The sequence below is a fragment of the Stegodyphus dumicola genome, chromosome 2, assembly GCF_044657685.1.
Source record: "Stegodyphus dumicola isolate Sdum_Otavi_A_Nest chromosome 2, ASM4465768v1".
Lineage (NCBI taxonomy): Eukaryota > Metazoa > Arthropoda > Arachnida > Araneae > Eresidae > Stegodyphus > Stegodyphus dumicola.
The window spans coordinates 183,830,248-183,974,426 of NC_140769.1; the positions used below are offsets into that span (position 1 = coordinate 183,830,248).

The 144,179-nt window shown below is 32.6% G+C and overlaps 2 protein-coding genes across 6 annotated transcripts; both read left to right on the forward strand.

Moving 5' to 3' along the window:
• Positions 1 to 435: 435 nt before the first annotated feature.
• LOC118190211 (CD151 antigen-like) lies at positions 436 to 85,538 on the forward strand. 4 transcript variants are annotated; one of them, XM_035360886.2, is made up of 8 exons: positions 436 to 591; positions 61,452 to 61,523; positions 63,922 to 64,113; positions 67,617 to 67,691; positions 70,538 to 70,633; positions 76,654 to 76,824; positions 79,683 to 79,766; positions 84,807 to 85,538. In XM_035360886.2, the coding sequence occupies exons 2-8, from the start codon at positions 61,461 to 61,463 to the stop codon at positions 84,852 to 84,854; spliced, it is 729 nt and encodes a 242-aa protein (XP_035216777.1). In that variant the 5' UTR covers positions 436 to 591; positions 61,452 to 61,460; the 3' UTR covers positions 84,855 to 85,538. The 4 variants fall into 4 exon arrangements, with proteins under 4 accessions (XP_035216777.1, XP_035216778.1, XP_035216779.1 ...); XM_035360887.2 differs by lacking the exon at positions 436 to 591 and adding an exon at positions 16,284 to 16,429; XM_035360888.2 differs by lacking the exon at positions 436 to 591 and adding an exon at positions 23,578 to 23,617.
• A 14,101-nt stretch (positions 85,539 to 99,639) lies between these two features.
• LOC118202831 (CD151 antigen-like) lies at positions 99,640 to 139,274 on the forward strand. Of its 2 annotated transcripts, none has more exons than XM_085810336.1 (8): positions 99,640 to 99,824; positions 117,133 to 117,201; positions 127,335 to 127,526; positions 130,173 to 130,247; positions 131,954 to 132,049; positions 135,937 to 136,098; positions 136,396 to 136,479; positions 138,546 to 139,274. In XM_085810336.1, the coding sequence occupies exons 2-8, from the start codon at positions 117,142 to 117,144 to the stop codon at positions 138,591 to 138,593; spliced, it is 717 nt and encodes a 238-aa protein (XP_085666462.1). In that variant the 5' UTR covers positions 99,640 to 99,824; positions 117,133 to 117,141; the 3' UTR covers positions 138,594 to 139,274. The 2 variants fall into 2 exon arrangements, with proteins under 2 accessions (XP_085666462.1, XP_085666461.1); XM_085810335.1 differs by lacking the exon at positions 99,640 to 99,824 and adding an exon at positions 107,862 to 108,437.
• The last annotated feature ends 4,905 nt before the right edge of the window (positions 139,275 to 144,179 follow it).

Consider the following 144,179-nt stretch of genomic DNA (forward strand, 5'->3'; position numbering starts at 1 on the left):
TCAACCACGCACATCTTGAGAGTTAGACGATCTCATTTTTAATTTTTATTTCAACAAAATTAGAAGAAATTATATATTTTTATTTGTGTAAAACAAAAAGCACTATTCATTTCTATGAAATTAAAGGCTATACTAAGCATTATTCTTTATTGGCGCAATATAACAATCTAATAAATTAATAAAATATCCATTAAAAATATGCGCTAAAACTCTGCAATACCTTCAAGATCTTAATGGGAGACATACATGAAAATAAAATGCATAAAAAACAGGCAGATAAATTAAGAGCCCTTTTTTTCACTAGGCGAAATATCCGGATATCTGAAGCCCCAATAGTTGAAGTTCTACTGTAATTGCAGTTAATGAAATTTTATAGAAGTAAAAAAAAAAAAAAAAAAATTCTTTGTTTTCAATCTTATAGCGGTAAAGGCTTGCTCAAGGACAAATCATCGGTGTGGAGCCTGAGGGTGTCCAGAACACTTGTGACGCCATCCTTCAACAACAGGAAGTGAACCGAAGTGAAAAGCGCCCGTCAGAAAGCAGGAGTGAAAGCGACAGTTGAACTTGCTCGGAATACGCGATCCTAACCAGGTAAGTTTCTTTTTTACTGCTATGTGTAAACTTTAAAAAGCAAGCGAGAAAAATCTGTGTTTTTAGTTTGATTATATATTATATGCATTTTGATTTTTGCCGTGTAGTGTGCAAGGATCTGACACGGAGGCTGCAATTTGTGTGTCATCATTTTTTTCTTTTTGAACAAAGAGAATATAAAAATACAAAAATTTCATATTAAAAAAGAACAATGGACGCCAGACTTTTGTAAATAGAATGTTAAAAGTCTTAAAAAAACTAGAATCGCAAATTCAGATTAGAATAAGAATATTAATCTCATTCCGAATTTAGTAACAAAACCTGTTTATTTTATATGCTGTTTTATTTTTATTCAGACATAATGTGTGTAATGGTCAAAATTATTTTATTACTAAACGATTAATTTAATCAAGCCGGTTTAAAAAATGCTTTTTCTTACTTTAGAAATAAAAAATGTTAGGCGTATAGTAATTTTTGTTTGAAAAATATTTGTGAGTTTATCTTAGACCATAGTGTTCAGCAAGGCGAAAGACACGGAGATCCGCAAGTCGGACATTCATTACATGACTGAAAAAAATAATTGCTTTATATTTAGTATGTGACTTCTTATTTTAATTTTTTGACAAGATGTTTATCAATTTATCAAAGGTACCAAAAGAGAGACAATTGAATGAAAATTTGATTAGCAAGAAAATTTCGTATTAAACTTAATTAATTTAAAAGGCAACTTGCATTACAATCAGACACAGGAATATGGATCTGCCGACTTCAATGGAACTGACTGCATCCCCTTACTATGTCTAATTTTCAATAATTGTTCAATGCAGATTTTGATTAAGCCGTTAATTAACTTTCGTTTATCAATAAAAAACATAGAAATGCGTAATCCTAGCCTATTTTGTCTTATTTCTTAAAATGGCGTAAGATATTATAACGAAAAACTGTATTAAATCTTTACGCAACATACCTATTTCAAAAAAATTGAAATTTATAAAATTTCCACAAGGAAATCAGGTTAAGAGGCTAGTCTGTTTGTAATCAGCAGTTTTTGAATGAATAGCATTTATTACTTTTCATTAATTTTTAGGAGTAACTTTCTTAATAACAGTTATTTAATATGAGATCGGTCAATAAATTTCATTTTTAATTTATAACTCATTAAATAAATTATAATTCAAAATGGAGAGTTCATAAATTATTTCCGTTTACTAATGGTTTTGGACTGATTATTCAGCATTACTCTAAGCCCATATCAGAAGAAATATGAGATATTATACAATGTATCTTCTTCCGTTCATAAATTTTCACCATCTATGGACATCATTTAAATGGTATGTTTCATCACATGTTTCTTTTAAATAATCTATCTGTATTAAAATGAAAAAAACAAAACTGCAACATCTGAGTTTCAGATTTTAAATTACGTCGAAAGGGTCGTTTTTTTAACGTTTTGTGTGTTACCTTTATTGATTAAATAACATGTTCTACGTACTCAAACTATAAAATTCAGTTCAACAGCAATACCGCAAATTAATTTTAAAATAAGCATATCTTTAGAATTTCCGATACAGAGGCTCGCGCGCTGGAGATAAATATTTTTTTTTTTTTTTTTTCTGTACAGTGTTGCCATTGCTCGTTCTGAAATCGTTTAGTTTTTTAATCAAAAATTCGTTTAAGTGTTACAAAATATGAAGTCGATAATAAAACAAATTTCAAATTCAAATTAGGGCTTCAACATGCCCATATTCTATGGAAGATTAGGTTAAATTTTGATAGCTCTCTTTACCATTGTTTTATCACAATGCGAGAAACATGCATATATTTAAGCAGAGTCTTCATTATTTAATTTCTTTAAATATAAGACTGGGCGATAATTTATGGTGGCAACGATTTGAAAAGTGATATAGCCTGTTAAAGTTTTCGACGTAAAATGCCAAAACGAAATTAATAGTCCTTCAGAGCAAATTGGCCCTTTGGACTAATAAGAAAAATTTTTAAACAGTTATTAAATGAATTTTTTTTTATTTAATGATGTAACACTCATTTAAATCAAACTCAAATTTGAAAATGTAAATATATACTTTTAAGTATTATTTAACTATTTAAAGCCACATAATAATGATAAATTAAATCTGCTGTGAACCCACCAAGATTTTCTTCTGCTAGAGGATTCATAGGAATGTGAATGTTTTTTAACTTCTTTACTAGTTCACATATTTTTCAAAAGTGCCTTCGTATTAGAAATGTTAAAAGAAAATTTATAATTTTATTGAAAAAGGAAAAGTTGATCATGCTTTTGTCGCAAAAACCTTGGAGGAATTAAACAAGAAAGTCATGAATGCATTAGTTCATTGATTATTAACAGCGAATTTCTAGTTTCAAGGAATGGCAACACTAGATATCGTTCTCGCTTTTTACAAAAATGATTACTGTGTAACTACCTCTCAACTCATTTAAGGTTACTAAATACAAAGAGTACTAAAAAAATTTAATTTATTTATATATATATAAATGTGTATGAGTATACCTGTTGGTATATAAAAGATATACAGATAAATAAAATTCTTTAAAAAGGACTGCAAGGTTTCAGCTAACGTTTTGAAAGTAATCTTCAAAAACTTTGTTTTTGATAAATTTACTATTTCACATTTATTGAGTCAGCATTAAATCCTAGTATACTCATCAAAGTTTATCGACCTCTATTTGATGTATTTATAGCTGAATCATGTCAAATATTCTACTACGCACAAAACCGATACGATTTCTAAAAGCAAACAGTTACATTTTGGTCTTTTATGTAACCGTACTACTTAACATTTATACATTTTCCCTAGAACTCAGATTTGAAATAAGTGATGGCCAAAACTGTATACACACCCTTACATATATCTATCTACTATATACACACCCTTACCCGGCCTTCATTTTCCTAATCCTTGGTAATAGTCATATATTTCTAATTGCAGAAATGTTTTAAATGACGAAAACATTCATGTTTTAGCAATATCAAATTTAAAAAAAATCTTTTTTTGACAGATAGCGAAATCTAATCTTTAATGCAGTCTCCTGATTCGTACACTACTAAAACGTAATTGAGTACGGTTCCATCTAACGGTTTTAGTAAGAATTGATAGTAGGAACCCAACAAAAGCGTCTTAAACCGCGATTTATGTATGATGCGATTTCAAAACTGATACTGGGAAGAAATGTTGATATTTGCAAAAGAAACAATTATAAATTCCTTGCTTAGCATGTATGCTTATGGCTAGAATGCAACAACGACACGTGAAACTAAGATGGGTGACTTAAACGCAACGTTCTCATACAAACGCCCTGAAAGAGAAATCGTGGGTTGCTTTTTTCGAAATCTTATGTAGGCAGCCTTGTTTTAAAGGTCAAGTGAGCAAAATTTTATCAAAATCTAAATGAAACTAAAAATTTGTACGAATTACACACACACACACAAACAAACAGACGCTCTTTTATATATATAGAGATGATTTAATGAATTCAGCTACTGTAATTTCTCCAGTTCTGTTAATATTTTATAAATAGTAAGCTGTATTTAGTTAGTAAGCTGAAATGGGGCTGCATATGTGGCTTTTAAATCGCTCAGTTTGTTAACTACTAATGGGATATATTTGAAAGAAAAATTAAATATCTCACGTTCAGCTAAACAAGAAAGCACTGCCGCGTGGAAGATAAAAATATTTTAATCCGGGCAGTGGCAACACATTTCTTTTAAATTACTGTTTTTGTTTATGAAATTGGAAAGACAAATACACGTCTTTTATATCGATGGATTTTCTGATTCAATTTGAAACATTAATATCTTTCGGTTTGCAAAATGGCAACATAAAGGCCTTACCGATGACCGATTAAAATATCCTTACCTCATTATTGTATAGATTTTAATAAACATAAATAAAGTGGCATATCAGCATAATTAAAATTAGAGCCGTGTCGGGAAGCATATGTGGACTTGCTTAACATGCTTCTAGGCATTGAGGTAAAAATAAGAAGGGGTGCAAAAATCAAAAGGTAATGTAATAAACATTAATGTGAGAGGAATGGAAATAACAGTAAAGTGCAGAAGTTTTAATTTTCAGATTCATCTGTTATGTTAAACTCTTTAAAATGCTGTCGACATGGCTCTTGCTAAAATTTTAGCTGGGATAAAGTTTTTCTTTTAAACGCTTCATTTTAGTTAAAACAGAAATGAAGAAAAATAAGCGTACTTAGAACTAAAGTCGTCTTTTTAGTTTCCGAAATCTGAAATGCAATTTTCACTTTATTATTAACTTCAAAAGTTGAAATAAAAGCAGAAAGAAGAAGAAAAGAAGAGGAAGGAGAAATTAAATTTTTAGGTAACGTCAAATTTAATTTTCAGCTACACAAAAGCTTTATAATTGGGTCACTGAAACACAAATAAATAAATGAAAATTTTTGCTCGCTCTCTTCCTTGATGTTTTTGATGCATCTTAGAGTCTAAGCAAACGCTTAACAGGCGAGGAGTCAATAATTACATATAAAAGCTTTCGTTAACATACTAAAACTTTGAAAATGTTCTTTCATTTCCAGTAACACATTTTTTGCTTTTGATTAATAATAGGATGAAACTTTAGGCCTAAAAGACGCCACTTGTTTCTCTCTTAAAGAATTCGCGTTGGGATTAATTGGTGAAATTTTCTAATACTTTATTGAGGAATTTTTTCAAGTTTGATGTAGTTGTTACGCAAGTAGGTAAACTGGTTATAAGCGTTATCTTTCACTCTACTAACATGCAATCACTGAAAAAGAATCGCGACCAATGTTTCAAAACAGATAGATAGCAGCTTTCACGAAATAATTTCCTCTTTAGTTCTCACAGCTATGGAATAGAATGTAGATATCGAAAATAAAATAAAAAAACAATAGTTTAGTGGCTTTAACGAAAGACCACATTCCAATTACAGAACTAAGGAATGAAAAGTAAGAGATTTCGTAATTTATGTTTAGGAAAAAAATTGCGTAATTTTATATTGCTATTAATTCTATGATAATTATTAAATTATTTAATGGTAATGATTAAGACAGAATTAGTGCTCTTCTCAATTTCGGGAAATAGAAGTTACTTAGTTTTGTAAAAAAAAATTAAAAAACTATTTGCAAAATGCAAAAGACATCGCAATGGAAGTTTTGTATATTATTAACCTGAATTTCTTGACTTCATTCTTCACATCAAATTAGGTAGAAGTATACTGAATTCCTTTTAGTGATTTAAACTGATGGAAAGATAAAGTGAAAGAACTCGAAATATTATTTATCTCTGACAATATCTAAAATATCAAAATTTGACTGCTGCGTTAACTGTAAACTGACTCCTGCAACTGACTGCTGAAAAATTTGACTGCTGAATTAACTAATGAAAATTTAGTAGTACAGAGTACCATTTTGAAAGCATATGGCACTCACAAAGGAAAATTGATTTTGTGATTTTCACGGAAGCAGTATTCACAGATGTAGGTAAATTAAGTAAGAAACTGCATCAAAACCTTTAAGCCTGCGTCAAAGTCACTGTCTCTGACCGAGTCTTATATGAAAACTTGATCGAGGACGTCGGTTGTAGGCTGTGCACAAATAACTTTAATATAAAATCATTATAACTGATATCCCTTTGTCCTAAAAATATTTAAACACAGCATATCTTTAGAATCTCTGATAGATAGTCACGCGCGCTGGAGATAAAAATACTTTATTCTATACAGTATTCCCACTGCTCGCTTGGAAATCGTTGAGATTCTTAATCAGCAATTCGTTAAAGTTTTACAAAATATGAAATAAATAATAAAACAAATTATAAATTCAATATTTGGGTTCCCAGGTGTCCATATTCGGTGGAGGACTATGTTATTCAAAATTTGATGGCTGTATTGTTTTTTACAGTGAGAAACTTACATACATTTATGCAGATTCTTCAGTATTTAATTTCTTCAAATATAATATAATTCGGCAATCTTTGGTCGCAACGATTTGAAAAGTGATACATCTGTGTATAGCGATTCGATGCAAATTAGCATTTCGAGAGTAATAGCCCTTTTGGGCTAACGCCTGTTTGGGCCAAAAAAAGACAAGAAAAAATGCCTCTTGTATGGAAGGAACTCAAGAGATGAAGAACAATCAAGGGTTTATAAAAAAAGAAAAACGATGAGAGTATTGCAGTACCATGTTATACAAAAATATTAAATAATTAAAAATGACAAAATTTTTCATTAATGGAAGAAAACATTTAAAGTAACGGTTAATAATTTTATTGTTTCAGAGGACACACATTTATGAATCCTTGCTTCGAATCACAGTGGTGATCAAATATACTACTAACGAATTCTAGCTGAGAAACACAACTTGCATTTAAAAAATTAAAATCAGAACTGAGAATTATTATACCAATATTCTTGTTCATATGTCTTCAATGTAATGAATCAGGAACCAACACTTGGATTTTTTCACTTAAGTTAAAAATTATGGATCAAAATTACTATTAACAGGTAGTCATTCAAGTTGCCATAACAATTTCTGAAGACAGGTCAAGTAATCTTCGAAGGCATGAGCAAATCAATTCATAATATTGCATACTAGATATAATAAGAATCTAACGATATCGGAAGGAGTCATTACTTTATCTCAGATTGGTTGGTGAATTCCATCCGTTCTTGAAAATATTTATGGTAATAAATAGCAAAGAAGCGGTCGAAGAAATCCAAAACGGCTGAAAAAGAATTTTAGGCATTACGTGGGACGATTCCGTAAGTACTAGACCCAAGAAAATACTAATGTTCGGAGAGTTATGAAAGGAACATGTATGAAATTTGCATGAACACTGGGAAAACATCGGGAAAGGCAGGTTGTAGAGTCATTAGGTTAATTGGAAGCAGAAAAGATGAAAAATATGCAACCGCCTTCGCCGGAAATCGAAACCATGGACCTCTGGAATACCGGCCCAGCAAGCTACCGTTACACTACGAAGGCACGCTAGGGAAGTGGGAGAAATACCTTATAAGGTGAAGGAGTTCTTATGTCATCAGGACAAATGATGTTTGTTTGTTTTGGATGATTATGGCAAAGTAGGCTAGGGTTATCTGTCTAAGGAAGAGATGCCTTCTTGGAGGGCTTTCTAAGGAAAACTGGTTCGTGTACACGTTACATATGGGGAAAGTATGGGGAACTTGTAACTGAGATTCTACAAATTTAATTAAATCTTTCCAGAAATGTCACAGTCGTCTTCATACCAAAGCAAAATTTGCTAGTTGTGCCCCGAGCGAAGATGAATATAATGGGAAATAAGAGATAAACAGTGTGGCGAGAATAAAAAAGTGTATCGAAATCAGTATAGCGTGAGCCGAAAACAGTCGATTTAGATTTTTTTAGATTTAGATTTAGATTTCCTACATCTACGCAAGATTTTAGATTTCCTACATCTACGTAAATTTATTGCAATAACATAGTTAGACTTGCATGGATTATAAGATTTATTAAATATACATAGCTTTATTTCATTTGCATCTACATTTAAATTTTTACATTTGCTACATCATCGATTGCGTAATCCTATGACTTAAATCGTAGTATTCTCAAGATGCAATCGATATGTTATCTAAATAATTTGAGCAATAATTTAACATAATCTGGTAATTAAATGCATAGAAAATGAATGCATTTTGAGAACTTTTTAACGAATTTATAAATCATATTATTTGGAAAGAAAATATTCCAGTTGTAAAGACATTAGATGATTCTGAAGCAGGAGGAGGGAAAAATGAGCAATGCCCTCGCTGGGACTCGAACCTGGACCTGCCGAGTGGGCTAACCGTTACACCACGAAGGCATGCTGAATGAAGGAAGATAACACCATATATACTAGTTTTATAAGAAAGAAAGGTAAAAGATCTTCTAATACTAATGATTGCACGACTGATACTTCTTCAGCTGCTGGTAATAAACTGAAGGTGATGCAAATTTAACAAATAAATCAAACAAGGAAAAATTTTTAAATTGTGATGATTTTGGTTTTGTGACATCCATCTTTTAGTAAAATTATACAAAATTTAAATTCTTATAAGGCCATCTATGAAAAAAGCTCATATTAGTAAGATACGTTTCCTCCTACAAAGTATTTTCTTATTTTTAGCTTGCAAATATATTTTGGTTAGTAAGAAAGGCATTATATAATACTTACGAATCTACAGCACACACTATATACAGAAGAACATGATATTAGAATGAAAAAAGTGTATATTTATATATACAAAGAAATTTCTGAATGAAAAATAAATTATCTAAAAACCTAGATTTACTTTTAAACATACAAACACTAATACAAAATAGGATGAAAGAGCTGACACACATCAAATATACTTTCTCTGAAAAATTTCCAGCAGTGAACATGTCGAAAAATAAACCATGAAAAAGTTACATTTAAAAAAAAATTTATAGTTAGAGGTCATCATAATTATTTGTCGATTATTCTTCACCATTTTATCGATCCAGCCATCGAGATATACTGATGGATGACTTTGTATATAACCCATATAAAATTCTACATGTTCTTTCATAGAAAATAAAGAATAAAAAAATGGGAAAGGTTTCAAATTTTAAACTAGGTCTAAAGGGGCGTTTTTTTAACATTTTGTCTGTTACATTTATTTATTAAATATCACGTTCTTCGCACTTAAACCATAAAATTCAGTTCAAGAGCAATATCGCAAAATAGTTTTAAATTGATCATATCCTTTAGAATTTCCGATACGCAGTCTCTCGCGCTGGAGATAAAAATGTTTCTCCTGTACAACGTTGTCATTGCTCGCTTTGAAATCCTTGAGTTTGTTAATCAAAAAATTCGTTAAAGTTTTACAAAATACGAAATCGATCATAAAACAAATTCCAAATTTCAAATTTGGGCTTTCACATGCCCATATTCGCAGTAAGATTACGTCATTCAAAGTTCGATGGCTCTATGTACCTTTGTTTTATCACAATGTGAGAAATATACCTACATTTATGCAGATTCTTCATTATTTAATTTCTTCAAATATAATGCAGAACTCTAAGATTTGGTGGTAAAAGTTTGAAAAGTGAATCGGACATTTATAGTGAACCAATGCAAAATCGCAAAACGAAAACAATAGTCCTTCAGGAACAAAGCACCTTTGGACTAGAAATAAATAAAAAAGAAAATCGTCATAATTTAAAAAAGACCGTACTGTTCAATGCAATAAGATTGCTTTGTCATCACATTTAAGATACAATCCTAAAATAGTATTTTAAATGTACTTTCTCCCAAGAAAACTACACAAAAAATATTTTTCTTAAAATTTAAAATGAAAATTTGATAATTTCCGATATCGTCTTCTTTATGAATATTTGCCAGACAGTTCTCAAATTTTCATGCATTTTTTATAGGGATCTTCAGGAAAAATTTTATTCGTATTTATTTATAAGCTGTTCTTTTAATTGCACAGTACCTGAAATAATAAAGAATTGCCTTGTCCGACCGTAAGGTATTTAGATCTCTGGGCGAGAATTTTTTCGGTGCTCTCCTACAACTCAAGAATAGCGATACCGTACTAGAATACATTAATTTATTAAATAGCAAATAAAGAAATAACTAAAGCATTAATTTTTTTAATTTTAAAAGTAACAATTGAAAGTAATTTTAAATCAATTCAAATTAATTAAAAGTCAATTAATCAAAGTATTTTGAGCAGAAGAATGATCAGATCTGGACTTGTCACATTTTGGTTCTTTCTTGCCAATAACTAAAGCAGAAATATTGCCCAGTTTTTGAATATTCATATGAGCAACACAGAATTCACTCTTATCATTAGCATTAGATTTTTCTATAAAATATTTAGCACTTCTCACTGATTTTCTACACTGTTTAAATTATTTCTCTTTCTCAGTTCTTCTTTTACCTTCTTGTATCCAGAAATTTTATTTATTCTTTTCATTATTGTGCGCGATTAGAAATACTACATGCAAAAGTACATTTTTGAAGTAATCTTTTGCAAAAGAATTATTTTTGAAAGTAAAATGTTTTCTTAAAAATGAACGAATTATTTGTTCAAAAATTACTTTTATTTCACAGTAATATTAAGCGATAACAAATAATTAAAAAAGGAAGAAATTTCAGTCTACCCAATTCAAGCAAAATGAAAACAATATTCAAAGTTTTGACAAGCTTTCAAATTTGGTTAAAATAGAAAACAACGAAGTGTACTTTATTACATTTCTTATTAATGTTATGGTGACTGCATGAAGTGATAAGTGAATTCAACCTTTTTTACACGTGTTTTCTATAAGAATATCTCCAACAATATCAGTAGGGGTAAAGGAAAAGGTAATTGGTACAAGTTTTAAAATAACAAAATGAAATCAATGATAACAGTCAATTACTCTGATTATGTTTTTTTGCTGTTAATAAATCTTAATTACTGCGAATGGCTGTCCTCTGTATTTGGCTTTTTAATGAGGCCCCTTTATCTCACTTTGCTCACAAAGCTACTACTGCATTTATTGTATACAGGGTGTTTTATAGATCATGGGACAAACTTGGAGGGGTGGTGAAGCGTACTAAAACATGCATTTTTTGTATAGGAATGTAGGGTCTAAAGTGACGAGTTTAAAGCAGGAACGAAAAAAAAAAAAAAAAAAAAAAAAGACACGAGAGGAAAATATATTTATGTACAAAATTCAACGCAAAGTGCTTCTTTGCAGCAATACAGTATTCACAATAAATGCTCAAAATAAGGGAACACTAACAGTAATAGGAACTACAGCTGTGATTTTGCTGGCAATGCAGCGGTAGAGGGCTATAATGAGCCGGACAAACCACGATCCGATGCGTCAGAGGATCATTCGCAACTCTGATGTCGAGCCTGATGGGTGCGTTTACGCACAGGAAAAAGGTGACATGCATCTCATGTATGGTGCTGCTAATGGGAACGGCAGAGCAGCGTTACGGTTGTAGCAGGAACGACTTTCGAACAGGCGTATGCCGAAGCACACAATGTTCGAGAGGTTGCATCGGTCTCTGTGTGAAAACGGGTCATTTGAAACCACCTGTGACAATAGGAGTGGAAGAAGTGCACGACAACCTCGCATTGAAGAATCCATCTTGAATATTGTGCATGTATCACCTCAGACAAGTACAAGAGCTATTGCACGTCGTCTGCAGCTGAGTCATTCTACCGTTTGGAGAATATTGCATGAAAATGGTTTGGACCCATACCATTTGCAGAGCGTCCAAGCCTTCCAACTCGAAGAGGCTCGAGTTCATTTCTGTCATCGATTCTTGCAGCAGTGTGCGGCGCAGGCGCATTTTTCATCGGATGTGCTATTCACGGACGAGGCAATTTCCTCACAGGACGGCATCTTCAATAGCCACAACATGCACGTGTGAGCAACTCATAATCCACACGGGACACGTCCACATGCATTCCAAACCCGCTTCTCCGTTAATGTGTGGGCGGGTATTGTTAAGGACTAATTCATAGGCTCATACCTCTTACCTGCACCTACAAATGGCTTATTTTACCATGTTTTTCTCCAAGAGGTGCTACCGGAATTGCTGCAGGATGTTCCGGCTGTCGTTCGTGATGGAATGTGGTTCCAGCATGATGGTGCACTAGTCCATAACCACGTGCGGGTCCGCAATTACTTGGATGGGACATTTCCGGGCCGATGGATTGGCTGTGGTGGACCCATTCGATGGCCACCCCGTTTGCCAGATTTATCCAGCTTGGCTTTTTTTTTTATGGGGCCATCTGAAGAGCATTATTTACGAGACTCCCATTCACTCACTGGAGGACATCGTTGCACGACTATTCATTGCGGCTGCAAGCGTGCGCGAAATACCTGTCGTTTTTCAAAATGTTCGTCAATCTCTTCTGCGACGTTAGCAAGCATGTATTACTGCTAATGGTCACAATTTTGAACATTTATTGTGAATACTGTATTGCTACAAAGAAGCACTTTGCGCTGATTTTGTACATAAACACATTTTCCTATCGCGTCGTTTTTTTGCGTTCCTGCCTTAACCCGTCACTTTAGACAGACCCTACGTTCCTATAAAAAAATGCATGTTTTAGTACGCTCCACCACCCCTCCAAGTTTGTCCCATGATCTATGAAACACCCTGTATATATACTCGTACATATATAAATAAAGTCTTGCTATAAAAATATAAAAAATTTAAAATTGAGTATCACATTTTACTTTAAATTAAAGCAAAAATTAAAAATAATTTGAGAAAATAATAAAATCAGTCGATATTTAACATTTTATGGCTAAAGACTATTTTAAGTTTGTTTTAATTACTGTGTTTTTAATGTATGTAAATAATAAACAAGCTAAGGAACTACTATGTTACTAATGCTCATTTCTAATCTTGATTTTTATTTGTACTATGCAATGAATTAATTAAAAGTGATTCATTACATATTGCGAATAAAATCAAGATATGTGGCCCTCACCAGACAGATCAGAGGATATTATCATTATCGTCCGCCGGTATCTGGTGATGGTGGTGGAAGGAATTTCTTTTATCTGTCTATCCTCTTATTTAGCGTGACAAGAAATGATGGGTATTCGAAGTTACACTATATTAAGCTTTTTCCTCAATTACATTTTGATCGTAATTAGGTTCTTTTGACTAACATATTGTTTTTTCTTTTAAATTATCAGATGTTTTTCAAATTACTAACAAAACTTTTGCCAGAATCAAATCGTCGTAGTACTTTATTAATATCGATTTAAATGTAAATATATCGAATATAAACTGTAAGAAGAGCATGTGAACCATTTTAGGTGAACTGCACTGCAAAACAGACGAATGCGTGACTTTGAAGTTCAAGTCTTTATAAGAAGTAATAGGTGGAACAACTGCATAATATGGTTACATAATACGTTGATTCACGGAAACCAGCATTCCCTAGGTGTCACACTCCGTTTGCAGAACTCATTACTCTATTTCGACTAGATGTTTCAAGAATTTTCTGTCGAGAGTTATTTAGAAGCACCAATGGTTATTGATAATTTTGTCTGAGATCCCATTTTAAGTTAACTGGGTGTTTGTAAGGACATTTTAGTTGCATTCAGTTGTGTAACTTAAAAAACAAAGTTGCTCTTCGAAAACAATTAGCTGTAATGTGCTGTGTCGCCATTAATTTATTGCATTTGGTAATTATCTTTTTATCTGTTCGTTTTTAGTAACAATATAAGCATACCATTTCGATGACTGTAGAATCTTTTGATATATTTTGATTTAACTTGTGCTCTTTGTTTTAGTATGAGTTTAGCATTTGAACCATTCTTCTTCTTCTTTCTATTCTTTTTTTAAAATTAAATGCTTACTATTAGGTCACACTCTTCCTATATCTTGTTCAAATTTTGAATCTTTAATAAAATACTATTTATTCATCCACTCAAGCTCAAATTCGTTTTTTTTAAACTTGTAGTGGATGAAACTTGATGTTAAAAATTAATTATAATTATTATTATTTAAATATTTTAACTGTAGTCTTTAAGGTCTTTAAAATAGGAATTGACTTTAAAAATTTTTTATATTACTTGTTTTTTGTTTAGTGGTTGGGACGATGATATCCTTTCATTTGTTGATAAATAATTTAGTTATTTAGCATGTTCAATATTATCATAAAATATTTTTAAGCTGGTGTTTTTTATTGAGTTTTAGAGGTAGACTTCATATCCAATTACTTGTATAACTGCTCATGCTTATTTTAACATTACAGTCATGCATGTACATATCCAATAGTTAAACATGTTAAACAAAAATGCGTTTTTTTAACGTTTTATGTGTTACCTTTATTTATTAAATATCATGTTCTTCGCACTTAAACCATAAAATTCAACACAACAGCAATATAACAAAATAATTAGAAAGAGCATATCATTAGGATTTCCGATACACGATCTTAGCTCGTTGGAGATAAGATTGTTTTATTATTATTATTATTTTACGCAGAGTGTTGGTATTGCTTCCTTTGAAATCGTTGAGTTTGAATTTGTTAAAGTGTTACAAAATACGAAATAGATAATAAAACAAATTCTAAATTCCAAGTTTGGTTTCCACATTCGAGAGGAGAACTACGTTATTCAAAATTTGATGTCTCTAAGTACGGTTGTTTTTTAACAGTTCATATATACATTCATGCAGACTCTTCATTATTTAATTTCTTTAAATATAATGCAGGGCTCTAATATTTGGTGGCAACAATTTGAAAAGTGAAACAACGCAAAATACCAAAACGAAATTTAAACCCTTCTGGGCAAATTGCCCCTTTAGGCTAAAAAATGTAATAGTTAATGAATTGATATGAAAAGATTAAGAAAATTAAAAAAAGATATTAATATCTTTATGGCATTGAATACTATTGTAAATGTGGTGTGTGCCTGGCTACGGACGTTTTAAACTTTCAGAATAAGTTTATTATGAGTATCCAGTCAGTTAGAAAATATATGAAATTATACATTTATAGATAATTATTTCAATAATGCAATTAAAAGCGCACTCAGTGGCGCGGCATTTTTTGAAACTCTGACTATTCGTATCCCAATCAAACCAAAAAGCTTAGAAAATTTCCTATTCCTACCCGCGTAATGAATCAGACCTAGTCATGAGTTAAAGAGGAAAGAGGATTATATATTTTAATTTGAATTTCAAACTATAAGTAAAACATTTTTAACCCTCTTAAAGAGTAGTGAATGCAGATTTAAGCCGTTTTATAGCTTATTGAATAAAGTTTCAAATTGTCGATGCAAATCGTAATAAAAAAAAATTTCACCTATATTTTTTAATTACTCATATTTCATACGCGTTCCTCTGCACATTTGAAAGTTATTCGTGCTAAGCTTATTTTCTACCTGGTGACAGCTGTTTCTTTCCTTGCAACTGCTTTATATTTTTTCTCTTCTACAAAAGCATTTACCAATGCCAAACCACTTCTGTTCCTAGACAATGAATTAAATCTTCTCGAATGTCGTCGCCTACTCTTTTCCGGAATTCATTTCGACAGCCGCAAAGCGTAACAGAAAATTTTGCTTCTTTTTTACAATAAGAAGATCAGTCCAAGGTTAGTACGATTCTGAAAAATAAAAAAGAAAACCATAGTAAAGATTCTTCTCTGAGTACTGTTCTCATTTCGCCAAGCAATTTTCTGTAGAGAAACACTGTAATTATTTCAAAATCGATAGCTATCGGGAATAATAAAAATTGCAGTTACTTATTCTTAATGTAAATGTCAGAGACAATGAACCTCATACGAGGGTGTTCACACACACACACAAAATCGATGTTGGTAAATATTATCTACTCAATCGGAATAGATTAGAAAACAAAAAATACACATTCCTATCATTAGGCCCCTTTGAAGTATTTTATGAACGCCATTTCAAAGAGACTTCAAGGGAAAAACTTTGCGTGTGAAACTGTGAAGAACAAAGCTATCCATCAAAAAGGTATTAAAACATTATCGATGTCGAGAAGCGAGGATAAGTAATCGACACAAACGATATGTTTGTTCACAAAATAAAATGAGCGAAAGGAGTGCCCGTGTTGCCATGGAAATGACAACATAGTGTTGTTGGGACAACGACGACGCATGCTCTGGAGACTACCCATCAAGTTGGGAACTAACTCATCGAGCGCGCTTTTCCAAAGGAACTTCGGAGAATGTTTTATTAATTTCATTGCCGCGAAGGATATTCGAATATCCTCAATATTCTACGTGCTATAAATACCATTTGGATCCTCAAGGTTAATTTTGCACTCAACTAATTCTGCGTAAGTTTCATTTTATTTTATTTTTAACTTCTTTTCAGACATAAATAGTTCTTTAAATCTTACTTATTAAGCACTATTAAAAGCACTTATCCCTTTTTGTACTCGTTCATAACTCTAAGGTATTAGAATTAAACATATGTACATTTTCATGAGCTGTTTTGGAAATGAATGCTATTATTTTCTCCAACTTGAAGCATAAATTTTCTTGAAAGTTATGTGCTTGAATAAGTTTCTATGAAATTATCTTAAATCTTGGACATAACTGTGCAGTTTAAATCTTTTTTTTTTTTTAATTCTACCAGTCTGTCTTTAAAATATAAATACCGCATCATTACGTTGCATTGAATCAGATATTTATCTCATGCATCATTATCGTTTTTCTGTTAAAGAGCACGCTTACATTTTAAGCAATTGAAAAGAAAATTCAGATTACTTTGTAACGCCATTAGATTTTTTTGAAGTAAGAGACATGAAAAATGAGCAATGCCCTCTCCTGGAACTTGGACCTCTCGAATACGCGTCGACTATGCTACCGTTACTATGAAGGCATGCATATAGGAGGAGAAAATACTCAATATTTTCTCCTTTTTAAAGGGTGACTGGGGATTAGGGGACCCAGTCGTCAAATCTAGTGGTGATGAAACATCATCCACCAACTTTTAGTTCGGGCGCCACTGTAGAAATATTAGGTTATTTTGATGCCGAAGACGTGAAAAATGGGCAATGTCCTCGCCGAGACTCGAACCTGGACCTGTTGAATACGCGCCGAGTGTGCTACCGTTACACCACGTAGGCATGCACATAGGAGGGGAAAGTACAGAGACCTTTAAGCATAGCACTGGAATTAAATGACGAGCTTATGTATAATAATAGTAGGTTTTGTATTCTGTATTCCCTGCTGCGTTAAACAGATACACCACATTTCATAATTAGTTATAGTAATATATGAGCAGATTAGTATATTAGTATATTAATGAGGTAGCTAGAATTGTATGTTAATAAAATCAGAATGTTTCAGTTGTTTCGTCAGAATTCAACTCATGCTTTTTACCTTATTTCAGTGTAACACCAGAAAGAAAAATCCTTAAAAATTTTTAAAAGCATAAAAAAAAAAAAAAAAAATTCTGAAAGGTTTCAGATCTTAAATTACGTCCATAGGGGCGTTTTTTTAATATTTTGTTTGTTACCTTTATTTATTAAATATCACGTTCTTCGCACTTAAACCATAAAATTCAGTTCAAGAGCAATATCGCAAAATAATTTTAAATAGAGCATATCTTTAGAATTCCCGACATAGAGCCTCGCGCTTTGGAGATAAAAGTGTTTTTTCTATACAACGTTGCCACTGATCGTTTTGAAATCCTTGAGTCTGTTAATCAAAAATTCGTTAAGTTTTACAAAATATGAAATCGATAATAAAACAAACTCCAAATTTCAAATTTGGGCTTCCACATGCCCATATCCGCAGTAGGATTACGCCATTCAAAATTCGATGGCTCTATGTACGGTTATTTTATCACAATGCGAGAAATATGCATACATTTATGCAGATTTTTCATTATTTAATTTCTTCAAATATAATGCAGAACTCTAACATTAAAAAATTAAAATCTTATGCCGTAGCTAATAATCGTAATATACTAGAGGTTATCAATTTTTTGATTAATGAGTAGCATCTAAACAAAAATTGGAAAACTTTAGTACCACCACTATATTTTACATTGATTATTTTCAATTTCTCAATATAAATATTAAGACAAATATACATTGCCATTTGCACAACCTGTTTGTAACACATAAAACAATTAGATTAAAAATTGGTTACCATTTTAAGTATCAAAATTTAATTTGAATATAAGACATGAATTTTAAAATTTAGGGCGAAATTTTGGCCTGTTTAAAGCTAATCAATTTCTTTATGCCTGGCCTTATTTCACTTACTTTTAACCGTAAATTAGGATCCACTTTTAATTTTATGTATTTATTTTTCAAATATAACATGGAAGAAAATCCTTGATCACACAAATAGGTTGTGTAAAAAGGGGTGTACTCAAACTGCGCTAATGAAAATCCTCCCCCGGGTCGAGCTATAGTCCAACTGCGCCAATCAAAATTTCTTATTCCTGCTGCCTACAGGGTTACAATTTAACTTTTCGAAGCCAATTGTAGCCAAGAGAAAAATAAAAATAAAAATAAATAAATGGAATTACATATCACAAGAACAAGTAAAAAATATCTAACAACCAGGCTAATTGCATGAATAACAGTAATAAATGCGAGAGCTAACAAAGAAAATAAAAGGTATTGGTAACCATACATATTAGCATTACAAACATATTTCATTTATTATAATAATATCATAAATTAAATAATTATAAAGCATACAAATTATATTTTAATAAATTACATCAATAATAGTCAAGATGTCTGAACTAGACTGGAAAATTTCATAGAGCTCACTAGCGTGCAAAAAATTATTCCATATCAAAGTGTGGTAAAAATATTTTTTGTAAATTAAAGTAATCATGTAAATGCTTGCAGAAATTAAATTTAGTTAAATTTAAAAAAAGCTTAGCATGAAATCTATTATAACAACATTACTATGCATTTAGAACACTGACGTATAAATTGTAAATAAATTTAAAATATTATGCTAAGAAGTTTTCTCTAAAATTTATCTAGAAGAAAGGAATTAGATAAACAATACTGTAAATTAATGTAATCAGTCAGGCCTCTCAATAAATAAAAGTTTATTTTTTTAACCAAAAATTAAAAACTGGGATGCAAAAGTTTGAGTAATATCCTTGGAAATATATGAACATATAATTAATTAGAAATGTATAATTAAATTAATAACAAGCTACTTAACAGCAACATTAAGCTTAATTTCATTCTGCAGTCTCAATAGAATGTTCCATTAATGGCGATAAATGACTTTTTGTAGCACCCAATCTTCTTGGGAAAGAAATAGGGGACAGGAAACGTCGCGCAGTTCGTGGGTTAGATAAGAGGGGTACGGGATCTTCGATCAAATTCGGCGCAGTTCGTACCACACCGTAAAAAGGCAATAAAAATTTAATAGCTTTATTTGAAATGCCTTTAAATTCTTTTTTTCGTTTCAATCGAAAGTTAACAAGCGTGTTATTTCTGAAATCTTCAGTAAGAGTTCGATCACATGAAATTTCTATCAATTGTTCTTTTCTTTTTCAATTTTTTTTCACGAGATAAAATTTCAAGTATTTTTGAACAAAATGGATTTCTAATTTTCTTTTTCATAATCTTTAGAAAATACATATTGAAACTATTTATCGATGAAAAACAATTATTTTTAATACCAGAAGCTAACTCTTTTTTAATTTCAACTCATTTTCCGTTAGAAAACTTTCTAAATGGGGTCGTTACATCAGTACTTTCATCTAATTGCAATGTGAAATACTCAGTGTTTTATTTTTTGAATAAGAGTCTCTTTTATGGAATTTGCCATTTCGTGAATTCGTAAAATTACTGTATCATTTGATAGAGGAATATTATTAAGTTCATTAGCCGCTTTTCCGTTGTGAAAACGATATGTTTAGTTCTTGATAACACAAAGTTTTCTCCAATAGTGTGAGCCTGTCCAGTCTTGGTAATTTTTAGGTACTAGCTTACTAGGTAACTAGCTTCCGAAGCTTTTTCACTAAGTAACAAAACCTTTCCTTACTTGTTTACAGTTTTCCAACTCCGCTAATTTCCTCTTAAAATATTCTTCAGATTTATCCTTTAAATGAGTATGCTTAAATTCAAGACATCTTAAACGGTGATTTCATACTTTAATTGAATAATAGTTCACTGCAAACAACACATCTCTATTCGAAGTAAACCCAAATGATAAATAATTTTCATTATATTTTTTATAAACAATTTTTCTTTTCTTTTCAATATTCTTAGTGCTAGTAGATTGTTCTGTATCCATCACTGTGAACCACCCCTTTTCCGCTTAATCAATCTTAGACATTTTTTCATTTTGAAAATCTAAGTTTGTTTTAATTTTCACAAATATTTAGATGCACAGTATATTACTAGTTCTTCAAAAACAAACGGCTATTTCTCAAATTATATAGAAAAGGAATACAAAATAACAAGAAGACAAAATACTTGCTGTTAGAGACAGAAAATGAAAATAAAAATGAATCTAATTGAAAATAGAGCAATATGAACCCGGAAATGGTGGCAACATGAGGTGTAAACATCAGGACAATTCGGGGAGACGCGCTAATGAATGGATCAACTATTGAATTAATGAGATACTATTATCTTTTTATAGGAACTTATTTTTATTACCTATTAAATACAATACCCTTTTCTAATCCTCTTTTTAAAAACGTCATTTATGACAAATTTTGTTATAGCAAAAGAATGTTTGGGAAAATAAAAACGGATTATTTTGCTAAAGTCTATGAGTGGATATAGACCTTGAACAAGGCTCAGATCGCCTATATTTACGAGTTTTAGAGAAAAAACTTAAACAAGATATTGTGTTTTTGAATTTAATACTTAAAAATACTTTGCTTCTTTGCGTATCACATATTTTTCTTTTGCGTACCATCAGTTGAGAATGCTGGTAATATACGACACGGTAGCTCATACTAAAATAGGCGAGGAGAAAAAAGAAGTTAAATGTAACAAGGAAATTACATTTTCTAGGTAAATGTCCTCTCTGATAATTTTTTTTTTGTTTAAATATAAAGCCTTTAAACATTATTTGTAATTGTAAAGCTGATTTTTTTCTAGTTATGCATCACTTAGATTAGTAACAAAAACTAATTACTTAATTCAAACATACTTTAGCCTGTCAAACAAAGCCAATCAAGTGATGAGGTACAATTAAGCCTTGGAACTACAAAGAGGACCGAAGTCACGCTATGTCTACCTACTGGGTTATCAAAGGTTAAATGTTTATACTGGCTCCTAGAAACGAAAACGAATCTTTGGAGAGGTAGACGTCATTGTACTCATCTGTACGAGGAGAAAAAAATATGAAGAACGCTCTCAGTCTAGCAAATCTAAGATCATTGAGAAATTCTTTAATAGAAACTTCAAGTATATATAAAAAGAAGCTGGCTGCAATCTTTGGCAGCTCACTGAGTAAAACCAAACTGATCTCTGAACCAGAAGATCATCGGCTAAAATGCCAGCTGAATGCTATGTTTTACATATAAAGAATTAAATAATAATCTTAATTTATCGTTGCTAAGAAGGCCGAGATATCAGGTGAACAGCAATAGAGTAGCAAGCATAACTGGCGCCCGTAGCAAAATACCCTTTTGGCGTTCCCCCCCAAAAACACACCACTTACAGTAGCATAATGTATAGAATATATTCGTAATAATAAAATAATGCAAATAATAATAAAATGCTGAATCTGCCATAAAATACTATAAAATATATTAAAAATAGTCACTACCTAACTACACTAGCATTGGATACGGAAAATATATTTGTGTCGACGGAAAAATCAGACATACGATGATCTGGAATTAGTTAAAAAAGTATTATTTATTTTCCATATTTTTATAATTTTTTTAAAAAAGTAAAATTTTTAAACAATTAAAATTTTAATACATATTATAGATAAGTAGATATATTTATTATTAATAATATAATATTATAATACCTTAATACAATTAATTGCTATGTATACATTTTTCTTGCCTTGGCTGAAGCAAAATTTATCAATTACTTCATCAAAGTCGATCCTTTCAAATTTTTTTCTTTCTACATTTAAAAATGCTAGATGACTTAGGGGATCTTGTTCCATCGTTGAATGTAAATACGTCAAAATTTATTTAATCTGCTGAACGAATGTTCATTTGATGATGAAATAAGATTGATAAGAAGATTTGATGATAAGAAGTATTTGAAGTGCGATTCTTAGGTTTGAAAAAACATTTTCTCTATAGACCTCTAATGGAGTTTTAGATTCCGTTCCTGTTTTACTGCGGAGTAACATCTTGCAGTCCCATTCACTGCTCAAAACAATTAGGGGATATTGTGGGTTTGGTATGAAATAACCATACAATCGACAACTTTTTTAACAAAAGGAAATAGAAAAGATTATAAAGGAAAATTTACAAAATTGGGAATATGCAAATTTAGTCTGTAAAGTCGAAAACTATGCGTTTTAGATAAGGAGTAAGAAAGCGACCTGCAGCATTCCTTTTGTAGTAAAAGATTAAAAACAACTCACACGCGTTAAATGCTTTGTAGCAGTGAATATGCGATGTCTCAACAAGAAATGTCATTTCCAGACTGTGGAATCCTTTTTTAGAAACTGGATATGTTTGAGAAATTCGGGAGAAGGTCGTATTATTGTTTTAAAATATAAAGCAGGAGCTATACGTTCATTTCATTAAAAAAAATAAAAATATACCTAATTTTTAGAGAAATAAAGAGTTCAGAAAGAACGTTTTGTATTTGGTGTATGTACTGCAAACATTTTATTACACATTTTATCAGACAAATCAAGAAAATAAATAATTAATTATATTACAATAATTATTAATTTTAAATACATTTCCCAGAAATCGATTAAAATAAAAACTGAATTTTTTCCGAAAAATCTTGTTTGGAGACTATTTGGCGCCCCTCTGCGAGCGGCGCGCGGGGCATCATACACACCCTTGCCCCCCCTCGCTACTCCATTGGTGAACAGTTAGAAATCACCCAAAATTAGCTAAAAATTTAGATAAGTAAATACGTTTTAGAAAAAAGTACTTTACGAGTGTTAATTTGCCTTATCTAACTTGGATTAGAATAATGGCTGGAGTATGGTACAGTAAATTTACAACTATGTTCAAAATTAAAATGCTTGCATTCTTTGTGTTCATATTATATGCTACACCGTGCAAATTAAGAAAATTAAAGGTCGCAGAGACAAATGATTAATTGTGACAGGAAAAATAATTGAAATCTTATAGAGCGAAGCTGTAGCTTATGATAATAAAACATGCGAGCAGAAAAATGGAACTTTTAAAGCGAGCTAAGTAAATGTATTTATAAATATGTTTCGAAAGGCGCTCCTATTAGCGGTTCGATTGCAGTGTTCCAAATGTCAAGTCGAAAGTGTAACGAGGTGTTTGTGGCGCCAAGTACTGTAAATACGTCTTGCAAACTAGACGGTGGCAAGGGAAACGAGAAGCTATCAATCAGGTGATGTTTCCAATTTTTTGTTACATTCGATGTCAATTTTTAATTTAATTTGGCATTCTTGTAAAAAATACGACACATTTATTTATTTACTTAACTATATTTTTATTAAGATGGCCTGTATTATTCAGGAATATTCTTAAAAGTCTGATTTTTTTGGGGGGTCCCACATTTTAAAAATTTCATTCCACAATAATTTCTTTAAATTTTATTGAAAAAGAAATAACTTCTATATTAATACTTTCAATTCTCAATTTATAGCCGACGAAAAACTAATGCCGTCGATTTAAATAACTTGAAAAGAAGCAACTTAAATTTAAATATCCAAGTGATATAAATGCTTCAGAAATTTCATCAAAATGTATGTTGTTTTAAGAACAATGTGATTTCTGAACTTTAAAGCAACTATAAGATCGTTTAAAGGTAATTCATGAATATGATTCAATCACATCCGAATCGGGAATTTACATTAAGAATACTTTTAGCGTTGCCAGTTGCTGTTTCTAAGAGTGGAAGAAGTTTTCAAATATGTATGCTATAAAATATGGATTAAGCAATAAAATAAATTTTCTAAAAAAATAACTTCGATTGAAAAAAATTCTGAAAGCTTTATGCACGCCCAAAGGGTCGTTTTTTAAACTTTTTGCGTGTTATTTTTTTGTTTTGCGTATTTATTTATTAAATATCATGTTCTTCGCCCCTAAACCATAAAATTCAGTTCAAGAGCAATATCGCAAAATAATATTAAATTGAACCTATCTTTGGAGATAAAAATGCTTTTTTTTTTTTTTTTTTTTTTTTGTCCAGTGTTGTCCTTACTCGCTTTGAAATCGTTGAGTTTCTTAACCAAAAATTCATAAATGCTTTACAAAATATGAAATCGGTAATAAAAAAATTCCAGCTTCCAAATTTGGGCTTTCAGATGCCCATATTCTGTGGAGGATTACGTTATTCAAACTTGGATGGCTCTAGCTACCGTTGTTTCATCACAATGCGAGAAACATATATACATTTATGCAGATTTTTAATTATTCAATTTCTTAAAATATAACACAGAGCGGTAATATTTGGTGGCAACAATTTGAAAAGTGATTCACCGTTTATAGTGAATCGACGCAAAATGCCAAAGAGAAATTAGTAGCCCTCCTGGGCGAATGCCCTTTGAGCTAAAAAATGTAAAAAATACTTGAAAACTAATGGATAGAATAATTTTCTGTATTAATTGCACTGATATTTGTACTTTTAAAAGTTATTTATTATCTTAATCGAATTATTTAAAATGTTTTCCATCTGCAATTAAAAAAAACCTTCTTATGTATACTTGTCTGGGTGTAATATCTATGATTAAATTACTATAATAGTTTTGACACTATAAACTATTATACTCGTCGAGCCGGCATGTCATGTACCTTCAATCTTTTGACAAGGAGAAATTGTGTTACATTCCGGTTAGCATAAAGCATTATCCATAAAACTTTGGAAAGACTCCGCTTTTAGGCATTTCTAATGTCAAATTTTTCTATTATATTTATTGAATACAGTCCGTGTCTAAGCGGATACGAAACACTAATTTGCATACTTCGAGAGTCAACTGCATCTTTATTAAATTAAAAATGGCCTTTCCATGGTATTTTTTTTACCCTTCGTCTTAGCTAACTGAATATAATTAGTTTCTTTTCCATTCTGAAGGTTTTATTTACCGGCATTTGCTATGCATTCTGTTCGGAATCCTATGGCTGTTATGAGCTTTGAGCGAATTTTCTTTGCTTGTTCATATATACGTATATTCACTTTCACCGAGAAGTGCGTGACACGCATAGTGATGACGCAACGGCGGTTAGTTTTCCGTGCCTGTCGCCGCTCTTTTTCCCATTAGCCTACCTGCCGCTTTGCGTAAAGGTGAGTGAACTTTAGATATTATGGGCTCCATGCGGTACCTTCCGTTGCAAAACAATATTTTCGTGTGCAAGATTCAAATATTTCATAATGATGTAAACTAATTTTAATGAATTATTTATCATTAAAATTAAGAAATCAAATTCTTCATAATTGAGATAAATTATTTTATTATTTAATATCTAGCTAGAAAATTCTGAAAGTATGCATTTCTTTTAATTATTGCTGTCATTAAAAAACTTAACTATTATCTTTTATTTGTATTTTAACAAACAGTTCTTAGTAACCACAGTGATGCTGAAATGTTCATAATTATCAGCTGGGTATATTGTAAAATAAATATATTTTAAGCCATATGTCAGTTAGATATTTTGTTCAAAAATAAAATAAAAAGTTAGATTAATGAGAACTCGTTTCATTGCGTTTTGTTAATCAGTCAGAATTAAATTTGTAAACTGATAGTTAAATTAAAAATCGTCCATAACGTCGAATGCCTACGCTATAAAAACTTATTTTCAAGGTATCGTGGAAGTTATATTCAAAATCTTACATCTCACTAAAACATTTTTCAGATTATAAGGTATTTTCTCCCTTCTTCCATCATGCCTTCATGGTGTAACCGTAGCAATCTCGGCGCGTATTCGAGGGGTCGAGATTCGCGCCCCGGTGAGGGCATTGCTCATTTTTCATGTACTTCTGCTTCAAAATGATCTAATGAATCTACATTGGCGCCCGAACTGAAAGGCGCTGATCAATTGGTCAATAATTCGTCACCACCAGTATCTAGCGATTGCGTCCCTTAATCCCCAGTTGGCCTAAAAAGGGGCTCTCCTTTTAGCATGTCTTTGTGGTGTAACGGTGGCACACTTGGCGAGTATTTCAGCGATCCAGGTTCGAGTTTCAACGAGGGCACTGCACATTTTCAGGTTCCTGACATAAAAAACAAAACAAAACTAATGACTGTACAAGATTGCCAGGTAATTGATTTTGCCAGTTAATGGAAACATATTCCAGATCCTTGCAAAAACAGGACGTTATTGCAAATTTAGCTACCTAAAACCTTCTTTATCTTCTAAAATGGATGTGAGGAATCTACGAAACATAAAATTCTATACAACGCAATTGAAAACTGTCTTTAGTATCGTGATATATCTCCCGATGTGTGTATTGCGATATTTATATATATAACACACTAGATGAGGCAGTCTATCTACCGTGGAGGTCTGTAAAATAAACTGCCCCGTTAAGAGGGCGATTTATTTATAGCGGTACAATTCTTTTATTAAAAAAGAACCAATAAAGTATAGTGAAATATTTCCACTCTGACCGCCCAGACGGGAAGGTGGTTAGTGATTCTGACTCCCATACCGAGGGCCCGGATTCAAATCCCGAGAAGGAATGGTTATAATTTGTCTGTCCCTTCATAGAACCCAACGGTGGTTCACCTATTAGGTGCTTCCATAATAAAGAGATCACCGCTTAAAGCCTTCGTACTGGCCAATTCCTACAAACGGCTAGAGCCTGCCACTAAGGGGAGAGAGAGTTTACACTCTGAGTTACAAATACAAGAGAATTAAGTTACATGCGATATCAAACTGCTACATTATAAAAGCAGTTTTAGATCCAAATTTAAAATTCTTAAATTCGAAAGAAGAATTCCAAAGAAAGAAGGAATGGAATTTTTTAAACTAGCACTACACTGAGGTTGAAATTTTTTGATCATTCAAATTTGTTATAAATCTCTTGAATCTAGTGAGAATATTATGAATTCTTTTCCTTGAATTATAAATTATCGCGAAAGAGTCACAAATTTATTGAGCAGATCCTATTCTTATCCCAATACAGATGATATTATTTTACATAAGTTTTAATTTAAGTATGTGTTTAAATAACATTTTGCTCCGAATTTAATATAAAATATGGGCACTAACCTGCATTTCATTCGAATACGTATGGTAGTAAAAAGTGCAGTGTATAGCGTAAACTAAAAGCATTAATTTTTAAAATAAAAGATAATATAGTCTGCATTTTAGCTATAACGAATGTAGCGTTTTGAAGAAATTCAGAAAGACGCTGCAGGTAAAAACGCATGTTTTCATATGCGGGTTAATTAGCACGCAGATCATAATTTTCTGCTGATAAGCAGTAGCTCTTAGGACCTCATTTGTTGTCAGCTGCGCGTTATGAATACATTCATAACGCGTTACTTCTTAAGGTTTTTTTCCTCAAAATATGCTTGTGGATATCTTAATACGTGATTGAGGTGTTAATGTTTTAGAACCAGGCTACACACAGACATACTGAGAATATATATTACCTATTTTTGATGTAAAATATCTGAAGAGTAAATCAAAGTAGACGAGACGTAAATTAGAAATGCATTCAGAACTCATTATTTCCAAGTATTGTTAGGTATATCAACATACATTATAGGATTGATAGCTTTTGATGGTCTTCAGAAAGCGATGGAGTTATAGCTACACTGCTTTTAATCCCTCCTCCTGGCTTGCAAAATCCTACATTGAAATAATGGGAATTATCCGATGTCAAAATGATGAGACTTTTAGAAGCACTACAATTACTGAAAGTCTTAACAAAGCACTTGAGATTTTCAGCCGTTATTGTGTACAGCACTTCCGTTTAGTGATCAAACACTACACTAGTGTGCAAAACCTTAGAAACTTTTCTGCCATTCTGTGGATATCTTCACTTTTCATGAGTACCCCAACAGCATGAGTCCTATGTGGTCATGTATTGTCATCCATTAAAAAAAGTCGAGATCAATGACACCCCAGAAATGACGCATATGGGGAGGATAAGTTAATCATAGGAGCGATCTCCAGTAAGCGCCTCCTCTACACCAGTAGTCGCCAACCGGTGGTCGTGAAAACGTTTTGATGGTCCGCAGAAAAATTGGGACATTATTTATATTTTTATGAAGATTCAGTTTAAAATATGACGAGTAACAAAACCTATTATGGAATATGGATTATACTTTATTTTTAAATTTTAGCTACTACATTTAGGAAAATTTTTTCTGAATTTAGTGACCTTCTCAGCTATTTTTGCAGGTGTGTCTAGCGATATTTGAAAATAAGAGCTGGTACCCATAGATATGCTGCTGTTATCAATAATAGCGCGAACTGGAATTATCTTTCCTTTTGAATTACAAACATATGCTATTGTAGTCGTTAATAAAACAGTTTTTCTCAGTGTCAATAGGCAACTTGATGGATTTTTATGAGAACCATCTACATTCTTGTTTATAATTGCATCACTGGAAGTTTCCGTTTTTTCCGTTTTTGTTTTATCTAACTGTTGATCGATGGCGCCATTGCGGAATAAGAGATGATTATTATGCTTATAATAATTAAAAATTGGCGGCATAACACTTTCAGTTTATTGATATTGCTTTGCGTTTGCCGGTTTGTTCTTGCTTTTCGTGAAGTTCCTTTTCAGTGAAGTGGAAATGTGAAGCTCTCTGTACACAGAAGGTAAGATTTTTGTACTTTTCATATAATTTTTCAATGTGAACGAAATACGTGTATCAGTGATATGTTAATAGTGTTTTAATTGTTACTCATAACTTCTTCATTTTACAAATTACGAAGTGATACAAAGTGACTATTTCCTGCATGCCTATTCCTCGCATTTCTTTAGGAGAAGACACGTATCCTAACTTTGAAGTTTTAAAAGATAAATTGCCTTTTGGGGTTGTAAGGGAGTTATGCTTTCCCTTACGCTCTCGGTACTAAGCCAGCTTGGTTTCCTGCTGAAGTCTGTTGCCTTTTCTTTGATCTAACGAGGAAGCCAAACCACCTTCATAGGACTGCAAATCACGGAGGTCAAAGTACTTCAACTTTTCCTCCAAGTATTTGACCTTCCTTTGGAGCTTATGTAAGGATTTTTAAGTTTTTCAGGTCTAACTTAAATTGAGATAACCGGAAAACGCTGTTTAAATAAATTTCAGAATCCAAAAATCTGGAAAATACATAGCAATATTTGGTGGTAACATTTGAAAAGCGATAAGAAAAAAGTGAGGTTTGAGACTAATAGCGTTAATAACTACATTTACTAAGCTTGTTTGAAGGTCGAGAACAGCAAACAAAAAATGGAAATGATTTATCATACAGTAAGAACTATAATTACGATTTTATATCAACTTCCCCCTAACCTGTCAGCTCTTCCACTCAATCAATTGCATTTGAGTGCTAAGATTTAGTGATTCAACTATTTTGACGTTACAATCATCTTTAATGGAGTCGTTAAAATGTTTTGAACCGTTACGTTAATGTATGCTACCATGTCGTTTATCATCCACGTGACATGGGAGCTATTACTATTGCTTGGGACATAAGATTTTTAATTTACTCTCCATGCAGCCTAGTAGGTAGTCCATTATTTCAGTTTTGTCTAGGTAAAAGACCTCTTATTTATTTTTCAAATCGTAATTGTATTGCTTTTTAAAGTTAACGATTTAAACACAATAAATCCAATTCTAATATTTTATTACTTTCTTCAAAATATATCTAATTGATACAAAATTAATAATTAAAATACACTTAATTGATAATATACTAATATTGAAACAATTATGAAAAACTGAATATAATAATTGCCAAGAGCTACTTCTGGAGCCATGTACCAGAGTAAAGAATCACTTGGTTTTCTAAATCTTAATGAACATCAAATAACTTAAACTGCACGCATAGATTTCAGTTTTTCTTCATTGTTTTATTCAATAAACTTAACCTTTTGTCATCTGTAGCGACATTATCATTATTTGAGCTCATATTAAACTGTAGTTAACAGGAGTCAAATGGGCTTACTTCTTATATAGAGTGTCACATTAAAAGATTTTTACATTTCATCCTATTTCTTCATTAAAAGTCCTCCAAGAAGGCATCCCTCTCCTTAGGCAGATAGCCCTAGTGTGTTATGCCGTATTCTCAATAAACACACCAATACACACATTTCTTCATTAAAATGTGCCTAAATTAATATAAAAATAGTTAAGAAAATAATATGCCATATTCATTAATAAAAATTAGTATATGTTAAGGTAGAGCATTATTTAAATCTCGGTTACATAGAGATTATCTTTAGCAAAGACCAACGTGGTGATACCAGGTAACTGTGATACCCCAGGGATTGGATATCATGTTCAAGTCACCATTTAACGAAAACTGCTTTTAGTGTTTTTTACACTGAGTTTGATCGTGATTTCTAGCAAGATGGACAGTATCATGAAAAACTGTCTTTGAAGAAAACAATTCTAAAAAATTACATGTTGAAAATTTCAGATTATAGACTAACATCTCAAAGAGCTTACATTTAAAGTAAAAAAAAGAACTGTAAAAAAATAAGAATAAAAAGAAATAATATCCTGATCTTGATGTGCAGAAATCAATTTATAATTTGTCTCCTTTAAATTAAGAGGATAAAATATAAAATCTTCTATTTAAAATGAGCTGTTTGAAATGGCAAACCTTTTAAAATAGGGAAAAAATTATTATGACATTATTTTATTTGAATTAACGCCAGATACAGAAAAGTTACTACTATGATCTATCCCTTTCGATTTTACTTTTCATATTCTTTAAGGTTTCTTAGTAGCTTTCATGCTTTCATATATGCCACAATTTATTATCTATGCCGCCCAACCGTGACAGTGGTTAGCGACTCTGGGGTTCGAATCCCGGAGAAGGAATGGATATCTGTGAACATAATGTCTGTGCGGCAGCGGGCACTCTAGATATTCTTCAAGCCGAAAGTCCTCCCGAGAGGTTTGTGGCAGGGAAAGAGGGGTGGGAGATCCTCGGACCTGTTCCTCCCTCGGCCCATTCGCCCCCAATTCCAGCAAAACTGGGGGCGGAACTAAGCGAAGTCGTATACTGTCCCCTATATGGTGTTCAAGGCTCTTGCCAACGACAGGCGCAATCTTGACCCCTTCCCACGATGAATTTCGTGGGCTTGATCTGATACCTGAGAAATGATCTGGTGTTACTATCGATCGGGTGTTATAAGCCACAAACGTGCTTTAAATTGAAGAATATGCGAGATTATATTTATTTACATTTCAATTTTAGCCGCTTTAAATTTGCTTCTGTAAATCCTTTTTTTCTTAGCTTCAAGATGCGCCACCTAGGTTTCCCGTTTTCAGAATGTGTTGGCTTATCACTGCGTAATTACATCCATGCTTTATTTTTGTATGACAGGTATAGTTATAAACATCGGGTATTGTATAAATAATTTTACTGAAATTTATTTTTTAAGAAGTACATGTTTTTAAATAGTTCCTTTCATTGCATTGTTACACATTGTATTGTCATAATTAGAAAAGTCTTATGATCTTTCATTTATCTTCAGTTTTTGTGTATTTCAGATTTGCGGCTGATAAAAGTTATTGGAATGTTGAAAATTATTTAATAAGTAGTTTTTTGCTAATGTAAAGGATTGATAGAGTTTAAAAATGCAATTTCTCTTAAAACTGCTATCTTAAGCAGTCCGAGAAACCTCTTTCTCTCTCTCTCTATATTTGTGTATATATATATATATATGTGTATGTGTGTGTGAATTTCTAATTTTTTGTTCGTACTATATATATATATCTTTGTCTATATACGTATACATGCATATTTCAGACACTTTCGAAAAAACATTTGATCTTATTGCAATTTTTTCGGAGATAATTTTGTAACCATAGTAATATTTTGTTTGTTAGCATTTATCCAATACTCAGAGGCAAAACAAAATCTACATTCTCGGAAACCTTCTTTGCCATTTTGCATTTATGCTCCTTATAAAAATATTTGCCCTTTCAAGAGTATTTTCAACTTCTGCTTGCGTGTTTAATGCCGATTATAAGAGCCATTCAACAACGTTTGCAAATATTTGAGCAATTTAGCTAAAATCAGTCATCGGTTATTTCTGCTATCTAACTTATTATCATAAATTCCAGGCACACGTTATGAATTTCTAGTATTAATCTGCATATATCTATAGCTATTCATAGCAAAAATAATTTATTGAACATCATAAGTAACATAATATGCACTAAAATAACCAATGGCATTTTATCGTAAGCAATCTATGCGGAGTGAATAAGTGGCATTGGCCTTTGATTTCATCAGAACTGAGTTCTAGTTTTATGTTTCCGTTATTTGTATAATCAAGTGTTAATAGTATTTATTTAAAGGGATAAACAACGTAAACTGAATGATAAAAGTATTGGAATTTCCAGAAAATAAAGTTTATTGTAATTCAAAAGACTGAGAGTGTAATGAAGATAGACTCTGATCTAGCTTACGATATTTATAATATATTAAAAATATTCCTATTGTTTTTATTGTGTTTATATCATTCCCTCGTTCCAGTTTTCAGCCGTTCCGAACTTACTTTATTTTCATCGTGCCTTAGGCCATATACCCTTGATCTTCTAGTCTAGTATCTCCATACTCCAGCTTAGCCGAAAAGCGTTATTAGTCTTGAAACGGCATTTCGCATCGGTTCACTATAAACGGCTGATCACTCTTTAAATTGTTGCCACCCAATATTATCGCTTTGTATTATATTTAAAGAAATTAAATAATGAAGGATCTTCATGAAGGTATGCATGTTTTTCGCATTGTGGAAAACAACGGTACTTAGAGTTATCAAGGTTTGAATAACGTAGTCCTCCACCCGAATATGGACACATGGAAGCTCGAATTTGGAATTTGTTTTATTGTCTCTTTCATATTCTATAAAACTTCAACGAGTTTTCGATTAACAAACTCGACGATTTCAAAGCAAGCAATGGCAACTGTGTACGGGAAAAAAATTATTTCCAGCGCGCGTGACTGTCTATCGGAAATTCTAAAGATATACTGTTTTCAAATATTTTTAGCCCAAAGGGACATTAACACAAATATTCTAGAAACGTGTATGTGTGTGTAAATAAAAAAAAAAACGCCCCTTTGTGCGTAATATAATATCTGAAAACTTTCAGATTTTATTTTAGTTTAATTTTAATTTTTTTTTCGAGTTACATACATATATTTGTTATGTTACACGGATCTGAATATGCTATAAAATGCAGTAGAGTTTAATAACATAAATCCTTAATGTGTAATTTAAAAATTAATATTTCTATCCTGTTGACAAAACTAACTACTTTTCTTAAATAAGGATTGCAACTGCTGCATTCTACTTTCAGTATATCAAGGGGGTGTGAAACAGTACGTCAATTTCTATATAAGCTCTTCGCATATTGAATTTTAGGCACTAACCTTCAATATTCAGCATTTCGTCTTATTATTGTTTTTTTTTTTTTTTCCTTTTGAAGTAATCTCCGAATTCGCATCACTTTTGGGCTCGATTTCTTAACCAATTGCATACACATATGCGAATGTAGCTGATTTTGCATTAACTGCTATTTCTGCGTTCACAAGATTCCCTAGGGGGGGGGGGAATTTAATATTTATTAAATCTTTAAATTTGCTTCTTATTCTTTGGATAAGAAAACTAAACAACCTGAAACTGCTGTATAAGCTTCTGCAGACATTTGAATATCGTTGTTTAGTTTTTGTTACAGTTGAAAAAAGTACGCAGAGTTTGCATTTGCTTTTCTTGATGATAAATACTTAGTATACTTCAAAGCAAGAATTTTGTTTGCCATCTGAGACCCTGTAAGCCATTACTGGGATTTTAAAGTTTTCGTGTGGCATTGCCTGTAAAAGGTAAAAGATATCAGCATCCACCATTTCTAAGTTCTCTTAACAAATTGTTATTGTTATCTTTTTCTAGCAAATAATTTCTTGGAGTGAAAGAAAAAAAAGTAAACGGAATTCAATCTTGTTTCTCCTCTTAATCACAGCATTGTCGATTTTCTCCGACTGGTCTTTAATTTTTTCATGTTTAGTACGCCTGAACGGGAAAAATTCATTATAATGATTTATTACAGTTTTTCACTGGTTTAATTATTTACAGGAAAAAAAATCTTTGAGAACTAAATTGTGTTCACTACAGTTTCTAATGAAAACGCAACATTGCGATGTTGCCAAAATTTCAGTGCTAGAATAAAAAAAAACAAGCTAAAATATGTACGCATTTTTATGCCTCCCGACCGGGATAGTCGTTAGCGACGCTGACTGCCGTAGGCCCGTGTTCGAATCCAAAAGAAGACACGGATGTTTGATAATATGTGTCTGTGCGGCATGGAGATTCTAAATATGCGGCGAGCCGAAAGTCCTCTCGAGAGGTTTATGGTGAGGAGAGAGGGGTGGGAGACTCTCGGACCCGCGACCCCCGGAATACTCTCCATCAAAATGGGGGGGGGGTGACACTAAGCAAAAGTGTACTGTCCCCTTTATGGACCTCAAGGCTGTTGCCAACGGCAGGCGAAATCTTGCACTTCTTGCCACGATGAATTGCGTGGGCTTGTTCTGATGTTACTGTCAGACAAGTCCGATCAGTCACAACGCAACAAATTTTTATATTTTCTATAATGTGATAAAACATGTGTTTGGAATTATATTCCATGCGTCTAAGCATGCAGGCAAATAGAATACGAGAGTCGTATATTTTCATTCTGCGCAATTACTTACTGATATATTTATGTATATCTTCTTTCACAATTTCTGAGTCAGTTCTTCCTTCTTTCGCAGCCGACCAGGCTTCCATCCTAAGGTGACACCGATCGGAATTAATATCTGATCAGCGGAAATAAAATCTACCAGCAGCCACCATAACCAGGTGGACTACCAGATCAGCGGCATTTATTTTGTATCAGCCAAAGTAACGAAAATCAAAGAATATGTATCAATGACATCTTTGCACTTTGTGCGACATATGTACAAATAATATATTACATAATCAAAATTTGCATACGCGTGCTGGGCAGTTACAACTGCTGCCTTTAACCATATTTATAAAAAAATATACAAGTTTGAAAGATATTTGTAATCTCTAAGTTATTTCTAAAAATCGTGAAGTCTTGAATTCATTGTTTAAAATTAAAACAATTTCAGAACATACTCTTAAATTACAATAAGCTCAATACAGTAAAGTCCGATTGTAGAGAAAGTCACTAATAGTCACTTGAGTTCATTGTTTGAAATTAAAACAATATCAGCACATACTCTTTACGATAAGTTCAGTACAGTAAAGTCCGATTGTCATTAATGTTCATATTTATCTAAGTACCTATTTTGCAGTAAAAAACCTATGTATTGTTTATATGCAGACACTTGTGTTGAATATAGATTTGCTATTTCAAAGACACACTCTTAAACAGTTTAGATAAAAAAAATGTTAAATACGTGTTGCTAAATGTTTAGCGTCTCATTCATAAGTTTCACAAAGTATTTTCCTTAATAGATTCATAAATTTTTATTTAACTAATAACGTATTTTTTTCCAAATCTTATTTTGTTCTTAGCTAGTTAGGAAGGGCCACACATTTGAATCCCAGTCAAAGCAATTAGATCATAATGACATGAAAAATGTGGTCACTCTTTAAATTCATTTTTCCTAAATTCTCAAGTCTAAAAACCGAAACAATAATAAACAATTAACAAATTATCTAATTTCATTATTCATAGTTGATACGAAAAACAGAGCAGTAAAAATTTATTCAAAGAGAATTTTCTATTTATAATGATATAATCAGTCTTAGAAATTTATTCTTATCTAGGCAATAATTTTTCTTAATTATAGAATAAATGTCCTTCTAATTGACATATGCCAGTTTGAAATACAATTATTTTCAAAAACTAAGAAAAGAAAAACAAACAAATAATACAGCAATAATATTTAGTTTGTTATTTTAAGACAAAACCCTTAACTGAGAACGTAACTCGTTTTGGAAAAACAGGGCAAGCATAAGAATTAGAAGTGTGACAAATGTTGTATTGTGTGCGTTTCTAAATTTGATCTTAAACAGTTAATACAAGATGAACCCTCTTTATAATACAGCAGTAATATTTAGTTTGATGAACCCTCTTTACAGTTCGGAACTAAATGATCATGCGTATGAGCGCAATCATCGCAAAATAAAGAATTTGTACAATTTTGAATATGGTGGCCAAAAGCCTCTGGCAACCATAACATCTTAAAAGTCGAATATATTAACGAAAACTACAAGAATGGAATCCAACATAAACGCGACCTTTATGGCCCAGTAATGTCAAAGACTGTTTCGTTACTGGTAGAATGAAATTCTTGCTATTGTCTGTGCATTTAAAGCTTGTAACAAAATTTAAATTTAAATTAGTATCTCTCGGCAAGAGCGCCTTAAAAGCATCTTCGATCGCAACCTCAGTCACATTAATAGGAACTCCAAATAAAATAATTCTATCCATATGCGATCTGGGTACTCGTGTCGAAATATTGGCATTTGGAGAAGATGATATTAAATCTTTAAGCTGTTCTTGATGCTCCTGTGTATCACAACCTATCAGAAGCTCCTTCGAACGAGTTAAACGCATATTCGTAATGTGGATTCCTGTATTTGAAAAATCAATTTTAGCTAACTTAGAATGAAATTCAGCCAAAGACTGGTTGCGATGAGAAGACAATGATAACATTATCTAAATGAGGTTTAGAAGAATTACCAAACATAGAAAAATTATTCTTAAACGCAACCTTTTTGGTGTCTTCTGTCAAAGAGACTTCCCTTACTGGGATAAGTATTAGTGAATTTTATCTTTCCTGCCTGGTTTTATACATTACAAATTTTATATGGTGCTCTTATCATTGCTGTATCTTATGAAATCTCCACCGACAATATATATTCTCTTGATGTTGCAAATATTTCTTGGAGAATTAATTTTTCATTTCTAATTCAAGACTTTCGAGGAAAGGTGTTATTAAATGATACGATAATCAGTGTTATAAATTATTGATATTCACTTGTACAGCAAAGCGAACAAGTTGTTGAGCTATGCTCATTTTACCCAGCAAGATATTTCGGTTATCACTTGTCTTGAAACAATTTATTTTCATCAGCTGTTTCTTGGAGTTCCTTCAATATGATAGTAAAATTCTACAAATATGTACTTAAACTAAAGTCAAAATTGCTACATATCGACGTAATTATACAATTACAACAGTTTGCGTAAGCGTTATGCAAGATTAGTTCGGCATTGTGCATAAATTATCGTTCATTCAGCAACGATCGGTATTTTAGTAGCTGTACCAGAGGCGATACAAAATTGAAGCTTTTCAAAGTTAGGAAGGACTGGATTGGAATTTTTCGCTATGGCTACGTAAGATTAAAAAATTATTATGGTGACCCAGTTTTCTTTCTGGATTTATGGGAATATATTCCAGTATCGATCCTGAAATCTATCCTAGCACGCTGTTCAATAATATCATCAAAGTATTTCTTTATCAAAAAATACCTTCTCCTTTCATCAGCAGCTCAGTTGGTCAGTCAAAGCTGTGTCTCGTGCATTTTACCATGACAACCGATTCCAAAAGAATTTCCCGCAGCTTCCTGTGCCATAGAGAATAGCTTCTGCATTTAGATGATGAACCTTTTTGTAGGAAAGAATATAAAATTTTACGTCATCATTTTACCAATATTTTTTGGCGCTCCATAATACCGTTCATTTTTGTAAAAACATAGTTTGAATATTTATTCATACATATTATGCATTTTCAATCACATTAAAATAAGTTAACTACGCTCGGCCGTATAGTACGTGTCTGCTGATATTCGCCGGTTAATTTAATTAAGGGGCAACTACTTTAGATAATTTTGCACAGCTTTGGCTACGTTCAATTTAGTTTATCATTAGATTAGTTTCTTATTCTCTTATCTTGATTTAAAGGCCAAGTGCAGGCTTTTCTGTAAGCCCAAGAAAAGGGCCATATGTCCTTATCTTGAGCTTACAGAATAGTTAGTTTGAGAAGTTGTTAGTTTGAGATAATAAAGGGCGAGTTCAACCCTTCTCTAGATTTTTCATTTACACATTTGGACTCAGCGATAAGTTGCTGCATAGTTCAACAAAGTTTCTACTAAGTTAAGAATAGACAAAGTAGTTAGAAACAGTACGCTATGGTAAATTATCTAAAAATATACCAGGTCAAATAGTAACACTTCTCTAGTGCTGGGAGAAGGGCTGAGTGAGTCCTTCTATAATGGAGATCCCCTATAAACCAAGGAGTACTGCTGATATGCGCCATATATGTTTCTGAATACTTTGCTAAAGTTTCGAATTTTAAGTAGATCGAGTCGTTGCTTAGGAGATCTAAAGAGAAGTTAATACATGATTGCAATCTGAGATAACAATGATTATTTCTTGCAGATAGTGCAAACTGGTGATTTAATTATTAGGCAGACAGTCAATACATCGATATGATAGTTTTGAATATAACCCCTCTTCAAAAAAAAAAAAAAAAAAAAAAAATTGTTTCGGATGTAATTTATATAAGAATACGTAATAGATGTTCGTTCTTTATTATTCGAATTTTGTTTCAAACATTTTTGCTTAAAGATGCTAACTTCGAAACCTTGCTTTCAGATATCATATAAAAGAAGTCTGCGTTGCTTATGAAACCGAAGTTATTGCAAAGGTCACGTGCGTGACTATATCGAAAACAAAACAAACAATAAACATTGCTGATGCCGCCTTTTTCATTCCAGAAAAGTCTTTCAGGTTGCAAGGAATTGGTGTTTTTTGTTTGCGTTTTGCCATAGGAACGGTTTCCATTGTTCCGGCAAAACTTTTCATAGAGAACCCGAACAAAAGACTTGCCCTCTCATATACTATAAAAGAATAGCAGGAGTTCCTTTCTTCAAGCTACTTTGCATTGGCATGATTTTACGTACGTATTTTCTCTCCATCTGAGAAAATATTGATTTCGGTTCGATAAAATTAGACGTTTCTGCTTGCACTGAAAGCACCATTTCTGTATCAGCAAAAAGGTATTACAGTCTTCCATTGCCAGTCTGAAAAAAAAAAAAAAAAAATTTTTTTTTGCAGTTTTTTTTTTTCAATGCTTTGATTTAAACGAAATAGCACTAATTTAGTTAAAAAAAGATTAATTTGTTTATACAAATTTTTAAAATATTATTAATTAAAGAAATTTAATCAAAAATATTATTAGAGCTGAAGCGCAGCCTGCTGATAATTAGTTGTGTCTTCAAAACAATCTCAGATAATGTAATAGAAAGAAAAAAATTCCAGTATAAAAATTGGCGGAAAAGTTTCTTACAGGCCTCGCACTTTCAGAGCAAAAGCTTCATGAGGAAAACAGACATCTGTTTGATCTCCCTTGAAATCGATGAAGTTTTATTCAAAATCTGTACCAATCTAAGGTTCCTTTTTTTGTTTATGACATACTTCATTACTTTTATCATGTAATTTCGCATAATTTAGGCAGCATTCAAGTTCTTTCGTTTGTAAGGTACAGCATATAAAGACCACTTGTGTTTGCCCCTTTTAAATGTCTCTTCATAAAATACTAGATGGAAAGCTTTATTATAATTATAAGGGCATAGCCCCGATCCTCCTTGCCGGCACAAGTCGACCGTATGATAAAATTGGGACTGGCCAGACTCTATTCTAACAAATAGCAGTTTAAAATCAATAAAAAGAATCATTAATACCTATAAGCTGTATTGGGAAATCTCATTATGTGTCTCACTCACGTAAGACTTTCACGTAGACTTGTCACGTAAGACAGTGAGCTTTTGCTCATGATTATTCCCTTGAACTTACCTTTAGGACAAAATTAAAATTAATTAGTTTTTTAGGTGATTAAACTGAACCAAATGTAATTATATTGAGACAAAACTGAACATTTATCAAAAAGGTAAAATTAAAACCAAAATAAATAAATAAAAAAAAATGCATAAAAATCTAAAAAAATCTGAAAGGTTTCAGATTTTAAATTACGTCTGAAGGGGCATTTTTTTAACGTTTTTTGAGTTATCTTTATTCATTAAATATCATGTTCTACGTACTCAAACGATAAAATTCAGTTCAAGAGCAATATCGCAAAGTAATTTTAAAATGAGCATATCTTTAGAATTTCTGATACACAGTCTCGCGCGCTGGAGATAAAAATGTTTTTTCTGTACAACGTTGCCATTGCTGGCATTGAAATCCTTGTGTTTGTTAATCAAAAATTCGTTGAAAATCAAAAATTCGTTGAAGTGTTACAAAATATGAAATCGATGATAAAACAAATTCCAAATTTCAAATTTGCGATTCGCAGGAGGATTACGTTATTCAAAATTTGATGGCTCTAGGTACCGTTGTTTTATAACAATGCGAGAAACATGCATACATTCATGAAGATTCTTCATTATTTCATTTCTTTAAATATAATACAGGGCGATAATATTTGGTGGCAAAAATCTGAAAAATGAAACAACGCTTATCGTAATCGACGCAAAATGCCAAAACGAAATTAATAGACCTTCCGGGCAAATTGTCCCTTTGGACTAATTAATGTTATTAGTGAACTCGGTTATAGAATATAAAGTACCTATAATTTAAATAATAATAATAAGATATTTATTAAATAAAAGATATTTATTAGAATAGATTTTTTTAACCACACAACGTGTAACGTCAGAAGTTGAATAAAACAACAATAATTTTGACTGAAAAAAATTAGCAACACTACTAGTATTCATTTATTATTATATAACTACGTTTTTAAGTTTCAATACAACGTTTGCCAGTTTTAAATATGTTAGTGTGTGTTTATTTTTTAAATTTTATTCGTTTATTTACTTACATAATTAACTATATAACAGTATTTAGAAAAGTTGCAAATTATTGCAAATTGAGATCGCCTCTATTTAAACCTCAAATTTAAATTGCATGCCGACTGAATGCTCGATCGGAAAAAAGGTGACGGGTCAAAAACCTTTCTTATAATAAAATTTAAACGCAGTTTTTAACAAAACAGAAAGAAATTTAAATTAAATTTTAAATTTAACTTAATATTTCGCAAAACATATGTAAACAATAAAAATAAAAAAGAAATCTGATGTGTGCCCCACATGACTTCCTTGTACGGAATATTAAATTATATTCATTTTTTCTTGCATTCCATTTAAACTTATTGGATTAAATTAAATCTACATCGTCGATAGCGGATAAACCACAATAGAATAAATGCACTCTTTAAAATTCACTATATTTGCTTACCATAGCGACACTGTGGCGCTAGGTTCACTTAACAGCTTTATATTTCGTTCATATTATAATTCAGAATGCACAAAACTTATATCATTTGAAGAATTATCTAATCGCTGCCATTCAAATACTATAATAAATCTAAAATGATGTACAAAAGAAATTAAGCAAACAAAGCAAAAAAGAAACAGTTTTTCACAGACGATTCAGTGTTTTTCATTCAATTATTTCATTTCTCACTTCGCGACAAAGCAAAAATGCATAAAAACTCAAGATGTCTGTATTGAAAATTATGAAGTAAATCTTAAACACTCATTTCCTCGAATAAATTCCAGAATGGATAAAGCATGGTTTATTTCGCAATAATAAGAGAAGGCGTTATCTTTGTTATTGCGAAGCTTACTTTCTCTAGATTGGCAACAAATCTACTATTCTGCTGTTTCAAATGTAAACAAGCAATGGCCGCTATGGAAAAAATTATTAGGCTTAGCGGCATTTAAACAACTTTTAAATTGTTGATAATTCTAAAAATATTGCAGACAGATTTACTAAAGGCATAAAAACCTTAACCGGAAGATGAAAACAACATAATTCAATCATTTTTAAAGCAAAAAAACGCACAATTTGCAAACATATATGAATAAAGAAACTGAGATCACTGAACCGAGTAACAGAGTTGTTATATAGTATATACATATATTTATATACGTTTGGTGCGGCCGATTACAACCAAAATACGAGGTGCACATTACATGTTATAGCAGTCCTATATACAAAATTTTAACGTTCTAAGGCTACTCGTTTTTGAGTTATGCGAGATACATACGTACGTAGGTACGTACATAGGCACAGACGCCACGAAACATTCTCTTCAGAATTCATTTTAAATTAGTTTTACAATTTTTTTTTGGGGGGGAAAGAGTCCTTTATCCTGTCCTTACGTACAGATGTCACGCAAAAACATCGTTAAACTGCATTCGATAGCGGTGAAAAGGGATATTTGCGTTGAAATGTGATGCCTGAAACTTTTCACGATTACAATACTTCCTTTTTACTTCGTACAAGGAAGTAAAAAGTAAAAGTTCGAATTTATATTTATTATATATCTGAAGGCACCTTCAAGAAATTTCTATTTCCAGCAAGAATTTGTAATTCAAATGCATTGACAGCTAAATATTAAATTTCAAATTGATGTTTATTTCTTTTAATTTCAATATGTTCAATTAAAGAACTTACTTTAACCTTAACAGGAAAACCAGATATTTCAGAATATTGAAACGCCACCAGCTGTCGGCTGCCAAATTAAATATACTGCTCGTACCAAGACGGGAATCTCCCAAAGATCTATCTCCCACCTTACCCTAGTCGACTGGCCTAGTGTACAAACATACAGTGACGAAGATAAAACTCCCAAACTATTCTTCTATATTTGTTACCTTATCATGCCCATGAGCACCATCTGTATCTTTACGTTTCTATAACTATAAGCGTATAAGCTATAAGAATTGTATTTGAAATAATTGCATTTATTGAAATGTATTTGCGGGCCGCATAAAGTTGCTTCGGGGCTTCATGCGGCCCGCGGGCAGCGAATTTGAGACCGTTATCCTGTGTGATGTTACTATAAATCACTTATCATGTTGTGTACCTATAAACTCTATATTACACATGTTCAAACTCCTCTCAAATAATAAATGATGCGATTTTTCTAATGAATTAATATGAGATTTATGAATTGTATTCGTAGATTCAATTATGCAATAGTTTAATTCATAATTTCTTATTCTGTTACCGAAGTCTTCTAAAAGGCTTCAGCGATTTTGTTTTCCGGGCTGGTGGGCGACGTACAGAGATGATATATTCACCAATAGTATGTCTTTGTGTTATAAAAAGTAATGATTATTTTGACAGGTGGCCGCCATGACTTCACTGTTTAATTCACTTGGTCCGAATATTTTAAAATTTTCTGTTTAACTGATACCCTACCTTGATTTTACAAAATCAATTGTTGAAGATTCTTACACTTTTCAAAACCTCCGTAAACCATCGTACTCATTTCATATATCTTACACTATATATTTCACTAATTAATATTCATAAAGTGGCTTTTGCAACTTATATGTAAAATTCCATATTTAATTTCTTTTATTTGACTTAATTGGCTGCCCTGTGATTGGGCCCGTGTTCGAACAGCGGAGATGACTTCGTTGTGTACAGTGTTTTTGCAGCATAGAGGCCCTTACAACACTTCTGAGCCTAAAGTCCTTTCGAGAGGTTTGATGACCGGAGAGAAAAAGTGAGAGACCCTCGGATCCATCACAACACTGGCGAACCAAAGCACGCTCGAGACGTTTGGTAATAGTAGAAGAGGAGTGAGACACCCTCGGATCCTTCACTTGAGGCGTTGGAATTGAAATTGGAATGAAACTTCTCCTATCCCGAAAGCGTAAAATGGTCACTTTCTGTGGCGGACTTTACTCTTCTGGACAACGCTTTCAGAGATGAGACGGCTAAATGATCAAAGGGATTACTGGCCTTTCCCGAAGAATGCATTAAGTTTCAAGTGGCCAAAGGCGTAGCTAGGGTTTTCAGCGCCCGGGGACTTCTGAAGATTTTTCGCCCCTTTCTCTGTGCCAAGAACGGAAAAATTTCATTCTAAAAGTTCGTAACATCAATTTGGCGCCCCCTGAATGCTGCGCCCGGGAACAGATGTACTCCCTTGCCCCACCCTAGCTACGCCACTGCAAGTGGCCAAGTATTTGAAACAACCACTCATCGTTTAATGCCTAACATAATAAAATTTATATTTTGTTCCATATTAGACATTTATTTACTAAAAATTATTTCACTTCCGCAGTTTATTATTCTAAATTGCAGAAAGATATCGCGAAATGAAACAAAATCCTAGTTTCGTGTTACGAAACATTCCAGACATATTCTTATGTTTTGGCGGCACAATACTCGCGCATTAAGTGCATAATCTACCAGTATGTTTACCGCACTAAAATACGCCCTACTTATCTATCTACCTATCAAACAAGTTTTGAGTAACAAGTAGTTCAGTTGAAAAATTCTCGGTTTACTGCTAGCATTAAACTGACACATAGATTAGTGCTGCCATCTGTTTACAATTTTGTGTATTAAAATTGTTTTCGCTAAACACTCGAATGTTTGCGCGAGAAGCGAAACTTAAAAAGCACAGATCGGAAGGAAGAAAATAAACAACATTAAATGAATGTACAGAATATATAAAACGAAGCCTCGAATCGCGAACGCCTCTCTTCACGATTAATTCGGTTCCCAAACAAATTGGCTGAAAAAAAGTCTCGGGTGACGAGCTGTTTGGAACTGCGAACGCTCAAATTGGCAACAAATGATTTTCAAGGCTGCTCTCAAGTAACCTGTAATACAGAATATATATACAGGACATCATGTGGTTATTTTTTGTTGCTTAATTCTCATTCATTCAATTAATAATAAAAAGACCATAATGAACAATAAACTGATTTAACCCTCTGATCTCGAAAACAAAATTGATAAAAGCGTTAAAAAAATTCATAATCCCGCCCCCCCTTGCCTCAGTTGAAATACCAATTTCTGTCAAAGAGACAAGAACGTTCCCCACATATGTGCAGGATAAAAGAGTGCACGCATTATTCCCGGATATCTCGTGTTCGAAGTGTTAAATAATTATTTGAAATTATTAGGCTATCTGTTATACTTTATGCAGCTGGAGTGCATTTAAAAAATTTCATTCGTTGCATTAATGTTTTATATTGATTAAATTAACAATAATGATTTTTTATCCGCCATTTATAATGTACCATAAAATGTAATATGATGTAGTTTCGATATTATTTGAAATAGTTACATTAAAACATATTAAATAAAAGCATATACTACTTTCGTAGCTTCGATATTATTTGAAATAGTTTACATTAAAACATATTAAATAAAAGCAAATACTACTTTCGTATTTCATATAAAGGCATAGAGTTATCTTTAAGCTCTACGTAAAGACACATCTAAGCATGAGTCTGATATCGGATTGTTAACATGTGTACTATAATGTGGAAATGAATGACAGTTTTAAGATTTTAATTCAGTAGCGGTAAGAGTATAATAAAAGTAGCTATTGGGGATCTGTTAATTTGGGATTTCATAATTTTCCTCATAGCCTGTTTTAAATTATCACTGTGTTTTATTCATAATTTGTTTAGATTTGAATCCAAGACATCTTGATTTATCCAGTGACATTTTTCGCGCCTACTGAGCAACAAAGGCAATAAACCGCTTGGGATATATTACTTAAGAACGATAATAATTCAAAATTATGGCTTTGACGAAATGGATTGTTAACATTAATGTACTAGCAAACTGGTCCAGTGCATGCTTCACACTTCCTTTCTATTTGTGGCAGATGTCTCAACCAGAGGCAAAGACTAGGATCTGCCATTCCAGAGACTCTTCTATAACCGGGATCTCTAATATTTTGTTGATCGAATGTTATAGCTTAAAAAACCGTTGTCCTACTTCTAAAATTCAGTTGTAAAAACCGTTCTTTCCAAATTGAATTTTTTATTTGAGCTTACTTTAATTAACGTCTTAACATTTAAGTTAATAAGATGTTCCGTTCCTTTAAAGTGAGAGCATTCAACAAACAGAATTTCTTCATTCTGTAAGTAATAGCGGGAACAATTAATTATCCTAAATTGTCTTTTAATATTCATAAACATCAATATAAAAAATAAAACTGATGCATGAGTCATTTTACTAGCTATTTAAAAAATTAAATACTCTTGAGTATAGGAACAGAGAAATCTCTTATAAAAGATCAATTTAATATAATATTTATTTTCCCCTGATGTATATATTTTAAATTATCAGTCCTAGTTTTCTAAAGTAATTTTCCCGAAAAATCTTTAAAATTATCACTTCTAAATATAAGTCTTTAAAATTATATATCCTTCATATCAAAAGTTAGAGCACTATTGATGAAATATGTGATAACAAGATATTTAATAACCTAACTTAATTATCTAAAGCAAAATTTGTATAAAAATAAAAGTAAAATATGATCAGTGGTGATTGCTTTAACTTTGTACCTTATTTACGAACCGCTTTTTTGTTTTATTTAATTATTAATTAAAAAAGAAGTCTTGCGCGTCATAATCCAGAATTTACGTTAGTCTTTTTCTTTCTTCAGAATTAGTGTCTCGTCTGGCTTCGTTTAAATTGGGTCAAGCGCGTTGTAAATAATCTAAAAATTTAAAGGATGCTAAAAAGTACGGTATATTTTCAACAAATTTATTGTTGAGTATCAAATTATTTTGTATCAAGACGCTACGTGTGTCCTTTTGTTTAGTTTTCCATTGAAAGATAGCAATGAGTTATTACTAAATTAATTTAAAATTTAAATTGAGGTCATTTAACCCAAACTTAATGACGAAGAGAGGAACTAGTGATCGAATGGCTAATGACGCAAAACTGAGCGAGTTTTTAGTTCAAAGAAAAATATTTCTATTGGAAGAAGATCTTTTACATCATATTTCAGGTTTAAATGATAATCTCCTTAAATTGAAGACATTTAAGAGAATTTAATCCTAAACCTTACGCAACATTTTTTAAAAAATCATCGTTCAGCCTTAGAACCTCGTAAAAGATCAAGTGAAAGAAGAAGAGAATGTGTTGCATAATTAAATTAATTCATTGTTTTATGAAATTTCTGTTTCTCTGTAAAAGTTTTTTATATATGTGAAAAGAAACGCAGTTCATCTGAGTCTGATATGCCTTCTATTGATAACGTTGAATTAGATTTAATTGCATTCTTTCTCCTATGTATTTTTTGCATTTTTTATATTTCACATTTTTTAATTCATCTGACTTTTGGTTGATTATTTACGTATTTATAAGGTGGTGTTGGTGTATTTAATTATGGCAAAGCACACTAGGGCTATCTGCCCAAGGGAAGGGATGCCTTTCGTGGAGGACTTTCTAAGGGAAGCTGGCTCGTATATACGTTACACATGGGGAAAACCACGAAAACGCCCATGCAGCCGGCCCGTTCGTGGGATTCGAACCTCGGACCGAACTCCCAGTGTTCAGCGACTTTACCGCTCGGCCGCTGGTGGGCCGTATTTATAAGGAATTTCGAAATTTTACTGGTATTGAATTTCATTTCTTTTGGGTCTTTGTGGTTATTTCTTTCAAAAAAAATTTTTTTTGTCTGTAACTGATTAATTTTCAGCAGCATATTGTGCGGAAATGGGAGTGGGATAATTTTGTTTTAAAATAAAAATTTGTGATACTGTTATATATATATATATATATATATATTAAAATATTTTTGGTTTCATGCACAATTATTTGTATTTTCTGCTTTTGCAAGAAGTAGAATATTTAATTATAGTTATTAAAGTTTATACTATAAAATATTTATAAAATTATATCGTTATATATGATAATTATTATGTATTTTGAAATTATATAGTTATTATAAATAGTATGCAGTTAGTATGTAGCTGTATTTATAAAATTATAAATTTATTATAAAATATTATACAGTTATATTAATAATTTTAATACATAATTGTTATATTAATGGAATTATATAGTTATTATTGTTTTTTTACTATAAAATACGAGCCTTTTACTGAAATTTGTATAGTTCACCACTAAATACGTTATACAGAAATCGAAATTAATTCGACCTAATTAATTCGATTCGCCTAATAATGCGACCTAATTAATTCGATTTACATTTTTATAGTTGATATTCTTTTAAAAAAGAAGACTGAGTTCATTTTTAGGCATCTGTATAATCTGCAAGGGTGTGAATATGTTATCAGTTTTTTTCTGGTTTAGTTGGACGCATTTATTAAGAGAGGCGCTGACTAGTTATGAATTAGTTGCTTTGCTGTGTGTTCAAAACAATATTCATTTTAGAACTGTATGATAAGAAAATAAGTTTAGTGTAATTTTAATGTGGGTGTCTTGAAATACTTATTCAGAATGTAGCAAAGTTTTAATCTCATTCTCTTTCCCATGTCCTCCTTTTCACTTTCCATTAATTTAAATTGGAGGTTGCGATCGAAAGCAGTCAAGGTCTATGAAAGCATTGTGGCGCGGGTGTTGCCTTCCTCCAGGTTAACTGGCAGAACAGCTTTTTGCATCAGAGCTCTCCTTTCCCCCTTCGTAACACATCCATTGATGTTTTCAAGGTGTCTTTTATTTTTAAATGTCATGTAAAAGAAGAATGAGTAAAGTGTACCATACTTGTGCTTGAAGTTCGAAGTTAAGGGTTCTTTTAAATCTTTAAAGAAAAATTCAAAGATTTAGTCTGTATTCAAAGCAATGCGTAAGGTCTAACATAGATTATTTCAAATAATTAAAAAATTTTCTTCTAATGGGAAATAGTCTCATAGAAGTCATCGCCAATCGACACTAACAAAATCAATCACTTCTGTCAAATGCGAAATCAGTGCCAGTGCAGGAATGAAAGTGCAACTTAAATTTATTAAGTCCAAAATCTGGCACACATTTAGGAATCACAAATTTAAATGTTTTGGATTTTCAATCTGCTCACTAAGAACGTTCCAGTGAAATGCACCGAATAGTGTTACGTCATTCTTTTCTTTCGCGTTATCTAAAAAACTATGGGTGCTACAGGTACAGTTCTTTGGGCATTTTTTATGTATTCCAAGTGAGGAATCTGGCTGCGCAGAGTTTGCAATAGTCTTGATGAGACACCCTGTACATTTCCTGTATATAGTGTAGACAGAAAATATACGAAAATTCACTGTTGAATAATTTTTAACACATATACATTAACGGATATTTTTTATGTGTTAATATATGAGTTAAATAAGATGTAGGAGTCCCCACTGTGTAATTCTAAGTTACAGTTGAATGTAAAGAATAAGAACTAATAAGCAAATAATCGCTTGAGTTCGTGAGACAGTAAATAAACTTGCAAAAACTTGACCCTTTATTAATTCAAATAAGATTTAACAGAACTCCGCTTGGAGTTGTACAAAAAAGCCGGCACTCGGGCTTGAACTTAAGAGACTAAGAATTAAACTAAACCAATCTTAACTAAAGAGATATAGCCGAAGCTATCAAGATTCTAACGGAGTTGGCCCCTTAACGCTAATTGACTGTGAAGCTATCAAGGGCCTAAAGTACGGCCGAGGGTAATAATAGTTTAAGAGAGAGGAGCCTAAAAAGGCGGACGCGTGCTAGCCATAATATCTGGTATCTCTCTCTCTAAGACAGTAGAACTTGGCGGTTATATACCGCTCTTCCTCATTAGTATTCAAACGTGATTCTAAACCTACGTTCTGGCTGGAAGTGGTAATTTGAAATTAAGAAGCGCTAGGAAAGGAAGTTTAACTCCAAATTTAACTGTTAATAAAATTAACATAATCCTTACAAAGGTGTTATGGCTAATACAGTACAAAGTCTGAAATCCGGACTCGTCGGGACTTCGGCGATTCCGGATTTGGGATTTTTCCGGATATTAGATCATCAGTTTAAATCTAGTAAGATGGCATGTAGAAATTATAAAATTAAAAATATGAAAGAGTGATTTATGAACTAATGAAGTATTTATGATCTAAAGGATATCAAAATTTAGAAAGAAAAACCTTAATATTTATTTGTTTACTTTTTACATTATTAAACATTTCTTTCAATGTAAGTTGCTTCATTTTTTGTGCTAATACTTTCTCTTTAATTCTGTAGACAGACATAATCTCTTGTTTAGTTACATTGTTGAAGTCCTGTAACAGCTGTTTCGAGAGTTCCAACTAACTTGTCAATCGGAATTTTCTCGTTTTCAGCAACTTCTCTGTCACTTTCTTCACTATCGGTAGCAGTATTTTCTGGATCTAGAACCATACTAGAGATTTTGCCATTCATTAATTGATTGATGATTGAGAAGCATTGTCATCACATTGAAAAACTTCTTTTATATCATCTTCATTTATTACCGCTTCTCCACATTTCTTTACAAATTAGCAGCTATCATCAAATTTAGCTATCCTTCACTATACATATTTGGCTATGCATCATGAACTTGGCGACTAACGATAAGTTGTTCCGTTAAATTTTATCATGCTTCTATCGCGCACTGAGGCAATTAAGCCTGAATTGTATTATCATGTCGCGAATTTTAATTATTAATATGTGTTTTAAGTTTCTTTATTCTAGTTTTTTTTATTTGTATTCATGTATATTTTAATCTGGAAAAAAGTATTCTTAGGTTGTTAAGGCTTTATTTAACTCGTTATTCTTGAGTAGAAAGTGTAGCAAAGGCGAGAGACGGTTGCGAGGAAACACATCTGGTTTATTTGTTTATGGCCTTTTTACTAACAATGGGGGCAGTAGGGTGTTGTGTTGTCACCTTTTACTAATGGCGTTTGTAACGAAAATTGTCTTCCTTTCGGTTTGTTATAGTTTCTATTTTATTTACTTCAAGACAGGGGGTTGTACTAAGCTTAGGTAAATGGATTCTCGTAAAGCTTAGTTTCCGCTTGTTGGAGGGTCCACTTTAGTTCACACGTTTTGCCGAGTACAGATGTTGGCTCATTGTGAGATTTTTCTTGTTTTTGATTCGTCATGGAGATGTAATTTTCTCAGTTTAGATAAAGTAAAATTCTAGCATTAGTAAGATTTAATTTGATGATGTTTTGTAGGCCAATGAAATTTTCGGAGACGGAGAGGAGAGTTTACTTCGGTGCTTGCACCAGGCTAGAGTTCATTCTGATTCTGATTTTCAAGCTAAGAGAAAGAAAAAGGAGAAAAGAGGGGGGGCTTCACCCCTTGTGGGTCTTGGTCTCGCGAGCGCCGGCTATTCAGTCGGATTTGGAGACAGATTGGAGTTGCGAAGATGTAAAGCAGTAAAAGACAAAGTTCGGTGAGGCTTGACCTCCTGCAGGGGGCTTGCGCCTGCGGTCTGAGATGAGGTTTCTCGCTGCTTTCCGCTGATGAGTATTTGTTCGAACGGAGAAAGCGCTCTACGCAAAATTTAATTTCCCCGTTTCATCATGTATTTTGAGATCTTTGAATAGTCATGTTAGAAGCTTTCAAGTTAGAACTGTTCGTCATAGACAGAAGAGATTTGTTACAGCTAATAATAATATAATATAAGAATTGTGCCGAAAGTGCTCTACGCAAAATTTGGTTTCGCCGCTTCATCGTGTATTTTGGAGAACTTGAATAGTCATATTTGAGATATTCCAGTTGAAGGAATTTGTCATGAGATACAGATTTGTTCCAGAAGGAGGTATCATGCTCCCCTTGTTCCTGAAATCAATGGACGCTTTCGAAAGTGTTTTGACAGGAAAAAAGAATGGTCTTTGCTCATTTCCCAGTGGATTGGATTGGATACTAAAAATCTTTCTGTTCGAAAAATTGTTTCCCACCTAATGGACAGATAACGCGATTCCTGGCTAATTGAAGAATTTGCCTTTAATATACTACACCTGTGATTCCTGAAATCAATGGAGACTTCTGAAAGGGTTTTTGAAAAAAAAAAAAAAAAAAAAAAATTTGTCTTTGCTCATTTCCCAGTGGACTAGACACTAAAGATCCTTCAATTCGGAAAAACTGTCTTCCATCTGTGAGTGCTATTTTTAAAGATTATTTTCTCTCTTTTCTCTGTCTTCCCAAATACCATGATGGTCTAGTTAATAACAATTTATCCACATAGATAAATGTTTATTACTTATATAAATTAAATATTGCTAGCTGGTAATATTAGGAAGCGATCAGAAATTTTAAAGAAATGACCAGTTAATTTGGAGAATTAAAATATGTCACACCTTCTTAATTTATGAAAAATGTTTACTATTAATTAATTGCTTTAATTATTGTAAACTGAAATTTTGTGTGACAGATGCGATATTTTCATAGTAAAGATATGTGGTAGGGGATACTGATCAGTTACCCAAGTATTTACTAATAATATTATTATATTCAAAAATTTAATAAATGTGTGTTTAAAATTTAATTGCATTTATGTATTTATCTTGCGTGTTAATTTACAGTGGTCTGTCATGTCCCTCCATTTGTTTGAACCGGGAGGCTTTTTAAGAAACATGGAGCTTTAATTGAATTTGGAGTTATTGATTTTTCCTTTGCATAGGTTACTCGCAACGCGAACCTAAAATTTAACTTGTACTACCACTATAGGATTGATTGTTCGATATGATATATGAATATACATATGATTATATTTTTTAATTAATTTGTCCGGCACCATAATTTGAGTCAAAGTTCAAAGTTATAAAAGATTAAAACACCTAAATTTTCAGATATTCAACAGTATTGTTTAGTTATTTATTATACTTATGTCTATTTCTTGGACATGCTTAAGGCTTATCAGAGTTCTAAATAAATAAAATCCCACATATACTTAAGCTTTATTGAGGGCCGGCGCCAGATATCTTACCACCTGATGCAGTTTCTGTGAGTCCTAAATTCTGTGGTTAGGTGCTGCCATACGAGCCCTGGCGCTGGTTCTAGGTTTATGTGAATAACAAATAATTAATTTTTAATTCAAATAACCCTAAATGTAATCTTTGGATCTATGAGTATCATCAACAAAATCTATTTTTAGCATATGGAAGGAATTTTTGGTAAATGTTTCCTCATCAACATTTTTTAGCGCATTCAACGCAGCAAAGGAGCCAAATTACTAATCATACAAGTTTATGATGAAATGATTGTTTCTTCAGTAACAAGGCATTTTATTTAGTGCTGAAGTGAAATTAAGAATCGGAACTCTCCAGATGTTTCATTATGCACGGAGGGGGGGATGGAATCAAATGCGCATGCATAAAGCCTACGAGAAATACTTTGATGGTGGTTTTGTGGTCCGGATTTTAGATTATTCCGGATAATGGAAGTCTGGATTTCGGACTTTGTATTTTGAATCCTTAAATAAAGGTATACTAGTCCCTGTGAGCAAGGTATTAATTTACATGAGAAGTGACACTGGAAATAAAAGAAAACGAATGATTTTGAAGCAAAAGTGTTTTAAAAAACTGTATTACTTTAGAAAAGTGTTATTTTGAAATAAATATTTCATATGTATATTGTACAAACGTGTACTACGTGCATTCAACATCGTATATACATATACAGTGATGTAGATTTAGTTTGTTTCCTTAAAAAGGTACATTAGACTGATTCAAGCAGTTAGCCTAAATTGCATAAAACGTGTTTGTAGAAATAATACTAATTAGCATTAAAATATCAGACTTACCATAGATTAAATGTAATTTAGAAAATATTCATCGATAGCTTACTACTCATTTCTTTGTATATCGAGATGTCCTGTCTTCGATTCTATGTTGAAGCCATGAATCTAAATGAATGAAATTCAGCTTGATTTTTCTTTTCTGAGTTCAGAAGAAGAATGATATAAATAATCGTTTCAATGCCAAATACTTATAATTATTTGACTGTCCATTTCACTCGATGAAAAATCGTTTGCAGAATTTAGATTCCTTTCGATTTTAGATGACGACTTACAATTGGAAGTTGGAAATAATTACATTTACTGACATTTTGCTAGGGAAAGCATTATAATTTTATAAAATATCTAAATAAATTCTAATTAAAGAAGGTTTTGAGATGTCCAAAGTATTATTTGCCTCACGTGAAGAGGCAAGAATGATGACAATAGATGATAACAATAAAAAAGACTTAAAAGATTTTATATTTTACTGCTTTACATATTGCATAAATGTTAGTAAAACAGCTCTGTTATACTCTGAAAAAAAAAAAAAAAAAAAAAAAAAAAAAAAGATACTCTGCATATGCTAACATTTTCATGCTTAAGCACTGCAGAACAATGCCGAAAGAAGCATGACGCTGCTCTACTACAAAAGATCATAGAAAACATTTCCCCAAAAAGATAAAAAGTTAACTATAAGAAAGAGACTGCTTTTGTTATTTTATAATATTATTTTCAGTCTAAGTGTGAGACTTTCTTACATACATAAAAATGCAACATTCTTGAAGCTGTTTAAGAGTTAACGTCTACCAGAAATGATATACCATAAAAATTTTATAAATACTTTTAATATTCACATCAATTTAGACATTCTTTAAGACGGGAAAAGGAAAGTCTGAAATATGATAATGTAGTTCATTAATTCGTGGTGTATATCATTTTCTGAATTTTAAATAAGAAGGATAGCTACAGTTTTATTCGAATATTTCATTACACGGGATTACATCGCATCAAATTACCACGGTAATGGAAGCTGTATTGCATATTTTGTTCCCATATAAATTCCAAAAATATTATTCTTAAATTCTTCAAGTAATATCGGTAACTTGTATTCCCGACTAATGTCTGAGTATGTGTGTATTTAAAAAAAAATATGTGTATCTTGAAGATAACATCTATGTATTAACAACACATATGTTAACCTAGCTCGGATTCTTCCTTAAGCGAGATATTCTGCAAGTGTTACGTAGTGTGATATTACCATTTCTTTTCATGCGATGATTCAGCATGGATTTCGATTCCGACAACCAAATGTCCGAGGACGAAAATGACCTTATCCTTTCTGATTGCCTACCTGTTTTTGACCCAGAGGTCAGCATCTTTTGAAGCAGGCGTAATTGTCGTCCTTGTCCCGCTTTTATCCACTTTTTCCCAAGCAGAAAACTTTCACTATAACTTCCAGCTGAGAATAGAATATTATCGAAACACTTTCTTATCTGAGGATTAAAGTGTATTGGGCGCGCTTTAGAAGTGATTCTAAGGTGTGTCATCGTATTCCGGATTCATCTGTTGTTGGAGTCATCTGGAAGGAAGAATGAAGACCTAGAGTTATCTTCTGGGTGGACTTGGAAGGAGTGTTACAGAATCGTGATTATTTTAAGAACTCTACACAGGAAAATTACACTAATTCTTGAGTATCATCATTTGTATCATGGCGTCCACTTCTAGCCATCACCATCATACATCTTCTTTCAGAGGTCCTCTTCCTGGTGAAGCGAAACCTCACTTTTCTCATCATTCCTATAAGGTAAAATAAAAGCATAGATAATATTTAATTAATCGTTTCATCATGAAGCATTTTTAGGAAAATGTTCTTCAGATATTGTTGCATTTTGCATTGTTTGGTCTGCTTTTAATGTGTTTTTGGAGGTATGTTTAACGATTAGTAAACTTAATAAATAAATGCTTAATAAATAGAGCTTAATAAATAAATTAAATACGATTAGTAAGTTTGATAAAATTAATTTAATTAAAAGCTCAATAAATAAAGCTTAATAAATAATGAGTAAGCTTAATAAATAAATCCATTAAATTTTGATAAATACTGATTGTTAAAATCAGGCAAAAATGTAACTTTACTTTGATGCAGATTTTCAGTTTGATGCAATAAAACTCTGTCGATTTCGAAGGAAATCGGGCATAGGTCCTTCTTTTATTTTTGCTCCTGAAGAAGAGGGACCTATGTCTGATCGCCTTGTAATGGACCTAGTTTTTGCTTTCCCAAACTCTTCCCCAAATTGAGGCTGCCTTTTTTTTTTTTTTTTTTTTTTTTGCCTAGTTTTAAATTTACACTGCCGTCTTCCTAGTTTGAAATACTGAGTTTCTAAAGTTAAACTGGCATAGGATCTTAACAACAACAATAAAGAGTCGTCTTCAGAACTCTTTATACATCTAGCGAAGGAGCTTTTTCTTGTTTCTTAAATGGTCTAGAATCTCTAATGGATGTTCCTGAGTAATGACTATTTGATATTAAAAGGGTATTAAATGGAGCGAAATCCTAAAACTGTATAATTTATAACTTACTATGTTTTTGAGTTAATCGATAACTTATTATGTTTTTGAGTTCCATACATGTAAAAATATGGTTGAATGTATTGAGTATATTAGGACTATAATGTGAAGAAAAGTTAAAAATAATAATTGTACAAGCTTTAGTGAAAAATTATAAGAAATCCAACCATTAGTTGTTTTGGTTTATAGGAAATTTTATCAGTTTTGAAGAAGTCAGGCATCAAACTTTAAGTTAGATCAGCGGTTCGCAACGGGTGGTACGCATACCACCGGTGATACCCAAGAGAAAAATAGGTGGCACGCAAAGAAGCAAAGTATTTTTAACTATTAAATTCAAAAACCTCGGGAAAAGAACAACTGATAGAAATTTACTGTGATCGAACTCTAACTGAAGATTTAAAAAATAACACACTTGTTAACTTTTGGCTGAGCCTAAAAAAATTAAAGGCGTTTCAAACAAAGCTGTTACATTTTTATTGCCTTTTTCTGAACCTATTTGTGTGAACATGTATTTTCTTCCACGGTTTATTAGAAAAAGAAATACAGAACAAAATTTAAATTGGATCCTAATTTACAGGTAAAGTTAAGTGAAATAAGACCAGACATAAAGAAATTTCACACTAAATTTTAGAATTAATGTATTATAGCTTAAATTTTTATAATTAAAATGGTAACCCATTTTTAATCTAATATTTTTTATGTGTGCACATTTAATATAGCCAATAGGTGTGCAAATGGCAAAATATATAATTTTTAATCTTTCTATTCAGAAATTGAATAATAATCATTGTAAAATGTAGCGGTGGTACTAAAGGTTTTCAATTTTTATTTAGATGGTACGTGTTTAGTCAAGAGGTTGAGAACCGCTGAGTTAGATCATATATTATTTTTCCTTAACAGAGAGGGATTTTCTAGAAATAAATGCCCACCCAAAGTTTGCTTTTAAATAATTTTATTTTTAGTTCTATAAATTTAATGAATTCCGCTGAAGTTCATGACGATACAAAATATTTTGCCTACGACTCAAATTTATTCAGATATTTTTAACCCAAAGGCTTGTTAGCTCAGAAGGGCTATTGGCCTTGTAACGGCATTTTACATGGAATAACTATAAACAGCTGTATCACTTTTCAAACAGTTGCCACCAAATATTAGAGCCCTGTATTATCTTTAATGAAATTAAATAATGCAGATAATAAATCTGCATGAACGTATGTATGTTTCTCGCATTGTAAAAAAAGGGTACCTAAAGTCATCAAAATTTGAATAACCTAGTCCTACACGCGAATATGGGCACCTGGAAGCCCGAATCTTGAATTTCGAATTTGCTTTATTATCTCTTTTATATTTCTTAACCTTTAGCGAACTTTTGATTAATAAATTTAACGATTTAAAAGCGAGCAATGGCAGCACACTGTAAGAATATTTTTATCTCTAGCGCCCGATATTATCTATCGGAAATTCGAAAGAAATGCTTCTTTTCAATATTCGTAACCCAAATGCTGTCAAAACGTGCATGTATGTGTAAACGAAAGAAACACTCCCTTTTGACGTAAAATAAAATCTGAAAAAGCTTTCAGATATTTTTCATACACTGTTTTTCTTTTTTTCCCCTGTACCTGTATTAATAATATTAACTTTTAAATAAAAAGTTTATTCAAAGAATAAATATTCAGAAAAACTGATGCAATGTAAACTCAGCTAAACCAATTATACAGCTAATAAACTGTGTGACATTTTGCGTATTTCGAAATATGTCTGCACTAAATCATTCGCAATTGTCTATAGGATGAGACGATTACTGTATCATGTTAAAAAATAGATTAAATAGTTACACTGGAAATATCTTTAAGGAAATCTTTAAAAATTTCTGGATCATAACAACGCAACATTGCGTCTTTCTTATCATGCTACTTACCATTCACATAACTTGGCTAGTGATTCTGTTTCAAGAGAAATAAGATACTTAGTTTAATTACTACATTCCGGATAAATAGCCAGCCATAATTTATTGATGATGGCCACTCTGTGAGGCATAAAATTTTCAATTTGTATTACGTGCTCAATTACTCTATGCTTTCTAAACAAACGGAATAATATAAAAGCATTCATTTGTAATTTAAAGCACTATTTTATTTTTCAAGTAACAATCTAATTAATACAATATAATTAATGTACCCAAATTAAACATTTTATTAGAATTAGGAGTATTTTGATTAATATAAAATGGTTCTGACACAATATATTTGCCCATGACGATACAGAAACTTTTTAAATACAACTACTACCATTCTGAACGGGAAAAATACATATTTAAGTATAAAGAAAATCTAAAGAAATTAACTAATTGATTAAAAGTAATTAAAGTCTCCATGAAAAATTTTAACTTTAAAATATTTGTATTCTGTCCTGTTCGCTTTTCGCATCTCATTATAATATTCTACTACAGCATCAGGCATAGAAGTGGCTTAGCGAATTCAAATTCTGAGATCTGATCTGATTGATTACTGATTAAGAGCTCTGATTTGTATCAAATTTACGGCTGTACGTTGCTTATTAGGTCAGCAAAATGAGCGATTCAGAAACAAAACACGAATCCTTAACACTTTTTATCTTTGGAATTATAGTTGCGCATCGTTTAGAAAAGTAAAAACTTAGGATATTTAAAAACATTGTTAACTGTGAAAGCATTTTTGAATAATTTTTCTACTTAACTTCGTATTCATAATTTTATTCTTCATGCATATGGTAAAGTTGTGGAAAATTCTGGGTTTCATAATAGGTTTCGTATTAAATATATATGGTATAGACTATTTGTGTTTTTTTTATTATGTTTACATATATGGGTTGATTTTTCATACGAAGGAAATGTCCATAGTATTAAAAAAATAATTTGACTTTTTTCATGTTGTTGGAAAAAAGGGCATTTTTTTCCTCTAAACCAGCCATCTTGTGAAAGAATATATTATCATCTTGAGCTTTATAAAATAGAAAGAAAAATATTAATAATGATATAAATAATAATAATATAAATAATACTAATACAAATTATAATAATAACATAAATAATAATAATAAAAGTTATAACAATAATATAAAAAATAATAATAATATAAATTAAAACAATAATATAAATTCGTAACAGTGTAAACATTTGCTAATGAACAGGCGAATGCTGTGTCGCGAAATTCTTTATGAAAAAAAAATATGTGTTTTGGTGAAAAAATAAAAAGTAAATGTTCTACGATTTCCACTACATATTTTATACATCGTCACCGCGTCATCAAGATCGAAACTATTTGGCAAGTAAAAAAATAGTTTTAATTTATAATCGCCCCCTTAGCTTAAAAAAATCAGCTTTATAGCTTAATATTTCTTCCTTTCAATCCTAAAATTCATAATATGCTCATAATAAATTTCTCCGTACTATGCCATTTCAAAATTAATCTTACCCTGATTCTTAGTAACCCTAATGACGCATTTACTTATATAATGGCAAAAGTGAAATTAAAATCTTTTATCCAGTAGCAATAAAAACTACTGAAACCAAAATCTTTAATCACCCAATAAAAATAGAACACTATTTGCGCTATTCCTTAATGTAAAATCAATCGTTGTCTTCCTCTGTCATAATGGGGCCTACCAGCGGCCGAGCGGTAAAGTCGCTGAACACTGGTAGTTCGGTCCGAGGTTCGAATCTCGCGAACCGGCTGGCTGCATGGGTGTTTTCTGGGTTTTCCCCATGTGTAACGTGTATACGAGCCAGTTTTCCTTAGAAAGTCATCCACGAAGGCATCCCTCACCTTAGGCAGATAGCCCTCGAGGCTTTGTCGTAATTAAATAACCAACCTCTGTCATAATGAACCATCGCTTTCCTTACTGAAAATCGTAATGATATAAATATGTTAGAAAATCAGTAACTGTTGGTTAAAGGGTGAGCGTCGTGTCTTTATTTAGCTATGTAATGTTCTCTGATATGTTACGCTGAGAATAACGAAGTGTTCAACCGGTCATGATTGTGTTTACCTTGTGACAATCCAAGTTTCATGGTCATCATCATTAACTACAAGCTCAAAAATTTTATTACATATACTGTAACGTTATATTTATAGGAAGTTAATAGTATTGCAGATAAAGTTAACTGATATTACTGACAAAAATTTTTCTCCATCAATGCTATTATTAAAAGATGTTTCTAACTTCAGAAATTAAAAGGATGCTGAAATGAAGTAAAATACCAGTTTGGAGACAACACCATGGGATTTATTTACTTCTGGCTTAAGAAATTAAGGTCAATCAAATCTACTCGAAAAATGAATACTTGGGATAAAAGCATGATAAAATAGAATAATTACCTTTGAGAACTGTGCATTGACCCCATAAAAGAAAATGAAAGTAAAAGGAATATTTGAAATTGAGAATGTTTACGGAAAGAAAGATTAGTCTGCTTAGTGACAGGTTTTCCTTTGTTTGGTTTATTTAATTATGGCAAAGCCCTCGAGGGCTATTTACCTAAAAGAAGGGATGCCTTCGTGGAGGATTTGTTAAAGGAAATTCGCTCGTATACACGTTAAACATGGGGAAAACACGAAACTCCCATACAGCTTTCCCGTTTGCCGGAGTTAGAACCCTGGACCTAAATACCAGTGTTCAGCTACTCGCTTAGTGCAAGGATTTTTCCTAACAGAAATTAGCGTTATCAGCAAATGAATAAATATCATTAGAGTGATATTTCAGTTACGAAAGAAACTTGTGCGTAATGCTTAAATAAAATAGGAATTTTTAAATGTTTTTAAAATTATTTGTCATTTTATAAATTCATTCCATATTTTTATAAATAAAACAGAACCATAAAAGCTTTAAAGTGTTCTCAACTTTTATACGTAATCAATCAGTTTATATGCCAATGCATAAACATTTTAATAATAATTCTTATAACGAAGTAACATTGAAAATTGTGTATATTGATAAAGTTTTATTTCTTTCTTTAGTTACCAAGAATGGTGGAAGGATTAGCAAAAGGGGTGAAATATGCCCTGTTCATTGCCAACTGTGTCATCCTCGTGAGTATCTCTTTCATTTACTTTTTCCTTTCGTACTCAGGTGTCTGCATTTATTAAGAAGAATCGTGACTTGATAACCTGTTATACTACGAATACATTTTTGATTGGTATTTAAGTCAATTAAATTTAATTTGATACTTAAATAAAAAAATATTTACCAGTTATACTTTCAAAATTCATAAATCTGTATTAAATTCAGTATTTGTGTCACTGAATTTACCTTTGTCTTATTAAACACCCCTAAGGAAACATCTTCGATGTATTTATTGTTGTCATTTCGTGGATTTCGTATCCTTCCTAGTAAAAGAAAAATTTGTGAACTTGAGGGAGATATTTGCTGCAAGCCTCGCATGCAAGCGATTCAATGAAATAACTGCACAACTACGTCTTGAATAATTAAGTATTTTATTTATTAAATAAGAGTCCCAATATGGCGTTAGTTTACTATGAAATTATATCAAGGAATTTTTTTCTGTGTCGTTTAACTTTGCAGTTTTGAACAACTCATTCGAAATACGAGTATTTTATGTTTCCTACGTATTCATTTCTGGGGGACTAATTCTTAAACTAATAGGGCAATTGTAATCGCATATTTCAAAACGACTGACTGACTGATTAATTTATTGCCGGACTACCACACAGTGTGCAGTTTTTCCGGCTCAATCAAATTTGCCATATGGGCGCATCACATATTACTATCTGCCGTGGTATCCCAGACGGAGCGGAGAAGGTATATTTTAAAATCATTTGATGTGTTCATTTAAAGTGTGCTTACAAAGATATGTTTGCAATTTCGTTTTAAGCTCATAAATTATTAAGTATTTATAATTTTTTGAGTTTTTACTGATTTTAAAGGCTTAATAATTTTTAGACTGTAATATCTTTTGAACTGTTAGGCAATGAAAGGTTAAATTACAACATTTTCCACGAAATGAATGGCTCTGATGACTGAAGCTTTAATGCGCATCAACTCTGTGCCCCTTTTGTAACATTATGAAAACGGTTGATATCACAAAGCCCTGATATTTACATTTAAAGGAATTTTGTACGTGCAAAATTGCGAAATTAATAAAAAAATAAATTTCATTATTTTAATGTACCGGCTTTTTTAAATATTTTATTTTACCTTTGTAGTAATTTAATAAATTGTACTCACCTGAAATTATTCCACTTTTTTGGGTTGGTGTATCTGTATTATGGCAAAGTGCACGAGAGTTTATTTATTTATGGGAAGAGTTGCATTCGTGGAGGATATTATAAGGGAAACTGGATTATATTCACGTTAGACGTAAGGGAACTCACCATTCAATTTTTTTATTCTTCAAGCATGGTGGCTATATTTAATTCAAATAATGCTCATGCTTATTTACTTGAATTGCTAAATGGGATGCTTCCCTGCGTAGGTAACTTTTCGCAATTCATAAAAAACTACAAATCTTTGACATGATCTTTGGACGTACAGATATAATTATATTGACATTTTAAGACACTCACAATAAAATTAACCTTTAATAGAAAAAAAAATAAATATATTGAATTACTATCTCAAAATGTTAAAGCGAGGAATCAAAACAAGCAAGCACGAAAATGAAGAAAGTTTTGACAATTTTTTAAGATGTGTGTAACTGAAATTACTATTTTAAATTTTCAGTAGTTTTTAAATTTAGGCATTTATGAAAGAAGTCAATTATTTTAATATACGTGTTATTAAGTTTTCCAGTTCCTGCTCTAAAATTATAGGCTATCTGTGTAAAGATGCTCATATCAGAAGTAATCTGTCCATTCACGATATTAGTTGTTTTGCATCATTTGTCTATAGGTGTATGAACACTATTTAGCTAGCTGGCTTATTATAGCGTTTTAAAGGTCTATGTGCCTTAAGATAGTAAATTCTACCCAAAAAAGAAACAATATGCTATAAAAACGCTATAGTATAGAATTCCTAAGAAATAGTATTCCTAAGAAAAGTAACGATGCTAAATATAAGAAATAAAGTAAATGCTTCACTTGCCAAAACAGTTTTTTTTTTTTAAATTTTGGATTGATTTAAAAACTTAAAATTCGGTATATGGTTGGCTAATATTATTTTATGAAATTTATTAGACTTATAAAGTTTAAAGGGAAATAATTAGCAAATCTGCGTTACTGAGTAATACTTCATGAGCCTGTTTTATTCATGGCTGACCAAAGCCGCTTTAACAAAATGCATCATTCTTTTAACATTACTTCATATTTTTATACAGAGCTCTGCACAGAAAAAAATAACATTGTACTGTGTATGTAATCACACTATATGTGAAAATAGCACTCTAAAAATGCAAAGACTTTTGCTGTTTTAAAAAATATCGCAGGGTAGAGGAAAAGGTCTAATGCGTTTTTCATTTGTTCTTCTCTTTAGATATGCGGCATCGCGGTGTTTGCCGTGGGAGTATGGACACTGGCAGACCGTTCCTTCATGGAACGATTATTGGGAACGGACTTATACGTAAGCTCAGCATCCATTTTGATAGCGACAGGAGTCATTGTCACCATCATCTCCTTTCTGGGATGCTTTGGAGCTCTCAAAGAGGTTAAATGCATGCTTCTAACCGTAAGTATGTTCTTTGCTTCAGTAATGTTCTTTCTGTAACTTTTTTGCGGAAACTCTGAAACTGCAGCTGACGCAGCGCCAGTCACCAAATATGCTCCAAAGCACCAAATGTGGTAGCTTGTTAATATAGCATCATGGATAGCTGTGGATAGAATAGCCATGCAATACTGAGGCTGTGAATCATTCCGATTTTGTGTAGTTCTTTGAAGATTTTTAAGGGAAAACAAATTGCTCAATATATACGGAGAACAATAGCTCTCTCCATGTACACAGGGATCTGTTTTCTCTTAAAACATCCGAGAACTGTGGATATTTCCGATCGGGCATAGCTACCGCACATTGAAAATTACATATACTATATTATATTATATGATATATTACTGTTATTGTAAGCGAATTTTTTTTCATGAGACTTTACGTATTTTTAAGGTTGCCGCCATCTAGTTATATTTCACGCCAACGTTTATGTCACTTAGTTGTACCCCGTTAATAGAAAAGTACTCAATAACCTACTGTTAACAGTACTAACCACGTTAATTATGTTTTGCAATGGAATAGGTTAGCAATATGACCTATTCTTGATGTGATGATCTAAATAATAGTTATTCAGTTGTTCTTAGGAAAAGGACTGCATGAAACTTGTCTTTCCCGAACTTAATCCTACCGCTTTTTATTTAATCGATCCATCAGTTACACTTGTATAAACTTGTAAGATTTATTTAATTAATCAGATATTTTAAAATAATTCTTTTCTGCATTTCCAGTTTTCCTGTTGATCTGCACTATAATTTATGAATATCTTTTTATGAATATCTTTTTATGAATGTACCCTTTTTTGAATGAATTATTCCTCTTGAATATAAATTAATTTATCTGTAAATGCTTTTATATGCTAATGTATTCGCTACATTAGAGGCAAAATGCTTTTAATTGACTTTTTTAGATGATGAAATCTCGAAGAAATGAATGCAAAATTGCAGGTTTTTAAGAAAAGAATTCAAAAATAAAATCTCAGTATTTTATCTTCGAGTGTATTTTTTTAGTTCTAACGGAATTCGTTTAAACTTGAAAGGAAATCCTTTTATCTCTCTCTTTCAACAGACATATGTATCGAAATCAGATGGTATTCTAAGGGAAAAAACCCATTTTCCAATTCTGGAGCATGTTGCCTTCTTTGAATTGGCTATTAAATTTACTTGTACGCTTCTGAAAAATTTTAGAACTTTTCGTTGTTTTGTGCTTAGACCTATCGATCTTCATTCAGAAGTCCAACGAAGAAAGTTCTCGCCGAATAAACTTTCCTAAACAGTTCCCCTTTTCTTTCACAAGTTTAAAACATTCTTTTTGTTTTATTCATTGAAATAGATAGGATCCCTAAAGTTTAAAATGAAAATTTTGTTTCAGATAGGAGATAGAAGTTATATGTTTGGGTTAACGTATTTTTAGTTCTTTAGCCGAACATTGCGAAGAAAAAGGAACTCGTGATTTAGCGCAGAAAATATTACAACCGAACTAAAAATTTATATTTTTTATTTTTCATTATTTTCCACACTATCGTGTAGGAAATGTAATAAGATAGGAATTTGTTTCACGTTAAGAGAAAAAAAGGGCACAAAATTTAAGTATAATAAATGAAGTATTGCCGTGAAAGTGGATAAAGAATACTAAGAGGTGCAATTTTAAGATTTTTCTCAAGTGCTGAAATCCCTTAGCTTAGCATTCTGCCACAAATTTTATTCCTTAATTACCATATACATAAAAGTTAAATATTGAAATAAATATTTCTGATGAAAAAATGGCATTACTAGGTATTCTTTTAACTGGGTTAACGTGAGCTCAGTTAAGAGAACCCAAATAAGGAAAGAACCCATGCAAAAAAAATCATGAAAAAAAAAAAAAATGCCGGTACCTAACCCAAAAATATCATGCTTGACACAGAGAGTATAGATCATGTTTTGCTACATGTTTTTGTCACACGGTAGAATAGCCATTAGTTTTGAACATTTTAAATGTGTTAGGTTTTACATGTGTCAACTTTTTAAATTTGTCTACTATTAAATATAGATTCAAATTTACTTTTAAAATCTCTTTAGTGTTCCTAATTACATGATTTTGGAGTTGCCTGAACGAAAAATTACGAATGCTGTCAGTAACTTCACAAAAGATACTTTATTTTATAAGAATCTAGGTATTTAGTAATCTTTAGCAGCTAGAATACTTAAGAAGTGTGCGACGACTAATTGCTAACTTCAAAGGCCAATAATAAGTCCAAAGAAGGGTTAAATTACCCTTTTTATTTAACTCAAGAATATTCACAGTTGGCTTACAGAAAGCTTCCACTTGGGCTTTCTGAAAATAAGAAACTAAACTTATGCTAACTAAATAAACCAGCCAAAACTGAACAGCAATAACTAACAGAGTGGGTCGTTAGTACGATCAAGGGGAATACTAGTAAAGCACGTAACAATATAGACGAACGTAAAGATTAGATTTAAAGCAACGACGTGGCCATAACGAAAATACGCTGTATTGAGAACTCCCAATCTGTTCTCCTGAAGGACCGAGACTTCGTTTTAACTAATGATTCTATCTCATTTACATAAAAAGCGATCTTGAAAGTTCATTCTTGTAAGGAATCGTAGGCGGACAACACGAGAATAAAGGACAGCTGTTCAAAATTAAAAATATCTAGTAGGAAATTAAAATAACCCCTACAACTTGTTTTATTAGTTTCCTTTTACTTAATATGCATATGCTCATATACAGTTTCATGAAATAATTAAATGCTATAGATATGAACAGGTTAATTATTTTATTACAAAAAAGAAAATATAGATAATTAATATTTGATTTAAATTTAAACATGTGAGTTATTAATTTTTGTTTTGGCACTTTTTTTACAAATGAATTATTGCAATTTGAGATTACAATAATTTATTTACGTCAAAGCTTAAATATAAGAATTATTTATATAAATCAAAAGTATTCATGTGAAAACAAAGTGAGAAAGTCGTGTTTTAATTATAATCAAGAAATTACCATTTATTTATGCATTACATTCTTAGGAATTTAAAATTTCAGAACATAAGCAGTAACTCTCGGAGGGTTAATACCACATTCTTATAAGCTTAGATGACTAAGTACTTCGAAAGATGGTCTTGAACGAATTGAGAATTCACGCAGTTCTATCATACAAATTTTCAATGTTGCATGACAACATTTGCGAGAATATTTATATTTGTATTCCAGCAAATGTATAAGAATACTTGGAATTAAGTACGAAAATTGTTATCAGATCAAATGAAAACAAAACCTTAACAAGAAGGAAAATATTAATGAAATACAACTTAAAAAAAGGTACTTTTAATGAAACAGCTGTTATTAAAAATAGAAACAAGTGCTTTTTATTTCATTGCTTGGAATTTTATTATATTTATAGAAACCATATACGTAACTTCATCAGCTTTTGGATAAATATTAATTCGAAACATTTTATCTTGTAGTTCTTCATCATCCTATTCATGATCTTCATCGTTATGCTTGTGGGTGGAATCTTAGGCTATGTTTTCAGGAATGAGGTAAGAGTAAGCTTGTTGCTTTTCACTTCTGTTTGCTAGTTTAAGAAGTTAATTGATCAAACGCGCAACAAAATAATCCTTTGAAGTTAGAGATTCTATGCTGTGTTGTTTAGTTGCTCAACCTGATATATCTTGTATCATTTATTATTATTTCCTAAACAGTCATTTTTAATTTTCACTCTGATTTCATTTTAACGTCTACCTCTGATTTTTATTCACAAATGAATTTACTCCAAAACAAGATGTCAATTAGCTAACTGGAAGGAAACATTAGGAATGAATAGGTCGCGTTAATTATAACTTCTATAATTTACTTTTCCAATGAGTGGTAGAAGAAAAATAAAATACCTTCGGCGGACCAACAGGCAAAGGTCCAACCTCTCGTGGCAATTGGCAACCCATTTTTAATGAACGGTGGAAGAATATTGTGGTATCGCTCAAGCTCTATGAAGAAAATTGCCTGGAGATAGCTAAGATGGTATGCACCGCCCATGGTACCCACCTAACTGATTTCATGGACACGACAACAAACAATAATTTACTTGAACTCAAACTAAGTATGGCTTCTTAGTTCTCATTTAGACTTCCGAGCTTCAACTGAGAGAAATCATGATTGAATAAGTGATAAATTGGTTTATAGCAGATAGGCGTAATTGAGATTCAGAAGGTATATCTCAATTTAATATAACGCTGCTCAATTTATTATAACATAATTTAATGCAAATGTGCTGGCACAACGAAGTCCGGCCAGCAGTGTTATATTAAATTATTCGGTATATTAAATTACTGTAATTACAGCTTTATATTAAATTGCAGCATTGCAGCGGAACCTCGAGATACGAGTTTAATTCGTTCCAGCATTCGTATCTCGACGTTCCATTGTATATTAAATTACTGTAATTAGCATTTGTTTTAATTTTACTGGATTATTGTGAATTCTTTTCACTCTGTTACCCTAAGTAAAGGAGTAAATATAAATTAGTGTGTTAGTTTAGTACGTCTCTTTCTGCTTAGTTATTAAATAACAGTCATTTTGATCACATATATTGAATTAACAGACTGTTAGGTTAAGTAAGTCAACAAGTAATAATAATCGTTCAGTTCATATTGTAAGGTAATATTGCTATAATTTTTCAATTCACATTATCAGTTGTCAGATAAGAAACTTCTATCGATTTTTAAAATACAAGGGCTAAATATTATACTATTGAAATAGCAATCAAAATTTATCAAATGGTATTTCCCGAATTACTGAGAGATTTCTTTTCGGTAGGGCATTTTTTTGGTTTTTCTATTTTATCAGATATTACGTTTATGACAGGAAATATTTAATAACATCAAAATTTTTTCCCCTCAGCATAATTTTGAAATTATTGAACAATCGAACAGGTTTTCCAGTTAGCTTAAATGTCACAAACTGTTAGTTACATTTTTTGCATTAGTTAATATGGATTCATCATACCAGATTTTGCACATTTCATTTTCATTATATTTACTAGGTGTTTTACTCCACATTATTTGCTGTTATCTGAGTTATTTACTTTTCTGTATCCCGTTAATAGAATCCAGCGTATGAGACAAGATTTAGAAACTAGGATTAAAATGAAATTCGATGCAGATAAAATTTTATTAATACGCTGATGATTAATATATCTTAAAAATTCTGTATCAAAAATTCGACAAATATCTCTTGAGTAGACTTATTTTATTTGTAACTTATATAATTTACTTGTACTCAATATAATTTAGCTTTCGAGCTTCAACTGAGAGAAATCATGACTGGATAAATGATAAACTGGTTGCTAGCAGACAGGCGCAATTGAGTTTCAGGTGTCTTATCAAAGTCATACTGCCTGTCCATCTTGAAGAAAGTTATAATAAGCTTAAGGAGAGATCGCAGCATTAGCTCGCCTGTCAGGAATCTGAGAGGCCACAAATAAGACTCTACTCAAAGTTTTCATCCTTGTTAGAGAGTTGGATATCCAATGCTGCAGTCTGCTATTAGAAAAGTACTCTGCTCGTATTCCATTAATAGGCATGGCCAGTACTTCGAAAGGCATTTTCAGGTATAGATCTAAACAACACATAGAGATGTCGTCTACTGTTTTTTAGATCCAAATTCTAGTTTATTAACTTAAATCTATTTTGAATGATTTACAAAACAGAAAATGAAGTTCCTCAGAATTGTAATGATTAGAAAACATCTTATGCCATCAGATGAGAGATTCTCAAAGGAGACCTGAATCTTTTGAAAGACATTCTTTTAGTGAGTTATAGTCTGTTACATTAAAATAGGAAGTTCAAAGTTAGTTTCGGTAAGCCGATTTGACTCGCAACCATGGAAACAACAGCTGCGGAAGAAAGGTGACTGGTTTAATCCTCCCCACTTTATTTCCGTTCAGCGTGTTCCCGTGGAAAAGCACGAGAATGAAGGCTGACTTGAAGTGCTGTCTCAAATGACGTGGAGAAAGTAAATGCTATGCAATGATGACGACGCAAGTTACGATCGCAAAGGATGAAGGGCTGGCTTGAAGTGCCTATTTTAAAGTAAAGATTATAATTTGAAAATTAATTGTTGAGTTTCAATTTTAATAAACTGAGAAATGTTTTGTTTTCATAAAATATTAGTTCTGTTTCTCTTTTAAACAAAGACACAAACGAAACAAAAATTCAAATGACAGTACTTAAATGTTAATAGTGATAACAGTAATTAAAGCATAAGTTTTCCTGAAAAGAAAGGAGTTCTTTCAGAGAATAAATTTTTGTCAAAAGTATTATAACTAATTCTGTGCAGTTCATTCTACAGAATATTTCTATATTACATGATTTATTTGTGTTATGTTCAGGTGGAAAAACAGATGCACCAAGAGATGCTCACAACAATTCCAATGTACAAGAATGATACAGCCGTTACAGATGCTTGGGATGCAGTCCAAGAATACGTAAGTATGAACTGTATTTTAAAGCTATAATAAGATTTTTTTCACATATTTTGTGGCATTCAGAGGCCTGTAAATCAAGCAAAGTTAATATATAATTTTCAGAGCTAAAGGTAATGAACAAAAGATGTGATTGAACAAAATTGACTTTTAGCTAATAATTTTCATTTTGGAAGACTCTTTTACAATTTTGATTACACTTTGCTACTAAAGACATATTTCTAAGAAAGTATTCAAGAAAATGAAGATAATAATACTATTCCTTTTTGCATTTCAATATCTAAACAGAATTTCTAACTGGTTTTATAATTAGTTTCTATTTAGTCAGTCCAAAAAGAAGCTAACTAGTTAGTTAGTTAAAGTAATTTAATCGCTGTAACATTCTATTGTGCGTATATTTTCTGTAAAATATTTCGTTAACTCTTAGAAAAAGGTAGACGTAACTTTCTAAAAATAATTATAAAAGCAATTTCATGCACATTACTTTGAAGTACTCTTCAACAATCTGCGTCGTGCAATGTAGTCAAAAAAAAGTTTAGCAAGAGATACTGAAAACTATTTGTTCGAATTTAAGATACGAATTACGAAAAGAAAACTTGTATACCTTGCACACACACACACACACACACACAAAAGGGGGGGGGGACAGTTCGATATCTCCCGTTCTACTGGATCGGTTGTCGAAATTTAACTTGCATTTTCCATGTCTTGAAAGCGCGACTTAGGATATATATCAGATTTATATATAGCATTGTTCTAGGATAGGCATTTTGGCACGAAAACATAGGCAGTCCCCACAAGTAGGCTGAGTTTCTAGTAAACGAAAATTCAATGTTCTCAAGTAGTTCTGTGTTTCGTCTACGGATCTTAATTGAATGTTACAAATTCAGAGAAATACAATCCAAAATGTTTTTGTTTGATTAATTTTGATTATGTCAAAGCTTGCTAGGTTTTGATTATGGAAAAGCACGATATCTGTTGAAGGGAAGATGGAAGACTTTCTAATGGAAACTGGCTCATATCCACATTACACTAGGATCACCACTAAAACTTCCAGCCGGCCCAATGGCCTAGAACTAAACCCAGATCGAACCAGGTTAACGTTCATCGACTTTACCACTCGGCCGCTAGTGGAGTTCAAAAAAGAATGAATGGCATATTTCTGTTTAATAATAAAGAGGATTCTCGGAAAACTTGCTTGCATTTTTAACTGTTGAAAAGTTGAAATTCTTTTTACGTATTAAAACTTTAAATATTCAATTCCGCAAGTTTAATATTTAAAACTCTATGTCATTTACTGAAGCATATTTGTAGGTGTTTTAAACTGCAAATTATGGTTCTGTTCAAAGCTTTTAAATTGAATGACAAAATCAAGACAGAGTTGATAAAATTTCTAGATAATATTGAAGTTATCTTATCCAAGTTAAGAAGAAGAAAAATCGCTTTTTCAATATAACTTACTATGATTCAAATTTATAATTATTTAAGACGCTTTGTTGTATTGCGAATGGTTGATTCATTTCTCCTTTTCAAATGTCTCCTTCCTGTCATCTTAATCATACGCTGAAACATCTTACTAGAAGATAAATAAAGGAATTAAAAGACATTCGTTGAGCACTCATTTAGAAGATTGTTGCACTTTAGTGATGAACGAATTTATTATTATAACAAAAGGAAATCTAATATGACTTACAAATGATAAATGATTTTTCTCATAACCGTCAATAATTCTTTTAAAACTTGACCATGATTTCAGTGTTACTGCGTATCGTAAAATGTTATGATTTTTTTAATGTACAATACTGCTTCTTGTCTGCTTTCCATGATCCTTGATTTGCAAACTGAAGGACAAAATGAAATGAAAAGGCGAATTACGTACATTTATTAAAGACCTCTCTGAGCCACCTCTGAGCAAGAAGAAATTCTGAATCAAAGATGGCTTTTTAATTGAAAAAGCATTACTACTATAGAAAAGGGTCTTTCTCCAAATAACTGACAGATAATCACGCATTTCAGCACGCATCTATTTCACAACGCATTACGCATTTTTTATTTCTTCTGCTAAATTATGCTGAATCGTTCGTTGTTTTACATTCATATAAAAATAATATTAATTTATAAATTTAATTATGTTTAGTCAAAGATATTCCAGGATAGCAATGAGACTCAACAGATCCCAAACGACTATATTTTCATATAATATTTTTAGGATATGTTTAGATATTTAGTGATTTTGTGTAGGATTCCATGCCTATCTTACTAAATTCTAAATTCGAGCAAGCAAAGGTTTATTCGGACATACGTTTTCGCAATTATTTTCATAGCTAATAAAAGTGCATGAATTGCTGAGATGACAGCGGAATTCGACATTCCTTCCATTCAGAAAGGTAACAATATTTTATGCCAGCTGGCTTGTCCGGCAATCACTGATTTTATTTCTTCTGCTAAGTGATGCTGAATCGTTCGTTGTTTTACATTTATATAAAAATGATATTAATTTATAAATAAAATTAAACAATGCATATAAATAAAATTAAACAACAAATGTAAACAAAATAATATTAATATTTACTTTAAAAGATATAAATTGTATAATTTAATATAAACTTTAAAAAATGTGTTTATTTTAGTTTATATTTCGTCAAATTTAGCGCTACAAACTTTATATCTAAAAATGCGCTCCGCAGATTGAATCTAGCAACATTTAAACACATATAAAAATAATATTAATCTAAAAGAGGTATACTTATTTTAGATCATTTTTCCTCATATTTAACCAAAAACCTCTAATCGGAAAATGCATTTCGCAGACTAAATTTATGGCCTTCATATTTAAAATTACATTGTATCTATGAGTATATATTTTTGCCATTTTCTTATTAATCAAACAATGACTCGCGAAGAGTAGAGAATTTTTTTCAAAGGTAAGCTACATAGGTATTAAATTCTAAAAACACCTTGATTAACAGATAAACTTTTGATTTTAGGAGACAAAAGAATTTAGCATATATATTCGGAGTAATTTTAAATTTCTCTCAACAAACAATGTTAATGTAGACCACTTTTACTAGGAATAAATACAAAGCAATCTGAGAGTCCTCAGATTTTAATGTTCCTCCAAAAGAGCTCTTTTAGAGTTTAATATCGTTTACCAACAGAGGAAATCCACAGAAAGAGCCCAAGTGGAATAGCGAAACATTTTATAGAATACCAGATAGAACGAACATGGAAACGTTATATATCTTCTGAATATTTAAAAAGTGGGAAAATATATGACGTAATTCTAGAAAACTATTTAATGTTTTTAATTTTCCAGATCATTAATTAAATGCATTTTTATTTAACTGAATCAGATTCAAAAATAAAAAAGAATGTTCTTAAAAACTGCATCTATTGCTCTTAGATAGTTTAGCTTGTTCATCGTAAGCTTAAAGATTAAATTTGAAAGATTGCGGAACTTACATTTTGTGGAATGGCAACAGGCATGAAAAGTGAAACAACGCAAAATCGTGTTTCGAGATTATAAGCCCTTTGGGAGCTTATTAATCCTAATTAAATAAAATAATATAATAAAAAATAAAACAAACATAAAATCTGAAAGCTTTCAGATTTTATATTACGCTCAAATGGATTTTTTTTTTCACTGCGAATGCAAAACGGGATTTCTAAAACGAAACAGGCATTCAAAGTCATTCGACACAAAATACCGTTAGACATTCTAACGTCTTTGTGTTGCTACGCTACCGACATAATACCAATAAGAAATGTGAAGATACCTCGCGCATAAGGTATCCGTGCTTGAAGATGAACGCCATGTTAATGCGTGGAGGAACGCCATGGAGCGCTTTGAAATCGTTGAGTTTACTAATCAAAGTTCGTTAAAGATCACAAAATATGAAATAGATTTTAAAAGAAATTCCATATTCAAAATTTGGGCTTCCCGATGCTCATATTCGAGTGAGGACTATGCCATTTAAAATTTGATGCCTATACGTACCGTTGTTGTTTTTACAATGCGAGAAACATACATACATTCATGCAGATTATTCATTATTTAATTTATTAGGGCTCTAATATTTGGTGGTAACAATTTGAAAAATGATTCATACTTTTCTAGTGAACCAACGCAAAATGCCGAAACGAAATTAATTACCCTTCTGAGCAAATTGCTCTTTAGGCTAGCAATAAAACAAATTCGAAATTCAAGATTCGGGCTTTCAGTTGCTCATATATGAAGGACTACGTTATTCAAAATTTGATGGCACTAGGTTACTATGTTACTACAAAGGCGAAACCCCCAGCTCCTCCGACCGATAAATTCATTCAGCCATAAAGCTTTTAGAGGCCAGCCTGACAAAACAAAAACGAACTGGGGGGAAAAACGAATAAGCAGTTGAACATGTAATAAAACGACACACAAAGAAAATAAAACAGATACACATCATTCACTCAACAAATCCAGCCAAGTATCTCTGTGCGTTGATAATATTCATTATTTCCCTAGAATAAAGCAACATTTTACTATAATCCTTAAGATCTCTTGGAAATTCGATTTTAATTTTATTTCTAATACTTGCAGTCAGGCCACAGGTTTCAACGAAGGTGAACATTATCACCTCTTACGCTACATAGCTGACAAATATTGTTTTCTTGGAGGGCAAATTTATTCAAGTTACATGGGAAAACGTCCATGTCCCGTCAAAACCTGATTTAGATCTATATCAGTGTAGCACTTTCTACCCTTATAAAATTGTATAGTAGGCATATAATTTTTTTTTCTTTTTTTCCGAGAAATCTCAATCGTTTTTCCATTTTTCATATATACTATTGTATAAAATTCCAATAGTTTTTCTTCTAGAGCCCTTCAGTTTAATTTCTTTACAGTTGACAAGTGTCGCTTCTTTTGTTAGTGCGTCAGCCCTCTCATTACCATGAAAACGTACATGTGCCTTAATGTCAGTGTATGTTAATATTATATTTTGTACGTTGATTTCTATATTTCATTTTAATATTCACAATAAGTTTATTATCAAACCCAAGTGCAGAAAGGGATTACAAGGCCGATAGTGCATCAGATAATATGTGAACGCATTGACCACTAGATAATTTATTTTCGATCCAGGTAAAAGCCTGTAGTATTGCATAGAATTCAGCCTGGTACACTGTATTCGCGAAGTTTAATAAGAATTTTTTGTAGTCAATCTCAGTTCCGTAGTAGTACACTACAAATGCGCAACCAACGTTTCCTCTCCTAGACCCAAACCATCAGTATAAATATCATATTCATTTACAGTACATAATAATCGATCAAAATTTATGTGCAGGGTGAATCAATTCAAGGCATTCTTTAAAGGTATCACTTTTTAATTCTATATTAGAGATTTCCAATGATGTAATATATTTGTTTTTCAGTAAAAATTTGTTATAGAAAAGGCCGTATTGATATGAGGGGGGCACACCGGCAAGCACACACGCCACCTCTGTTGAAACGGTGCGGAAAGCACGCATAGCCGCAAGCCTCTCTGTATTGTATCTAATTTCTGTCAAATTCTCACAAGTTCCCCCGCCCTGCAGTCTCATGCGTCCAATGCCATACATAACAATTGGAATTACTACATTTTTAAAAATAAACAACAAGGTAGAGCTCTTCTTTGCAAGAGTTTCCGCAGTTAAAGTATTGCGATCATATTTCAAAATACCATCAGTTCTTTTCTATACATCCTTAAAATACTCCAAAAATGTTAATTTCGTATCGATGGCTCTAGGTATCGTTGTTTTTTTCACAGTGCGAGAAACATACATACATACATGCAGATTCTTCATTATTTCATTTCTTTAAATATAATACAGAGTGATAATATTTGGTAGCAACAATTTGAAAAGTGATACAGCCGTTTATAGTGATTCGACGCAAAACGCCGTTTCGAGACTCATAGCCCATTTGGGCTAAAGCTTCTTTGGGCTAAAAGGGCGTTTTTTTAATTGTACACTACTAGCTCATGATTATTTTTTTCTGCTTTTAGTTCAAGTGCTGCGGTCTAGCAGTGAACTACGACCAAAGCTACGAGATCTGGAGAAAAAAAAACCGAGAATTCACAGAAAAGAGAGTTCCTGTTTCGTGTTGTAAGGAAAAGGATGAGTCCTCTATCCGAAATTGCCAGTTTTCTAACGATCGAACAAATGTTTATACTGACGTAAGTATTTAAAATTTATAAAATATTTTTTCTTCCAGTCGCTTATACAAAAGCATTAAAGTTCAGGTTAAGTTGGAATCCGAGATGAAAAAGACACAGTTCTTAATCCTTTAAATTTCATTCCTAAAGTGAAAATAAGACATGCTGAGTTGATAAAAGCAAGTTGGTTTCTTTGCTGTGGAACTGTTAGTACCATATTAGTGGATATTATCACTTGCTTTTCATTTTCAAATGAACTCTTGCGACTTGTAATTAAAGAGACAATTTTATAAGTAAGTTTTTGTACCACGCAAGTGTTTGTCTCTTTTATTGTTCGTTTATTGCTTCCCTGTTAACTCCAACTATTTTTGTCCATGCCATATGGAACTTTGTTTAGATGCTTTTTTATACTCAAGTAAAAAAGTACAAGCTACTTAATTTACTAATATTATTGATATAAACTTAAATTCTAAATAAATGAAACGGTGTCTAAAATTTTATTTCTTTGCTAAAGTTATACAAACGCTAAATTGACGGATCGAGTCGAAATTTTGCATATCTTGTTGAGTTCCAATGTTGCAATAAAACCACCGAAAATCTGGGGTAAACGAGTAGACGATTCAATTCGAACTGCATAGTACGAAATCATTTCATCCGGAAGCAGATATATAGGTGGATCCGTAATTATGTTCCTATTAGTATTTCAGTCTAATTTTGTCAATAATGACGTTAAGTGTTATACTATTATTGTACCATATTTTATGCCATTTTGTAGCTGTTACAAATCATTTGCCTTCCGCAAGGTTAATCACAGAAGTCAACAATGGCTTTTTGGTTGTCATTTTCTGAACTGTGCTCAGATTTTATTTAAGATGAAACTGTGGTACCTTCGGCAATAGCACTGAGATAGTGGTGACTAGGTAGTGTATTTTAATAGTGATGGTTGTTATACAATTAATTCTTTTTCTCAGTCGTTATATTCTAAGCTCCTGTTAAACATTATTTGTCAGTAGTTCTCAAACATTCCACTAAGTCGCGAATTGCTGGCTGAGGATTTTTCCACATTGTCCAAAGTCAGAACATAAGTTCAGTGCGCAGTTTTTGTGATTAAAATGAGTAAGTCAAAAATTAAATAAAATACACGCTTTAAATTGTATAAAATGAAATAGGTACATATTTTTAACAAGCATACCATAGAATAAATGGTTTGGTTGGTTTATTTAATCATGGCAAAGCACACTAGGGCTATCTGCCTAAGAGGAGGGATGCCTTCGTGGAGGACTTTCTAAGAAAAACTGGCTCGTATACACGTCACACATGGAGAAAACCACGAACACGCCCATGCAGCCAGCCCGTTCGCGGGATTCGAACCTCGGACCGAACGACTGTTCAGCGACTTTACCGCTCGGCCGCGGGTGGGCCCATTGAATAAATGAATCGCAGTTGAGTGGAATAAAATAGTGAGTTAACAAAGGGAGTACAAGTACGTTTTTCATTACTAACCTTGTAAGGAGTTTAGTCCTTTCTTAGTGCGTGCCTTCTTGGTGTAAATGGAAGCACATCCGGCTAGCAATCCGACGGTTTAGAACTCGAATCCCGGCTAGGGCATTGCTGAATTTGCTGTTTTTTTGCTCCCATACAAACCTTATGGATCTTGAAAGAAAATTGGGTGGGCAATTATTTGGCACCGCTTGAATTTGGCGACTGCGTCCCCTTCCTTCCTACTCATCCTCTAAATGGGGAAGTAAGAAATTTTCTCCTTTCTTACCGCGTGCTTTCGTGATGTAATCGGAAGCTTATCAAGCTGGTATTTGATTCCCGGCGAAGGCATTCCTGATTTTTCCTCTTCCCTACTCAACAAAAACCCAATGACTTGAAATCTTGGAGTCAGTCTGGACATAACCATCTCATTTTCTCTTTCACATTGACTTTTCCTATGATTGCTTTTCTATACAGCAAACGTCGAAAACTTAGCTTTGCACAAACATGACATTGTGCCATTCATTTCCACTTCATCTGTTAAGGATTTTTAGAAATTTGTTACTTATCTCTGCTCTCAGATTTTAACTTTAATGTTTTGTCGTAAGGCAGCTCAATAATATTTCCAAGGTGCCACAATGTACAGTCTGGGATCACCGTTAAGAGCGATGAGAAATTTATTGTTATTGAAATGGTTGATATGTAATTATTATTATGCTGTTGCATTTTAAAATATCAGTATTGTATCTTTTATATTACATATGCTTTCGTAAAAAAACAAAAGAAAGAGTCAAAATCATAATTAAGATCCCTAAGCTGCCGTAGGTGTAACCAGGGTTTACTCCCTAATGTTATCATGGGCAACTAACATTCCCTTTGCACTACAACTGCATTATGCACTGAGAAGCACTATACATAAATATCATCCTTATAACGAAATGCATACATGACAGAGAAAAAGTGCATAGTACCTCTGAGTTCAGGAGAAATTCTAAGATAATGAATATCTAATATATTAATATGTTAAATTAAATATTTCTTTTATAATAAGTAGATATACATTTTAAAATTGAGCAGTTAAATTTATTTATATATTTTAATCTACTTTTACGAAATTTTGAGAACATTTCTAAGACGCAGATGGAAATTTTACTTAAAAGAATAAGATTCAAAATTAATTAAAAACTAATCAATTCATAGTTAATGCTGGAAACCCGACGAACTCAGGAACAGAGGAACACTTGATAATATTAAGAAAAAATATTTAATGGTTAACAAGATGCAGAATGCAAATCTTGAACGCATCAGAAAACGTTTCAAATTAAAATTACGTTTACACTTTACAGGGACTGTTCATTAATATTTAAAACGTTTTCACTAAAATACTGCTCTACTTTCAGGACTGTTACGAGAAGATGAAAGACTTCGTCAAGGATCATGCATTGATCTTAGGAGGAATAGGGATTGGAATCTCCTGCGTTCTAGTAAGTAATCCAAGAATGCATACATACAAAACAAATGCTGCGATTCTTCAAGATTGTTGAGTCTGAATTAAAGAGTATAAAGATAAAAGTTAAATCTATGTTTTTCAATCAATTTTTAACTAGGATGTGTATTGCAAATTTATATTATTTCATCTAGCAGCTTTACATTTCTTTAGTTTCGCATATGTTTACATACATTTGTATATTACTTTACATATGTTAGACTTTTATTTTAATATTTACTTTAAATATTTTAACATTAAGCATTTATTCATACAAGCATTTTAATACTGGCTTTTGTTCTAATATTGAATTAATTTTTATATAGATGAATTTATTTTCTCTTTTACTTTACTCTCAACTTAATTAAGGAAAAATGTTTGGACATAAATATATTTAGAATGCTCTGCATTTTCACATATTTCATCTTTGTTGATTTGCTCAAAAATGTGAAACTTTTTAAATTTAACTTCTAATGATAACTTACTTACTAGGCTAAATATATAATTATTTTCATAAAATGTATTATGATAATATGTGTACAATTACTGTAGCATTTTATCTTATATATTATGTTAAAAATGCTTGTATGATCTTTATTTTTGCAACCTTTCTTAGCAAGTTGCAAAATTACTTTAAATAAAGAAAATATTTACATTATGGTTTTTTTTGTATTAAGAAAACAATTTTGTGAAAATTATGAAATCTATTTTTTATATGTCCCCCGCTTATTATAGTTACATTTAGTAACTGTTTATATTCATTAAAATAATACGTTTATACGTAACTAAAAATGAAACATCGGCTTTAGAAAAAAGGTTTCTGATGTTGATAGAGTAAGTGAGATGCTTTGCGATATAGACTGGCGTGAAAAGTAATGATACATAGACGTCTTAAAAAGTAATGATACATAATATCATTACTTTTTAAGACGTCTATCACGATATATATTATATATATATCGTGATATATATTTTACCTATCACTTTCTGTTATCCGTTAGTCACTGGGAAAATTTGAGATTTATTAAAAAATAAAGAGCGAAAATAAACGAAAAATACAAAACAACCGTTATTTCAGACCCGTTATTTTGTACAACCCTCTATTTAATGAAGTCGCAACAACAACCCTCTATTTAATGAAGTCAACTCTCTATTTAATGAAGTCGCAAAATCACGCAAAAAACTTCACTAAATAAAGTAATTCGAAAAATGGAGATTGTGATAAAACACAATTTTAGATCATTTTTTTAATTTTAAATATAAAATAATAGTAAAAAATGAAATATAGATGCAAAATTACATACATTAAGGTATCTATTTCATCAAAGTTACGCAGGAAAATTAGTAAATTCATTTCGGAAAATAATCAGTTATTTTGACAATTAAATTTTTGGGAACAACGTACCATGTTATAATAAGTCTAACATCTTTCTAACGCACCGAAAGCATCTTTAAGTACACTTTCTTCAAGCTGAAAACCGCGCCATGAAGTATGAAAATCATTTAGCATTCTCTTCTGGCAAAGATTTTGTTAATTCATTTTCATTAGCGTTTTCATATTCCCCATCATAAATTTCTTTCCGGCTGCTATTTTTTATGCTCTAAGATATCTCCTCTTGAGTAGGAATTCCTGAGATATCAACGTCGTTATCTATAAATAGACAACCTTGTAGTTGTTCATTATCTTCTATTAGTTCCTCGATTTTTCAACTGTAGCCACATATTATTCAGTCCCTCATTTTATTCATCATCGTCATTGGCAAATTGGGGTCTTGTTTAAGAAACCCAACCTCTACGATAATAACATCTGTCAGATTTGCCAGGCTACCATTTTCGCTCATGGCATTATTCGAATAGGCTTTATCACAGACACGACAACAACACCGTCAATTGGCATTACTATCATCAGTAAAATCAATCTTGCTGATAAAGCCAGCTTTTTGGGAGTTGTTGCGAAGAGTATGTTTAGTGACATCATAATTCCATAATTTTGCAAATTCAGACACTGACCCACGTATACTTAGTATACATATATAATGTTTATTTTATATTCTCATTAGGCCTTTCTTCAAAATTCTTCTACGATCATGCGTCTTAACACTTATTATCACCCTTTGATCCACAGGCTGTAGTTTTCTCAACAGTAGTTGGATGAAAGAAAAAACATTAATGTAGTTATACTTCTCTTTGATGTCTTGAAGGTGAGAATTTAATTGATTCTCATCCCTAGTCAATTGTTTTATTCGAAGAAAATCTATCTAGCAGTGAATTTTAGTATTTGAGATAATACATAAATCTAAAAGCAACGTAGTGGAAATTCGGTTACTCATTACTATTTTACCCATCACTTTCTGTTATCCGTTAGTTACTGGGAAAATTTGAGATTTATTAAAAAAATAAAGAGCGAAAATAAACGAAAAATAAAAAAACCGTTATTTCAGACCCGTTATTTTGTACAATAACGTATGACTGCTTCTTCAACTTTAAAACTTTGATATAATAATTTATAGAATGCAATGTTATGTTACCATATAAAACTCCACAGAAAACATTTTCTCTTAAAAATTAAAGTGCACACTCATCATGAATTAGTCAGAAAGCAGTTTTTAATACTAATTCAGAAGTCAAACAACAAAAATCAGCGTTATACCGACAAAATTTTTCACAGGACTAGTTTCGATGGTTTTACCGAACCATCATCTTCAGCTGCAAAACCGCAAATGAACAAGATAGGAAATAATGATTAGATAATGATTAGAATAATGATTAGTTTTTAATAGTTTATATACCGGTACATGAACTTTAAGAGAACATTTTGTCCATGTTTAATTGTAAGTTGCTCTTTTAATTACATAATACCTAAAAAAAGAAAGAATCTTTGTATTATAACAGATTATATTTCATATACTATACAAAAAATTATGTACCAAATTTTAGTTTAAATTAAGAAGAAAGTAAAACATTTCTATGAAAATAAAAAGTATTTAATATTTGTCGTGTTGTAGTTAGATACAATTTGCTTTTTTACTGTAATAATCGCATTTTATCTATGTTCGCCGGCCCAAATTTGATGGTGGCGGTGCGAGAAGAGTCTATTATACGGTCATTATTTTATCCATCCCGATGATGATCCAGAGGCTGACGGATAATCGAACTTTTATTGTATTATATTCTTTGCACCCCGATCAAAGCATCCATTACAAATCGTTTACTTTTTTGTCATTTTTACATCCGTATCTTCTCTTTCTCTGTTACTCGGCCCAACCCGCCTTTATCTATGCGTTTCTTTGGTAATCAGTTCCACCTCTTTCCCTCCATGTATACGTGCAAAGCATGCAAACAGAAGAGAGCTTAGATGAAATTGACCTTTTACACTGCATTATTACAGAAATTTTCTTATGTTTACATATATCGCATGCCATTTCCAGTCTGTTCCCGATTAATTTAGTAGTTTATCATTTCCAACTACTATGTTTAATTATGGATGTATTTTTATCGATAAATCGAAAAGCATTTCAGAACTTAAGCATAACATTCTATAATGGCTTCTGCTGCGGAAAAAAATTAATGCGTTTTAGAATTCTTTGTTACTCACTTGCAAAGAAATGAATGTTACTTCAAAATATTATTTCATAGACACGGAACACAATGTAAGCTGAAAATTTAAGAGTTGGTAAGTCTTCAGACTTATAAGTCTGAATACTTTTCAACTTAAGTATTATTTTCAATAAAACGGCAGAACGTTAGGTGATGATAGCAAAACGCTTTTATTTTAGAAAGAAATTACAGAACAACTTTGAAATTTGAGCAAATGAAACCTATGTCTAAATATTTTAACACTTAAGCCCAACAGATGTTATCAATAATCTGTAGCAATATACCGTACATTCCGGCGCATAACGCGAACTTCAGTACGAAAAATTAGATCGAAATTTACGGGTGCGCGTTATACAGCGGAGATAAAAATGATGGATTTAAAAATTAAAAAAAATGAACATAAAAGATTAGACTTCTATATGTATCTAAATGCTGTTTATTTAAAAGAAATGACCATACCTTAAAAAATTTTTCATTATCGGATAACATGAAAAGTTCGTCATCCTCGTCTTCCGTTATATCTTCAGGCACATCATGGAATTCGGTTTTATCTTCATCATCGTTGTTACTCTGATCCATAACTAAATAATCATCATTATCCGTTCCATCTTTGACCAACACTAAATACCCTTGTACGATTCCCCATACGATTTCCATTTTCTTTCCCAAAATGAATGGCCTTGCATTTGAAACCAGAACTGTGTTTATTTATTTTCACGGGGGCCGTATTTACTACTAAAGGAACACTAAATTAACTGCATTTAAATCAAAAGCAAATGTGATTTACTAAAGCTTTCGATTTTCACTTCAAAATCACAGTTTCAAGTTACTACAGAAAGAGAAAACATCTAACCTGTAATTTCACGAATTCATTCAGATTGGAAGTGCATTCTTACACCAAATGATATCCATCTTTTCTTGAAACCCTACTATAACATTCTTTAGGATATTGCACTGAATACAATCCATCCCCTTTACAGGAATATTTACTCCCTCGAGCATGTAATCCACATAACTATTGTTCCCTTATGGCTTGTTAGTTCGGTATACCATTGTTTGACAGACTAGAACAAATCTTCGAATAAGTGACTTCAAAAGATAAGAACATAACACATGTATCTTTTACGTTTCTTCGTGAAGAAGTGGGTGCGCGTTATACGGCGAACGTATTTAAAAATTTTAAAATGTAGCTTGAAATTATAGATGCGCGTTATACGCCGGAAATACACTATTTATGAAGATGAATGCAAAGCGCTTGAGTGGAATATTTTTTTTTCGTTAAACAAGGAATATCTACATCTTTCAAGTGGAAACATCTATTAAAGAAATTTCGAGATTTATTTTTATTGAAATTAACGAAGCATGATTTTTATTAACAAATTGTTTTAAATTTTATGGATGAAAATGTGCACTCTGACATTAATATTGTTTTCTTTTCTAGATCGTCGGAATGATGTTATCATGCGCATTGTTCCTTATGATAAATTGAAGAGTAAACAATCATCCTTCTTCGTTAAAGGCAAAGAAACCATCGCTATTTGTGGAAGATTTAAAGACGAGTTCGAAGATGTACGCGCAGCTGGTTGATATCTGTTTCGGAGATTGAACATTTTTCGAATAGATTACATTACACCTATTGAGTGTTTCTTTGCTCGCATTTTATTCCCACAAAAATTGAGATGTTTTTTTCTCGTTCATTCATGTAAATAAGAAATTATGTTTTTAAATGGACCTGTTGATTGAAATGTTTTTGTTTGCAGCTCTGGCCCTGAAAATAATATAAAAAGAGAGGAACTGCGATAATTTATTTTTGAAATACAAATGATTTGTTTTGTTTCTAGAATTCTGTTTTTGTATGAGTGAGTATCTGTTATGTCCGCATTTTAAAAATGTTCACTTAAAATAACTGGACATCAACACTCTGGCTTATTGTCTCATCGAGGCTGCATCAACGTCATTAATGAGAGTTCCATACTGATTTTCTTCGTCTTGTAGAAATTAATGGAAGAATTTATTTGTTTTTCGAAAATTTCCAAGCTTTTTTAAAAGGACAAGAGATATGGAAATTATTCTTAACAAGAATATCATGATTTCCTTCTATATTGTTTCATTTGTATGATAATATGTTGTACTAAATGTTGTATTTATTGAATAAAATCATTACATAATAAAAGTCTAATTTCATTTCAAGAAAAATTGCTTTTTTCTTCGGATTACAATTAATTGGATATTATTTTCATTCTTTCTATTTCAGACGTATATTTAAAGAAGAATCAGCAGTTGTATAGGACATCGAATTAGACCGAACACTTTTAGATGGCTCTTATAATGACGTTACACCTCAATGAATTTGTAAGGTATTTCTCTCACCTTCTTAGCATGCCTTCGTGGTGTAGTGGTCAGCTAGCTCGGTACGTATTCGAGAGGTCCATGGTTCGAATCCCGGCTAGGGCATTGCTCATTTTTTATCTCTCATGCTTTCGAAATAATCTAATGTCTTTACAAGCTAAGATGATGGCCTTTCACCTTTGATATTTTTCGTCCTTAAAGCGTGCGAGTTTTAGGGGTAGAAAAGTTTTTGTAATTCTATTGTGTCCATAAAGGCGTATGTTCTGTTCAAATTTTTTAATATTTAATGCAATTAGGAAATCTACACTCGAAGCAAAGCTGAAACAATGATCTCTTTACAAGCGAGACAATAGCATTAATGCTGAGTCATCAAATATGATTAGTTTTCTACTCAAATTTTACGTAACTCAAAAAGTTAAACATTATTAGCCTGAAGAGACTCTACAAACGGTAAGAAAATTAGCTATTATGTTGTATTATGAAGTAAAATACTTTTCACTGGCTGAGTTAAAAATGCTTCTTTTATTCTAAGATAACGTAGTATGTACTGCAAATCTCATGTTTTATTAGATGATTGGAAACAAATGTCACTTTCTGAAAATAATTCCTTTTTTTCGTTTCAATTCATTTATAATTTTCTCCAAGCAGCGACAACCGTTTAGAAGTATATAATTTTGAAGCATCTTTTGGAACAGAGTTTCGAATCAATGATACGCAACGAAAAAATTTAGACGCCGCATTATCTGAGGAATTTAGGTACGCACTATCAGAAACGTTAGTAGATGGCTGGTCTTGCGAGCAGCCATCGTGGTTAGCTCTGCCCTTTCTGTCTGAGCGGGAGTGAACGTGGGAGGACGATGGAAGGGGTGCGAAGCTAATTTTTTTAGCTAGTTCTCGTGCTATCGAGCAGTGGGAAGGATGCTAAATTAGCTACCTTATATGCATAGTTTTTGTTTCGTTTATAAACTAATTTCGTTAACACAACAGCTTGCTGAAGTTTGTGTCAGTTATAGCTGTAAAGTCATTAGTTTATTTTAAGTAGGAGACGTGAAAAATTTGCAATGTCCTCGCCGGGCTCGAACCTGGACCTCCCTCGATTACGCGCCGAGTGTGCTACTGTTACACCACAAAGGCATGCAGAAAGAAGGGAGAAAATAACCTTATATACTCCCCCTTCTCTAGTTGTCAAAAAAGCGAACCAGAAAAAAAGGAATTTATTGCATGTACAATTAAAGAGAAATAAACAGTCAACATTAGCAAGGACTGTCATATCAGTGCCCCAAGGGTTTCGGCTGCAAACATCATTGCTGGACATAGTAAATCTTTTGACGAGGTAGAATTTTTTAAAAGAAGCCTGGTTAGCATGCTCCACCATAACTTTCCGAAAATTTTGAAAATAAAGAGGAAATAATTCAGAGCATTAAAGATACTGTTTTATTGTAACTAAATATGCTCGTTTAGCAACTTTTACTCGATACTGTGTCGTAAACAACGTCAGGGAAGAATTAACTGCAATAACATCGTTGCAAACAACTGCTATGGGCACAGATATATGTACGGCTGTAATCAATTCATTTGCTGAGAAAAAAATAGATTTAAGTGAAATTGTTTCGTTAACGTTGATACTGTTCCCAGTGTGGTTGGCAAAAATAATAATTTTATCACTTTACTTCAAACGTATAATGAGCATTCGATTTTTGATTTCCTCTATGTCTTATGTCAACAAGCTTTGTGTGCAAGGGAGAGTTTCTCCTTCCCTGTTAATGTTATGGCCGTAGTCACAGAATTAGTGAGCCTTATATTGCCACAGTCTTTAAACAAACGAAAAACGCTTTGGATGAAGTGAATCTGATGTGCAAAGGGTTATTAAAAATGTTTTCTGGTGGAGCTGCGGTAACGTACTTCAAAGATTTATTGACTGCTTGAATCAGACATTGAAGAAATCAGACTGATTTCACAAAATGAACAAAATAATTGAACAATATTCACAATTCATGAGTATTACGTGGCTTGCAAAATTAGTGTTTGTTACGAACATGTGCCAGTATTTAAATGATTTGAACATAAAGCTTCAAGGGTCAAGCAAATGAGTAACCGTTATGATGGATGTCATTCCGGTTTTTGAAGCTTGTTAAAAATAATATTCTAAAGCAGTTAAAATGACATAGAAAATCCAGTCAATGTGTAACTGAATTACAACTTTAGGCTAAATTGCAGAATAGGCTGTATCAGTCGATGCTGTGTTTACATCTCTTACGCTTGGACACGCCTTTTTATGACGTACTATTGGTTACGCCTCTTCTTAAAAACAAGTTATAAGTATGCTATAGCTTCGTATTTAAAGAAAACTTAAATTATATTTTAACTGAGTTGAAATGGTAAGTTTATAATGTTCTGCGCGAGATTTTTTAAATTATAAATCTACTTTTGCGTGTTGTGTGGTAGTGTTAGCATTTAACGCAACGAATTATCTCTCACAAATGTATTATTTGGATACCAAACGATTGAAAACGATCATTACCAAACCACTGAAATTATTGAATGCACGAGTTAAAAATTATAACCGTAACTTCTGAAAATACAGAAGAGAATTCTTTTGCTTAAAGAATGTTTTGATTATTGATGAGTGTGTCAAAATCGGTGCTTACTGCAGAATGGATGAGTATCTAAATCTGGATTTTTTTTAACAGTTGGAGCGAAGAGGTAAAAAGAACCTTATTGAGTGGTGTATGGAGAAAAGTTTGCAATATCGTATAAGTGCCCAATTTGTGGAATAGATATGAAACCAGTACAGCGAAAAAACCGTATAGACGGTTTTGAGTGGTGCGCAACCCCAAAATTGTGCGCGATGCCGAGTTTGCGCAACTCTGGAATGTTTTTTTAAGTGAAAATAGATCGATGTGCACATGGGCAAAGCCAATGTTGTGCGCAAAGCCGAGGTTGTGTGTGATGCCGAGTTCGTGCAATCCTGGGATGTTTTTTTAATTGAAAATAGATCGATGTGCACATGGGCAAAGCCAACGTGGTGCGCAATGCCGAGTTTGTGCAACTCTGGGATGTTTTTTAAGTGAAAACAGATCGATGTGCACATGGGCAAAGCCAATGTGGTGCGCAATGCCGAGGTTATGCGCGATGCCGAGTTTGTGCAAATCTGGGATGTTTTTTTAAGTGAAAATAGAACGATGTGCACATGGGCAAAGCCAATGTGGCGCGCAATGCCGAGGTTGTGCGCGATGCCGAGTTTGTGCAATCCTGGTATGTTTTTTAATTGAAAATAGATCGATGTGCACATGGGCAAAGCCAACGTGGTGCGCAATGCCGAGTTTGTGCAACTCTGGGATGTTTTTTTAAGTGAAAACAGATCGATGTGCACATGGGCAAAGCCAATGTGGTGCGCAATGCCGAGGTTGTGCGCGATGCCGAGTTTGTGCAACTCTGGGATGTTTTTTTAAGTGAAAACAGATCGATGTGCACATGGGCAAAGCCAATGTCAATGTGGTGCGCTATGCCGAGGTTCCGCGCGATGCCGAGTTTGTGCAATTCTGGGATGTTTTTTTAAGTGAAAATAGATCGATGTGCACATGGTCAAAGCCAATGTGGTGAGTGCGCAATGCCGAGGTTGTGCTCGATGCCGAGTTTGTGCAACTCTGGGATGTTTTTTTAAGTGAAAACAGATCGATGTGCACATGGGCAAAGCCAATGTGGTGCGCTATGCCGAGGTTCCGCGCGATGCCGAGGTTCCGCTCGATGCCGAGTTTGTGCAATTCTGGGATGTTTTTTTAAGTGAAAACAGATCGATGTGGACATGGGCAAAGCCAATGTGGTGCGCAATGCCGAGGTTGTGCGCGATGCCGAGTTTGTGCAAATCTGGGATGTTTTTTTAAGTGAAAACAGATCGATGTGCACATGGGCAAAGCCAATGTGGTACGCTATGCCGAGGTTCTGTGCGATGCCGAGTTTGTGCAATTCTGGGATGTTTTTTTAAGTGAAAATAGAACGATGTGCACATGGGCAAAGCCAATGTGGCGCGCAATGCCGAGGTTGTGCGCGATGCCGAGTTTGTGCAATCCTGGAATGTTTTTTTAATTGAAAATAGATCGATGTGCACATGGGCAGAGCACTACAGATCAGGCTTCCGGCCTCAGGTATAACCAATTGGAATAGTGCCTGACCTGTAGAAATTATCTACTATCTACTTCCGCCACTGCCAGGGCGAGCCCCGCAAACCAGCGGCATTTATTGAGTCTAAGTCAAAAGTTACCGATTCACACTGAGTATTATTCATAGGCGCGTGTAATTACAATTGCTCTGATTGTGTAATGTTCCATCGGCAGTAACGGGTTAAGAGCACTGCATGAAATTTAGTACATTGAGTTAGTAAGGTGTCCGGACTTCACTACAAATCGTTATTGGTGAACTTGGCTTAATCTATGCTGCGTATCTGTCCGTGTCACATACTAAAGACATACTGTACATACATACATACATAGCATGATGATATACATAGCATGAAGATTACATACATAGCATGAAGATTATACATAGCACTAAAAATTACACATAGCATTAAAAAAATATACATAGCATCAAACATTATTACTGTTTTGCTCAATGAACAAATTATATAACTTACTATCTGCACAAATATTGTACTCATTAGCAGCTGTGCACACAGAATATTATAAACATTAAATAGGTCCTAGCAGCTACACGTTATTTACATATTACATAATATATGCGTTTCATAATATGCGCTTACATAATATATAGGATTATAAGATAAATAATTAAATACTCGAATGCAGAACATTGCAAATTTGAATAGGTAAGTAAATGAATGATACTGAGATACATTAATAACGATTAATAGTGAGTAACTAAAGAATAGTATTTAATACTAAAGCTCATAAGTGCATAACAAAGTTCGCAAATAGTACTATAATTTTCAAAATTTCTTAATTTAATGCAAAACATACAGCTGTGTTTCAGGAATTTTGTGCGGAAATCGAAATGATGCAACTATCTTATAACTATTAATACTAAGTAAGCGCATGATAAATTCTAGATTAGATATGCTTGCTTAGTAGGTTACACGATTTGCAATAAGGCATAATTACATATCAGTAAAATAATAAAGAATATAGGGAAGTGCTATGGCTGACATGACTTAGTGCGCATTTTGATTACATGACACTTCTTGGTAATATGCAATAAAAACATAAGAGATAAAAATGGCAACATACTGAGATGAATGAGTACAAAGAATGAAGTTTCTGAGTACAGTAAGCAAAGCACAGTATACCATGGTACAATGATTAAACAAGCATGAAATTTTGTACAACTGGCAACACATATTATTGATACGCATACAGGATCTTGCTTACATTACTTATGGCAATGCTTAAATATACATAATATAATACATTCTTAAGATAATTTGCTTATGAAACATACTTATAAGAGTGTCAGTTCATTACTTAATGCTGATGGGAATCCACTTACATATATATACGTTGGATTATGTATTTACTACATTCAATTTAAGTGGAAGGCATAAGATTACGATTATAATGATTAAATTAATATATTAGACACGTTAATGTGTTGACAACATATACTGTAGTTACAAAATTCAGATTAAAATGAAAGCATATGATATCAATTATAATAATTAAGTTAATACTATAAACACATCGAGGATGATTATTACAGTCAAGTAAAAGTCACATAAAGTGTAGTATTTAAGGTAATACGTTAAATGCATCTAACGAATAGGATAAGAGTATGATGAAAATAATATGGACATAACAGTAGCAAACAGATATTACTTATCTGGTAGCAGGGTCATGCGCTGGGAGGTATTAGGTGACAAATGAAAAGTGTACCCTGCAGAACTTGATGATCTTGTGAAGCTTAAAGCACGCACCCCTCCGTTCTAGTAGCACTTTTGTCCATTCCCTCCAATATCTATCTGAAGGAGGACGCATGTGGTGCGCCTCTGTCAATCTGCATGTAAATGCATAATGGTCTGGCGTTCCGATTAGTCCACATTCACAGAGATCACAGTCTCTAAGTCCAAATCTGTGTAGGTAATCAGGAAACGGGCCGTGCCCAGAGAGGAACGTAGTCAATGAAGATGAGTTGGAGAAGACAAGGTCTGTAACTTTTGGGATAAATTTATACGTCCTTCGACCTGTCCGGGAAGTATCCCATCTCTGTTGCCATTCTGCGTAAAGGTCGCCGCGTGTAATCTTTTTGAGATAAGAGGAAGGCAGAGGTAGAGCATGTTCTGGCAGGAAGATACCCGAAGCCGCTTGTTTTGCCTGTTCATCCGCCAGCTCGTTGCCGACTACACCTGTGTGCGCTGGTACCCAGCTAATGATGGGACGATAATTGAGTGGGAGGTTGACTAATGCCCTTTGTATGTTGAGTACGAAGGGGTCTCGGCTGGCTGGTCCTTCTATGGCGGCTATGCTCGACAGTGAGTCACTATAGATATAGACAGTTTCTTGGTGACCATATGAGAGATCGATTGCTTTTTTAATAGCTAACAATTCAGCTTGGTAGACTGTGTTGTTCGGATTGAGTCTACGTTTCCAGCGGTATTTGATTTCTCCATCGATCATTGTGCATAAGCCGCATCCAGTGCCATCCTTTGTTTTGGAACCATCCGTGTAGATGGCTATTGAGTTCTGCCGACAGAGAAGTGTCTGCGTGTATATATTTTACGCGAGGTTATGCTGGGCTGGGTGGCAGGGATAGTCAAAAATCTTGTGCATATATTCCGAGGTATGCAAGTTCCTGTTCCAGAGTTTATAGTCTTTCCCAAGTCGGAAAGTATTGGAGATGGCCGCCTCTCGCTCTGCCACCAAGTCTAGTGGTGGTATCCCTGTTAGGACTTGCAGTGCCGCTGTTGAAGTTGTCCTGTATCCTCTGCTTATTTGCAAAAGGTGTGGGAGTTGGAGTGAGTTAAGTAGGCGCCTCTCTTGTACCGTTAGATGTTTTGCCCAAATGCCGGATCCGTATAAGACTATGGCCTGAGTAACGGTGAGATACCAATGTTTTAGCAGTTTCGATGAAATGCCCCAGGTTGGAGCCGCTGTTCTCTGCATGTAATTTTTAAGATTGTCTGTTTTTATTTTTAGATACTGAAGATACGGAAGCCAGGATAACCTTGAGTCAATGATTAAGCCCAAGTATTTGAGTTGTTTAACTATCTTGATGGGTTGCCATAAAGTTTGATGGATGGATTCCTTTTGAGAGGTCTTTTGGCGCCTATGAGCAAAGCTTGGGATTTTGAGGCAGAGATCGTAATCTTGTGGTCCCTTGCCCAGAAGCTAAACTTGTCGAGGTAGAATTGCGCTGTCATTTCTAATTTGGATCTTCCATGGACTATAATCAAGAAGTCGTCCGCGTAGGCCAGTATGTCACAGTCCTGGCAATTGTCATCAAATTCCTTGAAGATTGAGTTGGCAACTATCGACCAAAGTACTGGTCCAAGGCATGAGCCCTGGGGGCATCCTTTCTTTAGGTGATGTCTGACTATACCATCGTTCGCTGTATACTGGAGTGTGCGATCGCTGAGGTAACTATGAATTAGCTCTTGTAGTTCTGCCGGGCAGTTCATCTGAGATAAAGCCTGTATAACGTCTGGCCACCACAGGGAGTCAAATGCTCCCTGGATGTCCAGACTAATGATCAAGGAGTGGTGCCCCTTGTTTCTGTTGCACTCTATCAAGTTCATTAACTTGGAGATGGCGTGTTCTGTAGAAAGTCCTCCTCGGAAGCCAAATTGCCTGGGGTCTATGGAATTGTTTCTTTGTAGGAAAAAATTTAGTCTTCCAAGAACTACCCTTTCTAGCAGCTTGCCAAACGAGGGGATGAGACATATTGGCCTGTAGGATATGGGTTGTTGTGGATCTTTGCCCGTTTTATGGAAGAGTGCTACCTCTGCATTTTTGGTCGATTTCGGAAAGTGTCTATTCTTCCAACAGGCACCGATATACTCTTCGACTAGGTCAGGCGCAAAAGGTGCGCAATGCCGAGTTTGTGCAACTCTGGGATGTTTTTTAAGTGAAAACAGATCGATGTGCACATGGGCAAAGCCAATGTGGTGCGCATTGCCGAGGTTGTGCGCGATGCCGAGTTTGTGCAAATCTGGGATGTTTTTTTAAGTGAAAACAGATCGATGTGCACATGGGCAAAGCCAATGTGGAGCGCTATGCCGAGGTTCCGCGCGATGCCGAGTTTGTGCAATTCTGGGATGTTTTTTTAAGTGAAAATAGATCGATGTGCACATGGTCAAAGCCAATGTGGTGAGTGCGCAATGCCGAGGTTGTGCGCGATGCCGAGTTTGTGCAACTCTGGGATGTTTTTTAAGTGAAAACAGATCGATGTGCACATGGGCAAAGCCAATGTGGTGCGCAATGCCGGGGTTGTGCGCGATGCCGAGTTTGTGCAATTCTGGAGTATTTTTTTAAGTGAAAATAGATCGATGTGCACTTGGTCGAAGTCAATGTGGTGCGCAATGCCGAATTTGAGCAATTCTCTGATTTTTTTTAAATGAAAATAGATGGATGAGCACATGGACACCGAGTTTGTGGAATTCTTTGATGTTTTTGGAGCGAATACGGATCTTTGTGTAAAAGAAAAACGAGGTTTTGTGTGATGCCGTGCAGTAATGTAACTATTTATGTGCACTGTTTAACATATCGTTTGTGTATTTTAAATTTGTATTGTTGTTTTAATTGTGAATTATATTTAGACACCATTTTTCATTTAAATTGTATTTTTAATTTTTTGGATTTGATATGTTTATAACGCTTTCCGACTTACGATATATATCGATAGCCCGACGATCTACTCAACAGTAGCAAAACTGTAAACTTTAACCCTTGAAGTAACGTTTACCTCATATTTTAATACGTAGTGTTTGGTATCGTAATTGCACTTGATAATATGAGTTCATTGATAATATGGGATTGTGCGTATGTGAAACATTGCTTAGTGTTCCAAGTTTGTAGTATTTATTTTATTATATTATTTTCTTTCATTCTGAGAAATTAGATTTTTTTATTTATTAATGCGTAGAATTCTAGTATGCCTACACAGAATATGGCGTGATTTAGGAATTTTAGAAACTGATATGAAAGCTGTGTAATGATGTTTATATGCAATAAAAAATATTCTTCTTTTTTATTATTGTAAAGTTTAAAATTTTTAGAAAATAATGAAAATTGTCTAATTATTGGTATGTAAGGAATTATGTCGTTACTTAGCAAGAAGGTAATTTGTAAAAATGATAAAATTGAAATGTTTCACAATATGAATTTAAATTAATTTTTTTTAATTGTTTAAATTCTTTAGTAAAAATCTTTGAAAATATTGAAGCTCTACAAGTATTAGAGACTGCGATGCTGTTTATCGTTTTAATAACTGGTAGAATTCGCTTACTGTATCATGGTAATTTTAAATATAAACAAATTATTATACTTATTATCAGTAATGCCTAAGCTTAAATGTTATAAATGTAAATTAAAAGTAAAGAATTTGACATTAATTTACAATAATAAACAATTTATTATTGTTATTTTTTAGAGAAAATAGAATGTATGCCTAGTGTAAATGAGAGACTACATTGTGACGTCTCAAGCTTAGTCCCACCCATTTATGTACGTCACACAGCTCCACCTACTGAATTTTGTTGATGCAACCTATTCTGCGCTTTTACCCAACTTTACTTTGATTATCTCAGTAAAAGTATTGTAAATATGAATTCAGATAATGTTTAAATGTGAGCATAACTGTCACGATTACATTTAACTATCACATGTAACCTTACTTCATTTATTCTAAACATAAAAAAAGCGATACAATGTTGCCAAACCGTAAAAACTTAATCTTTTAAGAAATTGCATTTATACAATCGTTGAGTTGCTCGCGACATCTCCTCCCACCTTTTGATTTATGGTGGGCGGAACATAAATCAAAATACAATATACTTAATAACGAGACTAAACAATACTTAGTATAATCATAAAAAGGAAAAAAAAATTAATTTAAACGCGAAGGTTTTACAATAGTTCTACCACATCTAGTTTTAATTATCTTATCAGGAGGTTTAAAGTTAATTTCTTTACTAGCAGGAATGTTAAATTGGTTTTGTTTAGGTAAAAACAAGTTCTCGTCGTCCATCACTTCCAAAGGATACAGTCGTTGCACAGGACGGATCAATTCACCTGCAGCTGTTTTCATCTTTGCCACTCTAACACAATTATCTTGACTCTGGAATAGTTCAATAACTCGACCCAATGGCCAGTCCAATGTTTTTTTGTTGTCACTTCCCACAAGTACCACATCTCCTAAATATATTTGTCTTCGAGAAGCTTTATTATCTTTGGACTGAATTAGGAGACTCAAATATTCGTCTCTAAATCTTTTTCTGAGATCTTGTCGTAATTTCTGCTGATATCTATATCTCTTATTGATATTGACTTCATCTATATGGTCTAAGTCCGGAACTCCCACCGTTCTTATATCCTGAATGAACATAGAGGATATTAAAGGTACATTGAAGTCCAATTTGATTGCATGTGAAACTTATTTAGGATGGGTTATCATGGGGAAAATGTCCGAAGAAAGGTTTGAGGAAACTTACTGACACTTACTGACATCTTTACTGATTAAAAATTCCTCTGTGGCTGATTTGTGGAAATTAGATACTATAGGTATAAAGGATCCTACTGAAACAAGAACTAAAGAAGAAACGGAACAGTCCATTCTTCAGCATTTTCGAAAAACCGTTCAGAGAGATGAAAATGGCCGTTACATCGTCAAGCTACCTTGGTTAGAGACGTACGAGACGTTAAGTGAAAACAAAGATATAGCTGAAAAAAGATGCATAACTACTACTCAGAAACTTCTTAAAGAAGAAAAATACGATGACTATGAAGCTGTATTTAATGAATGGTTACAGGAAACTATCATCGAAGAAGTACCAGATAGTGAATTGGGAAATCCTTGTCATTATTTGACTCATAGAGGTATTTTTAAGGGAAATTCTACTATGAAGGTACGCCCTGTATTTGATGCTTCGTGTAGACGTAAGAACTCACTTTCACTCAAAGACTGTCTAGAAACAGGACCAAATATTATCGAAAAAATTCCTCCATTACTTATGAGATTTCGTCAGAAAGAAATTGGTGTAGTTTCGGATATAAAAAAGGCCTTTTTACACATATCTGTGGCCAAAGAAGATCAAGATTTTCTTAGATTCATATGGTGGGAAGATTATAAGGAAAGACAACAAAAAATTTATCGTCACCGACGGGTAGTGTTTGGACTTAAGAGCAGCCCTTTCTTACTAGCTGCCATTCTAGATTACCATTTGGAACAAAATGAAAGCCATTTTCCCAAAACCGTAGAAAAGCTGAGGAATGCATTCTATGTGGATAACTGCATTGTAAGGATCCTAAGTTTTACTAACGTTTATTTTATTTTAAATCTTTACTATCACTTCTTATTTTCTACTTCCGGCCAGAATTAAAAGCTTTTAACTTATTTATGCAAATTTGTCTTGCTAACGCCAAGTACTTAAGTTGTGGCTTTTTGCCAAGCAAGAGAGAGGAAGGAGTTATTAGAAGCAGGCCGCTTGCCATAGTAGTTTTACTCGGTTGCTAGTTGCCTTCAAGGCCAGAGGTTTAATCCTCTTGATAATTTTAAACGTATCGTAGTTTTAGCAGCTCTCTGTATTACATACGGCTTTTTGTTAATTTACGGCCAATCTTGGAGTTAGGCACTTGTTTATTAATCCAAAGTTAGTTTAGTTAGAGTTTTAGTTAATATTTTTATATTCTTACGTTCAGACCACAAGTGGTTGGTCTCTGTATTCCGAAGTTCCGGAAATCATTGTAAAGAGAGAAAAATAAAGGGTTTCGTATACCCTTCCTGTGTGTATTGTCTACTTCACGATTTATTGAACATAGCTTTAGTAAGCTCCCTGTTCCGAGTCAGGACAGTTAATGTTTCCAAAGCAAGTAAAGAGGAATACCAGCCCTGATAGCATAACTTCGGTAACTACTCAAGACGAACTTAAAAAATTCATTTTTGAAGCAAAAGAGATTCTGGCTACGGGTTGTTTCGATTTAAGAGGTTGGGAACATTCCAGTCTAACAGGTGAAGAATGTCAAATAAAACTTGTCCCTGTTCTTGGATTATTATGGGATAAAACTAAAGATGTTCTGTTTTGTGATCTTGAAAAAATTGATTTCAAGCAAAAACCCATTACTATAAGATATATTCTTTCGACAGTTCATAGCATCTGCGATCCTATAGGAATTCTGTGTCCAGTCGCGATTCGTTTGAAACTGTTAATACAGAATAGCTGGAACCTGAAGATTGGTTGCGATGAAACCTGTCCAGAAGATATTCTCCTGGAGTTCAATAAATGGCTTGAAGATTTACATCTGTTAACAGAGATCAAAATTCCAAGATATGTCCAAAACAATGTCCCGGAAGAAAAATTCAATGCAATCGTTCAGTTGCTCGCGACACAGACCTTGTATGCCCATGTAATATTTATATTTTTATACGGAAGAAATAATCCCTTCTGCCATAATGACTATTAACACTGTAAGACTTTTACAATAGTGAGTTATTACTATCCTCAGGTAAAAAAATGTAAAGTAAGCAATTTTAAATTAGTCTTTATATTATTTGCTACAAGATTTGGAAAGAAATCTGGCAACAGCTAGGAAAGAAAAAAAATAATATTTAAATTAGGGATGAATTATAGTCGCAAAAGTTAATATATTTTGATTTTTTTTCTGTAAATTTGCTATTATTTGCTCTAACTTAGCTTTCCGGAAGATTTATAGTATCAGAAATGGTATCATCTGTAAATAAAACGTTGTGTGGATACTTGTTACTGAACTACGAAAACACGAACAGACAGATGAATTTGAAATTTCCATGTAGGTGCACAATGCGGCTTGATTAGGTAACAAGCCATCATGTATCTCAAGTTACAGGATGGAGGACTAACTATTCGTATAATATTATTAGAATCATCCAAGAAGCATACTATAATAACAGAAATATCCATCAGTTTTAAATAAGAAAGACAACGCAGCATGAGCTTCGCGTTTTCGGTATTTACTTCTACGTGATACCCACGAGTTGCAGGACAGTGAAATCACGTGGCGCGATTTCCGTAAAAAGAAACGGAAACTATTCAAGAAATAAATTACCAATGAAACAATCCCGAAAACTGAAAATGTTTTGAGGATAGTTTATTTTCAATTTTTAAAGTGTGTATGAATGTAGTAGAGCTTAGGGCCTTTTAGAAAGTTCTTTTATTTGAATTATCAAATCTGACCGGTTAAAAATAGCAGAGACAAATTATCTTTGTCTTGAGTGGCAACAGTAATAACATTATTTTTACTTTGCTATGCCGGTCAAAGAATTGTTGTACCTCAGATTCTTCAGAGCCGGAAAAATATGTGAGTATTTTTAAGTCTTCACTATGGAAGTACATTATATACAATTGTTGAATTTTAATTATAGTTCATTCTAAAGGCTTATGAAATTTCTGACATATGTTATTCTGCAAGACAAACTCTCTTTGTAGAGTTATTGGCTACAGCAGTTTTATTTTTCTAAAAATATAAATCGTTTTTAAGCAACAGCAATTTAAAATAAATTTCATATAAGAGATAACATTTGTTGTTGATTTGAGATGTATAATTTTGTGAAATTATTTAACCTTCTTGTGTTTTATATACGAATATATTTTTTGAGAATCGGAAAGAAAAATAATATTTATAAGTTTACTATGCCCTATACAGTTTCATTTTCTCATACATTGTAAAAATAATTAGTTTATTTTTTTAAAATTATTTATGGCACTTTTTGATTATCAGCTACCCCAATTTCGGCATTTGGCAGAGTTGACACAGTCCAACTCACGCGTACGCGAATCACACAAGAAGCAGATTATGAGCTTATTTCATCTGTGATCTATCTTGCTGAATGTATTAGGCAGAAAACTAAGCAAGCAAAGGAAAGAGACTATTTTAGATGTATTTTGAAGAATATAGCTGAACAATACCAGGTAGGTGTAAAAACATAAATATCAGCCATGTAGAATTTTTAAAAACCAATTTTCCTTAAAAAAAATTTTATGATTATTTGTGAACAGAACAGAGTAACTACGTATTACAGCAATTACCTTAGAGGAAATGGTGCTACTTTGGTAGACGGTTGCACGGATTTTTGCGACTTTTCTTTTGGCGAGTAATGCAACTTATGGTAAACCCATTGCTGGATAAGTTATTTATGGTAACCGATATTTTGTTGTCATTTTATTTAAAAAATAATGTGTTCTATTGTGCATAAATTCCGTGTTTTAAATCTTATTTATGGCTTCTAAATATTAAAAATCAATTTCATTTTGCATTTTTATTTGAAATAAAAATTTTATTGTTTATCATATTTTATGAAATTTTATGTTGTGGATGATGTAATCAGTGACGTCACCTTACTTTAAAAGTAATTGGTTTTAATATGTATAAATTTAATGTTTTAAATATTATTTATGGCTGTTAAATATTAAAATACAATTTAATTTTGCATTTTTATTTTAAAATGGTTTGATTAAATATGATTATTTAAATAATTTTAATTCTAGGCGCGATGTAATCAGTTCTCTGATTGGTTACAGAATATTTGTGCATTAACGAGCTGTAATCAGCTCCCTGATTGGCTACTGAAAATTCTTGCATTACCACGCCATTTTAAAATTTAATTCATATCTTCGAATTCCTTCAAAGATCTCTCTTTCAAAGATGAATATTGTTATTGGTAAGTACCCAAAATTATTGGTATCGGAATAAAAAAATTGTCCTTTGAGACCTTATTTTGGCCAGCCTGGCTTTCCTAAACAAAGATTTATTTATAAATTGTTACAAGGGTCAGAGGAAATTTATTTTAAATTTTTGGAGGAAACCTCGCTAATTGCTTCTTCAATGAAGTGCGAGAAATATGGATCACAGATGAAGATGGTTAAAAGAGCCGATTCTGAGGACGGCCGTATATGGTATTGTGGTCACGGTGGAAGAAATAACCGCTGTATCGGTAGAAAAAGTATTAGACATTCCCATCTTTTTACCGGCAGTAAACTTCCAATTGCTGTCATTTTAGCTCTAGTGTACAAAATATTCATGGGTTCTTCGTACGATAGAATTCAATGTGAGCTCGGTATTTTTTCAGAAGCTGTACCCGACTGGCGCAGTTATGTAACTGACGTTTTAATTAATTTTGTAGAAACTAAAACGGAGAAGATCGGAGGAAAATTGTGGAGATTGATGAGTCCAAAATCGGGAAAAGAAAGTTTAACAAGGGTCGATTCGTTGAAGGGCAGTGGGTTTTGGGGGGAATAGAGCGCGATTTAAGTCGCTGTCGTGAACATTGTGAGTTTAAGAGAAAATAATGAGCGGTTTGTTAAAATTTAGATCAAATGAAAGATCTTTTAATATTGTTGCGTGCGTACGGGTTCGTTATGAAATGAATGCACAAGTCCGATGAAAAATGAACAAAAATTTATTATTATCACAACAGAAATGCTTAAATTTTCTCAAATTATCATGCAGTACTACAATATCTCACAGTAGTTATCTTTTAACTACTCAAATGTACAATAGAACGTAATTCATAACAGCTAAAGAACGCTAATCCGCGAATTCGCTATAATCAACAACGGCAGTTTTCTAAACAATATATAGCATTTTAAACAACAACAAACTAAGCAACTTCTACAAACTGAGATGTTTTCCTCCTTTTATAAGATTTTAAAATCACGCGCTAGAATTTTCCAGCACTTTCTCGAAATCAAAAAGAGATATTTATTTATTTAACGCACGCGCTCTTGTATTTTTAATTTTTCCGGCTTAGCTTTCTTTTAATATTCGTCACGCGCTGCACTGCGCGAGAAATAAAACCATTTAATTTATAATTGAACTAACATTAGCTTTTTAAATACCAAATTCGTAACAATATATAGCATTTTAATACTATTTAGCACAGTGTAATAAGTTCATTTTACAGTACGCAACATCCTCAAAAATGATCGTTACAACGCAGTTCGATCATCCATCTTTAGAACAACAATCTCTCTCGTTGCCATTCCGTAATAGAGAAACTTACCTCTCATGGAGTTCGATAGTGGCGCGACATTCTCCCCACCTTGAGTTTGGGGATACAAACTCAAAACAGTAATATAATGATAATACATACATACAATTTTGAAATAACAATAACGTACATAATAATAATAGAAATATTTCAAAATATTAGAATGCAAATAGAAATCAATATTTTAGAGTTCAAACACAGAAAGTTCAAAAGTTTGTTTAGAAGTTTATAAATCCAGTCTTTTAACTGGTTTTATTTTTCGTCCTGAGCGAGACACGCGAACAGTTTCATTAGAGTCAGTATTAAGCTCAGGATTTTCCGCTACCACTTCCGGAACCTTCTGAGGTTCCGATACGACTTGCTCGTAATTTGGGGTCAGTTCCAAAGGATACAGTCGTTGGATTGGTCTTAATATGTTTCCCTTTTCAGTTCGCAGTTTCACAAGTCTGATGATTCCATCTTTTCCTGGAAAGAGTTCCAGTACTCTTCCTAGCAGCCAATGGAGCCTTTTTTTATCATCTGTACCAATTAACACTATGTCACCTACATTTATTTTATCTTCTCTTTTGTTAACTGAAGAACGAAGGAAACCCAGATACTCCCTTTTAAACCTTCGTTTTAGATTTTCACGAACCTTTTGAATATGTCTCCATCTCAAAACAATAATAGTCTTTTCAATTTGATCCAAATCAGGAACATCATTTAATGGAATGCCCTGAAGAAACATTGAGGGGGTCAAGGTCTTCAGATCTTGTTCCTCGGATATGTAAGTTAACGGTCTGCTGTTCATGATAGATTCGCATTCACAGACGAGAGTCTGCAATTCCTCGTAAGACAAACAGGAGCGTCCAAGATTTTTTCTCAAAAGATCTTTCAAAATCCCAATCAGGCGTTCCCAGAAGCCTTCCCACCATGGAGAGGAGGGTGGGTTAAACTTCCAACGAATTTCGTTGACTCTAAATTCAGTTTCAATTGTAGTCCAATCTAATTGTTTCAGAGCATTATTTAGTCCTGTAAAATTAGTACCATTGTCTGAATACATCACAGAAATTCGTCCTCTTCTGGCTATAAACCTACGCATAGCTTGGATGAAGTCATTGGTACTCAGTGAAGGTATTAGCTCAAGATGGACAGCTCTAAATACGGCGCAAGTAAAAAGTACTATCCACACCTTTTGTTTAGATTTAGTCAACAGAGGTCCAGCTATATCTACACCTAATACTTGAAAAACTGCTGCTACTTCTGTTCGGTCTTTTGGAAGAGGCGTAAAAGGTACCTCAAGATGTTTTACCTTTTGCCTTTTACATGTTAAGCATTCTTTGATAAAACTCCGGACAGTTCTTTTCCCTTTCACTATCCAAAATCTTTCCCGTAAAACAGTAAGTAGAGTTAATGTCCCAGCATGCTTGTTAGCAATATGTACTTGGGCTATAAATCTTCTCACTGCCAGGTGTTTCGATGGTAGAATTATTGGAGAAATAAAATCTTTCGATTCTTCCTCATTTATCAATCTGGACTTCAATCGTAAAATTCCTTCTTCATCTTCAAATATTAGAAGACCTTTCAAATTTTTTCGTGTTTCTTCATTGGAGTAACATTCCTTTTGTATTACACGGAAAATAGTCCTTTGTGCATTTAACAATTCTTCATTTTGAAGTTCCCTACATTTTCTTAAGTCCTTGGCCTTTGGTTGAAAACGCAGTATCCAAGCCATAACCCTAATCATCTTTGAAAATCTAGAGAATCTTCTGGCTAACTGTAATGGAATTGACTCTAGCTCTGTGTTACTAGCAGAGATGACTGACTTTCGTTTCTCTATCTCTACTTCTTTTTCGTTAATATTTACAGCTGACTTTGGCCACTGCTCCTTCGGATTCTTCAACCAGGCTGGCCCTTGCCACCACTTGCGTTTCTGAAGTTGCCTAGGTCCACAACCTCTTGACAAAATGTCTGCTGGATTCTGGTCAGTTGAAATATGGAACCAATCTTCCGAAATTGCCAATTTTCTAATTTCACTTATTCTGTTTGTAACGAATACCGACCACTGTTCTCGACGAGTTATCCACACAAGAACTGTGGAAGAATCTGTCCAAAAGTAAGTCTTGATGTTGGGAAGTTTTAGAGCTTGCTTCACAGAACTAAGCAGCCTAGCACCTATGGTAGCAGCCATTAGTTCAAGTCGTGGTATAGTAATAGTCTTCGTTGGAGTTATTCGTGATTTGGCTTGAAGTAATTGAACAGTCACTGAACCCATACTGGATTCACTTCTTAAGAAAATGCATGCCGCATAAGCTGTCTTGCTGGCATCGACAAAAGTATGGATACTTAAATTGGATTCCTTCATCACACCTAACCATCTTGGAATTTTTATATTTTTGAGGTATTTCAGTTGTTTTCCCCATTTTAAAAAATTCTTCTTTATTTCATCATTCACTTCATCATCCCATGATTCTTTGCTCTTCCAAGCGGCCTGCAGCAAAATCTTAGGCTGAATCATAACAGGTGCAAGGAAACCTATGGGATCAAATACTCGACTAACTAGTGAAAGCATTTTCCTTTTAGTTACTTTTTCTCTTTCATCAAATTTCAAAAATTCGGTGTCTATTTCTAAGCTATCTAAATCTTTGTCCCAAACCAGTCCTAATACCGGTGATGTTTTACTTTCTGAAAATGCAGGAATGCCAGAACTTTCCCATCCTCTGAGATCAAACATTCCTTCTTTCATTACATTAGTTGCAGATTCGATGAATATTTCTAGTTCGTCATTATTTTGTACACTAGTTACGCAATTATCGACATAAAAACTATCTTGTAATTTTTTAAGAAATTCTTCAGAATATTTTTCTTTCCACGTTTCTTTGGATAAATGATGGTCAGTAACCGCCATCAGCAAAAATGGACTACAAGTAATGCCAAATACCACACGGGTGTGACGAAATGTCTTCACTCTACCATCATCACCATACCAAAGAAATCGTAAAAAATCTCGATCTCTTTCATTTAGAGATATCTGTAAAAAAGCTCTTCTGATGTCTGAAATCACACCAATTTCATGTAAGCGAAATCTTGCTAGAATAGACGGAATAGTTTCAATCAAATTAATTCCAGTCTCTAAGTAATCATTTAGAGATGGCTGATTAGAAAGCTTTGCCGAAGCATCAAAAACGGGTCTAATTTTCATGGAAGATAGTGAGGACGTTTCCTTAATGACTGGACGATGTGGGAGGTAGTGAACAACGGGTAAAGACAACTCCTTTTGGGGAACTTCTTCAATCACTCCTTCCTGCAGTCATTCATTAAAGACTTCATGATACCTTTCACGATATCCGATTTTTTCCAACTTCTTCGTAGTAGATTCGAGTCTTTTCAAAGATAGGTCATAATTGTCAGGTAAGGCTGCATGCTCAATCTTCCAAGGCATATCAACCTCGTATCTACCATTTTCTAATTGACGAACTGTTTCTTGGAAATGAACCATAATAGCTCTTCTTGACACTTCTTTAGTTTTTTGTTCAACAGGATCTCGGATACCCAATAATTCTAAGTCCCACAACGATGAAATAGGCAGGTCTTCTTGAGATAACATAGAAACTATAGTCATATTTACATTGTGCTGATGTTCGGATTGAGGTACTTTACCTATCAAAGTCCAACCCAATTTTGTTTCTATAGCCACTAAACCTGTTCTTAGTTCTTCTCGTTTGCCAGTAAATAACTTCCCTGCAACGTCTGCTCCTAACAGTACTTCAATAGGGCCTGGATTCCCTTGGGTATCAGTTAAGCGTATTCCCTTATTTCCTAATTCGCGAATCCAAGAACCGTATCTTATGCTTGAAATATCATTACAAATAACATCATGGTCTACAGCATCTAATTTACACGAATATTTACCATCAAGGCTACTCAAATAAATCTTGTAACATTGATGTTTATAAATTTCAGTTTTCTTTCCACCAAATAAAGAGTGACTAAATTCTTCCTCCCATTGCAAGTCAAAACCGATTTCTTCTGCAGTAGACTTTAAAACATAACTTTTTGAGCTACCCGTATCAATCATTAATCTAACTTTACGCCTTTTATTCTTACCCTCTATGTTCACAACTAGGGTCTGAAGGAAAACTTCATTCGTAGCACGCGAATGCAAAGAATCGATTGTTTTCTTTTTTTTTCTCATCATTTTCCTGGTTATGCATTTCACTAGACTTATTACATTCAAGACTAGGACAAAAAAATTTCAAATGCCTTTTTGAACAAATCTGACACTTAACACTTGATCGACACTGGTTACTGAGGTGACCTTTAACCAAGCATATTCTGCATAAACCTTTCTTTTTTACCGCAGACATTTTTTCATCTAACAGTACTTCAATATAAAACGCCTTTTTACAATTACGCGTTTCATGATCTTTTAAACAAAACGAACAAGAAGGTATTGCTTCATGATTCATCAAATCCGACGCGGAAGGAATATTTTGGCTAGTTGCCAAGTGCTTACGATCAGACTTTGAAAAAATATCCGCTCTGCTTACTTTTATTTTTTCTTCTGACTGAAATTCGCTTTTCAGAAATTCAATTATTGCATCAAGACTCGAAATGTTTCGTTCAGATTCAATAATTTTTCTTTGTCATTCAAACGATCGCAATACGTGAATAGGAATAGCACTTTCCACAAGAGGATATAAAATTGTTCCACACTGATCAGTCGTTACACCAAGACTGCTCAGGGCTCTAAGTTGTGTTGAAAGTTTGTTATACAAAGAATCCTGCTTCCTTTTCGCTGCGTTATCCAAAACAAGTTTTATTAACTCTCGAACATAAAAATCAATTAAAAGTTCTTTACGCCCATATCTCTCAGTAAGGCTTTCTATAGCCAAAGGATAATTTTCGTTCGTCACCGGAAAAGATTCTACAATATCTCTAGCTTCTGATTTAATTTTTGTTGACTGTATAAAATAATGGAATTTGTCTGCATTCGTTAAGTTATTATTTTCATGTATGTTTTTAAACTGATTCCAAAACGTAAGCAAATTTTTTAAATCACCGGCGAACTTAGAAAGTTCTACTTTCGGTAGGCGTTGGCACAAAGTTTTACATGTATTTTCATCAGTAACTAATTTCTGACTACTCTCTGACGATGTATTTTGGATTTCGTTTAATTTACTCTTAATATTATCTAGAAATCGTTCCGATTTTAACTGTATCCTAACAGCCTTCTCTCGATAGTCCTCTGTTATTTCAAATTCTGTTTCGAATTCTTTATCATCAGTTATAGTATCTAAATAAGCACCGTGCGTCAATTCTAATGTTTCTGCCTTTTTCTTGAACAAATAGAAGCACATTTCTGCTTCTTCATAATCAACATTATCATCATTTAAAAGATCATCTAGTCTTTTATATGCTTTAGTAAAAGCTGAACGTTGCGCAGTTTTGTTTCTTTTCGTCACTTCCATTTTGTCTTAAGTTTAAAATATTCAGATAAAAATTAGGCAAGAAAAGTATTTTAAACTTCAGTAAAACAATAATCAATAACTTCAAAACGGAAGTATAAGGTAATCAACTTACCCTATCTATTCTTTCATCCGACATGTTTCCAACAAACACGCCCACCCGGGGGCGCCAGAAATGTCGTGAACATTGTGAGTTTAAGAGAAAATAATGAGCGGTTTGTTAAAATTTAGATCAGATGAAAGATCTTTTAATATATAGCATTTTAATACTATTTAGCACAGTGTAATAAGTTCATTTTACAGTACGCAACATCCTCAAAAATGATCGTTACAACGCAGTTCGATCATCCATCTTTAGAACAACAATCTCTCTCGTTGCTATTCCGTAATAGAGAAACTTACCTCTCATGGAGTTCGATAGTGGCGCGACAGTCGCTGTTTTTTAGTTTCTGCAGCAGATAGAACAGCGGATACTCTTCTCGCTTTAATTAAGGATTGGATCGAACCGGGAACTCAGATTATTTCGGACTGCTGGAAAGCTTATGACCGTTTGAGGGAAGAAGGTTTCAATCACTTGGAAGTTAACCATTCGCTCCATTTCGTACATCCTGAAACCGGAGCTCATATTAACACAGTTGTTGAAAGACAATGGCGTGACTTCAAAAACTCTTTGCCGGTTTACAATCGTCGAGGAGATTTTGAAGGATATATAGCCCGGTATTTGTTTAGGAAAATTTGATCTGCATTGAATGAGCATCCATATGTTTAATTTCTCGAAATTATTCGAGACATAAACTGGGATGATTGGCGTGTACTTCAGGGAGGGGCGGTTAAAGGATCATCGAAATCTTAAAAAAATACCTATTATTGGAGTTTTTAAAAATATTTTTGTTATTTTTAATCTTCATGATCCATTAATTTAGCTCTAACTTGCTTTATCTATTTATGCATTTTTTTGTTTTTTAAATTTTTTTATGCCTGCCTTTGATATTACATTTTTCAAATTTTTTTTATTGATATCTAAATTATGATTCCGATTTTTTTTGGTACTTATCAATAAACGGACAGGTTAAATGACTCAAAAAAATGTAAGTACATATTTTTCTTATACTTTATAATTGTATACTACAGTATTTGTCAAAAAAATTAATACACTGTTTTCAAAAATTGCTGAGATAATTATTGTCACATATGTTTTAATTTTAATTATATTCTATATGACGTACTTTAAAGTATTTGAATTTAAGTAATGTTTTAATTCTTTTAAATGTTGGTATGATGTTTTTATTTCGATATTCAATTTAAGTAATATTTTAATCCAATTAAACGTAGGCGTAATGTTTTTATAGCGGTGTTTTTATTCTCTTCTTTGCTATATGAAAGTAATAATAACCTTACTTTAGTATTTTATACTCATAGTAAATGTATTTATTTACACTTGTCTGCTATCTTAAAAAACAACATTTTCAACAAAATATTAATCCATTACTTTTAACAATATTAATTTTTTTAAAGTTTCGAATATGCGTAAAATACGTAAAAACAGCGTTTATCAAGATGGCTGACGATTGTAAAAAACGCGCCAACAATTGCACCAACGTAAATCGCCAAAAATCCGTGCAACCGTCTACCAAAGTAGCACCGTTCTAACAACCAAAGTCCGCATTTTGGTATGGATATTATTTCTTTAGGTTTCAAATCTTGATATTATGGTTAAGACGTGATTATTTTTTGTCTTAAAATTCGATTCTAAAATATGCACTTGGAGGATCTGTCCTTTTTAGGAGTAAGTCGGGTAAAATTCTGCAATAATAAAGTATTTTATTGCAAAATCACTATTTCGAATCTCTTCTCAAAGTGATCGTGAAGAAATTTTCACACACACAAAAAGAAAAAAAAAAAAGGGGGGGGGGGGATGGGGCATTTACAAAAAGTTGATTGATTGTGTTTTGGGGTTAATATTCCATAATCGGGGTAAGCGCAAACTTGGCGAAAGTTTTTTATTTGGCGCGATTTTAATTTGGTTGTGGTTTCCGGCTGAATGTTTTTTGTGGCAAACCTAGAGTTTTATTTCGGTAATTGTAAGAGTGCAAATTTAGTGTAGGCAGATTTTTTTTTATATTTAATTTTGAAATATTATGTTTGTTTTTAAAAGTTTTACTGTTTAGTATTATAATATATATATATGTTTTAACCATGTATATATATATATTTATTTATTATGTATTATATACATATATATATATATATATATATATATATGTTTAATATTATATTTATATAAATATTTGCAGAAGGTTAAGCTGTTGTTGGTGGAAGAATGTTGGATTTCAGATGACGTAAAGTTATAAATGTTTTCATTTAGTTAATTATTTTTTTTTAGTTTTGTTTCTTACATGTGACAATCGAAAGATGTGGAATATTTAAAGTTTTGAAGTTTTGAACGAAAGTTGTTTAGTGTGTTGAAATATTATCTATTGATACTGTAGGTGGTTTAAATTATTATAATTCTACTAAAAGTATATTCACATAATTATTGATCATGCAACTAGATATATCTGGACTTTTGCTTCCAAAAGTGTAACTACAGATACTTATATAAATTGCTTAAAACAAATTTTCCAAATTCAGGTCCCTAAAAAGGTTTTAAGTGATAGGAACGCTGCTTTTACATCTTCAAAATTTAAGCACTTTTTAAGGAATCATAATGTAAAACAACTGCTAACTACTGCAAATAGACCCCAAACTAATGGTAAAATTGAACGTGTTAATCAAACTATTATAACTAGATTAAAATGCAAACTAAATTCTTATCACGGTAATATAGCATGGACAAAATTATTACCCCAAGTAACTGAAGAGTATAATAATACCCCTTATTCTGTAACAAAATTCTCTCCATCATATTTAATGCATGGAAAATTACCTTATGATTCCTTAATTCAAAATCAAGAATTGTATCCGTCAATAGAAGAAGCCAGAAAAATAGCTCAAAAGAGATCTGATGATTATCATAATGTAAATAAAGAAAGATATGATATTCATTTTAAACCTAGTAATTTTAAAATTGGTGATTTAGTAATGTATGAAGAATTTCAATACCCTAATACACGTAAATTATCTCCTCCATTCTCAGGACCTTATAAAATTTTAAAACAATATTCTGAAGTTACTTATGAAATAGATAAACCTAATCTTTTAACTAAAAAGAAATCAGAAATTGTTCATTCAACTAGATTAAGACCTTTTAATCCAGCAAGTGAGTTTAAGTTAACTGTCAGAAATAGTAGAATTCCTATCTCTGTTCAAAATTAAAATTAATTTTTTTAAAATTCTCTTTTAAACATTTTCCTGATTATGACCTTTAATACCTGATTTAGACTTAAACCCTAACTATGACAAGTTATTTTCCCGACTATGACAAATTATTCTCCCGATCTTGACCTTTTATATCTTTCACATAATTTGAATTATTTTGTAGCAAAAATTTTCTTCTTATTGTAGGATAATATTTGTTTCTAATTTACAACATTATAAAAAAGACTTTAACTTGATTATACAAGTTATCCGTCTTATAATTTTGATTTTATATGATCTTTTATTTTTCTAAAACCACTTTGAGGTAATGTACAATGCCAAAAACCAGTTACCTTCTATTAGGCAACGGAGGTTTTTCGATATTTGTACCTAGCACCCCCCAACCATCAGCAAGTAATCACGCTGATCTGTTGGCGAGGACATGCCATAGTTTTAAAGTCAAAGTGTTCATGTTCTAGTGTATAATTGTATTATTTATATTGAATTGTTTTTTGAATAAGTATAATATTTTGTATTGAAGTGTAAAACATGTCAATCTTTACGATGAGAGGAAAAAATGCATCATATTTGTGAACTATCAACATGCATCATATTTGTGGACTATCTGGCATTTAGAGATTTTACCAGATATTTTCATTCTATTTGAACTCTTTTTATATAAAGGACTTTCAAAAAAAAAAAAAAAAAAAGAAAGAAAGAAAGAAAATGGACATTTTTAACTAAATTGAGGACTCTTGTAATTATAACTTATTTATTTATCAGTATTCCATATTTATTATGTTATAGTCTTAAAATTAGTCATATATTGTATATTTATTTATAACTCATTGTTTTAATGTTCAAAATTTCATATGCTATAAAGTCAAAATTTTATATGAGAAAGTCATGAACTATGATAGGCCATAGTTAAAGCTTGTACGCTATGTTCTGGATGTTTTCATGTCTTTTCTCATACTTTTGCTTCACTCCTGTACTAATGCTTTTCTTACCCCGGCCTCTCTTTTTGACGGGGGGGGGGGAAGATGTAAAATAAAAAAAAAAAAAAAATACGATGGCTTTGCTCTTTGCAAACCAGCATCCTTTAATTAATTTTCTGCAATTCAGCATCTCCCCTTAGACCATTACATTCTAGAACATTCGCACCTATTACATAACCTCCTCATATAAATGCTGCGTCATAAGTTTTTCTACATTTTTCTAGAAGCTACTCTGTTACATAACCTTTCATATAAATGCTGCGTCATAAGTTCTCCTAAACAGATGCCTTCTCGCCTTCGTCCTGCTAACGCTTCCGCTACGCTCCTCTTTCTTTGTTAGAACGTTATGACGTATTAAAGTTTAAAGTCAGTCGTATCTAATAGTTCAATTACTGAATAAGTTATTTGATTAACTTCACCTGGTAAAAGTCAACTGCTATAAATTAAAATAAAGATATGCTTCGTGTTAAAAGTGAAAAGTCCTGAGTCGTCATTTTTCTCCGTACTTCAATCATCCCAGCTTCGTCAACCATCTGCCAGAACGTGTAATGGAATAGCCTCACCATTCGCCCACGATGTGTTGGAATAACTGAAAACATTACAGTTGTATTAGTGCAGTTCTCAAAGGCCAGTTACCTTAATGCAAGGAACGGAGGCCTTTTCAAGTAACTGTCTAGGCACCCTGGGCCACCAGTGCAGAGAACACACTGGTTAGCTCAAGAGGACAGCCCTATTGATGGATATGTTTGTTTAGAAGTATTGCGAGGCCTTCCAGTATGGTAAAATAAAGGAATTGTAAATGAAAGATGATAACGGTGAAACCATAAATTCTGAAAATCTTAATCCTATTATTATATGGTATTAAAATATAATTTATCAATATGAAAATTAATATCATAAATATTTATGTGCATTTAATTATAAGTAATGATTATGCAAAAGTTTATTTTGTGATATTCTGTGATAACAAAAACCTGCCCTGATGAATTATGATTATGTGAACTCTCAAACAAAAAGACTTTTGGACTGAAATGCTGAAAAATTCAATAGGACTCTAAAAATTAAAAATTTATTTAAAAAAAATTTATCTTTATAAATTATACTTTACAGAACAAAAATTTGATGACTTATGTTTTTTTTTTTTTTTTTTTTTTTTTTTTTTAACATTTGCTAGTGTTTAAACTCTTTCTCTTTAAAAAGGCTTCTCTGTCGCTACGCCTTTTTCTTTTTGAAGGGGGGAAATATGTAAGATAACAATGTATTAATCAGAATTATAATATAACTATAAACATTAATTCTTCCTCTCTATTCTAAAATCGTAATAACTTATCTGCGTTTCGTCATTCAAATTAATCATGCGATCTTACGTAACCGTTAATGCAGATCCCTCTCGACCAATCACCAAATTGCAAACCGAAACTTTTCTCTTCGCGTGCTTCCATCTTTCATAACTACGCACTTCAGCTTTTGCTCTCTACTGTGCTAAGATGTAATTTCGCTGGCTTGCTTTCTATCCCAACAATATCAAAAATGTAAATCTTCTGTGGAAAGGCACGACTAGAGTGCCAAGTGATTGTGGCCACAAATATCAATTGGAAATAAAAATGGAATTAAAACTGCCTCGACTGCCAAGCTTTTTCCTTTCCTTGTGCTTTTAATATTACATATATATATATGTTTTAACCATGTATATATATATATAAATTTATTTATTATGTATTATATACATATATATATGTTTTTTATTATGTATATATATATATATATATATATATATATGTTTAATATTATATTTATATAAATATTTGCAGAAGGTTAAGCTGTTGTTGGTGGAAGAATGTTGGATTTCAGATGACGTAAAGTTATAAATGTTTTCATTTAGTTAATTATTTTTTTTTTAGTTTTGTTTCTTACATGTGGCAATCGAAAGATGTGGAATATTTAAAGTTTTGAAGTTTTGAACGAAAGTTGTTTAGTGTGTTGAATTCCACGACGTTGTTTTATCATTTAATCAATTTCATTTACTATTCTGTTTACACATAAGCATCGCTGTTCACCACTGTAAACAAAAATTTGCTATTCTGTTTACGTTTAAAACTCACTTCGCAGTGCTATGATCTGATAAGTGTATATATTTATTTACTCAATAATTATTTACAAAAATTGTTCGTTCTACTATTTTATGATGAATTACATAGATAGGACTATGTTTTTACTTGCAAAGCTGTTCGACTTTGTTTTACTCATCCAGTATTTTATAATCTCATTTTACTATTCCATTTACATAAAATAACGGTGTTTCACTACTGCAAAACTTAAAAGTTACTATTCTGCTTTACGTTTAAAAATCACATCTTAGTGCTATCATTGCCACCCAAAAAAAAGAAAAAAAAAATTCGCCAAATTTTTAAGGCCAAAATAGTTTGGCGCCAATTTACTTTTGGAATAGTATCCTGTTTTGGAATGAATGCGTGTATATAATAATATATACAGCGGCTCACAAAAGTGTTCGTACACTTATGATTTTCATTAAAATAGGGCTCTATCCATTAATTAAAAGTAAACTTTCTGAATGAGATTTTAATAATAAGATGTATAATCTATTCGTAACAAAATTACATGAAATATTTTTTAAATATAGCGAAACTTTATTTTTAAAAATTTAATAATCAAAAAATGACAAACATTTTATCTCACAAAAGTCTTCGTACACTGAAATATTTTTGGATAAAATCAAAATTAGAATTACCGTTTGCCGCTTTTTTTAGTTTTTGCATTGTGGTGGCATTTAAAAAGTCATTTGCTTTAATTTTTTATTGTTTACTTCATAATATTTTATTTATTGAAAAATGGGTCGCAGTCGTAAAGAAATTACGAACAGCATTTGAAAATTGATAATTTTTTACCATAATAGTGGTAAATCCATTCGAAATATCGCTAAATTAGCTTATTTATCCCAGTCTACAGTGCAGTATGTGATAAAACGCTTTCAAGAAGAAAATCGGATGGAAAACAAGGTAAGAAAAGGTCGACCGAGAATCTGCCCGTAAAAAATTTTTGTTAGTGGGGAAAATAGAAAGCTTATGCTTTCGTTCCCAAAATCAATGATAATAACGCCCGAAACGTATTGGAAAAATGTCCTATTTGCTGACGAAAGCAAATTTAACATTTTTAGTTCCGATGGTCGAATAACTGTATGGAGAAGAAAAAATGAGGAACTTCATTCTAAGAACTTAGTTGGAACAGTTAAGCATGGCGGTGGAGGTGTTCTTCCGTGGGGGTGCATGGCAGCATCAGGATTAGGTAATTTGGTATTTATTGATGGCATAATGAATTATTCTCTTTATTTAAATATTTTAAGAGACAATTCAAAATTATCAGCCCAAAATTTGGGTATTGGAAACAACTTTATTTTTAATCATGATAACGATCTTGAGAGCATACGGCTCTCAAAGTTCGCCTGTGGTGTCTCTATAATTGTCCACAGGTTTTGAAAACACCACCTCAGTCGCCAGATTTTAACCCCATACAACACATTTGGAAAGAACTGGAGGTTAGAGTACGAAAACACGACATCAAAACGAAAAGCGAACTCAAAACAGCCATGATGGAAGAATAGATGAACATTGATACAAAAAATATTAAAAAAATATATAAATAAATAAATAAATAAATAAATAAAATTAGTAAAATCAGTTTCCAGACGTCTAAAAGCTGTTGTGGATGCTAAAGAATATCTTACTAAATATTAATTTAACGAAAAATGAAAATATTTACTAATATGTCAAGATTTTTTTGAAGCGTACGAAGACTTTTGTGAGATAAAATGTTTGTCATTTTTTATTATTAATTTCTTAAAAATAAAATTTCGCTATGTTTTAAAAATATTTTATGTAATTTTGTTACGAATAGATTGTAGATCTTATTATTCAAATCTCATTCAAAATGTTTACTTTTAATCAATGGATAGAGCCCTATTTCAATGAAAATCATAAGTGTACGAATACTTTTGGGAGCCACTGTATATATGTGTGTGTGTGTGTTAAATGTAAAATAGATACGTAATAATGTAAAATGTGTAGTTAATAAATGATTTTTTACAACAAGAATTCCTCATTGTTTTCCCCTCTAAAATTCTCAAACGTGCGTCAAAGTTATTGCACTAATACATAAGAACCCAAAACAGTACCTATCAGTTATAAGTAAAAACAAACAAACGTTTTTCGCCAGTTCAAAATAAAGCCGTTATGTTGTTCTTATTATTCCGTTATGTTATCTTAAATTATGTTGTTCTTATCTTCCGGTTAAGGTTTTTATACCTTTAGTAAATCTGTATGCAATATTTTTAGATTTATCAACAATTTTAAAGTTCTTTAAGTGCCGCTAAGCCTAATAATGTTTTTGATGGCGGCCATTGTTCTTGTTTACATTTGAAACAGCAGGATAGCGGATTTGTTGCCAATCTATAGAAACTTAGCTTCTCAACAACAAATATAATGCCTTCATTTATTATTTAAATCATGCTTAATCCTTTCTGGAATTTTTTCGAGGAAATAAGCGTTTAAGATTTACTTCCTAATTTTTAATACAGATATTTTGAGTTTTTATGTATTTTTGCCTTGTCGCGAAGTGAAAACTGAATTAATTGAATGAGAAATACTCAATCGTCTGTGAAAAACTGTTTATTTTTTGTTTTGTTTGCTTAATTTCTTTTATACATCGTTCTAGCTTTATTATAATATTTGAATAGAACATGTGGCAACGATTAGATAATTCTTTAAATGATATAAATTTTGTGCATTCTGAGTTATAATATGAACGAAATATAATACTGTTAAGTGAACCTAGCACCAGAATGTCGCTATGGTAAACAAAGTGAATTTTAAAGAATGCATTTATTCTATTGTGGTTTATGCGGTGTCGACGAAGTAGGTTTAATTCAATCTAATAAGTTTAAATGAAATGCAAGAAAAAATGCGTATAATTTAGTATTCCGTACAAGGAATACTAAATTATACGCATTTTAGAATTATATAAAAGGCTAAGGGAAAGCGTAGTAAAATGGTCATGTCGTTTTGAACGTAATGTTACATCTTTTTTTATGTGTGCAAATTCATTTAATAAACACGTGCGTCAAGGGTACTAGAGAAATGAAACAGGTACTTCTTTAATGGATAAAAAGTAATCAAAAAACCTAATTCACTAGAACCTAGACAAATTTGTATCTAACGGAAGTGAAGACAAGTATGATAAAAAATATTATAACAATTTCATAAAGAAATATCACGTGTTACGTATGCTTTTAAATATCTGATCAATAATTAACTGAGAAAATTCTTTTTGTCAGTAGCAACCGTACTTAATTATTTGTTAAAGCAAAGAAAAGCATTACACGAAGAGCTGCTGACACAAATTCGAAAGTCACTCTCTGTTCATATGCTCAAGTGACATTGAGTCTAAATTGATGTGTTTTTTTTTTTTTATTCAGTTATCAAGAATGGGAACATTAGCGAAAATAGTGAGATATACTCTTTTCGGTGCTAACTGCATCATTCTTGTAAGTATTTACCTTTTCTTTTTGTCCTAAGTTGCTTTTTTATTCGCAAGCTTTAAGAATAATGGCTTCAAATACATTAACAGTATATTCAGTATTAATTGAAATATATTAAATAATAAAATTATAAGGTATTTCTCCCGCTTTCTCAGCTTGCCTTCGTGGTGTAGTAGTGTGCATGCTGGGCGCGTATTCCATAGGTCCGTGGTTCGATTCCCGGCGAAGGCGTTGCTCATTTCACATCTCCTGCTTCCAAAAAAAAAAATACCTAATGTTTCTACGAGATGAGTATTAAAAATTGGCATATACAGTGGGTCTATAAAGTCTTGGTGTACTTTTGACCAATTACAGGATAGCAACAAAACAAGATAGAAATGTGAAATCTTCACCAAATAAAAGGAAAACTCTCTAAGTTTTCGTACTATGATGCGCAAGGATATGCGCACACAGGTGATGACGCAACACCACGAACTGCCCAGCAGCGGATCAGCCATTAGACTTTTATTTGCGGGATACGTAAAGCAATATGTGTACATTGAATGTATCAACAGCATTAATCATTTAAAACAGAGAATCACAGACGTTAATTACTGTGCTGCACCAGACATCTTAAACCGTGGGGGGGGGGAAGAACTTGAATATCGTTTAGATGTGTATAGGGCAACAAATGGAGTCCGCATCGAACTAAATTGAACAAGTGTGAAACTTGGAGAGGTTTTCCTTTATTTGGTGAACATTTCCCATTTTTATCTTGTTTCCTTGATTCCCAGTCACCGGTCAAAAGTGCACCATGAATTTACGGACACATCGACAGTGTAAATTATCTCAAGAGTTTTTGACCATAATGGGGAATCGTATTGATTATTTAGATTATGGCAAAACACACGAGGTTTTTCTGCCTTCGTGGAAGCTATTTCAAGGGAAATATCTCATGTTATATACGCGGAAAATCATGAAACATCCCGTGCAACCAGCTCTTTCGCCAGAATTTGAAAGCAGATTGAACTACCAGTACTCAGCTGTTTTGCCGCTCAACCGCTACATGAAATGTGTAAATCAGTATTTACGTTCACTTTTATAATGCTAGAATAACTAATCAAATTCCATTCTTGCGATTTATATTCACCAAAATCAGTAACATCGTAATAATGGATCCCGGCCATTGAGATACTTAAATCAAGGATATGAAATATGCAGGTTATAACTGCTGGAAGCATTTTTTTTATTTATTATTGTTCAGAAAAGAAACGAATTTTTTACGGTGCTATCGAGAAAAATAATAGTATTTTGCGGAAAATGAAGAAAATAATATTAACATATTTATTACATAAAATAATATGTAATAAATTATATATATGTAAAATATAAAAAATACGATGGCTTTGCTCTACGCGAACAGGCAGCCTCTAATTAACTTTTCGCAATTTCTGGATCTTCCCCCTAGACAAATACTTTCGAGAACATTCTGGCATGTTATGCAACAGCCAGTATAAATGCACAGTTCGCGCCATTTTACAGTCAAACTGCTTTCTCCTTCTGCTGCTCTCAGACCTTTGCTGCCGCTCTTACTATCTGCCTCCCTTTGTTCGACTAGTATGACGCGGTAAATTTAAAGTAATCTTATTTGGTTTAAATCGTTATTGGAATGTAATTTTGGAGAATGTAATCTAAAAGACTAATGATCTGTCATTTGCACTGAATAAAGATATGGAGCTATAAAGTTATTCTTCTTTGTCGTCACTGAATGCCTTAACTTACACTCAGCCACAAAAATTCTAATGCCAAGCTTAGTCATTCCTGTCCCTGACTGCCACAATATTACATAAATAATTCTTGCTTAGAAATATAATATTTCGAGGTAAGAGTTCATATTTTGTTTCTAAATAGTAGGCCAATGACGAAAACAGATGGATTTCTATTAAAATTTCAAAGCAAGTATTTTCAATGAAAAAGAAGAACTGATGATCCGAATGGTTAGAAAATGCCAAAGTGACTTTTTTTTTCTTTTCGTAGCTATGTAACAAGAGCGACACTATTTTTAGCATTGTGAACTCTCTTCTATGTACTATAACATGAATCTTCTTCATCCCGTACCCGCATCACAAAACTTATACCAGAGTTTAATAGTTGATTTTGCTTTACTGAAAAAGCATCTACCCTCCTTTTAAAGTATTTTCGTCTCATTAAAATGGCTTCTAGTATGATTATTGCGAAAGTATTTTAAGGCTTGCAAAAGGACGAAGCTTTGCCAGAAAAGTAAGAATATAGGGGCGAGATGTCGCGATGCTGGCGACGGTTTTGGCGACTAATTTTTGTCACCAAATTTGGTGAAAAATCACCAAAAGTTTGGCTATTTGGCGACATTTTGGTCTGATAACTAACTGTATTAGGTATTGTAACTGAATATCTGTAATTGATTTTAGATGTAAATGTATCCGTATCCGACCCTCATATGCCTTCTAGTAATTTTGAGAAGTCGAAGTTTCTACATATGCGCGTTGCGTTCTTTAACATTCTAGCCTCTAAAATTACTATAGCACTTCACATTGTAGAGTTAGATAATACGGCTCTAGCGAGCAATGCGTAAGCTACTTTAGAAAATAAAATATAGTGAAATTTATCATTAGAGTATGAATATATTTTACAATTCGTTATTTGTTGTAATAATATAAAGTATTAATACGGATTCGTAACACGAAACCGATGATAGCTTGATGAAATTCATTTTTCAAAAACAATAAAAGCACTTTAAAGTTCTGGAAGTTTTCACACAAAAATACTCGTGCAGCTCTTCTAAGTATGACAGAGCACAATCAGTAGTTACCACTTCAAACTACTAAGAACGTTGAACTCAAGGCAATATAAAAAGCCTCAAATGGCACACTGGACTTTCAATACTCTGAGCTAATCTCTGAATGAAACTGAAAACTGATGTTTTGACATAGTGATCAGACCAGTTACAGTTACACAGGGATCGAACAAAAATATCTCTAAATGGTCGCCATGGCACTAATCGGCGAAATACCAGTTCTCCTCATTGTTAAATGGACTTTGGTGTTTTTCCGGCGACGCTTCGCATCCTTAGGTTTTTCCGTTATATTATATAAGAGATACTACAAGCTGCATATACTTTCGCTAAAAATATATACATTTATATAAAATTCGTAACACTGCCTCCTTCTTCATGTACCTCCCGGGAAATTCAATCCCTGGACAGGAAGCATACTTACAATTAAAGAAAATCAATAACTGAATATTAAATGCAGTACTAAAATAATAATTTCCATAAATACGATTAAAATGGAAACTATTTGGGTTTGTTATCCTCAAAATTAGTGGTTGCGTGTCAATATTGACGGCTGTATGTTAGAAAGAGCGTGCGGTGCTGGAGCAAGTATCCATAGCGAGCTTTTTAGTTTCACTTAACAATGGACCCTTTTACTACTGCCTTTAATGGTTAATAGCCACTTCTGTGGCAATTCAACAACTGTCGATTCATAGCCTCTCTTTTGTAAATGCAGTCATAATGTCAGATTCCAAAAGTGCACTTCAAGGCCTTATGAGTAATCAAAATAGTTCTCAAAGAATCTTAGACTGTAGACCTTTGATTGAGGCAATGGCACTTAGAATTTCTTCTTTTCAGTGGATTCCACTGGAATTGTGGGCAACGAAAAAGCTGATACATTGGCTAAGAAAGGAACTTTGATAATGCAACACATTAATCGACCGCTTTCTTTTCATACGACTGAATTGTTTAACCTTACTCATAAGAAATTCTTCAACAGGATATGATTCAACGTGCTATGGATAAGATATGGAGGATTATGGGGAAAGAGACTTTTTATTCCTAGTTTTCCGAAACAAACAGCGGTAGCTCTATTTAGATGTCTGATTGGACATGACTGTATGCGAGACCACCTCTCTCGACGATGTGCTAACCGCGGAACACTAAGAGACTCTTCGATGCACTCGAAGACCCACTCGGCACTCGCTGCACGGCTGTTAACTCGATCGACTCCGCACGGATTGACTTACTCGAGACTAACTATCTCGCACTCACTCTCCGCGTACCAGTAGGGTTTATATAGTTTTTGGCTTGTGTTCGAGAACATTCTGGGCTAAACCGGTAAGAATTCGTTTCCGTCCATGGCATATCGCCAATGTTTTTGCCAAATGGATGATTTCTCGCCAAATGTGGCAACCCTGCCGTACCTTGCCATTTTATCGAGACCCTAAACCTGCTTTGCGGGGAAGCTATCTTACCGCGCCTGGACATTTCGTAGCAATATAATATGGTGTTTGCTCAGCATTTGTCGATACTCTCATGGCTATAATATGTGACATATGACGTATAATAGCGAATCAAAATGGCCTTGCGTGATCTGGAAGAAACTTTAATTAATTTTTACAGGACTTTTGTAACCTCTTGTATCTCATATGCATTGCCCAGAAGTTTTCTTCAAACCTGTGATTTTTAACGCAGATGTTTTTTTCTTGAATAAATATGTCGCATCTTAATTTTATGACTTAGGGATTACAATTATCTTACTAGATTTATAGATGGAACTACAGGCTGGATATATAAGTGGTACAGAATAAAATACCAAGTAAAGCTCGACGTAAGAATGGAGAATTTAGAATATTTCTGACCGGAATCTGTCAAAGATATTTATGAAAAAAAATTGTGTTATATATTCGAGGAAGAAGCTTAAGGAACACTTGAGACAGTTCCTATTCTTATTTGGCCATAGACTGCATTTCAAAACTGTAACTAGACGGAAAATGGAAAATAACATAATATCTCTCAATTAAAACGAGGCATCCATTCCCTTACTTGAATTTCTTTCGGCTCACATATTTGGCTTCATTGGCAGCTACTGATGGCAAATTTGAGATTTTAATATCAGTACATGGTTAATGAATTTTATTTCAACAAAATTTGTTAGACTTTACATATGTATGGTTTTGTAATATAAATCAAAGGAATTTCTAAATTCCATATTATAGTATCATAATTAATAAAAAAATCTACGAGGAACAAAAGCTGAAAATGTTTCAACAAATATACTACCTTCCTTTATTTCAAGATACCTTTTACATTATAATTTTGCTTAACCGGTCTCCTTATTTTTAGAACTAGTTTCTATTGCAATACTCTATTAATTAGCCTCAAATGCGCACAGGAAGGTCCGGAAACACATGCTCAAATCATACAAGTTATAGAAACAAGTTACAGACTTCCATTATACAAACTCATACAAGTTATAGGAATCGACTAAATATGTGCAACGAAGGGTAATTAAAAAATGCACACAAGGTGAGAGGCGAAATCTGAAGTTCCCCTCTCATTTCGAAAAGGGTGTATTAGTTTCACTGAATACATAATTTTCTGTCCTCGCAAAATAAATCCGCAGACAGGATCACGTCTCTGAAACTGACTATATCGACAACAGAAAGAATAGAGAAAGTGTACTTAGAAACTGTTGCCACTTTGTGAAAAATAAAATGTTAGTTTTTTCCCATGTGCCTTCTAGCATAGTTGATGTTTAAAATGCTGCCATTTCTAGAAACATAAGATAAACTTTACGAATTTAATTCTGCTATTTTGTTATTGATTAGCAAAATAAGTGATTAAAAATAGTAAAAAAGCTGCTTAATCATCTAAATCTTTGTTTTTATTTTTAATAAAGTTGATATAAATAAAAATGCATTTAGTTTAACATACATCCAACCCATAATTTTTATGAAGAGGTTCAGTTATGTTATAGTCAATAAAAATCGTTTCTAACGTTATGTTAAACCATGTGTATAATGTTAAACCAAGTGCATAAGTCACAAAAGCTGGTATCATTTGTTCTGAAAACTTTTATTATATTTTACATTATTTAAATCTGTAATATAATTTTATGCAATGGTAAAGTCTTCTTTTAGGTGCTAAATGTTATCTGAAGTTTTCAAAGTCAACATTGTGTCGTCGGAAAGAAAATATTTATTTAATTTTTTTATCGTTATATCATTTTTCAATAAAGTTCACAGTTAGAATTCCAGTGTAAACGATATCAGAATTTGTTATTCTGCTGATAATTGTATTGAACAAATTATTTTCAGTTTTTTCTCTGAACTTTAATGTTAGAAAGCTTCGTTGATCAACACTTGAACTCAACTTTCTCTTGCAACCTATCCCTGAAAATATTCCCTTTCACTTATTTGTTTTATTTTTATAAATATTTGAAATATTAACGCATTTTGGATAAAGTATATTTCATAATGAACCCACAGTTTGTGTACTGAGTAGAAAAACAGTAAGCTTAAATACAAGAAATGAAAAATTAAGCTTTGCGAAAAAAATCGCCTGAAAGATGTTAAAGCTATTAAAAACAGAAACATGAAAGATTTCAGTTCCTTAAATAAAAACACCTCGCAAGAAATCTATAAGAAAATATCAAATTGACAATAGCCCAAAATGTGTCAAAAAGTGAAGCCATCCAAGTTAAAAATGCACAGCTTCGTCTTGAGTCACAATACTTTTCCTTTATTGAAGAAGGGAATTAGTTCTTCAAATGTAGAAGCTTCTATAGCCCCGTTCACATGCAACGCTCCTTCGCACAGCTGCCGTTAGCAAGGGGAGAAAAAGGAGACATGAAAGAGTTTCGTCTTTAGGACCCGTTCAGAAGACCACCGTCTTCCTTCCCCTTTACACCTAAAGCCTCTATGAACAATCACGTCTCCGAATTGGCAGATTTCACTACTGTTCACACATTTACATTTACGATACTGTTCACACATTTTTAACGTGGTTTACTGTTGTTAATTTTGTAATTTGTACTTTCGTAACTGATACCTGAACTTTCGTAATGGTTCCTGAAAAATATATGCTTTTTAATTATTATTATTATTTTATAAGCTGTTATTTAGTTCACTCTTGGTGCTTGTCGCTATGGTTAAAAGATGGTAATGAATTTTTAAACTGCTTCCCGATATGATATAGAACTCAAACTTTGTACATACACTGCTTGTGGATGTGGTGTCACGCTTTTGATTTTTAGAGGATTAGATTTTTTTTCAAATTTAAAGTTGAAACGATTTTTTGCAATTATTAACAAATAAACTGAGAATCTCAGAATATTATAGTTTGCACCATAACACACTGTGAAAGAAAAAAAATTAAATGAAATTTTTAGCGTAATTTTTTTTTAAATATTTTGGTAGAATTTTTGAAAATCGTTCAGATTTTTAGACTTTTTGACGCCCATTAATTTTAAAATTTCCTATCTAAAAATATATCGGTTACAAACTTCCGACATTTTCACAGTTTATAAAACAAACTTTTTGAATTAAAAAAAATGATAAAGGAAATTAAATGGATGATTTTGTACTTTTTTGAAAGATATGCAATGAAGCAGAATGGAAAATATTGGTTCTTCTTGGGCATCAATTCGAAACATCGGTTTCAAAGTAATAATCTCATTATACCACACTATTTTTATGACATTATTTACGCTATATAAGTTATTATTGTTACCAGTTGTTAGTTCAGCGTGAGATTGGAGATATTTCTGAATTAACTTTCTCTTAAGATGCGTTGTGTTTAACGTTCTTTAGATTGAAGCATAACTACTGATTATACTTAGTGATATGCTAAACACTTGTACGAGTATTTCTGTGGAAAATTCCAGAACTTTGAAGTGTTTATGTTGATAAAATAAAATTAATTAAGCTATCATCGGATTTGAGTGCAATGACAACTATTAAAAATTATTATCAATCTATTACAAACCCGTACGCACGCAGCAATATTATAAGTAATTAATGTATTAAAATTGTTTTGAACGTGTTTTACAAAACAAAAACAGGTAAAGAAAAATTCTGCTTGCGTTTTATGAGTTTTTGCAATTTTTCTGGCCACATAAGGTTTTAAAAAAAGGATTGTAATTTATGTTTATATTTACCAATTGAATAAATAGCACTAGGTTTCATTTATATACATATGTGTATATTGAAATTCAGTAATAAAATTTTAAAGATTTGAAATGATTAAATGTCTATTTAGACAGTTTGAATTCTTTAAACTGCAAATGCAAACTGAGAAACTTTTGCACTTTTTCCAATAAATCCTTTTACTCCTAAAACATATACAGGTATGGATTAAATTTTTTATTATTTTTACTGCTTATATAAAATTATATACTTTATAGAAACAAGGATGGATTTTGCAAAATACTTTCGGAAAAAATTATTTGAAATGAAAATGTGACTGAGATCATATTTGTTTTAAAGATTTTAGATAAAAGTGTATTTTTCCCCCCTCAGAAACTAATTCATTAATTGCAAAATCATTCCTTGAAGTTATTAAGAACACTCTAATAAATACAATAAAAAACTGGGGGGGAGACATTGAAAATTGTAGGAGAAGAAAGACATTTTAATCGTAAAATTTTTCTTCAAAAATTTAAATTAAAAAAAAATGCTAGCAAAAACTTTTTTTCAGCTCAAAATTATTTTGTCTCACAAAACCATTTAATAATATTCATAATTATTAAATGGATGATTCATAATTATTAAGTAGATGAAAATGCTTAAATTTAAAAAAAAATCATTCAAAAGGTACCGAGTCCCTTTTTGCGTTGAAGCCGATATGCACTTGTTTTAACTTTAGTTTTAATTTGAACGATATTTTTGGATTACCTAGCATCAGATAAACCTTGTCTGTATTTGCCTATAATTTCCGTATCTTGTACAGTTCTGTCTAATTTTTGGGGGGATGCTATCACATCCCCAGACATCTATCAGCGCGATTGTTTCGCTGACAGTCCAGCGAGCAGTAACTAAAATTAAGTGAACCGCGCAGTATAGTACGGGAAATCTCCCCATTTGCCCTGCTCCCGAGAGGTAAGAAACATTCAACCAAGTTCTACCTCCAATTCGGCGAGGCAGTTAATGCTTGTCCCATGTGAACGGGACACGTTGGAAGAACCGGTTTTCGCTACCGGTCGAATCTGCTCTTGTGAACGGGGCTTATACGGTGCAGATTATGGTTGAAGAGCTCAAAGTATTTTTACTTCCTTATTTATATAAATACTCATGCACATAAACTATAGTATTATTAAGTTTTATGAGTTTGCGAAAAGTTTCAAGTATCATATTTCAACAAAAATATCCATTCAACCGAGTAGCCGTAGAACGTTGAAATTCTGCGTATGGGACTGCTATAACATGTAGTTTTGCACCTCCTTTTTTCGTTGCAATCGGCTGCACCAATCTTATATATATATATATTTCTAGTCTGTTACCTGGCTCGGTGAGCTTAGCATTTTTATTCTTATATATTCGTAAATTGCGCAATTTTTTGCTTTAAAACTCATTGAATTATGTGTTTTTTATGCTCTGGTTAAGGTCTTTAGTTAATATGCATGCAATAGTTATTAATATAACAACTATCACTTTGAAGAATTATCAACAATTTAAAAGTTTAAGTGGCGAGTTAAGCCTAACGAACCGCCATTTGTTTACATTTGGGACTCAGTAGAATAGTGAATTCAGTCAGTTCCTACACATTCGGTGTCTTTTTGCCGAGAGGGACCGAAAGTAAACTTTCAGTTCTGTGATCCGAATAATCTACCTTCTTGCTCGCTTGTTGAATTGCTTGCATTTGCGTTAAAAAAATTCTGATTTTAATTGCAAAAATTTTTTGTTTAACTGTTTTAACTGTATTTGGTATTTTATGCTTTTCTGTATTTTACAATAAGAAAACAATTCTAATTTTAACTGTAAAAATTGTTTTTTTATCTGCTGTATTTGATGTTTGATGTTTTTCTGTGTTTTCCTATTTTTAATAGAGATGTTTTGAACTTTTATGTATTTTTGCTTTGCCGCGGAGTGAAAACTGAACTAATTGGATGAGAAATATATCTCTAATGAAATATGAAGAAATGAGTTTAAATGAAATGCAGCAAAAAATCTGTATAATTTAATAAGCTATAAAAGGAAGTCATGTGGTGTCAACATCAGATTTTTATTTTGAGTAATACAGATATATGAATACACTGTAATACAAAATCCACGAGAATTGTAGCTTTCGAGGGTACGAAAATCGAGCAAAAATGACAAATGTATTTTTCATTTTCTGCCCTTTCTAGATATGCGGTATTGCAGTATTTACGGTGGGAGCATGGACATTGGTACGTCACTATTTCATGGAAAGATTACTGGGAACGAAATTATACTTAAGCTCAGCGTCCATTTTGATAGTGACAGGAATCACGGTTTGCATCATCTCGTTCCTAGGGTGCTATGGAGCTATCAAAAGAATTAAATGGATGCTTGCAACAGTAAGTGTGTTCTTTGCTTCATTTTCTCCCTAGGTACTATTACCATTCTGTTAGCAATGTGATTGATAACAGCGCCAAAGCAGTTAGTTCCTCGTTTGATTTTATCCTGTCTGAAACTACGCGTGGTAGGGAATGGGACTATTAGCCGTGGTCGTTTCGATGTGGCCGTTTCGCCGTCAAAGACTTATTTAATGTAATGTAACTTTAATAAAATGCAACTTTTATATCCCAATTTTAATTGTTACGAAGCTCTTGGGCGAACTGATATAATTTCTTCGCTAGTCAATCAACGTTAACCGAAAGTTTGTTATTCCACGATTAAGCTACAACGTATTTTTTATTTAATGCTGTTGCCTTCAACAGCTTGCAAATACTTTTTAAATAGTAAATAAAAAAAATTAAAATTTGGCTTAAAGAAAAAATGAAAAATAAAAAGGAAAATAATAAGATTTAGAATAGGCATAAAAATCGAAGACAAATTTCTGATTTTAATTGGCAGTAGCCCTTAAAGTCTACTTTTCAGTTAAAATTAATATTTAAAGTAGTAGTAAAACGTATTGCTCTTAATAAATATTCTTTAACTGTACAATGTATTTTCTGCCTCCTTCCAGCATGCCTTCCTGATGTAACGGTAGCACACTCGTCGCGTATTCGAGAGGTCCAGGCGAGTGCCATTGCTTATTTTTCACTTCTCCAGCATCAAAACAACTAATGTTTTCTACAGAACTAAAAGGTGGTGGATAATAATTCGTCATCACCAGGATCTCGCAATTGGGTCCGCTAAACCTCAGTAGATCACCCTTTAAAAGGGACTCCTTCCAGCATGCCTTCGTGGTATAACAGTAGCACACTCGGAGCGTATTCGAGAGGTCCAAGTTCGAGACCTGGTGAGGGCATTGTCCATTTTTCATGTCTCCTGCTTGAAAGCCTAATGTTTTTAAAAGAATAAGTTATTTAAAGAATATTTATAACTGTATCATTTCAAAACGAAGCCATGCGCCATATGATTCTTATATAAAGCTCAGGACGCGCATACTTATATGGCAAAAGAGAAACCAATGTATTTTAGTTAATATTTAGGTCGTACAGAAATGAATGACACAAATGCAGCCATACAGCGGAATATAATTTATTAACAGAAAACTGATAGTATATCAGTTAGAAATAATCCCCACCCATGTCAATACAATTCTGCCATCTGGCTAGGAGGAGGTCCCGAAGGGCTTTGGTAAACCAGTCTGTGTGGGTGTTGGTGCACCACCTATGGACAATTGCATGTAGTTAGGCAAAAAAAATTGAACGTGTTGGCCCCTGATTGCGTTCTTCATGTTGTCAAGCAAGGCGTAGTCGGAAGTCTTGTTTCGAGGTCCACCCACTTTGCACACACATTTGTCATCGCCTATCACCATGCACATCGCCTGCAATGTTCCTTGCGCAAGCCCTGTCTCTTCCTCCATCTTGTTGAACGTTATGCGCCTGTTCGTCATGATCAAATCCGACACGGCTGCAGACTTCAAGCTGTATGCTATGCTGCTGGTCGTCCCGCGCTGACGCCTTTGGCTGCGGTCTCCACTCCACTGCTGAACGTGGCCAACCAACGGGATACGATACGCCTTGAGAAAGCTTTGTTCCCACACACCGCCACCATGCGACTATGGATCTTACTACACTACTTACTACACTGTATTCGTTCCTTCCATATGAACCACGCGGTCCAGCGCTGACAGTGATAATCATCTTCCATCACTGCTGCCCACGCTTTCAATGACGACGGCGAAAGGGACGGGCGCTGGCTTATACTGTTCGCTTGCGGCAAGCTCCATCTATGCATTCTGAGAAATGACGCCCCCTTGTGTCTATTTCACTTGTTTTTCTTTCGCATAGTGCAATAGTTTCGTTTTAAGAGCCGTTGTGTTAATCATTTCTGTACGATTTAAGTAATAATGTTAAGTTTGTAAATAAGAGCATTTAATCAACCAATAGAAATAAAAAGCAACCGTGATTTTTCAATTTTTAATCTAGTATTGTGATATTTATATTCTTCGTACGCTTTTTTGTGCTGCTGAAATGTTGTCTGCAGCTTTTCTTCCAATTCTAATTATGTCGCAACAAATATGACAAAAACATAATTATTGAAAAATGGATGTTTGTCTTATGCAAATTTTAGCAGTGTATTCAAGAACGCTATGCCAAAAATTAAAACTATATTAACCGAACTGGCTGCAGCTACATCGTTTTGTATTAGTTTCATCATTATGTTCCACGTCGTCACAAGAAAGAATTTTCGTCACAAATATATGTGACGAAAATTCTTTCTTGTGACTTTCTTTTGGATTTCTCCAGACACCAACCTCTTGAAGAAGACATCTTTGGCGATGTAAGAACTATCCATTTTTATTCGAATTTAGTTTACAGCAGTTTATGTCTACGCTGTCCAATTGAGTAAGATATTTGAATTTCTTTTATTTGCTAATTAATTATACAAATGGCCTGATAGTGATATAGAAAAAGAAATATACATATAAATACAAACATTAGTGCAATTTAAATATATCATTAAGGAAAACACTCTTTCTAATCAAGGTCACATTTATTACATAAATTAATTTTAGAGAGGATTATAATTCCGAGAATTTTTTCTTTCAGTATTTCCTGATTTTAATGGTGATCTTCATCACCATGCTCATCGGTGGTATATTAGGCTATGTTTTCAGATATGAGGTAAGAGTACTATACCTTTCCTTAAGGTTACTGCAGAAATCAAATAAGTGTATGTAACAATTAACATTTGAAATGAAGTTACATATTATGTATTTTATTACTGTACTAATCTATTATAATTTTTAAATAGGCTTTCACATACGTAGACTTACAAAACAAATCTTTTTAATCCCAACAAATCGGGAGTTAATGCTAGGAAAAATGGTAGTGAAAAATAAGATTAACAAAACATATTTATTAAATAATTAAATATATTTAAGTATATGATAGTAATAACAGTAATAGTAATATAATTAAATAATATAATAATTAAATATATTTATCTTCTTTTTATATATATAAACGGCTAAAGTGTGTGTCGCCGATAATTTATTGTTGCCACTCTGAAAAATTAGTGCGGAAATTAACGTTTCCGAAGTTTTTAATTAATATCTCGGCCGAAGTCGTACGAAGATGAGAACGGTATCGATGGATTCGGAGAATTTTTTGAAATCCAAGGATATGCGTCTCGAATTTCAACTCGGCGCCGTTCCGTAGGTATTCGAGAAAAAAAATGGCACGTAGCTAAATCCCTCTCATAGGGAAAACCCAAGAAAGAAAGCGGAATGAAGCGGGATGTATGGGGAAAATTAGTAGAAATGTAATGGAATATGTAGGGAAAATTTTTTAAATTAATATCTGGAGTAATTAAAGTCCCAAGAAGACGCGAATGGTCAAAATAGCGTGCCACAGACCTGAGGAATCCAACGGTTTGCTTCGCTAAGCCCGGGAGCCAGCCGTGTCGGAGGAGATAACGTTACTTCACCCCATAAATACTCGTATATGCAACTTAAGTGTCTGTTTGTCGCCGATAGTTTATTGGTTGCTTGCATAAATGTACTAGCCAATGGGATGAAGTTGCCACGGCACAGGGTTGCCGTTTCAATTAAGACGTAGACAATTTCCTGTAAAATTGTCTTTGCTATGATCATCAATAAGTCTCAGGGCCAAACGCTTAAGCGTGTTGGCAGTTTTTTACCTGAGCCTGCATTTGCAATTTTATGTTGCCTGTTCAAGAGTTCGTGAAAGAACGGACGTAAAATTAAAAATAATGGATGGTCCTCTGCAAGGCGATCTTAAAAATGATGTAAAGATCTACACAAGAAATGTTGTGTACAAAGAGATCTTTGACATGTGAATTAACATTTTATTATGTAAATCACCTTTATTTATTGAGCTAGCGGTGGCTCTTAAGAAATGTGCCGCCAGTGGTTTCCTTCATTCCACTCTACTTTAAGCAATTAAGCAAGTAGAAGGGGGAAACCCCGTGGGGCAGTAAGCAAAGGAGCTTCCTTGCCGCCTACCCTGGGTAATTCAGTTTAAATTAGTTGACACCTTTGCACAAATCAATTTAATTACAATTTATAATATCTAGAACAGCGATTATTTCGTATGACCGCCGGGCTTTCTAGTAAATATATAATATATTTAAATAATAAATTAAAATATAATTAAAATATATTTAATTATTTAATAATTGTCTTCTGTTAATTTACTTTTCACTACTATTTTTCAAATGTAATTAAAAAGAAGAAATTAGAAAGAAAAACGGATTTAATAAAAAAATTTAATTAAAAAGAAAAAATTTCTTCTTGTCATATTGGTGCTATTATTAAAAGTATTATAACTTTCACTATGCATTTCTGATGATTATATATTATGCATAGGTAGGGGAAAAAATGAAACGGGAGATGATCACAAACGTTCCCTTGTACATGAATGATACAGTCATTACAGATGCTTGGGATGCAGTTCAACAATACGTAAGTGATCTTAATAGAAATATGTAAAGGATTTTTATTAGGGCAATATTTAAGTGCCTATAACTAGAATATAGATCTGGATCTTGTCCTGGGGTAAGTTGCCACTATATTCCTGTTTATCATAACATGTGACATATACTTTTGCCACCACAACCAATGAAATAATCTTTACCACAGCAGATCTTCTCGTATTTTTGATGAACATATGGGCTTCGACACTGACAACTCAATTCCGTTAAATTTGTTTTTAGATTAACAGATTTTAGTCAAACTTTAAATTTCACCAAGCCCTTGGAGACAGTATACTTTTGAGCTAAACGTAGGACTTGATGGCTTGTAAAAGGAACAGAATTCACAAAAAGTTGGAAAAGAAAATACAAAGACAACGATGAAACAGAATGTAGGATTGAAATTAAGGGGTTGAAAGTTGAGTTGTAACCACTTTTCAGTAGATCGGCTAATGTTTTTGGATTGAAGGGCTAAGTGATGAAGAAAGACATAAAGGAAAGATAAAAATCAAAGATTTAACCGTTAGAGATTTAATAATAAATTAAACTGTTAGACATTAGATTTAACTTTTAGACTTTAGATTTAATATTAGATTTAACTGTTAGACATTACATTTAGTGCCCCATAACAACATGGGAAAGTGCCTTGTTACTCTGAATGCCTTAACAAAGGGCGTGAGGCAGAAAGCCGAAAATAAACTTTTTATTTACCTAGTAATTTTTGGGGATTTAGTTAAAAAATTACAAGGAGAGAGAGATGTGGTCTTTAAATACGAGTGTCGCAATAATTTCTTAATTTCTTTGTCGAACTTCCTGCAATATTTCGTTCAAATTTTCCTGCATTATCTACGCAGCAATTTTTTACAATAAATTTTAACTGCAGATTCCTTTCCAGGATTAATATTACCTTCATCACGTCGTATTTTCGGAAGCAATTCTTATGCATCTGGTTCCTCATTCTCTTGCTGCGAGCGTAGGCGTTCGCAGTAGATTGGATGCACACAGAACCGATGTTAGCTTGATAAAAATTATTTTACCAAAAGAAAATATTCACAGTTCAGGAACGTTCCACAAAAATATTCGTACACCTCTTCATTCTATCACAGAGTACAATTAGTAAATGCACTTCAAACTGCTAAGAACGTTAAACATAACGCAATGCAAAGCGCATTAAAAGGGCGAAGCTCACTCGATGATATCACAATATTCCGAACTGATGCTGAAATGAGCAACTGAACTGATGCTCTCTTCAGTCTTATAAAGGTCCCCCAGCTACCGAGAAAGCTGTAGTATATTCCACTTCTTCAAATTATTAAGAAGGCATATGAGGGCTAGATACAGTTATAGTTTATTTTCCTTCTCCCTATGACAAATTGAATACTAGAGCGCTAACAATAACCTACTTAAGGGGACAGTGGACGAAAATTGGGAAATAAAAATTTCATTTGATATTATGCTACGGTTTAACTCTATCGTCTACAAAAACCCGCTTGCGTGTAAAATTATTTTTAAAGATGTTATAAAAATTTGAATATGCTTATTTACCTTTTTGGGACATTTAAATGTCAGTAAAAAGGTAAACAAGCATTTGAGAAACGTTATTTTAATTTCCGCGACTAATACTTTTTACTATTAATAAGATGTAAATATGTAAGATATGAAGACTGCAATTTATGCAAGTTTGTTTCACTGTTCTTCCACGGATGACTCACCCAGACATTATAAATGTCTGATAGGTGTCATATTATGTTCCCCCCCCCAAGTAGTATTGTCAAAAATAAGAAACCTAAATCTCATTAAATGAAAAAAAAAATTAACAAATCAACAATAGATGTTTATCCAAAATACTGCCAGTAAATCAAAGACTAGCCAGTAATGAACTTTTAGGAAGATGCATATCTGGAGAAACACATAACACTAAAGTGTGTGTGTGTGAGTATGGCAAAGCCTCGAGGGCTATCTGCCTAAGAGAAGGGATGCCTTCGTGGAGGACTTTCTAAGGGAAACTGGCTCGTATACACGTTACACATGGGGAAAACCACGAAAACGCTCATGCAGCCAGCCCGTTCGCGGGATTTGAACCTCGGACCGAACTACCAGTGTTCAGCGACTTTACCGCTTGGCCGCTGGTGGGCCATAACACTAAAGAGAGTTTACATAGTGTCATTTGAAAGAACTGCCCCACAGAAACATTTGTATCGAAAACAAATCCGAAATAGCTGTTACAGCAATTAGTAACTTCAATTTTGAGTGCTTAAATACTTTAGGTATGGAACAGGAAGATATAAATTCATGTTCAATATCTATTTGGCAAAGGCAAGATACACATCGTATAGACCAATGCAAAAAGAGATGTTCGTCTGGATACAAGAAAAGAAGAATTGCCAAAAAAACAAAATGTGTAAAGTAGCTAAACATAATGAAAATGTAAATAAAAAAGAGGAAACGTATGTTGCAGGAAGTTTTTAAAGTGATTCTTAGTTTTAAAAAAAAGTATTTAGTTGAATTTTTTGAAGTGTTTGAGAAAATTTCTAAAATAATATTAAGTATTTATTACCATTCTACGATTTTACTAGTAGAAAAATTATTTATGCATACGTGAAATAATGTTAAAATAAATCATATTAAATAAAAACATATATTAGGACATACTGAGAATTAAATATTAAAGATAAGCGTAAAAATATCCTTAAAATTTATTTTTCTCATAATAAAATTTTCGTGATTATTACATTTTCAAAATGCTCCATGCGCTTTAGTTTACGTTCAAAATGATTGTAATTTGTAAATTAGATTCCTATTTATACATGTAACAAAACTTAGTATGCATTTTTGAATCCAAATTCTTTAAGGGGATAAAAGTCCATTTAAAGTGTATTAAAGGGGGAAATTTTGTCCAAAATTTAGGTATATGTGAAAGAAATATTAATTAAAAACTAACATTTTATATGCAATTCACTAATTGATACTAAGCCGTGTTTGTGATGCATTTTCAATAAAAATAAAGCAAAAATAACAAGAAACAGAAAAAATTAAAATCTCATGGAGCATTTTGAAAAAACTTTAAAAATTAAAACAAAATTTAAAAAAAATTAAATTGCAATGAGCCAGAAATTTTTTTTAAAGATATTTGATATAACTATAGTAAAATATACATGCATGCAAAGTTTCATATTTCTATGACAATAACTTAAAAAATATTATTTGGACTTAAGTAAAGCCCTTGGGACGGGATTGCAACTTTGGGCATCAAAAGCTAAACATTGACAGTAAATAAAGGAAAGAGAACGTACATTAAAATAACAGAACTACTTTTAGTCGCTTCAAAAGAATGATTGACATGTCATTTAATAACACCTGGAAGCAATGAGCAATGCAGTAACGTGATGGGGGAAAGCACTAGGTAGGAAATTTTTCAGGCGTTTGGGGGCGTCCAGCCGATGTCTGAATGCTCGGGCGTTTGGGGCGACTTCGATGCGAAAGAGTTAAAGGTTTCAAATTTCTTATTTAGAATATGAAGCAATAATTCTCTACTAAGGAGAATTTGTATAAGCTTAAGGGCATTATTTATAGTAAATAAGTGGATTTTACATTTCCGCTTAGACTTTAGCGAAAGTGTTATCATGAAATACAGTAGACTACGAAAACTGAATGATGTATGATGAAGACGTAGAACGAATTTGTGCAAATTGTTATGTGTTTTGCTTAGTTCTATAAAGCTACAGCCCAATCGTTGACAGTCTCACAGCCTAGCCTATACGGCAGAACGATCATGCATTCCATTTCCAATCTTCGTAATATATAATAAAAGAGCTTTCTTTTAATTGCACATTATTAATAACAATTTAAGATATAAAACTTTCTTTTTTTTATTTTCAGTTTAAATGCTGCGGTCTATCGATAGGCTCCGATCAGGGCTATAAGATCTGGAGCAGGAATCCAAACTTCACCGGAGACAAGAAAGTTCCTGAGTCGTGCTGTAAACAAGCCGTTTCTGTCAGTGCTTGTCAGAGTAGTCCCGAAGCTAATACTTATAGTCGAGTAAGTCTGGGAAACACAAATAACAGAAAAAAGAAAAGAATCATAATTTTGCACTATTAAATTAAAATCATAATTTGATCTGAATCATAATTAAATTATTGGAACCAGAAAATGAAATTAAGAAGGAAAATATAATGATCGACTGTTTTTCCATCAGATGATGTTCTTGAAGTATATGAGAACATCTGATATTAAACTATCATTTATAGTGAACATTTTTTGATTCATGTTTGAAGAAGCCTTAGTTTATGTTACATTTGAATATAATTTTAAAGGAAAATATGTTTTTACTTCCAGGATTGTTACGTGCAGATGAGAGATTTCACTCTGCATCATGCACGAGTCTTGGGAGGAATAGGGATTGGAATCTCCTTCGTTCTGGTATGTGAACCATTTTAAATAAAAACATATACCAAATTATTTAGAAGAACGAAAAAGTAATTTTGCTCAACAAAGAAAAAGTGTTTCCTAGTTTTGTAGTGTGGAAATCTCGCGAATAACCCCACGAATTGGTTGTTTTATATGACTGAGAATAGGACTGTAATATAGTACCAGTAATAAATCATCAATAGAGGGTACGTACATGAAAGATAGGCAAAAAATGCCATCGTGCGTGGAGCGTATCTTGCATTTCTACTTCAGTTATACGATAAATGTAAAAGAAAACTTAATCAATGCTTTTCTTTACATGAAAACATAATTATGTACCGGTTTACTTCCTGTTATTTATTATAAAATTCATTAGAAGGAATTCGGATAAAAAATTAATGAATCTCAATAATTTGTTTTAATTAATAGTTGTTTAATATTATAATTATTTACTTTTATGTAATATTACTTAATATTTGTTTTAACGGTTAATATTGTACGGTAGGCAATATTTATCTTGCCTGATGACAAGTCTTTGTAATATACTTCAAGACATGATATAAAGCTATCAATTTCTTCAAACAGTTTATGGCTGAAGCAGTGCTTTTACGTTCTGTTACAGCTAATTAGATTATTATAAAATTCACGTTAAATGAATTAAAAGCAATTCACAGCGCGAATGGAAAGCGCTACAAAGTGGAAAAGTTAGCAGATGGGCACCCGCCTTCGGAAATTTAGCTTACAGAGGATTCACTTTTTAATTTAGCTTACAGATCGATAAGAAGATAGACACATATCACGCATATGTCTACACCCAGATATGTATATTATTTCACCTAAGATTTCTTCAATTTATTGGCGCTGCAAAGATTGTTCAGTCCACTTCCCACTAAGTTATTAGTTCATAATTTATTTCACTTCGTATCTTTATGTTTAACTATATGTACCTTATCACATACGAAACTAAATCATTTCACAATTTATGCTAAGACTTGTAAAGAGTTTATTTTGTACTAATCCATTATTTTTTATTTTAAGAAACTTTTCTTTCCCTTCTGGTATCAAATTCCTACCAAAATACAAATTTAAATGACGTATGTGCAAATTTAAATGAGTTCGGAAATAGTATTTAAGTAGCGAAATTTAAAAGTTCTCAGTAGAATAATTAGTTACGAGTTATGCCGCGTGTGCTCTGCTGATGAATATTTGGTGCTAGCCATTTACTTTAATTTAGATTGGTATTCTAGACTCGGGTTTGGTGCGTGCAGCCGATAAAGCGGATTTAGACTGAAGTGGAAGCCAGTCGTGTAGTTAAAATTTAATTCCTTCTGATTGTATGTACTAAGTTACTTAGACACAAATCATGTTTAAATTGAGAGCACTGTGTGAGAGAATATTCTGCTCAGTTTAGTTAAAATGTAAAGGTTGTTATAACCTTCGTCGGCAGTCATCTAATTTTTTCCCTCCTCCAATATATAGCGAGAAATCGTTATTTCGTCTTTAGTAGGGTCTACATTTTATGCTCCTAAGAAGAACAAGGCTCTACAGACTTATCTTCACTGGTATATGCCATGAATGAAACATTGTTTGGTTTAGGTGTTATTTACTCGGAAATATTGAACGTTACCTTATTTCATTTGTTATTTGATCGATACAAGAGTTTTAATATACATTAAATCTGAACTTTAATAACTGTAAAGTAAATTTTGTTGGGTACAAATAAATAAATAACCGATAAAAGAAATTTGGAGGAATAAAAACTGTAGACGGCAAATTACTCCACTCAACCGCCCTAAATTCAGAGCAAAATATCTTAAACTCGAATGATTAGATGTATTACAGCAACAGATATTTAACGCCAGTTTGTGCAGTATGTCAGTTTAGACCTACACAGGAAGCTTATATAGAATGGTATGAATAAACAAATTTGGTACCGTTGTCCACAGAAGTAAACCGAGCATGTATTTATTGAAATTAACATCAAGTGAAATCCAAATTTTGCCAATCACTAAATTTGATTTTATATTTTTCGTATTTGCGTCCAACAATAACCTTTTTTGTTCCACTTTTTTTTTCAGATCCTTGGAATGATATTGTCCTCCTCGATGTTTCTCTTGATTGAATGATGATGAATGTTTCGTTTAGGCAAATAAACTATAACTGTTCGTCAAAAGGAAAAGACGGACTCTCAAGAAATTGAACTTCCTGTTGAGTAATGATACACGTTTCTGCCTGAACTTTTAGGAGCAAGTTAGTTTATGTGTGCTGACTCCTCCATCGTTCTTTTCATATCGTGCAAGGGTTTGATTGCGCATTTTCAGTGGCCATGTAAGTAAGAGAAACTATGTCTTTGAAAGGAATTACTGCTTGGAAAATTTTATATGTAGCTAATGCGAAAAGAGTGACTTTGAATGATTTCTTTTTTATATGTAAATGCTTCTTTCTGTTTCTCATTTTGACAAAAAGTTGAATCTAAATTTAAAAAATGAAATGTTACAATGACTGCATTGCCATTATTGTGGAATTTTGTGATGTTTTGCTGATTACTCTATCACGTAATGTTTCCTCTCACCAATGAAATATTTAGTTACTTTATCGAAATTACTGGTCGGTTTTTACTTCCTCTTTAAAAATTTCTCAGGCACCTTTTTGTTTTCAGGATAATAGATGCAGCAATGACTCCTAATAAGGACATTAAGCTTTTCATTCGTTGATAATATATTTGTTGCATTCGTTATATGTATTTGTTGATACTATATTGTAATAGTAAATTGTACAGTGTTTTGTAGTATGTACTAAATAAACTATCATATAATGAAAAGTCTTTTTGATTTAAAGAAAATCCTTCATTATTCTAAAATACAGTTAAAAGACTGCGCCTCAGCCAAGTGAATATTTAAATCAACATGTTTGGTGAAATGTGATGGAGAATCTATGACACGCGAACTCAAATCGGATGACACGCATCACACATTTTAGGAGCCGTCCATGAAAACAAAAAAATTGCATAATACAAAAATATTTGTCTCTTGAAATGGCCTTGTCATTGTCAACATATGCTTCGCTTATCATGGATGCGTTCGACTACGTTCTTGGAAGACGGCTGACAAAGATGACAGACAGATCACTTTATATGTGACACGGCGCAAGAGTTTAGCTAGGGTGTTTCAGAATTTCGACACGCCGAGCTTGAAAGATTTTCCATCGCTGTACTAGGTTCTGCATCAACCACTAGTATATCCACAGATGCATGGCTATTTGCAGTGCAGGTAACTCAACTTGCAGTCTCTCATTGAGACAGCAGAACTCTACAATGTAAAAATCCGATGTGGACACCAAAATTACTTCCTTGTAAGGTCTATTAAATTACGCACATTTTTTTGCTGCATTTCATTTAATTTTATTTCCCGAATTTCATTAGAGATATATTTCTCATTCATACAATTCAGTTCTCACTTTGCAGCAAGGAAAAAAATGCATAAAAACTCGAAATAGTTTCATTAAAAATTGTAAAATACAGAAAAACCTAAAACACCGAAAAAACGTTTTACAATTAAAACTAGAATTTAAATTAATTAAAATTAGGCAGAAAAACAGATTTTTCGGTGCACAAAACATTTGGCTCTACTCCGCAAAAAGACACTGAAGCTGGTGCAGAAACTGACTTAATTAACTCACTATGCTACTAGGTTTCAAATGTAAACAAATTCTACAATTATTGCATACAGGTTAATTAAAGGCATAAAAAACTTAACCGGAATATAAGAACGATACAATTCAATCATTTTAAAGCAAAAAATGCGCAATTTACGAACATATAAGAATAAAAAACCTAGCTCGCTGAGCCATGTAACAGAGTGGTATATATATAATATATATATATATATATATATATTTAATGTACATTTGGTGCTACCGATTGCAACAAAAAACGGAGGTGCACATCTTGACTTTATAGCAGTTCCATTTACAAAATTTCAACGTTCTGAGGCCACTCGTTTTTGAGTTATGCGAGATACATACATACGTACGTACGTAAGCACGCACGTACATACGTCACAACAAAAATCTCTCTTGAATCCATTTTAAATCAATTCCACAATCCTTTTTGAGAAAACGAGTCTTTTATTCTGCCCGTACATACAGATGTAACGCAAAAACGTCGTTCAAATAGAATCGAGAGCGGTAGAAATGGATATTTTCGTTGAAATGCGATACCCGAAAATTTTCGCATTAACAATACTTCCTTTACTTAGTACAAGGAAGTAAAAATAGTTCAATATTTAATCTGTAAATTGAAACGAATGTAAAATGAAATGGATGTAAACAAATATGAATATTAAACAGAAATGGATTAAAATTTGTGGAAAAGGACAAAAAGAGTGTTATCTCTCTCTCTCTCTCTTCTAAGAGGATTGTTTAAATAAAGAAAGAGGTTTATGTCTCTGTCTTTCAACCAGTATGTATATCGAAACCAGAAGATATTCATAAAAACATAAAAATATTTTTCATCCTTTAGAACTTATTTCTTACTTTACTCTAATTCTAAAATTTATCAAAGGCTACCCATCCCGATCCACAACCTATCTGTACAAATGAATGAATTTCTGAAATTTCTCAAGCATTTTTTTTCTCGTTTTTAAAACTAAATCTTTATAAACGAACTCTTTCACAAAGTGCTTTGATCCTGATATTGTTCCATATCTTAATATATTTTTCTATTTTAATTCTTCCCAGAAGACGTAGAAAATTCGTTAATAAGACTGACAGTAAAATAGCTATACAAAATTTGAAAACAGAAAAACTAGACAATAATATATACATATTTTGAAATTATAGATAACAAAATCATACGTAAAAGCTTCGAAAATTAAATGGATTTAAAAGTTAAACTATTTTCTTCCTGAGGCCGAACGAGGTAGTACAACGATTTGTGAACTTAAAAGTACGAGCTATGAGTAACCATAGAATGCTCTCTCTCTCTTACGTGAAGAAAAATATCAAAATATTTAAATATAAGGGATTCAGAGAATTTAATTAATTTTATAGGTATTTCTTTGTGATAATTTTGTATTTTAATAAATAAATTGGAAGTAAATAAAAAAATTTTTTTTTACACTTTAAATAAATTTGGCTAAAGTGTAACCAAATTTAACTCATTTTCATTGAATACTTTTCCTAAAAGTTATTTCTACTTGAAATATCAGTTCATGGCCGAAATGTTTCCTTTGACGTTTAATTACCCTCCTTAAAAGTGCTACCTTTAATTTAATACTTTCAAGAATTTTTATAAAAGATAAATTTTACTTCTGAAAAATAGAACTCGCAATTTAGAATTTAGAAAGAAATATTTTTACTAAAATTTAGAAAAGTTGCCAGTGGTATACTGCTTTTGCACAGCATTTCTGTAGAGCTAATAATAAAAACACTTACGCAAAAATACATTCGTCTAGAATTAAGCAAAATCTGAATTTGAATCTTCTACTGATTCAGTTTTTGAGGTACCCATTACTCGAGACGAATTGACCTACGCTTTAAGAAGCCTTCCTCGTGGAAAATCACCTGGTGGAGATAGAATCCATTCTGAGTTTCTCCACTATCTTGGTACTAAAGCATTTGCGACTGTTTGGATATTTTTTAATGTAATTTGTAACACTGGTATTGTACCAGCTGAATGGCGAACTGCTATCATTATTCCCCTAAATAAGAAAAACAAAGATCGGGATAGTTTCCGTAACTATAGACAAATATCGCTTACTAGTATTAAGGCGAAGGCTATGGATAAAATAATTGTGAGAAGACTTAATTATTACTTAGAAACTTGCGGACTTTTTGCCAAGAAGCAGACGGGGTTTAGAAGCTCCAGATCTGCTAACCAACATGTTGACCTCCTGAGTCAATGTGTCAAGGACGCCCTGGATAATAGACAGGTCCTGACCGCAGTTTTTATTGACCTCAAGTCTGCCTACGACAAAGTATAGATTGACGCCATGTTAACTGGTGATAAACCTTTAAGAACCGTAATTCAAGAGAAGGCCTTATAATTCTCTGGGAAAGATCATTAGAGTTCCCGGATGTCTTTCACTCTGGAATGAAGCCAATAAAGATCTAACTAGAAATCTAAAGACCCAAACAGGCTTTCTACAGAGAGATTTTCCGTTAAAAATTCACTTGGTTTAATGAATAAACTAGAATTGCTTGTTCCACTACAAAATCCAATAAATTTGAAATCTTTTTGGATTAATCTTGACCCGGGTTAAAAAGTAACCAAAAGTAATACGTATCCCTCTATTTTCAGAGCCCTAGCTTTCGAAGTGTTAAACATTTTTACCCTGAGCCAGAGTGGCTTCGGATCTTTACTGATGGTTCTAATGCAGGTGCCGGAGTTTTCTCTGAAATTTTCTCTTTCTACATCTCTGTGGGCCGAGGTTCGGCGTTTGATGGTGAAATTGCTGCGATTCACACAGCTCTGTACTGTAAAATAAGCTACCATGCCACTTGGAAAAATTCACAAGAGCTGTTATGCTCAGTGATTCCCGAGCTGCTCTTTTGGCTATTGTTTCAGATAAAAATCTCATATCAAAAGACACATTGGATTGTCGGCATTATCTACAAAACCTGGCTTCACTTGAGAAAACTATAGTCCTCCAGTGTGTTCCTGCCCACTGTGGGATTCCAGGTAACGAGAAAGCCGACTTCTTGTCAAAAAAGGGTGCTTTAATCGTTTAGAATACTTCTCGTCCTTTGCCTTTCCATACTATTAGGGATCTTATTAAAGGTCTTTAAAGTACGTGATCAGGAAGATCTTTATCATCGTGTTTCTCATAAGTCTTGGAAGAATGCTATCCAGAATTTGTGTAATGGCCCAAGGCGTAGAGCGGTCGCTGAATTCCGCCTTGCCACCGGACATGACTGCCTACAATATCATCTTCATAGATTCAAAATTGTTCCTTCCCCGATATGCACTCTGTGCTTGAAACGTTCTGGGTATATTTAATTGGAATATTCTGTTTTATAAAATAAAAAAACAACATATTCTTATAGATTTAAAAAGAAACATATATTGTAAAATGTGGGCTGTGGTGTTTTCTTGTACAACAAGTAAGTTTTTTAGATATTTACAAGGTAATATATTTACATCCTGTTTATAACTTCAGGAATATTTCTAGAATATATAGACATTATTCGGTGGATATTTCTGAGATATTACTCGAATAAAGGGCATTGGAACATTCCTTCTATACTCCATAATTGGAAGATTATAAGATTTACCTGGTATTGCTCTTGGAATATCTTAGATACACTGACTACCGATAACTATTTGGACACCTGTGATAGAAAAGAAAAACTAACTTTATTTAAAATCAATAGTTGGTAGAGGCTCCACGAGAGGTAATTACAGCGTGGACCCTCCGGGGCATACTTTCCACAAGTCTTTGTATGACAGCTAGTGGTATTTTCTTCCACTCGGCTTAGAGAACACATAGAAGTTCCTTCACCAATTTTGCACGGGTAGTGCACCCCTGAATTCGGCGATGCAACTCGTCCCAGAGGTTCTCGATAAGGTTCAAGTCTGGACTCTGGGCAGGCCAGTCCATAGTCCATTCGATGAACTCCATTGGCATCATACCAAGCCTTGGTTAACGTCGAAACATGACAACTGGCATTGTCGTCCTGAAAGTAACAGGGGTCCAACTCGTAAAACTGCCACA

Coding starts and splice junctions, on each gene's coding strand:
- LOC118190211 (XM_035360885.2), top strand. CDS start 55,601: ATGGCGTCCACTTCTAGCCATCACCATCATACATCTTCTTTCAGAGGT. Junction 64,114..67,616: donor TTAAATGCATGCTTCTAACC/GTAAGTATGTTC, acceptor TTTATCTTGTAG/TTCTTCATCATCCTATTCAT. Junction 67,692..70,537: donor GCTATGTTTTCAGGAATGAG/GTAAGAGTAAGC, acceptor TGTTATGTTCAG/GTGGAAAAACAGATGCACCA.
- LOC118202831 (XM_085810335.1), top strand. Junction 117,202..127,334: donor GTGCTAACTGCATCATTCTT/GTAAGTATTTAC, acceptor TGCCCTTTCTAG/ATATGCGGTATTGCAGTATT. Junction 132,050..135,936: donor GGGATGCAGTTCAACAATAC/GTAAGTGATCTT, acceptor TTTTATTTTCAG/TTTAAATGCTGCGGTCTATC.